A 143,502-nucleotide genomic window follows, 5' to 3' on the forward strand; every position below is an offset into this window, starting at 1 on the left:
GACCTGGTGTGAATACACTTGTAAGTTTTCTTAAGGTTCAAACATTGTTTAAATGATTTCTTTCCAATGTAGAATTGTCGATTTCAGATTTGGCCAGTCTTTTCAAATTCTGAATTACATTTAAATGCAGCCAAGATACACAAAATAGCTGTTAAATAGCTTATAGCATGCTACAGACAGAATCTATCGATGTTAGCAGGTAGCAGTTTGCTAGTTGTGGTAACCTCAGTATTTCAAAATCGTTTGTATCTTGTCTGTCACTGTCAGACAGACAGCTTAAAGCTGGAGGGAACCTCTTCAAGTTTATGTTAGCCAGCAGACTCTGTTCATACAACATGGCAACCAAAGAACTACTTCCTTTCTTTCTTCAAAATAAGAGCCTCTTTGTCAAGAATTAACGTGGCGCTTTAAATATCGTCCTCACTACTAAAGCTTCTTTTTCCAATCACTGCTCATTAAAAATTATGTCTTCCTTGGATAACAAAAGGGACATGACAACAATTTATTCTTAAAACAATTCAGGAACTTAATAACTTTATACTACTACCCAGTCTTTTGAACGTTTACCATTTATTTGTAATTTATAATGTTCAATAAACACTGAAATACAAAAAACTTGTCATATTATTGAAGTTCCTTGTTCGTACTGATCTGGCAGTAATCAGGCTTGGCTGTTGCTTGTGAAAATAAACTCAACTTTCCACACATTTGTTGTTAAATTTGTTTCTCTTTTAAATATTTACTCGTTTCAAAAAATGAGACAGGAAATTAAAGGTTAATTTTTGACACCGCTGTATATAATTTGTCATGAAGTGATAACCAATCAGTGTTTCGAGTCCAGAATGCCCAGTGGCGACAGGCAATCTTCACCACTTCGGGAAAGCAACTAAAATCCAAAGGGAGGGAATAAAAAAAATAAAAAACTCACTTAGCACACGGTCAACATTTTGGAAATTGTCGCTTTCTTTTCTCCTGCAGTTACAAAAAAGTTAAAAAGAAAAAAAAAAACAGACTTAACATGTCACTCAAAATATAAACACCGTAGAGACTAGACAAAAGTGCTGCCAGTCCAAACCGGTGTCAAACACACTTAAGTCTTGTCAGACGTTTAAAACCCAAAGGCGATGGATGCTGGGCCGTAACACGATGCGTTCCGTCATAACTGCGGACACCGACAGTTTGCAAACGCGGCCTGGCGGTTCGCTACTGTCTGAAAGTTATGGGCAGCTCTACAAAAATAATAAATAAAATTCAGCCGCTCGGTCGTCTGCAGGAGAAACAATCTGCCCTCAAATCCTCTGAGATGCTTAGACAGCGAGAGGAAAGTGGAATTTCGCTGTGTGTGTGTGTGACCGTGTGTTTAAATATATTTGGCTGGTAATGGGGCCGGGGTGGAATGGAATACCTTAATGAAGACGACGTGTGAAAGGAAGCCAATGGGACCAGCGAGAGAAATGTGTGTGTATATGTGAATTGTATTATTTTACTAGTGTTGTGGGGATAAGATTTTAAAATTCATTTGAGGGGAAAAAAGCAAGGTGTTGCAATAAAAATGTTAAAAGCTATAGATTGAGTACAGGCTAAGTTGATAGTTTGCTGTTAAAATAACAACTTGCTTTATTGGAGATGTTGGGTTAAGAATATTTTGTGTTATTTGTTTGGCTTTTAATTTAAGCAAATTAAAACCCAAAATTATTAAATTAAAATGTTTGTGTGTGTTTGTCTGTGCACCATTCCTAGTCCCTCTTGTAGGACGATAGGACAACGGTACGGTTCGGGTGACGCTATTGGCGTCACACAACTGTCCATTGGCTGAGGACAGAAAAACATCACAAATAGTGACAAGTATGAGACATACTAGTACGTCAACCGTTTGGGTTTAAAATAGCGTACCAAACCACATCGTCCAATGTCGTAACGTTGAGTGGAAACAACGTTATCTTTGTTATCTTTTTGTGCTCTGAGTGCTTCTATTTGAACAACTCTTAAGTTTCTGAATTTAAAAAAAAGGAGAAAAAAAGCAACACCGCTTGTTTTTTCCCATTCAATATGAACAAGCACCCTCATAACCAGTGGAATGTGGAGAAACATGACTAGTGAAGCCTGCCCATCTGGAGTTGCGTGAAGTACCTAACTCAGAGAAAGATGATCACGAGAAATAAAAATAAGGCAGGAAAATGAAGGAGCAACCTGTGAGCTGGTAAACAAAACAGACAGAACACTATATCTATATTTTTTCTTTCCCAACAGGTCAGAATTTCTGGGTTTTCTGATTGCAAGGCTTTTTAAAATGTATGTTTACTATTTAAGCAGGAAAGACCCATGAGATCTGAAAGTGCTGGTAGCTAAAAAAATACAAAATCAACACCTAGCAAACAAGCTAATCATCACATAAAATATGAGATCATTACAAGCATAAGGATTAATCTGAGGCCAATGCGATCATTGATTTTTAATCTCTGAGTCAAGAGGCAACCAGAATTGGCTAAATGTAACAAACTAACAAAGATATTTCCTTTCATAAAAACTATACCCAACACATACAGGCTTTTTTATATTGGGTCTACAAGTATACAGGGCATTATTAAAGGGAAAAAAAATACTTTTTTGAGCTTTACATCATGTTATAATGTTATTCCCTCATCAAAGACATACCTGGAGTGTTGCCTTGATTCCCTCACCTTCGAGATGCAGCTCCTCCTCTGAGCTGCAGTTTCTACGTTTCTGCCTCACAGACCAGCTCTAACTTGCGACTCCCACACTCAGCTCCTTCAGACTAGCCAGCACCAATTAGCAAACACCTAGTGGAACTGCTGAGTGCATTATATAAGCTCCTTCTCAGTGCAAAGGTATAAAAAACTTTGTTAAAGGGTTAATAGAGGAGCATTGTTGTGATGACTGCCTGAAGGCAGAATTTCAAAAAGAGCAGGAGTTTCTTAAAAAGACAGACGTCCAATTTCAAGGTATTAAATTACAAAGTCAAACTTCTTTTAAGTTGTGTTTGATAGATATGCAGCATTTTTATAACTGAATAGTTACTTGACTGTGCTATAAAATGATACAATGTGGCTGTAAAATATGTGGCATCGTAAGTCAGCCAGACTTACAATGAAATATTTCAGATCAATTCATATTCATCTATCAGAATGGCCCAGTTAAAGTCCGGACATAAATATAATTTGAGGTCAGTTTGAACATTTTTATGGATGCTTTCTAAAAGTGCAAAGCTTGTGGACAAAAAAAAAATTGTACCATTTAGTTGATTTTGACAAATATTCTTTTGCACGGTCTCCCAGAATCAGTTTGGTTTGATCCCGGATCAGAATTCTGTAAACTGACCAAATGGAGGTCAGAACGGGAATCAATGGAAACGGGACGTTGCGTCACTTTTGGCCTGTCAGCCAAAGGAACTTTTCTTCACACAAATCTGAGTTTCACACAAAAAATGATTCTGAAAGCCGTTTCAAAGTGCGAAAGTTTCTGTCATTTTTCAGCTCTCTCAATTAAAAACTGCAAGACAGTGGCCAGAAAAAAGGCAAAGAAGATGTGACACATAAAATATTCAAACCCCGGGAGATTTAAAGGGAGAAGTGTCTTCCTGCATTCCAACTCTTAAGATGCTTTTCTTCCACAAAATGTCTCTGATATACTCTTCCAGGCTGAGAAGATGACAGAAAGTTTGACTCTAGGGGCGGAGGGAGGGCGATGCCTATTCATGCACGAGTAATTAATTTGATCCGTTTTATCAAGAGGGCTTGTGTTGATATTCTCCGAGGTTTTTTCCTGTAAAGTAAAAATAAAAACCAGCTATAGCCTCGTTGGTGTTTGTTTTCTCTTCCCCATTCAGTCGCCACCTTGTAACTTTGGCCCTTTTCACTCGTGGAGGAGGTCCACGACGGAACGTACAATGTGTGCAAAAGACGACGGAAAGGGAGGAAAGTGAAAGTTCAGGAGCGCAAAAACCGAGAGAAACTCAAAAGCTACAATCCTTGGTCCTCGTGGTCATGGTCAAGGCAAAACAATATCAAAGGAACCTGTGTTTTTAGGCTGTCTGTTTAGTCCTCCTCTGCGTCAATACATATTTCATTGGTTCTCAACAAAGCGAGGCAGGAGCATATTCTATCACAAAAGCCTCTGAACGTGGTCCCACGTGTACAGCTGGACAACTCGCACGCGCGCGCTCTCCTCTCCTCTCGCTCGCTTGCACGCGCGCGCGCGCGCGCGGAGCATTTGAATTGTCTCGATACGAGGTTGGAGTGTAACAAGTCCAAGCTCAGCTTATGCCCTTAGGTGAGAAAAAGAAAAGCAAGAGGACCCGCAATTGTCTCTCCGAGGAGAGGAAGCCTTATGGAGAAGAAACAGAATCAAAGAGATGACAACACAAAGCGCGAGGTTTTCCACATAGCCTCTTTGCTGCTGCTTTCTGCATCACGTCCAAGGCCATTCGTGAGTTTAAAGAAGTTTTTTTTTTTTTTTAAATGAATTTGTTGAGAGGAGGCTGGATGGTTCAGCTTGTTCCACAGTTCCAACATCTTTTCGAGTTGGGCGCAGAACTTTTTATTCACCTGATACCTTTACAACAAAGCAACCCGAAAGTTAGCAACATGTAAGGAGCAGAGAGGGAAATGGAACTGATGCGGCTTCACTTTGTCGGCTATTCGTTCACTTAGCAGGTCTTTATGCTCAATTCTGATTTTCTTTTCTGAATTTATTATTATTATTATTATTATTATTATGTGTGTGTGTGTGTCTTCGTTCATACTTACTGAATTAAAATCCCACCACAATGAGACTTCTGTGTGAATGGTTTACGTCCGGTAGCGACCCGCATGCGCAGAAGTAGAACGTTCACGTCACAAAGCAGCGCATTGTTTACGGAAGTAATGGCGTATCGAGCCTTTTATGGGTTGATTTTTAAAGTTACTCAGCAATGAGAGCCCACAGTCGGCAACATCACAAAATCACAATAACAACACAAAGTAAGCTAATAAAAACAAAAGTGGAAACTAATTTCAAATTGGACCAATACTAAAATTTGCGGAGTATTGGCTGCAATGTTGAATTTCTCACTTGTGGGACTAATAAAGGATTATTACCCATCAACCCAACCTGAGCTCGGCTGCATGCACTCACTGTACAATGGCTGCTGAAAAAGACAAGTGTTTTGCTGTTGGCTTACCACCCAGAAACCACGTGCTGCATTCGTGTTGATTGTGCAAGAGATTCTACGTCTGCTTTTCAAAGATGAACAGTTGTATTATTATACATCTGTTTACAGCCATTTTCAAGTGTGAGATTAAAGGTTGAGTCAGACGGTGTGGCCAGTAGCAGCTTATTTGGATTTAAAGCAACAAGGCCCTACACAGCTCATTCTGAAAATAGGCAGAAGTCAGCAGACAAAATTGACATAATCTAAAAAATATTTTGTGCAAAACAAATGTTATAAATTTGATTTGTGTAACCCAACAGACATATCCCAACCTGTTCTAGGAGGCATAAAATCCCCTGTTTAATCTTCAGTTTTAGTCTGAATTTATAATGTTGTTTTATGGGCCTTTACATCACCACGTCCACTATATTCTCAATATTTGAACTTTATTCTGCAAAAGTAAATAATAATAAATACAAATCCACTTTTTTTTTCACCCTATTTTACCTTTTGCAGGACTGTGACCTGCCTGCTGTTGTTTAAAATCTACTTAATAGCCAGAAATGCAAAACAGATTTAATTAATTAATGGGCAAAGTATTCCTGAAAAATGTCAAAAAACACAGTCTTGACTTGCACAGATAAAGGAAGGAGAAATTGTTTTATAAAAAGAAAATGTTATTCAAACTTGAAGAATATTTAAATATTCTTTTTTTCTCGGCTACTATAACAACTCAACCAAAAACATATACCACTCAAAGAAAAGAAAAAAAAGCAATACAGAACAACACACTCAACTCTCTGACAAAGAATGTCTTTATTTAATGCATTGCATACGATAATGGTATATCTATATAAATAAAAAGCATTTTTTTAATTTAAGATTTATTTCGCAGCTGCAACTGTAATATTTGTTAATGGCAAATAGGTTTAAAGAAATAACGTAATGTGCCAATGTTTTTTTTTTTTAAATTTTTTACAATCACCTCATATTTCTGACTCTGTCTTAAACAAACGCTAAAATGATGTGACCTTTCAGGTAAAATACACTCATCACACAAACAATGACAAACAATCTTTGAAACACCTTTGGTTCAGAAGAACAAAAAGAAAAAGCACAGTGACAGAATAAATCCAGAATTTGCACAATAATTACTGGCATATTCAATTTCCCACGGAATAAAACGATAAGCTCTTTTTAACCTTGCGCACTGTAAACAATGAATACATTTACAATGACTACGGTCGTGTTAAGCCGTACATTCATCTCTGGGCATGCATATAATTATGTGTTCTGCATACTCCGTGGGGCCAAATCCACGGTCGAACTCGGCAAAAACCGACAAAGTTTCATTGGAAAGTTCAAACCGATGTGCGCGGATACGGCTCTGATGACGTCCTCCGTCAGGGCTGTAATGTGCGGCTCGTCATACGAAGCTCTCCTCCATGTTGGAGCACAGCAGGAAAGAGTCGACCAGCCGTGGTTTGATGAGCTGGTGGTGGTCGGCCGCCTCGATGCTGTCCGGGCAGCCCGCCGCCAGCCTCCTCAGAGCCGCCTGGAGACACGCAGGCATTACACATGGGCAGAAATAATGCTGTGCATTGAGATCACATTAAGATCTTGCTGTTCTGGGTGGTTGCAGCAACACTACGTAATTTTCCGTAACATTGTGGAAAACGGAGGCGTATAACTTGGGCTGTATGGTGCAAAGAGTCAGACCTTTTGTGCGTTTTGGCTTATATCTATAATTCATTTTGATTAATCAATGATAGACTTTAACACAAAGCTAATTGTAAGTAAATTTTCATGCAATTATTCACTTTCTTTTTTTTTTCTAGCCAGAACCTTTGCACACATTTCTGGTACGCCCATAAATCTGACGCACATCCACAAACAACTGGAGTGGATGACACCGAAAGACAACATGTTGGATTAAATCTATTATTAGTACGTTAATTTTGATCAGGCAATGATAGATTTAACACTTAGCTTAAGTGCTATGCTTAAGCTAACACATAATAGATTTAAAGTGTCGACACATTAAAAATTTTAACGCATTTAATCGCGTCTTTTCTTGTTTGGTTTTTTTTAACATACAAAGGATCCGGTTGGAGCCTTTTTTCACATTTCTGGTACATCCATAAATCTAATGCACATCCACAAACAACGACGTACGACAAGTCTCTTGGTCCACTGGGAGTTAATTTTTTCTTCAAAAAACAATCTGATGGGACTAGGGTTGTAAAGATTCCTCGAATGATTCGAGTACCTCGATTATTAAAATTCCTTGGGGCAAATTATCTGCCTCAAAGCTTTGTTAAATTATGTTTTATTATTTTGTGTGCTCTGGTTAGCTGATTGATTATGTTGTGCAAACCTCTCACTTCTGCCTCTGAGTTGTTGCTAAGTGCTAAAATCACTGTTAAAGGGTTAATAGAGGAGCCATGTTGTGATAACTTCCTGAAGGCAGAGTTTCAGAAAGAGCGGGAGCTTCTTAAAGAGACAGTGGCCCAATTTTTTAAAAGTTGTAACAACTGAAGGCAACATAGTTACTTGACTGTGCTATAAAATGGAACAATATGCCTGGAAAATACATAACACTGCCGCTTTAAGGTTGGAAATGATCCGTAGGAAGCTCTGCGTCCTTTGAAGGCCGACATAGACGCTGCGCTGGCGCTGCCAGACCCCTGGCTAAAGGGATAAAATGGAATTGCATTAATGTGAAAAGACTGACAAGTAAGGGCATTTCTCAGCCCAATTAATCCTCTAGCCAACGTGCACTTGAAATCCTCACATCATAATCACTACGGTCAGATTTAGAGGAGGATAAAGCTCTTTCTTATTCTATATGCATTCTGTGACTAAACACGTTTAAGACGATGCGGACCCTCTTCTGTATCTCGGCTTGAAGTTACCGAGCTCGTGATATATTGTCACGCCTCAAACATTTGCCTCGTAGAAGTAATTAAGTTGGACCTTGGCTCTTTGCACCCAACTTCAGCGCGCCTGCCAAATAATTCTACCGCTACGCCACGGAGATCCTTTATGGCTGCAGAGGAGAATGTCTGACATTAAATGGAATAGGCAATTTGAATGTTTTGAAAGAGTTTTTTTTGTCTTGAGGACACAGGGTCATTTGAAAGCCATTCAGAGCTCTGAAAGAACACGCACAGAAGCATATAGAAACAGCCGACATGTTCCACCTACCAGGCAGGCCACCAGAACGGAGTCACTGTTATTTCTCTCTGTGGGGGAGCGGCACAGCTCAATGAGACGAGGGACGGCTGAACACAGTGGAGACACACACACACACGCCCACCCCCACACACACACACACACACGTTCACTTCTAAGAATATAGCTCTTAAGAATGACATGAAACACTGTGGCTTGTTTCGTCTGTTATCATTTCTAATGGACAGGATTTGAATAAAACCAGGCATTCAGAGCAGGTGAGACGTTTTATGTTCACTAGTTGTATTTCCATTAGAGACACACCGATCCGATATCAATATCTGTATCAGTCCCGATATTGACAAAAATTCGACATCAGTATTGGTGACAATTTGGCCAATCAACAGGGGCAACTCTATCCACTCTAATTCTATGCTTTGTACTCTAAGCGACGTAACAATTTATGATTTATTTTACATTGTGATTGTAATTCCTAATTGCACAACCGTTTGAGAGAAGGTTTGTTGCAGTTTATTTTTACATGTTTGAGCCAAATAGTCAGTTTCAGTTTCTCTATTATTTATTTTAGATTGTCTGCTATACTCCTAATTAAACTGAGCAAATTAAAGTTGTGTTGTTTTTACATGTTTGTTAGCTTGTGGCGCTATTGGTGTATTTAAGTGTGATGTACTGGCGCAGAGTTACCAAATACATTTGTGATCATGTCTGTGAAAAAAGAAATGTTTCAAGTCAGTTCAGCTCAGGTTTTCTGCATTGGATTGGTATCAGCGGATACTAAACCTCAGGTATCGTATGTGAAAAAAGTGTCCTTTCACCATATAATTGTGCAAATTGGAAATCTGAAAATAAATTTGCTGAACGGAAACACAGCACTTTGGAAAAATAACTGTTTTACAATAAAACGTTTTGTGCTAAGATGAGGTGGTTGTTTGGCGGTATCGAGATGAGTGTATTCCACAAAACTGCAACAGAAACACTTTTTATTGCATCACGAGTCAAATGATCAACAACAGGATGTTTCTACTGGCGGAAACGACAAAGAAGAAGAGAGGAAGCAGCTTGAGGATGAAGGCTCTGCATGTTTTTTATTGACTTATAGTGTGAACAAGCTAATTCGCATTTTTACTTGTGTCTCTTATTTATCGGAAACAACACAATTGCAAAATTGTGTTTTATTAACAAGTTTTGTGCTCATTTGTAATGGAAATGCAGCTAGAGATGCATATCACATTGACACATTTGAACTATTCTTTTCACAATATTTACTGACTTTACAAACAAACATATTTGATGACTTTTTTGAAACAAGAACTGAGTGCTCATGTTTGAATTAATTGTGAATTTTCTTATTCAAACAAGCTCAAATTGATACATATAGGCTAAAACATACAGTTTACAAAGACACCGAAGCTGATTTCCACCATGAAAGCAAAAATAAAAGCTCAACAGGAAGTCACGATTGTGATAAGTCATAGCTGAGTCAGCTTTTTTTTCTTATTTTTTTACAAGTGGAGCATAATAACTAGTTAATGTGTGTGACAAAAGAGGAACATTTAACAAATAAGCTTTAAAAGCATCTTTGCATATTTGCCTTAGTTTACATGGCTCTTTGTTTCTTTCATTGATTGTTCCTTTCTTTTTTAAAACACTGAAGTTTAAATTTGAAAAAACATGGGGACCCTTTCTTGACTCATTTCAAAACATACAATAATGCTCCAGATTAATTAAGTTAATTAATTTTATTAAAATGTGTTCCGTTTCTGTCAGGGATAGGAATGTAGTGGGTGGACCTACTAGGCAGTGACCTGGGTGGGCTAAATGGGATTACTTTGGAGGGATTATTTTCTCTGTGTGTATTATTTTATGTATGTGTTAGATACACTTCTTTGTACTCACAAACTGTATGTACTAAAGGAAAAAAAAACTCAATAAAAAGACAGTGATTAAAAAAACATTGAAATTTATCATTAGCCCTGGACTCGGAGAGCAGTTGCCAATTTTAGATCTTTTTTAAATGCTTCATATTCCTGTTGTGTTTTTTTTTTTTTTAAGGAGGAGCCGAACCAATGCAGTGTGACCTTTCACCTTTCAGCTGGATGGCGGTGTGGGCCACATCGGGGTCTCTGCTCAGACGGGCCAAAGTGACCGCAGCTTTCTGCTGGACGCGCTCGCAGGCAGCCACCTCTGACGGGTTGGAGGACGAGGGTTTCTCCCCCAGCAGCAGCAGCAGTCTCTCTATTCCTGGTGGGAAAGAAAATACAATGACTCGTTTAGAAAGAACAGAAGCATCACTTGAACTCAGCAGAAAGACTATAAAAACGGTGTTAATAAGGAGCAGTTTGGAAAATAATCAGCCTCCAAAACATTAGAAATACTTCAGGTCGCTTGAAGTTGGTTACTTATAAATAATTTATGAGCAGAACGAATATAATAATACATGAGTTACTAACTAGTACTCAAACTCTTGTCAGGCTAACTCCCAAAGATGACTAGATGCTGCCTTCTGGTGGAAGAAAAAAGAACTACACTCCATTCAGTCAACTTATGTAAATGCTTTAGCAGTTTTTTTCTTTTTTATTTCTGCAGGAGGGTTAAATATTATCACTTTCCTAAAATAACAGCCTAAGTAATTTTTTTGCCAAAAGTTATTTTTTTGTTTTTTGCCATAATGATCTTTTGATAATAAGGAGGCGGTCACTTTTTTATTTTTGCAGAAAAGCTGTTGGTAAAAAAAAAAACGACGACATGCTGAATGAAAGCAGATGTGCATTTAAAATGAATCCCAAGGAAAATCTCCATTTGTTACGAAAATTTGATTTCACACAGAAAAATTCACAAAAAAGTTCTTAAACTTTTGATTTGAGAACGTTTACTAAGAGAGAATTATGCAGTGGGAACATTATCCAAGACGCAATGGTGACTCTTTTTTTTGCCACATTCATTTTAAATTTATTCTGGTAATATTAAAAATGTATTGTAGTGTTCTTTTGACTTTGTCATACGACTTCATTCCTGTAATATTATGACTTTATTCTCGTAATTGAAATTAAAAGTATTGGCCTAACATTCTGTCGTATAATTCACCTGACTTCAAAGTTCACATAGACAGAAGCTGTGGAACACGCTTGTCAAACAAGATGGCCGCCCTGACATCACAATGAACTATGGAAGCCCAAGAAATAAATTGGTTCCAAAATTAAAATCTTCAGAAACCAAAAATTAAGATTCATTGATAAAATTAGTTTGTGGTCCAGGTCTACAATAACAAAAGACACAAAAACATGGTAGTAAAAAAAGAAAATATGAGAACACACAGCAGTAAATCTGATTACCTTGCTCTTGCAAGACTTCAGAAGCACACGACTCCAAAACAGAAAGATTTGCCAAAATTGTCACCACCTGAAGTTGAAGTGATGCAAAAATAAAAAAGATGAGTAAACAGTGTGTGTCGGCGTGTGTGTGTGTGCTGGGGCCAGTTTCGGCTGCTTTCGGTACCTGGTCTTTGGAGTAGGGCGTGTCCACTCTCTGGCGGTCCTTGCAGGCCTGCAGCAGGATGTGGATGGCGTTCAGCTGCAGCAGGATCTCACACGCCATGCTGTCGAAGAATGTGATGTTGGCCAGGGCAGCAGAGGCCAGGAGGAACACTTCGCCACAGGAGGCGCTCTCGCACAGCTCTGGGAGAGGAAACGGCAACATTTTTACGTCTCGACAAGGCAACATTTGCTGCAACAAATTGTTGAAAAAAAAATGTCATTTTTTTAGTGTTAACAGAAAGTTTTCTGATGCAGATTTTTATTTTTTTTTTGCCGTCACCACTCACTGATTAGCGCTGTGACGATGTCGTGCATGCTCTCCAGGAAGCTGGCCAGGTGCTGGGTGGAGGTGTGGTGGGGTGACGTGATCTGGGCCACCACGGCCGCAGCCTCGGCCCGGGCAGCCTCCACGCTGCTCTCATCGGTCAAGATGTCTGCCAGGCACAGGATCCCGTCCACCTGCAGGTCGGTCACAAACACACCTGACTAGGTCAGTGGAAAGGGGCAGCATTATGTGTTTTCCAGCAACATATGATCATTTTTGTAGCGCAATCAAGAAACTGTTACCCGGAGTTGTTGTAAAATCTTGCATTCATCAAATGTGACTTAAAAGAAATTAATCTGACTTAGTAATTTAACACCCTTAAATTGGGCCTCTGTCTTTTTAAGAAAGCCCTGCTCTTTCTGAAACTCCACCTTCAGAAAGTCACAACGTTTTTACCAGCGCTGCACTGAGAGGAAGCTCCTATAATTAGCTCGGGTGGTGTTTGCTAATTTCTGCTAGCTAGTCTGAAGGAGTTGAGTGGGGGAGTCGCAGGGGGAGGGCTGATGTTTGAGGTGAAAACTCTGAAGCTTGGAAACAGAGGTTCCTTGAAGGCGGAGCGAGGTCTGCCCAGGTGTTTTGGACTGCCACGATTGCAATGGTATCAATGGTTACCATGGGGATTAGAGGATCGCTCAAATAGGCATAAAAAAAATCAAGGGAACACTGCAGGCATAGGCGTGAATCCCAGGGGGGCTATGTGACGGGCATCGACCTGGTTTTATGCCTCATCGGCTTTAGTGGAGGAGTTCGACACCAAAACTGAAGATTTGCTTCAATGTATGAAGATGAAAAACTCATTGAATCTTTGTACGACTTGTTTTGCATTTTGTCACAACACAGCCGAAACATGCAAGTGTGTTGAACTTGGATTTTATGACAGAGCAACACAAATTAAAACAAAATCCACATGGTTTTGAACTTTTTCACAAGTAAAACTCTGAAAAAGTGACGATAAACCAATAAAACATCAGTTTTGTTTGCTGTCATGTAGAAGAATGTGAGACATGCAATTTACCTTAAATTTATGTTTGGCATTCATGCAAAACACTGTGTGTGAGTGGGTGGGTGTGTGTGTGTTGTTAAAGCAGCAGGGACAGTGAAGCTGTGCAAAGTTAATTTGAAAAAGAATGAATCTAAATATCCTTGAGTGTCAGACTCATGAGGCTTTTATTATATTGTTTATTAAGTTGTGAAAATCTCTTACAGTTTCTTCTTCTTCCCAACTATGCACCGTTTTGTGTTGGTCTGTCATATTAAATCCTATGAAATACACAGAAGATTGTGGAAAAATGTGGAAAATGCTATTAGCAAAGTTCAGCATTTACTTTCATGAGTGATGTTAGTGCAGTATTTTTTAAAGTAGGGGCTCTGGCCACCATGGGGCGCTGTGGAGACCTCAGAACGCTAGAGGAAAGATAAGTAAAAACAATTTTTTTTAAAACTGCAAAAATAAATAAAATCACATAAGAAATATTTTAATCCGATTTTTATAAGTTTTTTAAAATAGGTTTTATATCATTTTTATAAGTCCTTATTATAAAATATAAGTTAAAATAACTTAATAAAGTGTTATTTTCCATGCTCATGTTTCTGATTGGGTCCCAGTCTAATTTATTTATTATTTATTTATTAGCTCTTTAAGCTAGCAACCTCAAAACGGACAAGTTTCTCACAAAAAAGTCTATCACACTGCTGCAAAAACCCCTTAAGAACGCATGACCACCTAAAATCAGAAATTATGAGGCAGGATTTCTGTTAAACAAATATAATAATTATTCAATAGTGAATAGAACTGAGACGAAATGTTCTAAAAGTTGATGTTTCTTTACATATTTTGTAGCATTGTCTGTGGGTTTGGAAATGGGCTTAGCTTCCGGAAGCGAATCCTTTTTCGGGTCCCATGTTTAGGAAAAGTTTATAGAGAGCCGATTCCTGAGGCTGTCATGCTTTAGAACCGATCATCCACCAGGGGGCAGTGTTGTTCAGTTTAAAGCGCACCAGGAAACATCTGTTAACCTGTGCCTGTATTAGACCTTAATGATGAGCTGTTTCTGCGTGGATGTAAATGTTGGAATGAATACATACTGCAAAACACAGCAGAATAAACTAAAATGCATTTTTTTACTTTGGGGTTAACCTACACACGTGTGGGAAAAACTAATTAGCTTTGCATATTAATTAGCTGTTTCTGACTCTGCTGTGGTCCCAGCAGTGTGTTCCCACATTTCTCATGTGGGAACACACTGAACCAGAAGCTGCTGGGAGCTCAGCCTCCAACCAGATATGCCTGAAAACTAAAAGTTTACCAACAAACATCTCAAGTGGAGCCGGCTGTCAGCTCTCAGCCTTCCACACCTGTCAGTCTTATCTGCAGACGAGCATCAGCCCGCCGAGCTTCACAGGACAACTTCCTATTTTTGTCTCTGCGGACGTCAGCAGCGCTGCACGACAGCAGCCCACTGACGTGGAACCGTTCGCTCTCCACGCCCACGTTTATCTACCGTTTCATCCTCCCCACCCCAACCCCACCACCAGCCGGACCGCCCTACCCCCTCCTCCTCCTTCGTAAAACTGGATGTTCCCCCAACTCCTCGTTTACAGGACAGTAAATGTATCTGCATCAATCTGTTCGCCCAGTCGTCTTTACATAACCGTCAGACGCGCCAGATAAGTTAGAAGAAAGTTGGCGCAACGTAAACCTGGGAGCTCGGCATCAGGAAATAACAAAGACAAAACATATTTTTATGCTTTGATGTTATTATATTAGAAAAAAGTTTGTGTTGTAGCTAAAGGCCTTTGACATTAAGAAAAAAAAATGCTCTGCCTGCTTCAGTCTGTGACAATATTTACACAGGATATGAAAAGTAATGCAGAAATTTTCACCTAGTCAACTTAAGCAATGTTGTTTTTCAACAGATAATTGAGAAATAACTCAATTATAGACAAAAGAATATTTTGTGTGTTAGTTTATAAATCACTTATGGGCTCAGCATCAAAATACCTTAAAAACCTGTTGTCATAGTAACAATCTTCCAGACCTCTCTGGTCTTCTGGTTCTGGTCTGCTGTGCATCTCCAGAACCAGAACCAAGCATGCAGCAGTCAGCTTCTATGCACCACAGATCTGGAACAAACTTCCAGCAAACTGCAGAACTGCTGGAACACTGAGTTCCTCTAAATAAAGGCTGAAGACTCACCTTGCCAGTCCTAATAACTGGAATAACTGGAACCTGATCAGTTATCAAGTTCTGATGCCGTCATAATTCTGACGATGGCATTTGACTAAATGTAATGTTTATTGCTAGCTTCATAATTGATGACTATATGATTTTTTAAATTATTATGTAAAGCACTTTGAAAGCAAACAAGCCTTTATTTTCCACATAATTACTGCCTGTGTTTAAACAATTTTCCAAAACATGCACATTTCTCTTTCTTGTAAGCCCAGCAGCCGTCTTCTGCCGGCTAACTGGTAGTGCTCAGCAATAGGTGGGGGTGGGGCTGTGATGTCACTCTGACACTTCCTCTGGCATGCCATTACAAGGACTACAAATTGTAGGAACACCATGATGAAAAATGTTTGTGTTGGTACACCTTGAAACCAGAAACGGAGTGTAACCATAGCAACACAGCTGATGTTGCCCCCATAGCTTCAAACTTCCAAACCAAATGCTACTGTCTTTCTTTCTACCTCATCCCTTATCAATGAGGAACCTTCTACAATGTAGCATCATAATGACGGCAGTAAGTGCTGGAGTTTTCTCTACACCTGCGTCTTTCCTAGCTCAACACAGACAGGTGTCTTTCTCAAGCCTGAGCGATCGGCGGGTAGCGCTCCGTAGCTCAGACCCGCCTGACAGCTCCCCCTTCGGGACTGGCTTGCTAATCCAGGGCGGACTTTGCTTCCCGACGAAGCGCCTTCACAGTTGGATAACTCTTGCCATTACCAGCTGCTCTTTCCGCCAACAGACACCGCTGCGGCATCATTATTCGCGGGGATCGTGTTGCGTTTTGTCTCTCCGGCTCGGCTGCTGTTTATTTTGGGTTTATTTTCTCCTAAGAGAATGAAGGAGGACAGACAATAAGGGATGTCTCATTAGCTCTCTCTCTGCCTGCCACGCCCTCTTTGCTTTGCATGCACAAACGCCAACAGGGTTGGCCAGTTCAGCTCAGTACGGTCCTGGTGTTTGACCTGTCAGCTTAGCATTCAGAAGCTCTAACTAATGACCTCATTAATAAGCCCAACAGAGCCTGACCGGGAGTCATGTAAACAAACACTCACTTTATCTAGTCATCATATAGCAGATGTTGTCTTTCTCATAGTCTGAAAGTTACACAGCAGAGTTTCATAAAAGGCGTTAGGAAATTTATTCTCAGGAAGTCAAATGACTACAAATATGAAAGTGCTGAAGAGAGGCGTGCCACAAAAGGTTGGATGCAACAGTGACATCCCAAATTGCTTTCACCTAGGTGTACCCATAACCATTTTGCTATAACATGAGGCAAAGTGGATCAGAAGTCCTTTAGACCTGTCTCTTTCTACCTAGCTTTACTTTTTGCAGATGAGGTAGTTCTGTTGATGTCTTCCAGCAATGAGCTTTAGCGTACGCTAGAATGGTTTCAATCTAAGGCAGTGATACTCAAATAACTGAGCCAAAACATATAAGCCACCCCTAACTTATGGTCATGAGAGATACAACATGACCGAAAGAATGAAATACTGGATTGACGCACTAGAAATAATATTCCATTCCTTCGTAGGGTGGCCTCATCCAGCCGTAGAGAAAAGGGTAGGAGTGTCATCATCCAGCGGGAAATCCAGTGAGATCGAAAGGAGTCATTAGAGTTATTGCCTTCTGGAAGATTTCCGAGCATATTCCACAGATTTAGAATTCCCTCAATCCCATCTGACCTGGGATTACCATGAGATTCGTAAGAAACTGAAGAGAGACGAGAGAAATGTTACTCCCATAACGCTATCTTGAATAAGTGGAAGAGATGTAGTGTAGAGTGTAGATGGATGTTTGATCTCAGACTGTGTTCTTTTGAACACAGCATAAAACAGATGGAGAAGATGTTCCTCACAAGCGGATATAGAAAACTGTGTGTGTTAGAGACAGATGTACCTTGTCCAGCTGGTTGATGCCCTCTTCTACGCAGCAGATGGAAGCCACCGTTCTGAGAGCGTGAGCGTAGAGGTCTCTGAAGCGGTCCTGCCTGCAGATCTTGAACAGGGCCACCACAGCACCTTCCTGTACGCAAATGGAAAACACCATTTAATCTACAGCCATCGAGAAAGACTGCTGTTAAGACTCGGGGCCAATCGCTTCATGAAACTGAGCCTGCATGCGTATTGAAGTAATTGATTATCAGCTGCAGTAATCAGTTACATGGCAACAATAAAATATGTTACTCATGAGCATAAGGTAACGTTTTATTCACTGGTTTGTCAGAATTATTTTTCATTGGTGCCTATCTCCAGCGGTCATTGGCCGAAAGGCCTTGTAACCCCTGAACAGGATGTCCATCACAGGGCAGATCTGTGTTAAAATTGTATCACATTTTGTTTAATATGTGCAATAATGTTCTGTCTGTTGTATTCCACAGAAGAAAAAGTTCTTTATGAACAAGTAATGTATTAACAAAACCATCTACTTACAAAAAAAAGTTCAAAAGACAATGACTGGGACTGAAAAGCCCACACATAAAGAAAACTTGCCTGTCTCCCTTATGTGCTGCTCAGGTTATTCACGTTGAATACACTAGAATATTCTGGAACTGTGTAAAAAAAATTTAAAAAATCCTAGCATAAGCTATAGAAACTTCCAGAAAAGCATAAAACTAACTGGAACATTCAAGAACTTAAAGGAAAGTTCTTGAAGTTTATAAAATGTCCTAGAGAGAAGCTTGTTTTAGTCTGTCTGTAAACAGACGACCCACTGGGTGTAGCTTCTACCCCAGATGAGGTAGTAGAAACTACACTTTGTAGTTTCTGCCCTGGGGTGAATTTCCCATTATATCTTCTGCAAACCTGCCAGCTGATCTGCTGTGAGAAGGCTGTAGAGAACAATTGTGCTACATTCAGGCTGCGACTTTGCATGATGCGAGTCAGAACGTAGGATATTCCCACGCAATCCAGCTGTCTGGATGCGCTAACCTGAAGAGACGGAGGCCTCACACCTCCACGGTCTGCAACACCTGTCGTCTCTTTCCAACCTGCAACCTCGAATAAAACTCCAGACGGTTTGGTTTCTGACTGAGTCACTGATAGAAATCCCAGAAATCTGTTTTCTTCGATTGGCATTTCCTGACTTATGAGAATTAGTGAATATCTGATTTTCTTCATGCTCTTTTGTCGTTCCCATCCTGAGGAGAAACTTAGAAAAGTGGCCTTCTGCGTTACAAGAATAGTATGACTATATTGCGAGAATAAAGTTTTTATTCTCGCAATATTATGACTTTATTCTCATGTAGTGACATTATTCTTGTATTGCTACGACTTTATTCTCATTTTATTTTGACTTTACGCTCATATTTCGACTTTATTCTCGTACGACTTAATTCTTGTAATAATTTGACTTTAAGTTTGTAATTATATTTTGTTCTTTTAAATCTTTTCTCTGTATTAAGGTAATAGTGTTATATAAGAAGCGCTGCTAGTAGAGGGAAAACTTTCGGCCTCAAACTCAAACTAAATGTCTTCTCCTCGCCAGAGTCGACGTCACACTTTCTCGTAACAAAATGAGACGCCACACGTCACCGTCCGCTTTTGTCCTGCGGACGTGCATAATTGGACAAAATGACACGTCAAATTGCTCCTTGCTACCCGGATCCAGAGCCAGCAGCGTCGTTCTCGGCCCTGGAGAGTCCAATGGACATGAGATGACCAGCGGATTTGGCCGGCTCCACTCGGCGAGCCCGCCAGCTGCAGAACCTCTCAAATCCCTCCTGCAGTTTTTTTTTTTTTTTGATGTCAGCTGAAACAAGTGAAACTATGCACGTCTCATGAATGGGAACCAGTGAGCTGAGAAAAAAATCAAATAAAATATATTTGCAAGTCCGTAATAGAGGGCATTTTCTCTTTTGCTTGGTGTAAACAAACAAAAATAGCTTCTTCACTCGGTCCGTGTTCGGCGCAAAAGCGTCCCTCTGTCTAAACGGATTGGGAGCGACTGAATTGTATTCCCCGTGCGCACGGCTGGAATTACCTGGAGGAAGACGAAGCCTGTAACTACCACCATTATCCTAATAAGGCCATTATGCTGGACTGGCATGTCTCGTGTTGTGCTGGGGCCGTGCCGCTGAGGCTTGGAGTGGTTAATCATCCTGCCCTCCAGCCTGACCGCTCTTCCCTGTTCGCTGCCTACGCAGTCCCGCTCTGCATTACCTGGCAGGACTGTCGCCGCCGTCACACACGCTGTAGAAAAGCTCAGGCTTCTGATTTAGGCTGCTCAGGTTTGTCCCCGTCGTTTCACTACGAAGGCAGAAGATATTCAAAAAATAAATAAATGAAGGTGTAAAAACACGATCCAGCTGGATCGGAAAAGAACTCGTTTTATTTTTCAGTGTGTATAAAGGTGGAGAACATTTCTTTCCAAATAGATTTAGTTTTGTCTTTTGCTGATTATATTTGAGGCGTCAATTTTGGCCCAAGCATAATCAGCAACTAAAGGGATTTTATATGATTTTTTCCCCCCATTGTGGCTGATTTCTATGACAGCGTATTAGGACTATACTAAAAAAAAATAAAAATAAAACAATTAAGTTAAAGGAATTAACTCAAAATGATATTAGAATAAAGTCATAACAATGAGAACAAAGCCATAAATTTACAAGAATAAAATCGTATTACAAGAAAAATCTCATAATTTGACTTTATTCTCGTAACTTTATAACTTTATTCTCATACGACTTCATTCTCATAGATTATGCAGACAAATACTGTATTTGTAAAAAGACAAAAAAAAAAGTGCACAAATTGAATTATATTTTATACAATTTTATTCACACCATGTCAAAAATATAAAGTGCCTATAAAGTATTCACCCCTTGAAGGTTGGGCCATTTTGATTGCTTTCACAAATCAATCATGGTCAACAAAATTGAACATTTTACCACAAAAAACCCCCAAAAACTTATCAAATTGAAAACTGATTTCCTGATTATATTGTGGAGATATTAGTTTTCAATTTGACTTTGAACTTTTTTTGTCTTTTTTTTTTAAATCCAAAAAGCAACATTTTGCTGACCGTGGCTGATTAATATAGTTGCAAAGACACTTTTTACAGCCATTATCATATTATTGTTTTTTATCACTATTATGCCACTCATTGTAAACCGCGCCCAGGCATCACTGACAGTAAAACACCAAGCATCACCATGCTTGACAGTTGCCTCACTTTGAAAAACTCTTTCCCTCCTCGTTGAGGTGAAAGGCCTCGGTCTTGGTCTCCTCTAAAAAAAAAACATTTTTTTCTCGCTTAACTTGCAGCTGCATGCAGGAAGCAGCTAAATCTATTCTGAGGAAAAGTTTTGGCTTGTTCCTGTTAGCAGCTGCAAAGTTCAGTCCAGCTTATAGGTTTCGTTTCATTTGAGGGGGGGGAAACGGTTTGGATCCGATGGTTCAAATTTCTTCATCGAAATTAAAGATTCCAACAGAACAAGGATGCAACGGTCTTCCCAAAACGCTGACCTGCAGCCTCTTTAAATTTTTTGGAGCAATGCTTTAAAGCCAATGCCTCGCCAGGAAGCCAATCAAATTGGAAGGAACTCTACTAATTTTCCCAAAAGGAGCGGTCACATCCCAGCTGGAGTTACACCAGAGTCTTGTGGGTTGCTATAAAAACCCACGTGTTCGAGGTATGACTTGCTCATTGGGCATTTGCCCATGCCTTAGTGGTAATGCATGTATATGTAGTGGTGTGCTTGAGAAAACCAGATCCACATCACTACCCAGATCAGTTTACTGTTTCCGGTTAAAATCATACTCCAAAATTTCAAATAGTTTCCTGTGGTGGAGCGACGGGAAACTAACAGACTCAGGCGTCACAATGTGCATGGAGACGATTCTGCACAACTGGATTATGTGAAAGAGCAGGTGTCCAAACAGTACGCCGTGTTTTAAGGACGAAGGCAGCAGATGTTCTACATCCTGGTTGTAAGGCATTCATATTTTAACATTGGGGCCTAGTTGGTTGTTTCAGACGACTGCAGTGATGTCAGAGGCTTTAGATTGGTAGCCAAAACCAAAAAGGCGTGGAAGAAAATGAAAACTACCAGCTTAATGGATCAAAGAAGGGCCAAAATAGTAAAGGCTGAGGCAACAATCATCTTCAGGGTGATTAAAGGTCTACAGTTCCTGTGAGCACCCTAACAATCAGCAGAGACCTACCCGGAGTCAAGCTATCACCAAAACCCCACTGAAAATAACTGCACTAAAGAGAAATGGCATCGCATTTAATGGGTTGTTTTGGACATAAAATCACTGAAATCAAGTCAGTATACACTGAAAAGTTTCCTTGAGTCAGCCATCAAGTTACAGAAATGTTTTTTATACAATTGTATCTGACATACAGCTCTGGAAAATATCACGAGACCACTTACCATGATCAGTTTCTCTGATTTTACTTTTTATAGATATATGTTTGAGTAAAATGAACATTGTTCTTTTATTCTATGAACTACTGACAACATGTCTCCGAAATCCCAAGCAAACATTTTGTATTTATTAGCAGAAAATGAGAAATGGTCCAAATAAAAAAGATGCAGTGCTTTCAGACCTCAAATAATGCAAATAGAAACAACAACACTAATATTTTAGCTCAGGAAGAGTTCAGAAATCAATATTTGGTGGAAAAACCGTGAAGTTTTCAATGGGCTTCAGTGCAGTGGTCTCTTAATTTTTCCACAGTTATATGTGTCGCACTACGACGAGACAGGAACAAGTCGCCTTAGCAGAAACAGTAAGATGATAACCGTCAATTTCTAAAAAAAAACTTTTGTTTTTTTGCTAAATATACTTATTGAAGTCATGAAGAAATTACCCCACGCTTTAAATATAAGTTTTGGAGATTTTAAAATGGTAAACTTGGTGCTTGAGTTCAGCTTGAAAGGAACACATGGCTAGCGCAATCATTATCCACGTTGAGACGCTATCATGCAGCCGCATAGTTTCGCTAAAACTCATATACGTTCCACAGATAACATTCTGGTAGCAGAAAGAGAGCGACAGGACATGAGAATAATCACATATCTTGAAGCCAACAGGCATACAGTTCTTCTGAGATGATGATATCCATCAGAAAGACACCAGTGGAGCGAAAATACACCAAACTATGATCGGAGGCATTCATGTCAGCGTGAGCAGCGCTGCGCCCCACACTGACTGACTGCATCTACAAACTGTAACACTTGACATAAAGCAATTATTAACATCAGGCCGAAAGAAAACATTGTCTAACATGTTGTACGTAGGCAACGTACAACCCTGAACCCTAGCGTACAGGGTTCACATGTGACTTCACAGCAAGGAGTGTTTTGGCAGCAGAAGATAGTGAGCTTCTGCCTCTATCTTCAAACAGAAGCTCACAGCCTCGTTGGAAAATGGAACAAAAGGAGAAAACATCTAAAAATATATATATTTATAACCAGACACACCTTTTGTCTACACGCCGTCAACTGGCATGACTTCCCAATTGCACCAATTGACAGTCAGTGTTGGGGGTGGGATTAATATAAAGTAATGTAAATGAACAGTCTTTGTTCACACCAAGAGGTGGCCCATCAAGTTTGAGGACAATTCTTCTGGAACTTTGAGGCCTTTTTTTCTCACTAATCCTGTTTGCGAAGTCCCAACATTTAAATGGTCATATCCTCCTTTTTTTTTTATTTGACCTCATTAGAAAGCTAAGAATCCACACTTTCAGAATCTGTAAATAACTCTAAACGCCCCCTGGGGGAGACTTGTTCATGGTTTTCTCATGGCCAGTCACATATCAGATTGCTTCATGCAGAAGAGGAATTACCCTGGAGGTTGATGTTTCTAACGTCACAACAACTCCAAACACATTAAATGAGTAGCACTTTAGTTCCAGATCAATCAGATTAACATCACGAAGACACCATTCCAATCTGCAGACTTCAGTCCCAGAGAAAACTCCTCAGAAAGGCATCAAATAATTATTCCCAGTGCATTTCTGTGAATGGAAATACATGCTATCAAAATAACTTAACTTTACTCACTCTTTTAGGAGCACTGCCGTTATTAAAGAGCTCAAAATTGTTAGGTTATTTATGTCGATGATGAGTGCGTGTAAACTTCTGACCAGAACTGTAAATCCTATTTAGCTTACAGTTTATAGTTTGGTTTCTTGCCAGTTTCGCTCTGACTCTTATTCTTCTTCTCCTTACCCCCGCCCCTCCTTTCACTGTCCTTTTTCTAATTAAGGTAAAACAATCTAAGTGGCTGCGTTGGAAATATTTCTGAGCTCCAGCAGCAAATCTGCAATGTGGCCCCATATATCACCGAAAAAGTGATCATTTCTGCTACTATAAAGCCAGACGATGGCTGCTTTTAGAGGAAAACTCTTTTGTTTCTCTCTCTCCCTCTCAGAGCATCTCCCGCTTTTCACAGATTGCTGGGCTTCTCGTTCGCTACTTCCCCGTCTCTTCCACCCATTTCACCCTCATTCCCTAAATGGAGCCCTCGGAGGACTGTTCCACTCACACTTCATGCGTCTCCATCCGTGTCTCCCCAGCTATATGGGCCCACACCGCGTGTAATTTGTTTCCGTCTCATAGTTTTATGAATCATTCTCTTCTCTGCTCTGCTGAGCTCGCTAGCAGGAAAGGAGGTGATTTAGAACGGGATTTACAAGCAGAAGCCTTGTCAGTGAGAGTTTAAGTTATTTTCTTTGAGATGACGCAACGCTGAACAAACGGCTTGTTTGAAGCAGGGGCCACATGGTGGGCCGGCATGCTCTATGCAGTCAGAAACGTCTGGGCAGCGAGTGACAAAGCCTTGACTTCCTGTCTTCTAATAACTCAATTCAGTAAAATTCTAAAATTCTTTATTTGTCCCTAATTAAAACTGAATATCGTAACTTCAAAGAGTCGCTGTGAAGGGTTATACTGCGGGGAGGGCGGATCTCCGGTAGCAGTCAGTCCTGCAGCACGTCTGAAGAGGCCTCTGACTGAAGACAGTTGCTGTATGGCAGCCTGTATGACTGTTGCACTGCAAAAACACCAAATCTTACCAAGAATTTGTTTTCGACCTTCCAGTGTAAATATTGTATCACACTTGAATTAAGACAAAAAAACCCATTTAGAAGTTACTTTACAGCAAGATGGACGAGCTTGTGTAAAGTCAATAATTCAGATACGTAAGTACTAGTTCCACTGGCAGATTTCTTCACAAAAAACAAATAAAATGTCTTGTTTTAGACGGAACTAGTCCTTTTTGATTTGTGTTCGAGAATTAGTGATTTAAAACAAGCATCTTGCAAGAAATTTACTTTCAAATCATTTTTGTCTTAATTTACACATACTAACAGGTTTGCACTAGAAACCAGACATAAAAACTTAGATTTTGTGTTTTTGCAGTGTATGACGTGCTAACAGCCGAGTTTCCCAGCAGAGATGATCCCATAGTAGCATGTTCTGGATGATACAACGCACTGCTCATTTGCTTTGGTGCCTTTCTTTAAGTTCCTGTCCAGGTGGGATTTTGGAGTCATAGTTTTGGTATTATTCTAGCTTTTGAGGTGCTAACAAGTTGCTCCCAGTTGTAAAGAGAATACTTTGTTGCTACAGCTACACATCAAAGCATTTGGACTGAAATGAAAAAAAAAAGTGAGAGTATTTCTTCCAGCTGCACAGCATCCAAAACCAGAGGAAACAATCACCCAAACATGCGACGCTGCCCTCAAAATCAGAATTAAAACGTAACAGAGCTGCTCCAACATGTAACAAGTGCAATTTTGAGAATTAAGGATGATCAGTGTGACATTTTGGTTAATTTCTCTCCATATTTAAAGTTGCTTTTTTGTTCGTTGCTCATATTCTGAAGACATATGTTAGTGTGTTTCTGCGTAGACATATTTAAAAGGCCAGTGTTATGTATTTTCTAGCCACATAGTTCCATTTTGTAGCACTATCAAGTAACTACGTTTCCTTCAGTTGTTATGGAAATATCTAAAATAAATTAATGGAATTTTACTTTGCATCTGACGCCTTAAAAATGGGCCTCTGTCTCTTTAAGAAGCCCCTACCCTTTCTGACCCTACTCTTTCAGTTGTCATGACAACAATGCTTCCCTCTGCCATCCATTGATGTCATTTACAGCCATTCTTAGGTGTCTGAACTAAGACGTAATTTGTACGATGAGCTCAGCAGACGCGGCGTTCCACCAGGTGTTTGCCAATCGCTGCTGCCGCTAGTCTGGAGGAGCACAGCTGAATAGTTGCCACAGGAGATTAAAGGATTTCTCAAACATGCATGAAAGTATTGAGGCAACACCCCATATATGTTTTTTTGATGAGAGAATAACATGATAACATGTCAGCCAACAAACTCCGAACAAGCAGGTGAGTAAAATCAGCAGGAACATTAAAACGTGACGAAGAGATCCGACACGAGGCGGATGATCCGTACCTCAGAGTGCTAGTGTGACAGACAGCAGGAAGCTAATTAGCTCAGATAGCAGGTGGACGTGTTTTGTATTGGGTATTCATTAGCGGCCACCAGCAGCCGAGCTCTCCCCTCCCCCAACCCGACGGTTCGGTCAGCGACGCTGCGCTGGGAGTTAAATATGAGTGGATGGGCAGGTAAAGGCATGTGTGCAAACTGCAATTGTGATCTATGTCCATCGCTAATAGGAGCTGACAGTATTGATCTCGCAGTCTGGCTGTAAAGGAAGCGCACATATATATTTATATATATATATATACACACATGTGTGGGTGTGTGTGTGTGTGTGTGTAGCCATCAGGATGAGTCTTATCGAAGGAATCATAGAAGCAGGCAGGGGAACTAATGGTCAGTTGAGACATGCTGTCTGGTCTGTCTCGTCTTATCTGGTACTGAAAGAGCGAGGCGGCGTTGTGTTCTGGTCTGACTGGTGGCTACTGGGTAACGGTGAGTCACCACAGATCCCAGTTCTGAGACCAATCTCAACCTTTCAGGGTGAAACCCCCTGAGCAGCTCAGCCAACCGGCTGCGCCGGTTTATCCGGACTACCTTGGCGATGATGCTGCAGAGCTGGGGTCCGTCCTGGGTGAGAGACAGCAGGTTGCTGATGGCGCTGCCGATAGTCTGAACACAGTCTGACGACTCGATCTGTTTGATCAGAACCTGCAAGGAAGATGAGACCTCAGGTCACCTCTGGGTGACAGAAGGCAAACAGATTGACGACAAGGGGATGAATTCAAATAAAGGTGCGACTTGTTAAAATCGCATTTATTCGATATTTCTCTTACTCAAATTCTTTGGTATTAAAACATAGGAAACAATTATAACCCCTCATTGCAGTTACAGCTGCAGGTCTCTACCAGCTTTTCCTGTAAAGAACTTGCAGGCATGAAGCTCCTGCTGCTGTTTCTCTGCTCCGTGGCTTAAAGTTACTCTGTTACTATAAAGTCAGCATGACTGGAAAAGCTTTGGAACGCAGGTAAACAAACAAAAGTCACCGACCCGGATCTCGTTGGCCAACGCCATGTCGATCATGTTGCTGAAGGAATCGCTGACGTCTGTGAGGATCTCGTGGATCGCCTCCCTCATGGATTTAAGGAAGAATTCATCATCTGTGTGAAGGCACCTGCAGGAAAGAGGTTCAAATATCTTCACACACCGTCGTGGGGAAAATGAAGTAAATACTGTTTGATTCCAAATGATACTAAACACTTTTTTTATTTTTTTTTAACTTTGAAGTGACCTCTGATGAACATGACACATTAGTTTATATTTCTATAAGATGCAGATGACATTTAGTAAAACCAGAAATTATATAGAAACTATGTGTCATCAATCTACTGTTTTAGTGATCATCAGCAAGTGAAAAAAAATCTGTCAAAAGAAGAGTTGCCAGTTTGCTGGTCTACATTAAAGCTGCACTATGTAACCTTTATTTAAAAATGTATATATACATTTATTAAGTACCTCCTGCTCTTTCTGAGACTCTGAAATCAGAAAGTCATCACACCATGTCTCCTGTATTAACACTTTAACGGGGAAATGAAAGAATTTCTCAACCATGAATGAAATAATGAAAGCAACACTCCAGATGTGTCTGTGGTGAGGGAATAACATGAGGTGAACTCAAAAAAGCAAATTTTACACAATACTGCTCCGTCAAATAATAAACCGTCATAATAAAAAAAACCGAACGTTTTAACAGTCTTTCATATTTTTCAATTCCCCTCAGTTTCCACAACTTCAACATTAAAAGTACCACTAACATATATTCAATCTTTTGTTTGTTTTTGTTGTTTTCCACAAATATCAACACCCTGAAGAAGAAAATCGTCTTTTGCAAAAAAGCTGAATGAATTTCTATACTTGAAAACCTTAGAAAAGAAATTAGAGCGTTGAAAGTAACACTTATTTTAGCGGACATTTTATGAAGACATATTGGCTGTATTTTGTCAAAAATAAAGGGATTACTAAAACAGGAGGAAGGTGCTGGGAGAAAAAGGCAGACTTTCATCCCCAGACCTTCAAACACAACGTTGGACCTCATCGTCTGCCACGGCTAACGGCACAGAAGAAGTCCTGAATCATAACAGAGTGGCCTACGTAACATGGACGCCAATAAAGACCCTCTGGTGGGAATTAAAAAAAAAAAAAGAAGCACACAAACACAAGAATATTAATGAACCGGAGGCCCTTGCCTGTGATGGGAGGGCTAAGATGCCCCAGGAACGGTGCCAGGAGCCGGTGTCAGGCTATGGATCACATTTACAGCAGGTCAGAACAGTTAAAGTGCGCTCCACTAAAGAGACTGCAGCAGTCATTAAAAGTGGCGCTTCGTACTGAATTTGAAGAAACCGCCTGTAATATTAGCCGAGTTAAACTACTTAAACCGTCCGTCTTTCGTTTGTTTATTGCGGAGAGGTTCTAGTTTTTAGAACCCAAATTGGCCCGTATTAGGCGTAACTGCAATTTCATAGAAGTGGAAATATTTTGAAGTTTCGGACACTTTTTGTCGGAGAACACTGAGCAAGTCTGGCTTATGGCGGATGATAATGGGCTCCACTTGCGGTTTAGTCGTCGCAAAAACTAGGCGGCACTTTAACCCTTTAACTGTCACCCCAAATACTGTCACATGCAGGTCAAAGGGTCGATGGGGACACCGGTGTCCTCATGGCAGTTAAAGGGAGTTAAGGGAGATCGAGATTTTTCTGTTGAGACTCCCAAACTTTAACGAACTGCCTTTAAACTTTAGTCAAGAATCCACACTTCCTGTTTCTAAGTGTCTATTAAAATCTCTTTCTTTTTTATTGTTTTTGATCATGTTGATGTGCTATTATATTGACTCTTTTAAAAATCGGTTGTAGTCTTGTGTGTTTTAACGTTTCTATTTTTATAAAAAAGTTTTTAGTATTTACAGCCCTTCCACCAAACTTTCTGTTTTTAAATGTACTTTTTCAAATGGATTTGAGACTTATGAAAGATAAATAAATGTTTTCTCTTTTTTTGCGTCTTCAGTCAGTAGATGCATGTTACATTTTGATTTCTCACGTGTTGTTGTTCATTTAAGATTTGTCTTTTTCATAGTATGTGGATCTTTCTACTTTTTTCTTATATTCATTCTTATTTGTGTGTCTGTTACCTCTCCGTGATGTTAGTCAGCTCCATGCACTTTTCCAGCAGTGTTTTTTCATACTGCAAAAAAAAAAAAAAAGCAAAGAGAAACAACATTTAAAGAAGCGTTTCAAAAAGAAAGAAAGCCATAAAAAAAAAAAATCCTGTTAGCAATTTTCTACAATCCAAGTAGGGGGCAAATGAAGCATTTAAAAGAAGTTTCTCTGGTCGGACCTTCTTGAAAAACGCCGTGTGGCACAAAACGAGTCAATACATCACAAACTGAACACGTGATTCTAGTGGCACACGGTAGTGGCAGCATAATGCTGTGTAGAGGAACTTTATTCTCTGTATATGAAAAAGCCAGTAGAGGCCCAAAGACGTTCAACTGTACCTGCAGCAAAATAAAATTCGACAAAGTATTGACTAAATGGCGATGAATACAAATGTGGGCCACACTTTTCAGATTTTTAAAAAGTCTTGGGGGGGAAAAAAGGGTCATTTGCTGTTCATTTGTACTACAAAGTATTAGAGCTATACTAAGAAAAAAATACAAATATTAAAACAAAGTCATAATATCGCGAGTATGAAGTCATACTAATAGAATACATTTGTTGTATTGTATGAATAAAGTTGAAATAATATGAGAATAAAGTCATGATACTGCAAGGATAATGTAACAAAGTGAAAATAAAGTTGTAGTATTACATAAAGTCATATTACAATTTTATTCTCATAATATTATGCCCATTCTTGTAATACTACCACTTTATTCTTGTACGATTTTATTCTCAAAATCTTAGGACTTTATTCTCGTAATATTGTTGTTGTTTGTTTTGTTGGGGTTTTTTGCGTGGCTTTAGTACTCCGTCACTTGCGATGCTTTTACTCTGTCAAAATAAAATTCTGTTCAAATCCATCAAAGTTTCAAAATGACTAAAAGTTCAAGTCGTAGCAACACTTTTGTGAGCCGCTTTATAACAAAACATGCAGAATGTGTACTCAAAGGCTCATATCGTATCCTCATCAATGTTTCCGGTGGAAAACCAAAGTCCAGCCTCACCCACCTTCTGCATCTCCGGCGGCGTGCTCCGGGCGGCGCTGTACTCGTAGACCAGCGAGCGCACGTGGCAGTTGGCGCGTACGGCCGTGCTGTGGACCCTCTGCCAGCGGCCTTTCTCCAGCCGCTGGAACATCTTGCCCAGCTCCGTGCTGACCACCAGCGCCCGGCGGAGGAGCGTCTGCAGGTTGTTCCTGGCCACGTGGTCGCCCGCGCCGATCCCGGACGTCACTATGAGCTCCCCCTGGTGGGAGTCTTCGTCCACCCCGATGGGCTTGGCCTGAAGGACGCACATGCACTCCACCTCGGTCATGTGGCGGAGGTCCTCCATCCACCGCTGGACTGAGTCCACCTGCAGGGTCTGCATGCGGGTACTGGAGGGGAAAAAATGAAGATATTTGTTGAGGCATTAAAAAAAACCACACATTTAAAGGGACAGTTTCATGTAAAATTTACTTTTTGGAGCTTTGCATCATGTTGAATTGTCATCAAAACAGGACTGGGAGTGTTTTGATTCTTGTACATTTGAGAAATCCTTTAAAGGGACTGTGGTATATGTTTTCCAAGCACATGATACCATTTTATACCACAATCAAGGACCTATGTTACCTTCAGTTGTTATAAAAATGCTGGAGATATCAAATATGACTTAAAAAAATGATTTCATGATTTAACACCCTGACATTGGGCCTGTGTCTCTTTAAGAAACTCCTGCTCTTTCTGAAACTCCGCTTTCAGGAAGTCATCACATCATGGCTCCTCTATTAACCCTCTAACCACGTTTTTACCAACGTTTCACTGGGAAGCTCCTACGATGAGCTCAGCAGATTCTCAGTTTCACCAGTTCAGTTTCTAATTGCTGCTGGCTGGTCTGAAGGAGCTGAGTGGAGGGTTGCTCTGTCCGCCTTTGAGGAGAAAGCTCCTCCTCGGATCTGCAGCTTCCAAGTTTCTTAGCTTCCACCTCTGGGCCTCTGAGCAGCTCTCCCTTTCCACCCCACCCTCCCTCAGCTCCTTCAGACTAGCCAGCAGCAATTAGCAAACACCTGGTGAAACTGTGCATCAGCTGAGCTCATTATAGGAGCTACCTGCCAGTCCAGTGCTCCAACCAACACTTGTAAACATGTTGACTTCCTGAAGGTGGAGTGTTGGAAAGATCAGGAGTTTTTAAAGAGACAGAGGCACCAATTTCAAGGTGTTAGAGTATTAAGTCAAATTTCTTTTAAGTCATATTTGACATTTATAGCATTTTTATAACAACAGAAATTAACATAGTTACTTGATTGTCCTACAGGACTGTGAGGCTGGAAAATACATAACACTGCCCCTTTAAGTTAAGTTTAAGGTAGTATGCTTAAGTTTTAAGGAAGCCTCACTTGTTCTGAATATGAACCTTTTGAACTAAAGGTGTGCCAACCTGTAACAAGGTAGCCGTTCGCGGTTGGATGTACAGTGACGATGAAGCGTTGAGGCAGAGTCAGGTGGAAAACAGCAGTGGTTTTATTCTTCACACAACATCAACAACACTTCACAGGTGAAACTGCAGTCTTAAATAGTCCCAGCTGTGACGGATCAAACCACCTTTAATTCACAGGGGAATCTCAATTCATCAATATCCACTTATTTAATTAAAATACCTTTTACTAAATACAAACATTTCTATTTACTTTTTATAAATATTTTATGTTTTATCATTACACCAGATGAAACACCACAAAACCCATAAACAATTCCCCCCCCACACCCCCCCCCAATGGCCTCTCCCGGAGACCACACATGGTGTCTGGACCCCCGGGGCAGCACCCGTCCAAACACCCTGGAGAGGACACAGAAAAGACAGGTGAGTCACTCTACACTAGCACTCCACACCCAACAGATTAAGCACAACACATTTGCTCAGTTTTACCCACCAGTAGCTCATTGCTCTGAGTAACAATTATCCTCCCTCCACAGGCAGGCAACCACCTCACTCGTCAACGAGGAGCAGCTGTGCAGAGCCCAGAACAAAAGGCCACATGCCAATCTCCAAAAATACTCAACAAATACAACCAAAACCTCTTGTGTGCAAATTGTTACTGATGTGCAAATCTATGCTTAAAGTGCAGTGCTAAATAAAGTGCTTGTTAATAAAGTGCAAAAATACTTTAAAAATGCAATACAGTGATTTCAGTAAAATAGTCCCAGTAATGAAGATCTCTTCATTACACAACCACAAAGAAAGAAAAACAAACCGTGCGTCGTCGCAGACTATAACCAACCATGAGCAGCTCGTTCCCCTCAACTCCATCAAAAGCAAAAACCATAAACATCTGTCGCAGCAATCAATGCGTGCGTCGCAGGTCAAATCCGTCAATACTCGCTAGCTTTTGTTTTTGTTGGCTCAACGCCTCAGTTCCAGCAGGTAAACACTCCCTCCCACTTCAATCTCTCCCAGCACTGACCCTAATGACCGGAGGCTTTAGAGGGCGACGGCGCGAACCCCAGGCTTCCTGGAAGGATCTGGATCGATGGCCACAGCGGCCGGCCCCGCTTTGAGTCAACAGAGGAGGTTCTCTAATGAAGATGGATACTCGCCACCTTCGCTCACTGGCCTCTTCCTGCGCCGTTTGGGCAATGCTGCGCCGCACATCGGCTTTTCTCTGGAAACATGTCATCACACGGCAAAAATTGGTGGCAGGAGGATGAATCATTGTTGAACAAAATGGAGCCCTCTTTCACACGTCTGTGAGCGGTATGATAAAGTATGAAATTTAGAAGAAATAATGAGGCATCTTATCTTGTCACTTTCATACAAGTTTTTAACTCTTTTCTTGGTGTTTCATCTGTTTAATTTTATTTTTTATCTCCTTGTAATTGTTCATCTTTTCACAAATCATCTTTTCGCCTCCCAACGCTGTGCGCGTGCTCAAAATTTCCGGATGTAAACATTAACATGCAACATGTCTATATCAGTAAGCTACCTGTCTGCCATTACCACATTGAGCAGCGTGTACATGAGCGCAATTGACAGCGCTAAGACCCTCCCCCTAACTGATTGGTTGTTTCTGACCAGGCACGGTGCATTTCTGCAGATGGCAGTAGGAGCACAGGAAGGAGGAGGAGAAAGTCCACAGATTCTTTTTCATGTTGTTATGTGACAACACAGTGACGATTTTAACAAATATAAATACATATATATATATATATATATATATATAAAAAAAAAAAATTCTAAAAGTTACATGCTGCAGCTTGAAGTTTCAGAAAGTTCTTTGGTGTACAACATTCTCATTTAATCTCTGTAATGCTAGAAAGGAGATAAAGATCCAATAAGCTGTGAATGTGGAGTGGAATAAATAACGACGCAGTGTTACGGGGAGTAAGGGTCATTTATAAGGAGCTTGTTGTACTAAGTGGGGTAAATGGCCTCACGGTGACAATGGAAGCCCCTGAGAATGGATGTGGTTCAATCTTTAGTTGCTGTCTGAACAAAGTTATTTCTCCCTAAATGATCCTGGTTGTCAAAGAAAGCTGAGCCACACTTCTGTTTCGTGACTCCTTCTGATGTTTTTTGCATTTCATATTGTTAAACACTTGTAAACCATGCTATATGACACGGTTTGTCAGGGAGTGATCACAGACGTGACTCATGGTTTGAGTAAAATTACCCACAAGGGTTTGATCATTCGACGCCATCGTAACTCAAGAGGACGCGGAGAGATGCTGCAGGTTCTCAGCGTTTACTGTCTTTCAGACTCATCTTAACAAGAAGTGGCATTTTATACAAACATACTTTATATAAGTGTCTTTGCTAAGTACTTGGTTTAGGAAGTTTTGGCAGCTCCGGCCTCAGGTCTCTTTGGGGAAGGGTTGGCACAGCTTTCCTCTTAAAGCTTTTCTTCTTCTTCTTCTTGGCAGAAGTGATCAAACTCAATTAGGGTGGAGTGCGAGTGGCCGTGTACGTCCGCTTTTAGGTCTCCTCAAAAGTATTTAATTAAGAGCCTCTACAGACTCTGGATGCTGGAGTATTTTTCGAAGATTTCCTAAAACACCTCCTATGGTAGTTCTTGCTGCTGCGCTTCAGATTGCCCTCTTGATCTGCTGCTCGATCCTGACCTGCAGCCTTGCCTTTTTGCAGAACAAGGGCAAAACAATTTTCAGGCTTCAAATATACCAGCACTCATTTTACATATTTAAGCAATTCTGCATGGGGTAAGAATCTTGGTGTGGTATTTAGGACTTACCTCTCACCATGGAGAGGTGAGAGGTGATCTTAGAGCCTTAGACTGAGCCGGTCTGAGTTTGTCATGAGATTTTTTCCAGGTACTCCAGTTTCATTGCCCACACTCCCATAAAAAAACCATGTTCTTTCACAATTAGCAGCTCCATATAGCATTATATAGCATTTTTGAGTGGCTTATAAACAAACAAGTAAAACTCAAACAAACTGGTAAAATACACAATGTCTATCAACACTGAACAGCAGATGATGGAAAGACAGAATCAACAAATTGTGCTGCAACTCATGACTTCCCTGCTTACTACCCAATTATGTTGTACCATGGGTATCCAGTGTCTGAAGACACAAGAGCTCAACAACATAGAAATGTATTATTTATTATCTGTTAATTAGGTTATCCAATCAGATTACTTCTAAATGCTATTATGCCAATTCAGTTCTATACAATCGTGGACTACGGACGGTGATATTGGCGCTAGCGTCTGTGCTGTGGCAACATGTTTAGCATTGAGATGCTATTTTAGGCTTGAATAGCTGCAGTAATGGGTTAGCTCCTTTTAGCAAAACCACAACAACAGCATTTTTCAGTATTGCATCAGATTGTTTTCTGAAGCGAATGTTCACCCCCCAGTGGCCGAAGACCAGCAGCTTCGTCGTTCATCGCCGTCGTCTGCAGATGTCAGTTGTGCGTCAGAGCTACCGGCGTTCCAGAAACATCTGAATACAGAGGCTCCAGGCCAAAAAAAAGTAACATTTAAAACATCAGTTTCATCAAAAATAAATCGAAATGAAAGTCCTAATTAAAACATGTTCTCATAAAAGAAACAGAAAGGCTTAACTAGTTCAGATATGTGGACCATGAAAGACATACTGTAGACATCTATTGCCTAACCCTTATTGAAGACGAAGATGTTTGGTTAAACTTTTGAGGGTGATCGGGAAGGAAATGTTATACTTTATTACAGTCCTCCAAAGGTGTGTGTAAAAAGTAGTGCCAACAGTTTCTTCTGAGAGTGACATGTTCGGTAAGGGGCACGTTCCCACCCAAGGCGGTAATTTGCCAACATTTCCCTTGCGTTCTACAAAAAGTATGGCTTTTATGGTTTTGGACTAATGGATAGATTTAAACAGTGCGCGTGTGTGTGTGTGTTTTGCATAATAAAATGTAAAGTTTGAAAACCCGCAGTGCTATTTACTATTCTATGTCATCCTTGATTCTACAAAATGATGAAACAAAAACAAATTTAGTCTCGAGGAGGGGGATGCAGGCAACAGAATAAAGAGTCTCACTGTTTGGACCAAACCAAATGTGACCATTTCACGCCATCTCTCTCAGTTACATAACCAGTCTCACATGAGGATGAACCCGTCCTGATTTACACTCCCCTCCGCCTCCCGACGAGCCACAAAACATCACCCTCACAAAATAATAACCGGTTTGTTTTCCAAAGGAGGGGAAGCGGTGCGCTCCGGCTAAGAGGGTAATGACAAATATTTACATGTATGGCCAAGAGAGGGTCAGGCGACGGCGGCTCTATTATCTCGTTGAGCGGCGGGATCCTGGGGACACGACGCATCACTGGCAGGTAGCTGCCGGCCGAGTCAGTGACGGCGGTGGAAAAAGTGGTTCAAGCTTGCTAATTTGGCTTTGTTTGATGTTTTTCTTTTGTTTTTTGATGACTATGTCTTAATTGGTAGGTAGAGATTTTGTACATAGAGGTTAAACTGGATATTGACATGCACCTTTACAAAAATACACATCAACCTTTTTTTTCTTACTGTCAAGCAATAAATGAGAGCAAACCAGGGGTGTCCAAACGTTTTGTCACGTGAATCAAATCGTTGGGTCAGATGGCACTCATTGGCCAACGAAATAAAAAAAAATAAAAAATCAAGCAAATACAGTAAGGCTAATATTTATTTATTTTTTTGTGGGAAAGGGACCTTATACATCCAAAACGTAAAAAAATGTGGGCTTGTACCTTTGCTGTATTAAAAGAAATATATCTGGTTTTCAGATTCTTTTGGGCTCAATTTAACAAATTTATTCTCAAGTATAGGAACAGGATTTGGTGCTAATATTTAGCTAAGTTTGATCAATTAAATAACAGCTGATTTGGGTGCACAAAGTCGGCTTTTCAGTAAACGTCTCTGGATAAACGGGGCTGAACTTATTCTGAAAGTCAGGTTAAAAAAGACAAAAACTTGGTGTCGTACTTAGCATTTTCTATTGTATGAATGATTGATTAAAAATAAAATGTCTCCATTTTACATCAACTGCCTGTACTGGACAGGGAGAAGCCATGTCATTCTTTCACTACAGTTGGGGGACGCGCTGCGGCGTTTGGGCGACATTGCAGTCTGCGATTTTAGATAAGAGCTATGGATTGAACACGCTGGAATGAGACAAAGCGTTCTCATTGTCTCATCCTTTTAGCAAAATATGGGAGTTCCTTTGAAATTGGCGTCTTTTCATTAAGGTAATTTATTCCCAGAATTTCAATTTGCGCAGTTCTATAGTTACTAGAAACGCAGCTATTATTCGCTCCTACACGTGTGAATAAGTTAACAGATTCCTCTGATAAATGTCAACAGTAAAATTTGGTCCTCCTGAGCTGTTAACGAATTCAGCTTTTGGATGAGTCACTTTTTCATTTGGATGTGCTCAAGTAGAGAGTGCATGCAGAAAGTACTTCATGCACATGGAGTTCTGACGGAGCGGTCCTCACTGTGAACTCTGAGTTCAGGGATGACGAGCTGACTCGATGTTGGAAACTATCAGGGGGCTTGTTACTTTACAACGATAGAAAGTCTCTGTGTGTGTGTGTGTTCTATTTTAAAGTTTTAAAACCATTTTCTCACTCCAGAGCAAGGTGTTAGCAAAATGAGCCCCACTGATGCTTCTCCAGTTTACCACAAATCAGACGCTCATGTTAACAGCTGCTCTGTTCGTCCAAGTGAAAATGAGCTGTGAAAAATAAGCAGCGTGGCACGAATCAATTCCAGTTAATTAGGTGAGGCGTGCTGAAGATGGGGACTGGAGTAGTCAATATGGGTTTTTATCAAAAAAGAAAACCCCCCCACTTTGATCAGTTTTATAATTACGTTTTGAAAGACTGAAAAAAGCTGAACAATAGCTGTTTAAAACAAGGAAAGAATGAAGATCGTTTGGCCACAAATGTGGGAATTTGGCAGGCCAACTTTATATGCTTTCTATTCTGTACAGATTTGTGGAGATTACTAACCTATCAAATGGTTATAGATGTGGTGGCTGTTTTTAAATTTATTTTCTGTTCTATTCCTGCTTGTACTTTGAAAACATAGTGCTTAAATATTTGGTTGTAATGTATAATTTTTTTTTCTACCTTCACTTCCCGACATTTCCAATCTATCTTAAATTTATTGTTTCGCAACACAAATCTGAGTCTCATTGTAGCCTTTCATAAAATTACACTTGTCTTGCACTTATGTATGTGTGTGATTTTGCATGAACTGCTCCCTGAGCAGCTATAAAAAAAATGTTGCTATGGATTTTTTCATCCATAAATCCATATTTTCGGACAATATATATATATTTTGTAATTAATTTTGTCATCAAAAGTCAAAGATTTTTGACTTTTAAAACTCAGAAAGTGTTTTCTCCATAAAAATTTCTAAGATTAATCTCAAAATTTCAGATATTTTTCTAGCAAATTTTCAACGTTTTTTTCTCAAACATTTCCAAGGAGTTTTTTTGTAGCAAATTTTTGACCTTTGAAACTCAAATGTCTGTGTTCTTCTAGAAGATTTCTGAGATTAATCTCGAAATTTCTGAGTTTTTTATACCAATTTTTATGTCATTTTCTCAAAAAAATTTCAGAGATTAATCTTCAAAGCGTTTTTGAAGAAAAAACAGTTTTCTCCTCTTGTTTCTTCCCCTCCTCCCCCTATTTTATATCCACAATTTCCCTAATATGCCGTCGTAAACATATCAGCCGCACAGACTCAGGAAATTCCCACAAAGCACAGCAAAAAGTAGAAAAAAAAATACACGCTTGCCTGACGGACTCCCACATCACAGGGTGTGAGTCAAGTTTGGTTACGGCAAAAAAAAAAAAAAAAAAAGACAATCCTCCACATGAAAACACGCTCTCTGCCTCACTGTGTGCAGTCTGTGGGTCAAGCCAAGTTGTGTAACGAAGACAGTAACCGTAAATGACAACATAAATGTGCTTCAAACTACAATGAGTCACAATGTTTTTGCTACGCCAGCGTACCTCAGCGGGTCGTGCGGCGGCGTTAGCGCTCACATCAGACGGACAGGTGCGAGACCAAACGCGGCTGTCACGGGATTTTCTCTTGAGGGATTAGAGTTACTGGCTGTTCTGGCTCTTGAGGCTTCATGTGATTCAGCTGCTATGAATTACACCTCACAGTGATTAATACAGGCAGCGTTATGTCCGCTTCGTCCCACAGGAAAATAACAGGTTTGAAACGCAGATTAAGAAGGCAAAGCACGTTTTTTTTCTTTCTTAAAAACTTAATCTCAAAATTCTTGCAAATTTTCAACTTGAGACAGTCATGTTCAGAAAAAATCTCAAATCGGCCATGGAGAAACAATTAGATTAGCACTACAGGTAGCAATTGTAGCTAGCTAGCAATTCAATGTTTGCTAGCTAAAGTAAGCTAGCTGAAAACAGGAGCCTGTGCAGCAGAGCTAAGCTGTTTCCCACTGTGACTACTAAGGCTTATGAAGGTACATTTGGTGTGTGAACTACTGAAATAGGTGATTATATTTAGGGTGCGTTTCAAATATTAGCAGATTTTAGCTCTTCAGGTTCGGTTGTGGTGCTTTACCCCGGTAAATGTCGTTGGGCCACTATATGTAATTTCTCCTCACAGTACTTGTACAATGTTTGAATTCACATTTATTTACTTTATTGTAGCCTAAACTGTAAATAAAACCGATTTATCTGGTAAAAATAAATTAGCTTGTATACGTGTACCAAAGCAGTTGCGAGGTTTGAAGTGGCTCCATAAAATCCAGATTTATGTTGCGGTTTCACAACATAAACTTTTATCAAATTTGTGACCCGAAAGAAACACTGTGTTTTAATTTTATTTTATTTTTGTGTGTTATTTCATAGTTTCTCGAGACTAATTTGATGTTTCACCCTATGGTTGATTTAAAACTCTACAACAAAGTCTTAATGAAACATTACCATCTTTATTTTTTAACATGAGGTGAAAATGTCTTTTTGTGAGTGATGTTAAGGAAATATGGCTATTTTTTGATTGTTTAATATAGTTAAGCTAATGCCATGTGTGTTTAAGTAGATCAACATTCCTAGATAAACATTCTCCTGGCAAGGCTGTAAATTTAAAGCAGCCATAAAACACATGCTCCTGAAAGGCTTTAAATTAGTAGGCCATAAAGAATATCTTCCCCGGCTCACAGGTCAGAGGTCGGGGGTTTCCCAAGGAGCTCAGAGTTGCATCTGGAGTTGATCACAAACTTAGGAATCTTGGAAACACTTAGGTTTAATTTCTGATATACCTTCTTAATATTAATAGCAATAGTATGTTAGATTAAAGTATATTACCAAAACTACAAGTACTAATCTAATAAATGGAATGTATTTGAAAATGTACTAACTATGACAATATCGGAATCAAAAGAGAATGGTTTGAATGTTATGTTTTACAGGTTGGAAAAGACTTCTATCTCATTATTGTTTGTGATAAAGTAAAGATTCAAATCTTTGGAGAAGCTGACTGCAGAGGAGCAAGATAGGTTTTGTGAAAATAACTTATAATTTCAATAACTAAAATGACTCTTGATATCTGTCATTAAAACTCAGGGGAAGGTCTAAGTTTTTTTTCAAGGTAGCTCTTGGTTGGTCAAAACAGAGGTACGCCCTATTTGCATATATTAACAAAGAGAAACGCCTTCACTAGAAAAGGGAATGCTCAATAATAGGAATTCAGACAGCTGCCCTTTTTTGCTTTTAAGCATCAGCTGTCTCCAAAGGCGCCTTTGTTCTTATTCTTTTAATTCTTTTGTCTCAGGTAAAGAATGTACTTCTGTGTACTCTGAAGTTTCTTGTTAAATTCATACGGTGTTTTCTATTGAATTAAACTCTGTATTTCTGTGACGTCATCGTGCCTTGCCGTTTCCTTGCCGGCCGTGACGACATCCGCTCGGGACCCGGGCATCCAGGAGGAAAAGGAGAGCCATGCTTTTTCCAAAATTTAAGCTAACCTATTAACTTTCCTCCTTAATAGTGACCTGCTTAAAGGTTGTTATTTAATTACTTTACTTTTAATTTGACAAATTAGCATCTATTGGAACGTTTATTCCAACTTTCTGAGTTGTACCTGTATATCTCATGTGTCAAGGATTAGGCTGTTTGGCTTGTTTATCAAGTCATCAGAATCAATCAAGCCAGAGAGACATATTTTTTGTTAAATTTTCTATTAGTTTGTGGTGTCCTTATGAATCTTTTGAATTTAAATAGTCTTCTAAATGGCTAAACGTATCATTCCCCTCTTTTATTGGCGACCTAAGAAACGATATTTAAAAAATAAAACATAAGAGCGTTCACATTACAATCTGTTTCATATCTTCCTGTATCCAGATTGGAGACAGTCTGCCAATAGAGGATTTAATAAACACATACTGAAAGCAGGAAGGAGTCTAATGTCTGTGGAGCATTATCATCACAGTCTGATGCCTGGGGGTCAGTGAGGAACAAATGGAAAGCATTTCTAAACTGCACCACAGAACCACAGTCCTTCTGGGCAGACAGACTGGAAATGTGGGCAAAATGACGCTCAAGATTTTGTGGACCGATGAGTGTGGCTTTGGCTTTAGCTGGAGGTAGAAATAATGTCTCAGAAAGAATTAAAGACAAAGAATTAAAGGTACCAAAATGGATGGAAATGCAATTTTGCTCAGCTAACGACTGAATAATGCTAAACTAAACGCTCTCTTGGAGAGGAATTAGAGGTTCGGCCCATACAGCGTCGCTCTGATTGGACATGACGACTGAACTCAGAAAACGGGGAGAAGGAGCAGGCAAACATACTTTTTAAAACACACGAGGCAGGCCTTGATTTTCTAGAGGTCAAGCTTGAAAAAGCAGCACGTTGGTAGGACATCGTTTGAGCCTCCGGCTGATAGAAAAAAATCCTGGCGGCCACAGCAGACATCTGACTTCCAGATGTTTCTCGCAACTTTTAATGTGCAGCCAAGGCCAAAATCAGCGAAGACAAAACACGCCGACTCTGGTTCTCCCATTTTTCAATCCCTTTGTATCAGACGACGTCTAACCTCAAACTTCACCCCGTCACTTATTGGCATGTTAGATTACACGTACCAGAGGGCGTATGGATACAGTCCCTTTGATGTCCAAAGTGAGGCCCGGGGGCCGTTAATGGTCCTTGAGCTGGTTTTGTGTGGCTCCCCTGACCACAGTTCAACATTGATACAAATTTGACGGGCCCAATACATGGTTACCATGGAGTGTTAAGGCCATTGTAGATAGAAATTCACCAAAAAAATCAAAAACTTGAAAACTCAAAAATTTCTGGGATGAACATCAAAATTTTTTGACATTTGAAATTTCAATTATTTTTTATTTCTGAGATTAATCTAAAATTTTCAGAATTTTTTCTAGCAAATGTTTGACTTTTCAACTCTAAATTTATTTTGATGGAAATTTAATAAAAAAAAATTCTGCTCACAATGGTCTTAATATGACGTTGAAGATGGTTCATGTAAAAGACTTTTTACTTTTCATCAGAGTCAAATTATTCTCAACATAACTGTCTTGGAATGGAAAACGTTCAATAGAACAAAATTTTTTCTTTTATTGAAAAGCTGACTTCGCTGCACCCTATTAGTTCTTATTTCATGTATTAAACTTGGTTAAACACGGGAGCCATTTTGAAAGTCACTGAGAATAGATTTGTTCAAATAAGCCTTTTGTGTAAAAGTGTAAAATCCTTTTTTACTTTTGGATATACAGTACAGACCAAAAGTTTGGACACACTTTCTCATTGAATTCAGTGAGAAGGTGTGTCCAAACTTTTGGTTTGAACTGAGTACAGACCAAAAGTTTGGACACACTGTTGTGTCCAAACTTTTGGACACACTGTTGTGTCCAAACTTTTGGTCTGTACTGTACATTGAATAACACACTTTTCCAACAAACAGAACAAAATTGGACTAACTTATTTACTTTCTGACTTGACAATTTTGGCCCACGTAATGAAACGTTTTAACACCCTTGCCTTATATTTAATATCTGAAAACATCCCTACCACTTGATGTTTCTTTTTTGTTTTTTTTTACCCATACACATTATGCGTCACATCAGAATACAATGACGCAACAGAAAACTATCAATTGTCAGACTTTTCCTGATTAATTAAGTGCAGATTAGGCAGAGAAGCCAATCTGGGTTGATTCTGCTGTAGAAACGTTTGACAAAGACGTGCATGAGACACGGACGCCAAGTGAAAGAATGTTTTCCATCTGTGTTTGCAATTTATTTTAACACAATTAAGCCGTTGGGCAGTTTTTGTCACTTGATTTATTGACTGTTAGTTTGCCATGCGCAGCACAAAAGGGATTTATTGTAGAGGGGGGCACAGGAGATGAAGGCAAAAAGTCATTTACATCACTTCGTTGTTTACGCGCCCACTACGTGCTGTGTGATTTGAGTTTGTAAAAGCAAAACTGTTACAGATTATATATTTAGATTGATAACAATTTACATTTATCATTGACTGCTCACTGGGTTCTCTTCTGAAGTTTAGGATACAAAAACCTCGCAAATTGGGACGAAAATAAATCCTCTTAATGGAAACGTGACAATTTCGAAAGAACTCCCGTGTTTTTGACTAAAACGTTTTTGTGCCAGTATGAAGTGGTTTTTCAGCCGCATAGAAATAGATGCGTTTAGCAAAAGACTGCAAAAGAAACACTTTTTTTTTTTTTTTTTTACATCACATGAGTCACATGACCAACAGCTGGATGTTGCTACTGGCGAAAACAAGCTTATTCATATGAGATTTTAATTTAATATCTTATTTAATGGAAACGCTGCAATTGTGTTTCTTTACATTTGCTCATGTTTGTAATGGAAACACGGCTACAGTATTTTTCTCAGATTATCAGAAATTCACATGGAGAAGTAGGGCGATACATAACGTTAGCTACAAGAGTCATACTTGAGATGAAATCAGATCTGGTTCTTAGACTTGTACAACTACAGTATGTGTCATACGAATTTTGACTGGTGTGTTTTTTGGATGAAAATATTTCTAGAAATTCATCAGTTCTTTTTTTAAAGCCTCAATAAACTAAGAAGGTTTTGCTTTAGCTTTTTTTCCATATCTGTTACTGAGAAAGGAATAAGCTGAAAAAAAGACTAATTCACATTTTTAGGATCTCCAGCACTGCAGGATCCAGTTGGATCTTCAAATATCTGTGATGGTTTAACAAGCATGGAAGATTTGTTGTTGCTTCAGGTTTTAATTTTTTTAGTACGAGTTCTTGGTGTTTTTCCCTCTCAGCTGCATGAGTCTGGCAGGGAGTTTGACATTTCAGCTTTGAATTAGCAATTTACTGATTTTGAATGTGAGGCAAAAATTAGAAGTATATTTACTTAGCTTTGCTGTACCGAAATGTTTTATGAAAGACGAAATGCTAATATGAACATAACCCAAAGGTCAAAGCAAATGTCTCGTTTGGGTTGGGCAGAATTGTGACAGCGTTTCTATCCGTTTATCCAGCTCATCTGAATCTCATTGGAGAAAATGGTTCAAATGCCATGTGTTGACTTGATGTCTTGTTCAAGAGAAAAAAGAAAACTGTTGAAAAAGAGGTCTGAAGGTTCACTGACATTACGCTGGAGCTAACGTCTGTATCTCAGCTCAATAAACACCTCCAGGCATCTGGAGCTACTCAGTGCCAAAGGTGGAGAAGTTCTTCAACGCATTAAGGCCTTATGGCAGTAATGCAGATGGGTAAAGAATAATAAAAGATTTCTTTCTGGTCCATTGAAATTTTCTAAAACCTCTCAAGACCTAACATGAGTTCAGAGTAAACAAACATGGCTGACTGGGAAGAAGCACTGGCGGTAGTATAGTTTGTGGACTACAGTGAACCCTCACTATAACGCCGTTCACCTATCACTGCCTCGCGGATTTTTTTGCGCAATTTTTTTTCACAGTGTGTTTTGCGTCCTGATTGGCTAAACAGTCTCTGCGCTTCTACTCTACCTGTGTGCCAATAACGTTACGGTATTTAAATATACGTAATACAGCTTGGCAAATTTTGGTAAATGTTTTTGCCCAGAAGAAAAAAAGAGCGACAAGAACTACCGATAACTACGTTCTTCTCTCAGAAGAAAAAGCCACTAGAGAGCGGAGTCAGGCCGCAGCGTCACAGTCAGAGGAACAGTGAAATACGCGACTCACAATTTGTCCTACTGTACTTCGTATTGATGATTAAAATGATTATTTTACTGTAGTTATTTGTAAGAAAGCGTTCTATTTGTTTAAAAATGCTTGGGACTGAAAACAGGTTTTGTTCTTTGGTTTCAATGTAGAGTATTTAATTATGCTGTATAATAATTGTAAAAAATAAAGGTAACTACTTCACGGATTTCACCTATCACGGGTTTTTTTCGGAACGCAACCCCCGCGAAAAACGAGGGTTTACTGTATACTTAAAGAAGAAACAACTCATAAAGGCGTCCCTAGTGTCCACTGGACTTTCTGTTGCCCCATCACAGTTGTCTTTGCGTATTTTGGTTTCTCCTTTGTGTCTCCATAAACTTGCTTTCTGATTGGCTAGCAGACTGCGTGCTTGTTTATCATCAGGGAACAGCACGCATAGTGCGATATTGGGCCAATGCCGTCGATCATGACGAATGTCCCAGATTTCTGACGGCCTTCTGAATGGACCAGATCACTTTTACTACACCCCACCTGACAGGTATACCTCTTAAGAGTATTAAGAGAGACTTCCTGAAAATCGGAGTGTCCTCCAGATCGTTGGAAGGGGAAAAAATCGGGTCAAGAATCGACATAATTATTGTCATAAATAAGGATGTTACACCACAAGTGGAAAAGCACAGTGGACCATCTGAGTGTCTTTATACACAGATCTCCAAGAATGTTTTCAAGATTCATCAGGCCAGAATTGTATAAAGGAATCACAAGAATCAGTTCAGGATACGTACAAGCAGCTAACCTTAGCTTTTATGTTTAAGAAGTTTTGTATAAAACATACAGAGAAAAAGTTTTGGATTATCTACATGAACACCCCTGCAGTCAGTTACGATAAACAGTCTTGGGTTACTTTCTCTACCTGTTGAAGACTTCAGCACCAAAAGACACCTTGACAACCCGTCTCTGCACAAAGTTACGTAAGAGCAAGTTACTTTTTTTTTTTTAAGAATGTCTTTGGAAAGAGTTTCTGACATTTAAATTATAAATGACTAAGTTGTGACTCAGGATGTGTGTGCATCAGAGCCAATTTCTAGGGAACCTCAGGCATAAATTGGTTTGGGAGCACAAGAACATCAGATTACCTGTTTTCTAAATTTATAGATCACCTCACACCAACTGGAGTTGTTCTAAAACAGTGAAAATCTGCTTTGGTCTTCCCAAACCACCGGAAGATCCTGAACTACCCCTTTCTGCTACTCCGACTGGCGTTCCTTCAAGCAAGCCTTTCGAGAGCGAACACCTGCCACTTGCCTCATCGGCGATGACGAGAGAGAGCTGCTCTGCCTCGAGCTGCTCTGAGGGGTCGGCGTTCTTTCCGAGGCCATCTTACTTCAGTTCAGCATCTGAAATGCAACACATACATCATAATCACAAAGATTGCATAATATTTGTGATTTTCTTTTTTTTTTTAGTTGTCTTTTCATCTCAAATTTGCATCAGCGGTCGATGATATTCTGGATTCACTGAAGGGAGGAAAGTGTCACACACACACACGCGCCGTCTGATTGCATATCCTGGATCCTCTGAGCCGTTTCCCTTCCACTGCAGCGTTGTCCACAACAATATCTCCTTATTGATCTACCTCCAAGCATTCTATTCTTGTCATATAGCTTTTCCCCCCCTCCAAGTAATTTCATTATCAATAGTCCCCACCCCAGCCTCCCCTTTTTAAATAGAAGTAACCCACTAGTGTGCCAGTGGAATAATATTTCTTATCTTCTAATTTATTGGCTGGCTGCCAGCCAGTGACTCTCTGGCGTTTTTGGAGGCTGACGCTTCTAAGTGCCCGCAACGTTATTCCACTGTTTTATTGATGTATCCCATTTAGATTAGTCCATCTTCAATTGCTCCCAATTGAGCCACAGTTTGCCTCCCCACAGAACCCAACAACCTCCTGTCTGTACTGTGCTCTAACCCTTTTAGTTAATTATGTCTTCCAGAGGTGTGGCTACATACTTTATGTTTATCGTGAGGCGTAATTAGCAGGCAGTTAAACAAATGAGACCTTTTTTTTGTCCTATGCAATCAAAAACTTAACTTCAGATATGTTCCTGTTCTTTTCTGACAACACAAAGTTTCCTGTTGCCAATAGATTTAGGCCCAGGCCACACGTGAACAGGTACCTGTGAAAACAAATTAATTTGTATGTGTTCTAGCCTTTTCTCCATACAAAAACTCTGTTTTATTCCACCAGAAACTATTATTTCTGAAAAGTGGATATATTTGAGAGAACTCTATGTTTGCACTTATGTGTGCACATTGAAAAACTGAGTGTTATGGTCCTGCACATTTCTAGGGTGGCTATTGCCTTCTGGTGCAATTTCGCTCAGTTCTAACTCCCTTCTGTACGCCGTCTGGGCTTTCTCAAATTCACATGGATTTCTTCGGTAGAATTTCAACTGGGCCAATCAGGAAACAGAAAAAGTTGTGAACGATGATGTTGATTTTCTGCGCCGTTGAAGAATTATAATCTGCCTGCAGCTTTAGCAATGACAGTGGAGGAAATATTGAATTAACATTAACAGCCGCCTCGTTAGCGATAAATAACATTTAAAACTTCAACAAAGTCTACGCCTCCAGCGAGTAAGTGTTTATCAATAGACCCTCTGGACGAAATGAAGCGCAGAACAGGGTCTGATTTTACCATTGACATCATAATGTGTTTTAATAACTTCATATTCTAATAAGCTCTTTAAAAATTGTTCAACCTAAACATCAGACCACACTAACAAGATGTTTAATTCCTAACAGGAAGTCCTGGTTGTTTTGAAGCAATCTCATTGGCTCACATACAGTAGGTGTTAGTTTTGTGTTATATTGCCCCCTATGCGTTTGGCACGTTAAAAACAGAGCTCAGTGGTGTATTTGTAGAGATTTGTGTGGATGAAAACTTTTCTGATACCGATCCCGTGTCTATGATATTTTTTAAAAAATGATGTGAGGGAGATATTTGTCTTTATAAAGACACTGCGTACAGCTTCAGGAATAGAAAAGCAACAAAAACACTTCAGAGAAAGGAATGAAACCTTCAATCACACATGAGCAGCTTTTTGTTTGCCTCAGTGGCAAAAAGTCACGTGACAGAACAGCTGACTGGTTTCTAAAGGTTTGAAAAATTAAATGATAACATAGAAGTCACTTCCTGTGCCGTGTTGTTTGTTTTGAATGTGCTGAAGCTCCCCGAGTTACGTAATTATGAACAACGAGGGAATAAACGAGTCAGTGATTTTGTTGATTCAATACCCAAATGGATGAATGGGTGATTGGATCTACACACAGAATAGACACAGGGATGTGAGGAGGAAAAAGGAAATGGGCGGGGGGTCTTTTAACTGCAGTCTTGGCAGAGCTCCTCTGGGGCCATTTTTAGAGAAAGCATCACAGTAATTCAGAAATGATACCGGAGCTGTGCCAGCACCACAGAGGACTGGCACACCGAGGCATTTTCTGTCGAAGGGACGAATAAACACGACATGCATGACTTTTGGTTTTGTGGTAACGGAGCAGAATACAATAAAACAAAGAGTGGATGCAGGTTAATTTCCCTGTTACAACTGTTGCAATGAAAGTGTGGATGAATTATACTGGCCCTATAATTGTGGAAAGGGTCAAAGCCATCGAGTCGGAGTCGCAGCAGATTCCATTACATGCGCCTTCGGCTCATTATAGCGCTCTTCTGTGGATTAGCCTATAAATGAAGATGAGTTGTTCAATCAAGCAATTTAGTCCTGGACACTTAGAGTGTGTCACTAAGTGCTGCGTTAAGGACCATTACACTGAAAGTGATCACTTTCCCCTGTGTCCACCTCACATGGTTCTGTTTTGGTTCTATTTTCTGATAGCCGCTTTAATGTGGTGCGGACAGTGTCTGTCTGCTCGGATTTCCAAACGTCCGGTAAAACATTTACATATTCTTGCAGTCATGAATGTGATTTTAGACCTTACAAAAAGTGCCTTGTAGAGCTAAGCTTGTTATCTGATATTTATGTACAGTATATACACTGCCTGGCCAAAAGAAAAGTCGCCACCTGGATTTAACTAAGCAAATAGGTACAAGCCTCCTATTGGATAAGTACTGCATAGGCGATTATCTTTCAGCTGGCAACAAGTTATTTAACCCCAGCTGATGCAATGAGTAACTCCTCATTTCTTAAACAACCATGGCAAAAGACACATCCTGTGGTCGTGGAAAAGACGTTAGTCTGTTTAAGAAGCAAATCATTGGCATGCATCAAGCATAGAAAACATCTAAGGAGATTGCAGAAACTACTAGAATTGGGTTAAGAACTGTCCAACGCATCATTAAAAACTGGAAGGATGGTGGGGAACCATCGTCTTCCAGGAAGAAATGTGGTCGGAAAAAAATCCTGAATGATCGTGATCGACGATTACTTAAACGTTTGGTCAAATTAAATCGAAGAAAAACAACATCAGAACTCAGGAGTATGTTTAATTGTGAACGCAAAAGCATTTCCACACGCACAATGCGAAGGGAACTCAAGGGGTTGGGATTGAACAGCTGTGTAGCCGTAAGAAAACCTCTAATCAGTAAGGCTAACCAGAAAAAAAGACTTCAGTTTGCTAGGGAGCATAAAGATTGGACTCTGGAGGAATGGAAGAGGGTCATGTGGTCTGATGAGTCCAGATTTACCCTGTTCCAGAGTGATGGGCGCATCAGGGTAAGAAGAGAGGCAGGTGAAGTGATGCACCCATCATGCCTAGTGCCTACTGTACAAGCCTGTGGGGGCAGTGCTATGATCTGGGGTTGCTGCAGTTGGTCAGGTCTAGGTTCAGCAACATTGTGTGCCCAAAGAATGAGGTCAGCTGACTACCTGAATATACTGAATGACCAGGTTATTCCATCAATGGATTTTGTCTTCCCAAATGGAACGGGCATATTCCAAGATGACAATGCCAGGATTCATCGGGCTCACATTGTGAAAGAGTGGTTCAGGGAGCATGAGACATCTTTTTCACACATGGATTGGCCACCACAGAGTCCAGACCTTAACCCCATTGAGAATCTTTGGGATGTGCTGAAGAAGGCTTTGCGCAGTGGTCAGACTCTCCCATCATCAATACAAGATCTTGGTGAAAGATTAATGCAACACTGGATGGAAATAAATCTTGTGACACTGCAGAAGCTTATTGAAACAATGCCACAGCGAATGCGGGTTGTAATCAAAGCTAAAGGCGGTCCAACAAAATATTAGAGAGTGTGACCATATTTTGGTGGCGACTTTTTTTTTGGCCAGGCAGTGTATCTGAGCCTGTAGATGCGTTGCTCCCTGATGGAGGGTAAAAAAAAAAAAGCTTGCCGACAATGACTATCTTGTTTTTAGCTGTCAATGTAATGCGCTAAATCTTAAATGTAGGCATAAAATAAAAGAAAAAGGGATTCTTTGTTATTAACGTTTAAATTAGCTAATCAACCACTGCTGTTTTCAGATTATTAATAATCACAAAATAAACACCAGGCCTGAAGATATAACACTGCAATTGACTGAACGTCCTGTTCTTTGTGAGGGAAATGGAGCTGTTGTCAGTCGGTTTCTATGGCAACTGGTCTGCGTGCAGTGTAACCGGCGCAGAGAGTGAGAAAAAAGGAGAGGTTTTGAGTTGTTCTTAAATAAAAAGAACAATCATTTATGTCTGCAATGAACACATGTAAACCTCTGGCTCAAATGTTACACAGAAAACCCCGAAGTTGCACTTTTAATAAAATCAGGTCCACATTCCCATCGACTACAGACGGCTCAGGCTGCACTCTTGTTCACCAGGGCTGAAAGTAACACAGAAAGTTTCCTGACCATGTTGGCAGTAACAACAGTAGTATTTTTTTTTGTCCCAAACATTTCTTTTTAAAGAAATGGGCGACTGTGGCTCTTTGGTAGAGTAGTCGTCTTGCGATCGGAAGGTTGTAGGTTCGATTCCAGCTGCCACATGTCGATGTGCCTCTGGGCAAATTGCCTACCGATCTGCGTATCGGTGTATAAATGTGTGTGAGTGCGACTGGGTGAATGTGACTCTAGTGTAAAGTGCTTTGAGTGGTCAAAATGACTGGAAAAGTGCTACATAAGTTCAGTCCATTTACCATTTTATGTCCCAGCTGAAACCTGAGATTGCCCAGACGGTTTCCCCCTTTAGGTTGCCTTGGTGAACATGTGGTTTGTAGGTAAGTCAAACAAAGGACACCTCTGTCTGAGTCACATGCTGAGTGTAATAACAACCGCTCATAGACTTATATGTAGGAGCAATCGCTAGGTGTGTTCTGAGATGTATTGAAGGATGTGTGTTGGAAGAACTGAAATGTCTTTACATCATTGTTTCCATGTTTCTGTCACTTACAGTTAAAGATAAGCATCTATTGCATTGTTTGTCATTTATTGTGAAAAACTTACCATAAGAAATGTTCATTTATAACTGTTTCTATTCATTACAGTTAATTATGTTAAGAAAAAAACAAAGATGACAGTCTGATATGAAATTTTCTTTTTTACCATTTTATTCTTTATTTGTTCCACGAGAGTCAATAAATATCAGCGCATTAGGAAATATAATTAAATGCAGGTGCTGTGTGCAGTTAGGTTATATAAATAAAGAAGTAGATGGGTCTTTGAAAATCATAATTATCATTATCACAACAGCACCACAAAATATCACAGTCAAACTCCCCTACTGGTAGTACAGCGTTGATGTTTCAAATAACTTTTTTCTTACTTTGTAGAACCACAGGGTTCTCTGGCGAAAAAATACATTATTCAACTATTTGTAGCAAAATTATGCCAATTCAACATATAAGTGGATTCTTCATTTACCTTATTCTTCACCTCTTCTTAGATGTTTGAAGACATTGAACAGGCAGATTTTCCCCAAATTATTTGAAGTTACGATCTACTAAAAATATCCACGAATACCAGGAAGAAACAGTCCAAACATATTTGGTTAAGACCTACCCTGGTAAAAACCAGTCCAGAGGGTCTACGCTTCGCTTCGTCCAGAGGGTCTGGACGCTCGGCTATTGAGAAGCGATGACGTGGACTCTGTTGAGGTTTTACACTTTACCCAATGTATGGTTTCAACGCCATGAAGCTTATGGGATATTGACTGCACTGTAAACAAGCATCCTGCACTGCAAAGAGACAAGTGCCGAACCAACGGCTGTTAATGTTAATTCAATATTTTGTCACCTTCCTAAAATAATGACCTAGGTCATTTTTTTTTCCAACAGTGAATTATTTTTGTCTATTTTTTTCATAAGAAATAGGTGGTGTTTTTTTTTTTTTTTTTTCTCCAAAATCACCTTTGAAAAAAAATTTACTTTAGTAAGGTCACAATTTTGAAGCGTGACCAACACGGACTGAACAGCTGCCGTTGCTAAAGCTGTAGGCAAACTACAATTCAAAAACAGCTCAGAAAATCAACGTCATGGTTAACAACGTCTCCTTCTCTTCCCTGATTGGCCCCGTCAAAAACTTCACTGGAGGAATCAAAGTAAGCGGGAGAAAGACCAGACTGTCTGCCATAGACATGGGAATTCAACAACGAGGCTAAGTAAGAGCCTCTTTTCTCTTATTTCCCTTCTTCTGTTCCACAAATCTTGCCATATCAATTAAAAAAAAAAAAGTTCAGTCTTTCTTATATAAGCTGTGGTAAAATAGAATACCTCTAGTTAAAACCACCGAATGAATCCAAAAACTGATTTGCAGAAAACAAAATACCACAGTAGTTGTGGTATTTTGCTTCACTGTCATGCCAAAAGCTTTGGGCTTGTGTTCAAGTCGAACAAAGAAATCAAACATTGTGGAGCAGGAAGAACAAGTAAAAAACCACTCACCATTTCTTAGAGGTCAGAGCTAGCAAGAATTAGCGTGACGGAGTTCAAGATGAAGTGAGAGCTGTGATACCCCTGAGTCTTCAGCGGCTCTTATTATGTTTCACGTAGTTTGGATTTGTTTCGATACAGCTCTTGTTCAAAACGCTACGTGTCCCATCGTTCACCTGACACTCCAGCTAATGGGAAGCCTCTGCTACGCGAGTTGCCTTTGGGTGCCGAGTTGTATAGCAGGCGGACACCCTGTGGACTGGCGTCTCAATAACGCTGTCCTCGTCTCATTCGGCTGGAGACTGGATTCACAGGGGAAGACAGCGGTTGCAGTCTCACCACAGAGCTGTCATGTGGGGACAAAAAGAGAGCGAGAGCGGCACTGTATGATTGCCTGGGTGGGAACAAGCCAGAAGATGGTTGTGCTGAGCCATGGAGTCAGCATTCCCATCCCACACATGAAGTGGGTTAGCTCAAAGTGGGGCCTTGTGCTTGGACAGAGAAAGCCACACAGCATATAACGCCCGATAGCTTTAATACTCGGTGAGTCAACTCAAGTTTCCCCTCATTTATCACAAAGCTGACAAACAGTGGATAGAATGTCTACATTGCCATTGAATTGCTACTATTTCAGAATGTGATGGAAAAAGACTTGAAGAGAGAGCAGAATTACGAAACGACCTGGATTAATCGAATGACTCAAGTAAGCTAAAAATAAACAAAAAGTAAGGTTTTGTCAGCTAATACACACTTGGCCTAATCAAAAAATGTAATGCTGTTTCACAAAGTGATGTACTGTACAAAGGCTACTACAGTACTATTTTATTACAATCATTTTGTAGAAACCTTCAGAGTACATGATTTTTGTGTCCAGACACAACAACCTTGCCACTATCTCAATACAGCTAAATGCAGAGCATTCCTCAGATAACACTGGCATGGAAAACCTATTTTAAGTGACAGCTGGTGTTTTCAGGCAGTGTTGGATGTTTGCCTCAGCGTTTGCCCTGTGATGAACGTTGGATCCTGGTGGGACATTCCCCTGGTCTTGACTGTGTACTAACCAAACCTCGTGGAAATCAGACACGGGCAAGTTTCTGGTTGCCAAGGTTTTATAATGTTATGGTTCAAAAATTAAAACATTTCCTGTTACAGTGCTCCTACAGCTTAAAGTGTTTTTTACTCGGCTGTAAAAAAAAAAGAAAAAAAAAAAGGAAAGTAATTTCCTCTCAGCCTATTTTGGATTTTAGCAAGACAGAAACCATATAAAAGTCCTTGATTGACTGGGAGAACAAAGATACCTTCCTGTGCTAACTAATGTTTCAAATGCACCAGAGTTTACTTCAACCGAAGCGAGACCAATGGTTTTTAGACAAGCCACAGTTCGCTTTCTTGGCCCGCATCGGAGTTCGATTACCCCTCCCCAAACCAACCGGACTTTCTACCCCAAAAAATTAAGAGTTTGATTAAAGTGGACTAAACAGGACTGATGTGACACACAGGGAGCAGAATACTAGAAACCAAATATAGAGGAATGAACCTGAATGGTAAGATCTTCCCAACACTAATGAACACAGAGAAATGAACTGAATATGACAAGATTCTTCAAACAATAAAGAACTTTGAAGTGATCAAAGACACAAGCATTAATGAAGCCCAAACACCCAAGGATTTTAAGTTTGCAACATGTTTGGTTCTCTTATGTTCTTGTTTTCCCCCCACAACACATTATGTGGTGGCCGCATTTAATTTGTTTAAATTACATGTTGGTACTTTGAAACTGATAACAGAAAGTCAGCCGGCTCACATACATGAACTTTAATGTAAAAAAGACAAATACTTAAAAAAAAAAAAGTTAAATACTTTGTGTTGTATTTAACATTTTCCATTGTAATGAGATTATGTCAGCAATAGTTTTTCTCTGATTACAAATTTTAGCCATATGATTATTACCTCACTATCCTTTGTAACATTATAAATGGCAAAATCAGTCCAAGGGCCACAAATGGCCCCTCGGCCGCACTTTGGACACCTCTGGTTTAAGCCAAAAAGGACCATAAAGCGTGTAAAGCGTTAGATTTTTTTCACATCTGACTTTGCTTAGATATTCACCTGAATATAGGGACCAAAACAGTAAAATGCGTATTTGTCGTTTCTGATAACAGCTGTAAAAAATATATATATATTGACATCTTCCACAGTTCTTCCCACGTTCTGTTAATGACCAGGTCCAGAACCCGGCGTAAACCCGGGCAGCTCCCATTCTGTGTCCACATCACCCCGGGTGGAAACATAAATTTGCCGTTCTGAAGACACACAACAGCACATCCTGCTAAAGCTGCACTGTAGCTCAGGTTGGCTAATGATGGAAAAATAATGTCAACATCCTGACACGTCTCAGGGAGGATGATGGGCCTCGGTGGCGTCACGGGTTTCAACGACACGCTATGATGTCAGGAATAAAACGCGTGGGAGGACGGAGACGTTGCGTTCTTCCTTTTCCCCCCCCCCGGTGTATTTTTAAAACAATAAGAGGGCAAGTTTGGAAAGGGAAGTGGTGATGGGGGAAAATAATAATAAAAAAAAGTTAAAGGAAGTGGAAATGTCGAGAAGATGACAGCCGGAGATGGACTGTGGATTCTTACAGGTAAGAAAAAGGCGACACAAACCCTCTTGTCACTTACAGTTCTTCAGAATGGGGAGTTTTTGACTGGAAAAGTTTCACAGTAGAAAAATTTCTTATTTGATTGCAGAAATGCAGAGATTTTAGAGTTTTGTTTTAACCAGCTAAGGTTTCTTTGGGTTTGCAGTGATAAAGCTGTACAGTATACGCCGATCAGGCATAACATTATAAATACAATGCGATGTTTATTCCTATGAATTTCTAACTTGACATTTGTTAACTTCTGTGATTTGAAACAATAGTTAATCTGTTGGATCAGAGGTATAACGGTTCGTGGGTGACCAACCTGTTTTACCATAATACAACGTAGCTCAGAGAAAAAAGAAAAGATAAAAATACGGAAATGTTTAACTGCCAGAACGAGGAAATGAATTCAGAAGCAAAGTCTCGTTATGACGTTCAACTTTCTCGATATAACGATGCACAACACTTGGTAGATTGACGAAGTTTCTCGTTTTAGCGAAATATGAAATTAGTTGTGAGATTTATGTCATTAAAAGCCAAAATATGTTGTTTAATAATAACAACGTCGTAAAACTGCAAGACCTCGTGAGAGTTTTGTCTTATAGAAGAAACCGAATGAGAAGATGGAAAGTCAAACGGAGTCCATTTATGCCTTTCTAGAAAAAGCTGTGGTCTGTTTGAGACATGTCACAACATTTTTACATCTCAAAAAACCCCAAAATTTGTTAAACGTTAAACACGTATCCTTAAGACAAAAACCAGTCTCCCTGTAACAAGTTAAGAAACGTAAAACAAGAATGTTTCTCATCATAATGAGATTTCCTGTTGCTTCTGTGAGTAAACACCACAACTCTGATGAACTCTTGTTTGAAAGCAGATTTCAAATCGCTAGATGCTAAAAACAAAGACAAAAAAAAAGTGAATATATAGGAGTTTCACTCTCTGGTAAAGACACTGTTGTTTTCATTACTCGACAAAGCATTCTTCCCGGTTTCCTTCAGCCTGTTTCGATGAAAAATGAAGCAGTCAGAGGTTATCAAAAGTTTGCAGAGGGATACACTAGCAGAAACATTCTTCTAGCCGTAGCTTTGTGCAGATGTATTGAGAAACATATAAAAAAATAATAGGTGATACAAGTCGGTCTGACTGGCTCTAAATCTCGTTTTGAAGTACCAAGAAGCTGAATCTCTTTCACCTTCTTTCTCCGGCCTCCACTGACACAGTGAGAGTTTATTGGCACTTAAAATGTTCTCTAAGCAGACTACCTGGCAGCACAGCCACACTTTCGCTCCCTTCCACTCCTGCCTTCCCTATCTGATATTAGCTTGGGTCTTAAGTTGATCCAAAAGAAAACCAAAATGTTCTCAAGTTTTGCAAGAAGCATTATGTCGAGCAATAGGCTTTAAGTGTATTTAGAAAAGAACTGGAAAAGTAATTTTGTGTAATTTGCGGGGGGAAAGCATGCATCCTTTATCCAAGCTGACATCAGATATTTGAGAAGTTATAATAAAAGCATTCTAAAAGACTTTACCAGACATTAGAGGATTTTTTTTTTTTTTATAGCATGTCACAGTTACTTTCTAAAGTTTCTGCATGCATGAATATTGAAATTTATGAAAACCTCAAGTTGTTCCTTTTTTTGAAAAATTCCTGGCTGCACTAATGTCCATGTAAGGCCAGACCCGGTGCTGTCTGTTCGGGTCAGCTAGCATTCTTTCCCTTTGCATAATGTGGAAGTTAAATACTATGCTTTCATAGAGTTTCTAGGCAACCCGTGGACGCAGATGAGATCACGGGGGTTAAGTTGCACCCACACACACACAGGGACACATTCATGTATAAACTTACAGCTTCATTCATGGTTTAGCATTAAGTCACCCTGCAAAATGTTGCACTAACACATGTGGGCTGGGACTGCTCTTGTATCACTTTAAAGGGCCCGTATTATTGATTTTCCAGGCACACATTTTATAGACATGACAAACGTCATTGTTTACATCCGGAAATTTCCCGCATGTGTACAACGCTGGAGGGCAAAAAGACGATTCTGTTACTCGCCATCCATAGCCGATCTGCCGTAGTCGAACAATTCAGTTAACAAGATGAAACCTGGAGATGTAGGTGTAATTAATTTAGTGCACTGCGCCACAGCGAGGAGAAAATAATGCAGAAAAATGACTGAAGAATAACTCAAAGCCACTTGCAGTCTTTTTTCTCACTCTCTGTGTCGGCTACGCTACACACAGACCCGTTGCTGTAGCAACGCACTGACAACAGCTCCGCTAGTGTATCGGGATGCAACACCAATAAACATGCAAACATTTCCCACACCAAGAACAACATTTAGTCTATTACAGTATCATGATTCCAGTGATTGTCTGAACACAGCGGTGGTTGATTAGTCCATTTAAACATCTGCTCTACTGATGATCTGTTAGAGAGTTGACCTGTGGGATGCCTTTTTTTTTTCAATTGAACCAAAACGCACCAAATTCTGCAGCACATCTACATGGTAAGGTTGTCAAAGTCAAGCTAGCATAACTAACCTACTTCTTACTCCCTTGCTATTTTTAAAACTTCTTCTTGATCTGTGAAATGTGATACCGTTGGACCTTGTTATGTAGTTGTAGCAATATTAGCAGCAAAGCAGTGTGCCCCTTTTCTTTTATATGTCACGCGTACATTTAAGATTTAGCGCATGATGACAGCTAAATCCAACGTAAACATTGTAAGATCCCGCCCTCTAGGACGAAGCTGGAGGGCGGGATCTTACACATGTGATGTCACCCTGCAATGTGTCTACAGCACAGCCAAGTAAATGTTGCTTTCAGCTGTTATAAAAATGCTGTCTATCTTAAACATAGCTTGAGAAAATTTACTTTGTGATATAACGCCTTGAAATTAGGCCTTTGTCTCTTTAAGAAACTCTTGCTCTTTCAGGAAGTCATCACTATATGGCTCCTCTATTAACCCTTTAGCAACGTTTTCACCAGCACTGCGCCGAGAAGATGCATCGTTGATTTTACATAATGCTGCCCCTTTAAGGCAAGAACAATGACAGCAGTTCCCCGAGGCACCTAGTGAACCCCCGGCCCAGTAAAGATTACATTCAGCTGCGCAAATAACTTTACCGCCTTACCACAAGTCTGCTAATGTGAACACACCATCTTCTTGCTTCTTTATAGCAAGCTATAAAAATTACTCATAACTCGGATTTTCCAAAAGGCAAAGGAAAAAAATAAGATAGCGGCTCCATTACCTCACGAGAGGTCCAACGTCTCCGGTTTTACACCACGACAATTATCCAAACGCTTTTGAAGTTTCCCAAATTCGTCTACAGTTAGCTGAATAAATTAATTGATTCATTAAAAAAGGCTAGACTTGGTGAGAAAACGCCCCCCCACAACAACACGCACAACTAATGTGCTGGTCTGGGGCGGAGAACTCAAACAATAAAAACAGAGCAGAACGAGATCCAGTCTGGAGGAGTGAAGAGGACCTAGCAGGCACCTGACACCCGAGAAGTGAGCAAGCAAAACATCAGGAGCTGTTAAATAATGAATAAGCTAAGCTTGTAAAGAAGCCCAACACACACACACCCACACACGTATACACGCCGCATGGTGAACAGCGAGTCAGACAGACATAATTGAAGGTAGGCTTACATTGTGGTAAGGTAAAAACAGGGTATGTAACTATAATCAGTCAAAGCCTCTTGACACATGTTGCTAACTTTATAGTCTGTCATCCCTGTGAAGCCTTCTTCACAACTAAATTTTGTAAAGCTTTAATTTCACTTAAGTTCTGGTCCAATACTAAGTAAAAAAAAATTGTATCAGATGAGGCTGGTTATTTGGAAGAAAAATTACAATCCTGTGTGGTGTGCAAAATGGCAAGATTGATGGGTGTGACTGCAACCACACCCAAACCATACGCATAGTTTCACTGACAGAGCATTCTTCGAGGCAAGAACGCGAAGAAAATCCAATCAGTGACGAAGAGCAGTCAGTTTTAAGAAGCCCAAGTACAGAAAAGAGGAGATTATTCCTCTGAAGCAGCAGTGGAGTCCCCACAGCGCTGGTATAACCATGTTTTGTTGTTTTACAGCCACAAACGGCAATGGATGTTACATGACAGATCAACACTAACTAGAGGATTAAAATCAAAATCTGTTCATTTGCTCTCAGAATAGAGAGAAACTTTCAAATATGGTTACATTATAGAACAGCGTTTCCCAATCTCTGTTATAGAGCTCTGTTCAATCCATCATTCACAATGTGAATGTTATGGTACAAATACAAATGTACAAATGCCTGGCTGTTGACAGGAGAGCATTAATGAGAGAAGATGCCTTTGGTATTTCTGGAGGAAGTGCAAAGATCCGCAGCCCAGAAAGGAAAACATGCTGACAGGACTATTAGTCATGGACTCCATGAATTTAAGGGTGTTCTCAAACCTGATAATCATATACATAGACTTAGTTCGATTCAGAACCAAAATTGAAACATTTGTGTTAAGCAAACCAGAGACTTTAAGCAAACTGTTCCACCCCCTCGCCTGTGGTGGCGTTGCGTCAAGTATTACTCAATGATACAACCTGAAAACCTCTGAAGAAGACACTGACAACTTCCTACTTCACAAGATGTGAACAAAAAGTTAGTGTCTTCAGATTTTAGCGGTTGTTGGATTTCTCTTTTGTCTTTGGAAAACCTTTTTTTCCATTAACTTTAGACTCGCTCGTTTGCTTTGGTTGTATTTACCCAGAATGCCCTACACTACAGTTCACTTCCTGTCAGCGACCTCCAGTCAGCTAAGCTTGGGAACCGCACCAGACTTCACTTTAACCTAGCCAAGACCTACGTTTGTAGGTGGACTTTTTTGGTTCGCATCAGAGTTCAATTGCGCGTTCACACCTCCCCAAACGAACTTAACTTTCTAGGCAAAGGAACTAGAGTCTGATTAAAGTGGACTAAACAGGGCTGGTGTGAATTCAGAAAAAGTAGCTAAAAGAAAGCCTTAAGAAGTGCTGGCAGCAGTTTGCCAGAATCAACGTTGGGGAGCTAGCTCCAGAAAATAAAGATGCGCTGGTAATATGAGACCAAAACAGAACTTTTTCACTCCATGTAAAGTGCTGTAGCACCATCATGGTTTGGGAATGTTTCTGTATGTACGTATGTAACCTTTATTTGACCAGGTCTCAATGAGGTTAAAAAGCTCTTTTTTTCCAAGTGGGACCTGGCCAAGACTGATAATTAGCAAAACCTTCAGCAGGGAAGCTGCGTAGCAATGGAAGAAAACTCCTTGATGTTAAAACGTCAGACTGGAGTTGAGGCTCACCTTGCTGCTGCAACGGAATGAGCCTGAACACATCATGTCTATGTGGGTCTGTTAGTGGTTGTAATGGAAAATATGAAAAAGTATATGACTATTTTTGTATATTTTTTATGAGACAACGACTACTTAAATTTAAGATTCAAAATAAACTAACAAGGATGTGTAAACCATGGAACATTCCATATCTAAAAATGATCACAATTACATCACCAAAAACACAGTGGGGCAAAACCCTTACGCCTGGGCTTGCTTTGTTTTTTGGGGGGGGAGTTTTTATAGACTCTAGCGATCATAATGCCAAGCATCACACATCCATTGCAACAAACGCGTAGCACTTTTAATGAACCCAATATGGGGTTTAGCTTTTTCCAACTTTCACAACAAAGCAGGACAACCGGGCTCTGCGGATGGGTTTGAGAGACGCCAGCGACAGCAGTGCATACACAGAACCATGAAAGAGTGCTGAACTCTCCAAGCTGCTAGACTGGAGCTACTCAAACTCAGCGTAATGTCGCAATAAAACCACACGACACAGGGGAAAACTCCATAAAGCAGCAACTGAACAACTACGTTGCACCAGTTTTCAGAGTCAGTAAAAACACTCCGGCTCCTCCAGACTGAAGGGAGCGCAGGCATGAAATGACATATTGCTCGGATGAAAATGTTTTATCAAAACAGCTGGCAAAAGGAGTTACAGACTGGCGGCATTGGATCGCACCACGACCGTGGGCAGGCCCAGCAGAAACGTGTTGTTTTCTGGAATTGTGGTGAATTACTGTTTTTGAAGTTTGGCCCAACATTTGACCCTGTATTTCAGGCCGGTCACAAACCTGCATGTGGTCTCACATTAGACCACATGCTGCTAAACAGCTAGCTCTTTTTCTATTTGACGTAGCATCATTGCTGCATCTCTGGTAGAGATGCGACCTACGGCTCTGAGAAGGGAACCAATTCTTCAGGATCCATTCACCTCAAAGACCCGTTCAAATTTAGAAAATGTACATTTTTCTAAGAACGAGCCATTTTATCTGTGATATTTACTTTAATTGTTTTTGTGTGGGAAGTTCACAAAAAGTCAGATCATCTGTATTAAGTAAATAACCGCAGTATACAGCAAAAAAATTTTTCATAAAATATAAAATGTCAAAATTAAAATGTCAAATTCTCATGCAGGCTTTGTTTTATAAAAGTCTTGTGTGTGTTAATAACATTTTAGCAGAAAAGGAAAGTCTCTTCTGCGCAATTAAATGTAACAGAAGTTGCCACTGGCACAAACCACGAAGAAGAACACGGCAGGAAGTAGTTGAAAAATGACGGTGTGGCAAGTTTTTTAAAGACTTGTCACATGAAGAAACTTACTCATGTGCAATTTTAATTGTATTTCTTTTTTAACAGAATTGAAAAATTGTGGGGTTTTTTTTTTTACTTTGGCGAAATATTGACAAAATTTTGCAGGTACTGTGTCATGTCAGATGCCCTGCGTATGAGTTGCTGCTCACGCGTGGCTATGACTTAAAGGAATAATCCTGCATTGAACCCAGAGATCATTGATTTGAGCGGATGGCTCGTGTGTTCAGAAACGGGCTTCAGAGTGAAATGATCTTGGTTTCTACAACCAGGGCAACTCCTCCCAGGTCAACCCTGCAGCTGTTTGACATTAAGAGGTGGGAGTATGTCAGGCCGGCTGCGTCTGTGTGTGGATTTAAAGTCGCAGAGAAAGGAACACTAAGAATCATGGGTGGGGGGTATTCGTCCTGCCCAGGTCTTTCCTCCAGGGTGGGACTTTTCCTTTACTGACCACTGATTTAAAGGCGCAGGAGTAATGGGAGTCACATGTGCGCAACATGATAAGTAAATATCAGCACGGTATGCAAGAAATGTTCCGTACGTGCGGGCCGAGCGCACACGTGGAGTTTTTAAAAAAAAACCATTTTCTGTGCTTTTCTTTGCTCTTTGGGTATAAAAAGTAAACACTGGAGAAAGTTTTCTGCGCAATTAAACCCGGCAAACAGTCTGCCAAGTCTCATTTAAGATAGCATATCCAGAGAAATGGCTTGGTGTATGCGGCTTTGTAATGAGTTTAATACTCAGAAGGACTTACGTTAACAAAGGATCTTTTTATGCAGCAGTTCGAGTGTTTTTGCTCATGTTTACTGGTCATCAACTGTAGACGGACAATGAAGGTTGCTGGGCTTTTCTTTACTGTTAATCCAAAGAAAGCACACACACTATAACATTTGAGGGTTTTTTTTCCCCCCGGGACAAAACTCAAGCTGTCTTAACCAAACTTTGGGTGGAAATTTGTGACTCAGGTTTTTTTTAAGGTTAAAGAATATACAAGGAACCTCATGATTCTTTCCAGACCAACCGGATTGAAGTTCCTTATCAAAAACAAGAAATGGAAAAACGTTACAATTATGCTGTATAATAATGGTAATGTCAGTGTTGGACGGGTTGACTTGGAAATTAGGCTAGGTGAAGTTATAAACAATAATATTTCCTTTGCCTTTGTTGGAATGATGTCATGTCGGAAACCAAAATAAATCTATGAAGTGGTCGACCCCAACAGTATAGTCAGATTCTTTGTTTCAGCTGACGAGCGATTTATAACAACTTCCAATTAAAAATGTGATGGAACGCAGATGCGTTGCACTTAGTCAGTCTGCTCCAGCTCTGCCAAGAACGGAGTCAACTTTAAGGTTTAGCATCAGAATGAACGATGCTGCCATGTCTATTTTTTTCTAGCTGAAGATGTCTGCTGAACATACCGACAGCCAATGTCAAAGGTCAAAGAGTTAAACCTGCTTTTCCTACTTCACAGTTATCGCAAAAATCATGCTTTCTTTCTTTTTTGCACATATTAGATAAAAACACTTCAAATTTTTTACATGTTGAGTGACACAATAAAAAAAGTTTTTTTCGTTCTTTTCTTACAGTGGATGAAGTTATGAGGAACTTCCGGTCAAATAAAACAATGAAAGGTTAAACCAACAGAAAACAACACTAGATGAGAAAAGTATGGAGGAAGCAGAAGCAGTAGTCCCTTAAAACTCCATTAGGTGCTCTCAATGGACATTTTCAAAAGGATGGGGGGAGCGGAGGGGAGTGACGACCTTTCAATCTTTGTAGGAAATCTCACGACAAACAAAAGCTGAGAAGAACTAAAGCTCCAATTTCCTCTTGTGATCTTCCCAGTGAACCACAACAAGGCCTACAGAGCAAATACAGTAGATAGCGATCGCATTGAAGACAGATAAGAAGACTGGAGCTCAATACGCCATGACCTGCCGGCAATTAGTTGATGCAGATAGGAAGAAAAGAACTGAGTAAAGAAAGAGGTCAGCACAGAGAAAGGCTTTGGTCCGACGTTGAGATTCCACCAGTTTGATTTGGATCGATCTCCCAGTTCCTTGGTGGCTCCCATACTGGTACACACCCACACAAAAATTTATACCTGCACTCTTGTAATTGGGTTTCCGTCTTCGAAGAGTCATCACTGAGTCATGGATGCTGTCACAGGGTTGTCAACAGTCGTCATCAGTAAAGCACCATCCGATATACACCACACTGATGAATGTGAAACATCAGTATAGAGTTTTAAATGTATGGCTTCACGGTATGATGTGATGAGAAAGAGCAATCTGACTTTCATCTGATGAGCCCTTGTATAAGGATAAGCTAAAAACCATTTCACAAATTTTCTACCTAAAAAAAATACAATTTTAAGGATATAGACACTCACATCCATCGTTTAATACATTTTTGCAGATGTTTGGTGTTCAGGTCATAAACCCGTATTTGGAATTAATCACACCTGATTTATTTGGATAAAATACAAACTCACAGGGTTGTTTTTGTTTCCTGTCAGGACAGCCAACCTTTCACACCGCATGTCACCCAATGACAGCTGGAAACTAACTGCTAACCTCACATCTACTGTTTACATGTGAAAACAATAAACAAAGGAATAAAATACACATCCTGAGCCTTGAAGGTGAATTAGGTTGTTGTTAAGGACACCAACTAAACCGTTAACACGGCAGTAAATGTGTTTGCCAGCGACTTCTCCAAACCAGACTTGCGGCACCAAGATCTGCTTCCTGTTTCCAGCTTTAACTGTGGTCAGACACTTCTCGTCCCACCCTGAGAGACAGCCATTGCTCATCATTGACCGCCCTCCCTACTCTCTTAGTGTCACAGGACAATGAGAGCGGGGGCGAGACTGTGGAGAGGCAGGCGTTTTACAGCGGAAACCCCAGTGTTCCCCACCCCACGGATGGAGGACCTAATTAAACAGCATGTCAAGCCCAGCCAGGGCCCCACCTGCCTGTGGTGGTTGGTGTTAAACGGTGGCACGCCCTCAACCGGCTCGGCACCAGGAGGCGCAGAGGAGAGCGCAGCGAAGAAAGTCACAGATTTAAACCCAGGTCAGCCACACGTCATTAGACAAAATAAAGTCCTGGGCTTTGATCACAGCAGACTGTAATTTGCTCGTGTGAACTGAACTGAACTGCTACAACAAGATTAATCTTGAGCAATACATAATGCTGAGGAAAGTGTTTTTTGATTTGAAAACGCAACGCCTCTTAGGAAGGTCTGGGATAAAATCTCCTCACTTTCACTTACATTGCCACTGTACACTTTGCGTTATTTGAGTAGGACGATATACTTCTGCAGTGCTTTTTAAAAGTATTCAGACTTCTTGAGCTTTGCAGCATTTGTTGTGATAAAACCACAAGCATTTAATCAGTTGAGTAGAAGGAAAAGGATATACGTATATACGGTTTTTGCTTTATGTTCACAAATTAACACCAGAAAAGTGCATTAGTATTCAACCCCAGTGAGTCAATAATACATTGTTGAACTACCTTTCACTTACAGCCCAAAGACTTTCAGGATATATTTCTACCAACTGTTGAATACTTTGTCATAGGACAGCCCAATAAATCGTGAATGTATCATCGTCGTCATTATCAGTGTTTGCAATCTTCAAATCACAAATGACTGTTTGGAGTGCCGCACTTGTTGGCTGGTATAGTTTACGAGTTCTGATGTTGCACTTTTCATGCTAATCCAATTGTTAGCCAGTCCAATGGAATCTCATAACAGAAAAACCTCAAACTGGACACAAATGACAAAAGTTAAAAATAGATTAAAAACAGCAGAAAGATGCAAAATACACCTTATATTATCATGTAATTTCCAATGATGTTATAACTGTTATTAATATGTATATGTTGTCTGTTTCTCGGTTTTGTTTTCTCTCTTTCTGCAGGTTTAGAGGCAGACTTCAAACGTGTTAACCTGTGCTCTCTCTATGCTTATTTCTCACTCCTCCTATATCCTTTCCTTTTAAACCTTTCCCCCACCTTTCTCCTTTTCTGTTCTCTTTCCTTTTTTGTCTCTCTGTCCGTCACATTTGAAATAAATGCAAAAAAGATTTCTAAAACAGCTCCATAGCGTTATAGCATGTAACTAGAGCACATTCTTCACCTTCTTCAGAGACAATAATTGTCCAGTCAGAAGTCCTCCTACGTGGACGGTCATGTCTCCACTGCACCAAACTCCTTCCATTGTTGCATGATGGATTGAGAATTGAATTAGACTGTTGTTTTATAAACTAACCCCTCTTGAAACCTTACCACTTCTGAACTTCATGATTCTGTTTGTTTACTAAAGCTCTCTAACATCCGTTAGTTTATCCCACAAAATCCCAGTAGAAAAACAACATCAAGTTCAAGGTCTGTCCAACTGCGTCTAGAGGAATACTTGTCTCTGGACTGTAGGAGGAAAACCACCAAACATCTACACAAGCACAACCAAATGAAAGGACTAAGCTCGTTTTTTTTTGGTTTTTTATAGTCAGGACCTCCTTCTTCTGAGGCTTCAGAGCCGTCCGTCACGCCACTGATCTGAGGAACAATAGCAACAAACAACAACGGTGACAAATGATTCACATGTATTGTCTTTTGTTTGTTTTGGCCTACTTGTACGTCTTCTGTTTGGTCCTTTGTGTTGCTGTGTGACAAACAGTGACATAGTGACAACACGACTTGTAGCGCCCCAGAGATGCCTGCGATCCCAGTTCGCCGTGGCGTTGACTGCCCTCTTATGCAGTGAACAAAAAGCCAAAGAGGAATTAAAAGACTATAAAAATATATTACAAAAACATCACGCATTTGGAAACTTTTCCTAACAAGTCCATCTTGATCTTTTTATTTGTCTCCCGCTGCCAAGCGCAGATTTTTCCGCGCACCACAGTGCCACACAGACAGGCCGTCGTAAAGATGCATGCCGACTGTGTTGTCGTTATTACTTTCAGACTCCCAGAGATCTTTGTTGTTTTTTACGCCACCTCAACTTTCATCACTCCTACACAAACCAGATCAGCCACTTTCCAAACTTTTTTTTTTGCTACCGTGGCGCTCGGCCTCGACGTGACTCAGAACAAAAACATAAAATATTTTCCACTTGAGAGCGACGTGCGAAATCTTGAGGGGGCCGTTTATTTGCCATTTGATGCCCTCAAATCACAACGGAGGCCACGCCGAAGGGATGACAGCAGTACTTCTCCAAACCAGATATTTAGAATGTGAGCACGTCGGCCTGAAGTAATGAACTCATTCGAATACATCCATCTGATACCCATATGAGTGTAATCTCTGTTGAGCTGCTGTTTAAAAATAGGAGTTCATCAGTTTAGACTGAGATACAAAACCTCAAACAACTGGACTTTTGATGGAAATATTTCGCTACATCTTTGAAGCATGGCTAAGTCACCGGAATTGTCCAGAAGGGTCGTAGGAATGACAATCACTTACTACAACCAAGGACTGGGATCTAAAAAGAGAGCCAAGGTCCTAATTATTTTAGGAATTTCAAAGAACAGTTCACCTGGACACGGGTGGAAGAGGAAGCCATCATCAGGACACCGTCACCAAGGAGCTTTTGAAGGACATACCACACCTGCCACGTTTTGGACCTGAGATTACGGGAAACGTCACCGTGCGGTGCTACCATAAGATATTTACTGGAAAATAATAATAGGGGGTAAAAAACTGTCGTTTCCGGACCAAAACGGGAGACTTGACTGGTATGGGATATGCTGGAAAAAAAAAAAACAACCCAAAACCCTCAGTATTGTGTTTTTCGGTCAGATTTCACGGGAGAAAAAGTTGTGCCATCTGTGAGGAAGCTGGAGTGTTGGTGTCGCTGGACCCTCAAACTGGACAATGATCCTCAATCACACCCCAAAGTCCGAGATACAACAGCGGCCATCATAAATACCTGATCTGAACTCTGTTGAAAATTTCTGGTGGGGCTTTTTAAAAAGTTGCAAGATGCACACAAATCCAGGAATATCAATGAACTGAAGGTCTTTGCCTATGGATTAAGATTCATCAGGCACGCTGTCAGAAATTGATTTCTGGCTATAAATTAGACATTATGAGAGGACTTTTAGAGCAAAAGTACTCTAATAAGAGTCAAATGTCTTTGTTACTATACAGTTTTCACACTCAGTCTTATGTTTAGTTTGTAGTTAGGTTAGTTGTGTTATGCTGTTTAAACTGTTTTTCTTTAAAGGGGCAGTATTATGACACTTTTTTCAAGCTTTACATCATGTTGTAATGTTATTCTCTCACCAAAACACACCTGGCGTGTTGATTTGGCTGTTTTATGCATGTTTGAGAAATCATCGAATCTCCATGGCAACCATTCAGCTGTGCAAAACACTTGGGTGAGCGTAGCCCCGCCTTCGAGGACAAAGCTCCACCTCAGCAGCTGTAGTTTCCGAGCCTCTGAGCTCCACAGAGCAGCCCTCCCTCGCTATCCGCCCTCTCAGCTCCTTCAGACTAGACAGCAGCAATTAGCAAACACCTGGTGAAACTGTGCATCTGCTGAGCTCATTATATAAGCTACTTCTCTGTGCAATGTTGGTAAAATAACAGTAGAGTGGCTGATGCACTTAACAGGGATGTTAATGCATGTTGGGCGGTAAGTAGCAGTTCCAAGAGAAAAACTACACATGCACAGGAAGAAAGTGTAAACTCTAGAAAGAAAGGATTTAAACTCAGGATCTTTTTGGTGAGTAGCAGCCATCCTAATAACAGTTTCCTTAAGCTCCAAAATACAATATGACTCAGTCTCCTGGAGGCGTTGCACAACTGTGGCTAAAGCTCTAAAACCTTCAAACTAAAACAGTCTTTATTTTAAGATAATTGCACCTATGTATCATGCTCATTTTTGTCTCACTTCCATTACACTTCTCTCATCACCAACGGCAACTGTGAATTATTCCTCATGGAAACTGTGCAGAGCTGACTGCACAGTCAGGCTATGACACACCGACGAACACAGAGAGGGAACCCGGCGTTAACAGTTAGCAGTCAGAGAAAGTCAATAGTTTAAAACAAACCTGACAAGTTCAAAATGTTTGTCCAGAAATAAGTCTGGTATCAATAACTCATTTGGATGGATATCTGGCCATTTCATAAAAAAAAAAAAAAAAAAAAAAAAAAAAGAATACCACTTTATTGGAGATTGTCTTGGTTTAACGTTTTCACAGCTTCCTTTCTAACTCTGGTTTATTTTTGGCTCCATGCACTGCTATAGGGGTTTTTGATGGCGATAATCATGATCTGTTGTAGATTATAGACGACAAGGAAATGGTGAGGAGATAGCCCAGCTGAATAAAATAATCAAGTGCTGACACACAAAATGTGTTGTGCTTGAAGGGGGAGGCTGGGCAGCAGAGCTGTTAGCCAAGCGGCTAGCAGTTCTCGTGTTTAGGAGACAGCTACACTCTGCTACGTTCAGGATAGATTTAAAAGAGCTAGAAGTACACATGGCATATGTTGACTTGTTTTTCTAACATCTCCATAGCAACGTTTATGAATCCAACAGGCACGTATCAGTTGGTCTGCCTCTGGTCAAAGCTAAAAACCAAAAGAGTCATAAAGTTAGCGGAGAATACCACTCATCGACCGGCTCAACAGTCGGTTCCCATGGATACTGAACTCAGGCTGCAGAAGAGACATTGTTGGGCAATTAGCAATGCTTATTTCTTAGACAAGTCCCCAAAGAAATGTGACAAATGAAGGAGGATTGTACCTCACAAAAGAATAGCAATTAATAAATGTTTAGTTTTTTGTCAAAGTAACGTTTTAGTGAAGTTGTGGCTAGTCTTTTCTGCACGTTTACCAATCTGGCATAAGCATCTTTGAGTGTCCTAAAAAGCACTCTATAGGTTTGATGTATTATTATTATTATGAGGTTAGAAATTTGCCTGTTAAGTTTTTGTCCTGAGAATTTACCAGAGTGTTGCAGAGGATGCTTTTTAAAAAAAATCTGAAATATTGCTGACACTTGTCACACTTCAAGGTTTACCATAGCAACAGACTGCCTGTACTGTGCTTCATAAATCAGACGGCACCTGATGGAATATTCGGTGTCGTACTACTGAAGTTTTACTCAAACTATCAACAAGGCTTTGACTTTTAACTCAGCTTAGTCCAGTGTTTCTCAGTTCCGGTCCTCAGGCCTCCCTGCCCTGCATGTTTTAGGTGTTTCCCTTCTGCCACACACCTGGATTGTACCTGTGGGTGATCAACAGGTTTCTGCAGCACTTGATGGCCATGCAATCATTTGAATCAGCTGCTCTGGAATAGAGGCACATCTAAAACGTGCCGAGCAGGGGGGCCTGAGGACTGGAACTGAGAAGCGCTGGATTAGTCCAACAGTCCCCAAAACTGAAAGTTCACCAAACTCACCCATTGTGTTGGCTAGAGACTGAACGGTAAGGTGTTCCCGCTGCGGTTCATAGTCAAGAAGTTTGTGCTTCTATCCGCGCGCTCGCCGGGCCCTCGGTTCCCTCTGCTCACTTTTATCCACTCCGACTCAAACTCTATTCAGCTCTGTCTCCTGCTTTAGAGCCCCAGCTGGCCCAACCACCACCAACGCCTGCCGGAGTGCAACTGAACGGAGTCTGAGCGCACAGCTGGCCTTATAGGTTTTTTCTTGAGGAGAAAAAGTCCACATCCCACTGTCAGTCACAGCGGAGCATAGTTTCAGCTGGGCTGCCTTCCAAACAGACATGAAACTATTCTATTTCGGTCCGCCATATGAGCAGCGGTTCAGTTCAGAGGAGGGTGGTGGGGTGGGGGTAAGATTCTGTGGTGGAGCATGTAATTGCAGAGTGACCTGTTATGGTGAGATGTAATTGCAGACTTCATCAGATGGAGAGAAGCTGCCAACAAGACTAGGTAAAGAACTTTTAAATAATACTTTTGGAAAAAAAGAAAGAAAAGAAACAAAACAGACCACATAAATACACGAGGAGCTGGGTTCCAGATGTGGCAGCAATGGGAAAGGGAGGGGAGAAGAAGAGGGAGGGACTGAAAAGAGAGTTAGATGAAGAAGAAAAAAAAACTGCCATGGCAGCAGAAAGAAATCCCAGTTCTGACACGGTGAAAGGGTGTTTTCCTTCCCAGGAGCTACTCCCAGAAGACCGAAAACAGGGGGATGAGGGAAGGTAAGAGGATGTCGGTCTCGGCCCGGTGTTGTTTCTGGACCTTCACCACGACTGCTCCTGAGTATCTGGTTTCACGTCAGCCTTGAAAATGACTACCTCATGGGGAAAAAACTGGGGGCTTTAAAAATGGAGGAAGAAAAATAATAAAGCATAAACGGGGCAGAGACGGCTGGTTCTCATTTCCACGAAAGACCCCGCTGCGTCGGCCTGATGCAGCTTATTTGGTTGTACTCTTGAGTGAATAATTATCATGCCGTTATGTGACGCGGACGACTACGCGTGCTCCTCCATGCGTACACAAGATCCTTGTGCGCCGTAAGAGGGGGGCAATAAATATTAGCTCCAGCGTAAATGTGAACGTAAACATCTAATTTCCTCACAAATCTGACCTAATTTCCTGGCCAACGTGAGAAAAGGAGCTCATATAAACTGAGCAGAATGGCACATATATTATAGGACGGTAAGGCGAAGGTAGACTTTCAGAAAACAAATCAGAGGTTCTGGTGCCACTTCGAGTTAGACTTTTGTTTATGAGCTGAAACGGACTACAGCCAGCAAGATTGCTCTGTTGCAGAAAGATTGAGATAGAGGGTACAAAATTATATCCGTCACATACCTGGATATATATACAAAATAACCCCATCTCAGAGTCTTTCCTAAAAATTTGATATACAGAAGTCCGTATGTCTTTGGGAGAGTGTGCCAACAACATTAATCCCCATTTTCTGCTTATCTGGGGTCTGGGCAGACAAGACCCAGACTTCCCTCTCCCCAGTTGCTTGTTCCATCTCTTCCAGGGGAATCCCAAGGTGTTCCCAGGTCAGCAGAGAGACAAAGTCCCTCCGGCGTGTTCTGGGTCTTCCTCTGGGTCTCCTAATGGTGGGACGTGCCTGGAACACCTCACCTCAGGGAGGCGTCCAGGAAGCATCCTAACCAGATGCCTGAGCCACCTCCGCTGGCTCCTCTCGACATGGAGAAGCAGTGGCTCTTCTCGCTCTAGTCGCTCTCAGAAGACTAAGCTTCTCACCCCATCTCTAAGGGAGAGTCCAGAGATCCTTTGGAGGAAACTCATTTTGTTCACTTGTTTCTGCAAATCTTCTTTTTCTGTCACTATCCAAGGTGAAGGTGGGACGTAGATTAACCATTAAATCTAGAGCTTCTCCTTTTGGCCCAGCTCTCTCTTCACCACTACAGACCGGTACAGAACCCACTTCACTGCAGACGCAGTACCAATACGCCATGAAAAGTCCTGCATGTTGCTCTGTAAGCTTCCCTCACTTAGGTCCTACTTTAACATACTGGCAACAGCAGACCAGTTTTATTAATTTTATAACTTGAAAGGTTTATTGATAGAATTAGTGATCTAGACATTGATTTTAAAGCCAAATATTTAGCTACAAGCTAATTATTTAGCTAGCAGACTACATCTTTATTTTAAAACTAACTCGAAGCTACATATTTAGCTCTAAACTACACATTTTCTCAGAGTTAAATACAGTATATAACTAATATGGAAATTCACGTGTTGATTACCGGAAATGGACTACCAAAATGAAAGCTGGGTCTCGCAGGCCTCTACATAATAAACTCCTGACGGTGAGCCGGCGCAGTCACTGTTGCCATGGATCCACTGGTATACAGTATACTGCTATTGCCATTGAAATGGCTCATCCTATGTTTTAAGCTGAAATGTTGTGCATGAGCAACCCAAATTATTGCTGTTCATTTCTGACTGTGCAAATTTTCCAAACGGGACCCCACAGTATGGAACCTAAGAAACGCTCGGTTTTTATTGGGTTTTGATACAAAGAGCGCTTCAGTTGGGATAATAGATTCCTTTTACTCTTAGCACTATTATCCAGACTAAACCCTCACATATCCCTTTAAACAGCTGTGTTGAAAAAATATTGATAAGTTCCACAATAAAGACAAGCAAAGCAGAAAAGTTGTACACTGTAAAACCAAAGGAACGCTGGTCAAGGATACGTCTGAAACCAAGCAGGGTCCTCTCAGTAGAACCAGTAATGTGCTGAGTTGCAGAATCCGGTGGAACATAAACCATCTCAGATGCAGCATCATGCCTTCAGCTCTCCATTTCCCCTACCATCAAATTATTATTTAAAAGGAAAACATCTTCCAAAACCCTCGGTTTGGAATCAGGCGTGTGGTGTGGGTTTCTGGGAACCGGACGAGAGGCACGTCTTTCACTTAAAGGGGCACTTCTTGGTTTCTCTCCGATATGAATTGTTTAATTCGTGCCTGGAAGGGCCCCATTCAAAGCAGCTGTCTGCCATTAGGACTGCTATTCTTGTTTACAAAGTGGGGTTGTTAGATTACGGCTGAGAGAGAATCCTAAATCCGAACCGACCCCAAGAATCAGCTCCCCCTCAACCTCCTGCTCCTCTCAATCATCCGGAATATGGAGATGAGATTTTATTTTTCCTCTTCTGTCATTTCAGAAAAATGTTCCATGTGGAAGTTAGCTGCTCTCTCTCCGGCAGACGGAGCAGCAGATAGTGTGACTGATCAGGGATTTTTTTTTAAAGTTCGATGGGGAATAGAAAACAATTCCCCTCTCTGCTTCAACAATAATGACATAAGTTCTCGTGTTAGTCCTACAAATCCATCAGCTGGGAGTTATTTCATCAGTCAATTGGTCCTTTTATTGTCAATACCTGCTTCCTTTCTCCTTTATTGTACTTCACTTGAGCTTGCGTACAGTGTTTAACAAAAAACTCCTTTGTTTTTTTGCCGCAGACACTTGTGTGTTGGAGCATGAAGCAAGTAGTGACAAATATCCCCTATTTGCTCGGTTGCATTGCTTAGCATTCATCCATGCAGCCTGATAGGATCAACGTTATCCTGTTTGGCACGTTTTCCCCTCATTTGGAATGTACTCATTATGCCTTCCATCTCTAAAGTTGCATTAATGTAAACGCAGCTGCAAAACGACCAGATCAACAGCAGCCACCCGAAAGACGACGCTTCGATCGACACAAAGGGCTTTGAGATCTTCGATCACAAAAACCTCGGTGAACTCTGTGAATTAGACGAATGTCGTAATGAAAGTTTCCAGCATGTGTAACCAACGAAAGAGAAGTCAGATCTCTGGAGATCATGGAGTCCCACAAGGTACTGTACTAGGGCTTAAGTTGTTTATTATGTACATCATTAGCAGGAGAAATTTATTATTGTTGTTTTTACTTATTTAGTTTGTTCATAATTGATTTAAAAAATCTCTAATTTTGGAAAGCTAAATGAATTGCCAGTGTTATCTTAAGACAACAGCGAACCTTTAGGACCCTACTGTACTCTGTAGGCTAAATATCACAGTTCTTGTTGTCTAAAATCAAAATGAGTCGGAATTCAAATGTGATGAAGAAAGAAACTGCCAGGAGAAACTTGGACTAGACCATTAGGATGGGGTAAGTGAGAATGACAGTACAGAAACAGGTAGCTTTAGCACAGTGAGATACATAGAAAGTGGTTTCTAACCTCTTCTGCCTTGAAGGGGCTGAATTAATCCGTCACATGGAACAAAATGTGTGGAAATGAGAAAAAGGTTGCCGTAATAATAAACTGTAGCTTAAAGATTACAGTAACAGCCTGACTTTAGTGTTGCCATATTCAACTTTTCATAAAGATCATTTTGAAAAATGATGGTGAAACACTCTTTATTTATTTCAGTGTGTCGTTCCACAACGATACAATGTCGCCTACAGGCAAGAAACCCTTTCAAAGAGCTACTTTTTACATTTAAAATGGAATGTATTTGAATAAAGTAATTTAATATTTGATGCGTTTGTGAAATACAGGAGACTAAAATTGAAAAAAACAATATAAAATACAATTTTCTTTTTCAGCCATGCACCAGCAGAGTGAAATATTCCCTATAGGCAGTGAAAACAGAGAACCTTCAGAAAAACAAACAGGAAACGTCTTTAAATTTCAAGAACACTGCAGACATCCCGTACCGTGGAGGAAGAGACGCTGCAAACCTGCAGCTTTTTTTTGGTGACCTTGGGTTTGTTTATTCTTCTTTGAAGAAAAAACATCTATACAGATAAATGTGCCATATTTAAGTTCCAAAACTAAGAGGTCTTTTTTTTTTTTTTCTTTTACTGATTCAGGATTCGGTCCATTTAATTTCACTAATATGGAAAACGCCGCGCAACAAATTATTCCAAATGACTGGCAGGAAGACAGAAATGTTCATCTGCACGACGGGGAATCTACTCGGTGTTGCGTGGAAAGTATTACCTGCTGCTGTGAGCCCTTTCAGGCCTTTCACCACGGTTGATGTTCTGAGTCAAGTTTGGGTATTTACAGAATTAACCGTGACTCTGTCCCATTTTGAGATCATTTGTGAAAACGTGAAGACGTTACAGGAGGCAGCTGGAGGTGTTGGGAGAACGGAAGGTTTTCTTCCTCTCTTGAAGCACATCAGCAGAGCCGCACAGAAACTATTTGTGTGGTTAATCAGATTGCCATCTGCTGGAGTGTTGCTGTAACAACAAGTGAAACCCTCCCAGAAGGTTTCCTTCATGTTACGTTTCCTGCAGAAAATTCAAATATTGTGGGGCTTTTTTTTTTTTTTTAAATGTTTTTGCCTAAAATATTGCCGCATGTGTCAACCAGATGTGGTTGTTTTTTGGCTGCACTTTGTTCAGCAATTCCACGTTTTTTCTCGTCATGTATCCAGACTTATCCGGGTTATTTGGAGTGAGTCATTTCTGCTCCATATGGACTGTTTGTATTTGTAAATTTGACTCAAATGCTAAATAGTTTTCAAATTTATTCTGGGATCAGTGACAGCATCGTGAGTACAAATATAAGTGGCAGGTGATTTTTTTTCCTCTCTCTCTCTCTCTACATCTGTTTACGAAATGCTTTGAAGAACAACACAATTACCTCAAACCAAAGTGTATCTAAAATACATTTTAATCTTGCTGAAATTTTTTGTTTTTCACAATATTGTTTACAATATGAATCCATCGCCATTCTCCTCCTCATCCTCACTCGGGCTCTTCTTTGCCGTCTCGAAACGAAGCCGTACAATCATGTTCATGTAAATTTTTCTACATCAAGGCACAAGACAAAGTTGTGTGGGGAGGATCTTTACCAGGGTAAAAGGGGGAATGTTAAGATGTGACTCTCAGCGGGGGGTCGGCGCTACAAATGTGCTCTAACGAGGTGAAACGTGGGGCGAAAAAAAGAAAGTGATGACCACTGCTGTTTTCATTTTATTTTCCAATAATAAGTCATGTATAAAAAAGAGTAACCATCGGGATGTTTTTTTTTTTTTTTTTTTTTTTTACTTTAAGGAGTTCATTTGTTCATGTACATAAAGTAAAGATGCTTTTTTTTCCCAATTTTTTTCCAGTTATTTGCCAAAAGCCAAAAAAAGAGAGAAAAAGATTAATAACAGGATGGATAATGGGGACAAAACATCCTTTCTTTTCCAGTAAGAAGGTGAAAGAAAAGATAAAGGGCCAGTTTAGTATTTATCTGCGTAGTTTTGCCGTGTTGAATTTTGTTCACAGGTTGTTGTTTTTTTTTTTCTTTCTTTTCAGGTGTCCGCCTCTGAAAGACAGAAAACAAGAGAAATTGAGGCACATCCTGAGGCAATAACACAAACTTTTATCGATAAAAAAACTATTTGTATAAAACCGTATTTACCATTTCCCAGAAGACTGATGGAGAGCGCTCACATCTGGGTGCTTCTCCTTCGCCTGCCGAAGGCCTTGGCGCCAACGTTGGTGGGAACGAAGTTGCTGTTGCCAATTCCGCCCGACCGGCTGAGGAAGTCGGCCAGGCGGTGGGTCACGCACGTGGCCGTGTTGCAGGCGCGCTTCTGTGTCGTAACGCTGCTTCAGGACAGCAAACGGAGATTAGCACGAAGAAACCACGCTACGAGCTAACACCACAACACACCAGCAGTGCGACAAATTTGATAAAAGTGAACAAATAAGGTAACAGCTTATGTATTTTCTTACCTGTTGACTTACTGAGGACTTCCCAGACAGATTTCAAGGCATCGTAAAAGTTCATTTACGCTCCAATTTGTTTAATTTTGGTATTAAAGTGTATTTACGCTCTAATTTCGTTCTTGCGTGTTCATACGAACCAATTTTTGTGTCTTTAACGGACGAACAGGAGTTAAGGCTTCCTTGTAGAAAATTATGTTCATTGAATAACAGACATTGGTGTCTACATGAGTGGATTATTTTCTTACCTTTGGACGTACTGAAGCGTTTTATAGTATATTTACACTCTAATTTGTTTCGTTTTGCTCGTGTTCATACAACCCAATTTTGTTGTGTCTTTAAAAAACGAACAGGAGCTAAGGCTTCCTGGTAGAAAAATACGTTTATTGAACAACAAACATGGTGTCTTCATGAGTGGATTATTTATTAATGGTTACATTAAGTGATCTGTCTATCAGATGCCATCAAAAACACTACACAGAAATGGATATCTGATATTGTAAATTACAGCTGTGTAAATTGTGTCTGATTGTCTGAGAAAAAAGGAACAAATTATTCTCTGCCCCAAAAAAAAAAAAAAAAAAAACCAAGCAGGGTAAAAAGGCGGGAAAGAGGTACATAAAAAGAGAGAAAACAGTCAGGTTCTTCTCAAGCCGGTAGGAGTCAGCATGCACTTGCCAGGATGAAAAATACGGAGAGCAAACCGGGATGAAGAGATAGAAAAGAAGGAAGGATAAATAAAAGGAGAGAGAGGAGAAAGAAGGGTTCAGATGCTGTCAAACGTCTCGCCGTAGCTTGCATAGCTGTCCCTCTCAGGAGCGCCGCGCTTCTTGCCGGGCGTTCCCGCTCCCACGTTCGTGCGGGGGAATGTCTGCAACTTGTGCAGCTCCTGAGACAGTTTGCCCAGCACGCAAGTGCTGAGGTTGGAACAGCGCTTGGTTAGAGGCCTGTCCATGCTGTTGGGGAGGGGACACACAGAAAAAGACATGCAGAGGAAAAAAGGACTCATAGGTAAGGGAAAACATGCAAGAGAAATCATCATCGTTTGGTCTTTTCTCTAACCTCCGCTCACACGCCGCTCTGACCTCGCATGCATTTCTGTCTCATGCCGTCACAAATTAAACAAAAGTGGAATAGGAACGTCTCGAATCTCATACAGCATCATGCCACCAGCTTTTCTTTTGTGAAACATTCAAAGAACTCGTCATCCGTCCCATCATGCGCCAACCTCCAACCCCCTCTCCCACAAATCCTTCTTCTTTTACACCAACAAAAACAGCCCATCCAATTCGCACAGTCATGCAGCTTCCCGTAACTATAACTGACATCATGCACACTTGTTTTTTTGGGGAGGGGGGCCTGATAAGTGAATATATGCTTTTCACATGCCCAGCAGGCAGTTTTTCACCCCTTCACACAGTCAAAACCAGGCTTGTTTCATGCGGGAAAAAGGGTCATGACAGAGAATACAGATTTCTTTTTTATTTGTTTCTCCATTTTAGCATTTTGTTGTGGGGAAAAAACATGTTTTTTATTTATTTATTTTTGGTTTTGTTTTTTTTCCCTATATAAGGACATACCTCTCTAGAGCTGACTGATGATGATGCATCAGCAGTGGTGTTAGAATGAAACCAGAGAGTGAAATGTGGGAACAATCTAAAAACAATCTGTCCGGTTGACATTTTCGCTAAAAGCAGCCGGGTTCAGGACCTGTCCACATTGTTGCCTGAACAAAATGTAGTCTAATAATTCTAGAACATGTTCTAGAAAGTTCTAGAACAAATCTGTTCTTAAACCCACCACACTATTTGTACAACCCTCCAGAAAAAGGCATGGTAATATATAAGTTAATAAAGTTAACTTCATGATCAATTAATTGAGACTATTCTACATCATTCCATTAGAAATCGAGTCGTCTGTGAGTTTGCTTCTGCTGTAAGGAAATATTAAAGCTTTATGTGAGGAAATAAGAGTCGGACGTACCTGTTTCCCTCCGTCACCTGCTGTTCCATCTCTTCTGCCGTCATCTGCACAAACTCCTTGACGATGGCGTTCAGTAACCTTCGCGCCTCGTAGTCCGTGAGCGTGACTCGTTCTGACATGGACTCTAAACCTGGTCTGTGACGGGACGTTTCAGGAGACAACAAGGGGACAAGCGGTCAGTGGGCCAGGAGTTCAGTTTGGTTCCTAACCCCCTTAGGAAGCTGCCGGACATTTGTCACACATTTCATGGGGCGTTTAAGTAACTCAAAAGCTGGCTTTTGAACATTTCTGAAGAGGTCTAAGAGCTCACACGGCCCCACAACCGCCCTGAGATGCCAGGATGTGTGTGTGTGTGGGTGTGCGTGTGTGTGTTTTGGGGTGGGATCTTGGGGTGCTGGTAGAGACGATGGATGGAAAGGAGAGGCAGAGACATCAGCACCTCGGAGAGTAATGACGTCTGGGTTTGAGGGCCAGCGGCCAACAGTAGGGAGGGGTTGGGGATCGGCTGGGGGGGCGAAACAATCTGCGGAAAGTGCCCCATATGAGAAAGGGGGGTTGTTTTCCAACAAGCTTTAGATTTATTACAAAATCAATAGCTTCATAGGAACGCTCGGGGGAGTGGCTGGAATGAAGCTCCGTATGGATATATAGGTCTCATTTATCTCCCTCGGGAGTGAATTACAACTTCCTCTATTTGTGTCTTATTAATAGTATGCAAACTGCGGAATAGATGTGCAATAACGTGCAGCAAAATCCATGTTTTTCCGGTTTTCTTTCCTAACTTCATGACTTCTATATTCTAAACTTAGCATTAGATTTATCTTTTCTTATTATTTGCATCATAATGTTTAGCGACAACTAAGACATCCAAGGTTGGGATTAAATCAAGCACATTCTATTCTTTTCCATTTTATCGAGTCAAAGGAATTAGTAAAACAACCTTTTAAATGTAAAATATTTCAAATGTAAGAATGTATTCGTACACTGCAAAAACACAAAATCTTACCAAGTACTTTTTTGTTTACTTTCTAGTGGAAATATCTTGGAACACTGCAAATAAGAGAACTAACTTTTCAGAAAAAAAATAGGAGATTGTTTTAGGCTAACAATTCCTCAGTATTGATGAAAAGTACTAGTTCCACTGGCAAATTATTTTATTTATAACAAGACATTTAAAACGAATTCTGTCAATGTTACTTTTTAGAATCAATATTAGGGAATTATTAACTTAAAACAAGCTCCTATATCTTGCTGAAAAATTACTTGTAATTTAGTTTGTCTTATTTCCAAGTGTACCAAGATATTTGCATTAGAGACTGGAAGATAAATAATTTACTAGATTTTGTCTCTTTGCCATGTAGTTGAATTTACAGTATGCTATATATTTGATAGTAAAACATCACACTTGTACATGTACATTTACGTATATCAGCTTCTACTGCTTCTGTTAATGTTGCTGCAGATAATTCCTCAAAAAGAAAGACATAATGACTAGAAAAACCTTTTAAGACTACAGTTTTGTTGTTTTTTTTAAAGAAAAACTCCTGAAAACCAGGAAACCAATTGTTTGTCATATGAGCGTTGCTTTTAAATCCAGAAATCACTGCAAGTGCTTGACAGCCGCTTGAACGAAAAGTAAGCCGCAAGAACCGCGTCTCACCTGGCAGGGGCGGCTTGTGAGCAGTACATCTGGCAGATGACCAGGGCGTAGGCAACGAGGAAAGCGGAGATCTTCAACATAACCATGGTCCCCTGCAACAGGAAGGAAAACACCCCAACCCTGTCGTCAGCATCTTGCGCACTGATGTACCTACAAGGCAACATGTGTAACAAACGCACTTGCTGCTCGCCGAGCCCCTTCTTCCTCCTCTCCCCCCCCCACCCTTGAGTTCCTATCAAACTTGGCTTAGTTCTCCCCACGTCTCCTCATCCTCACACACACGGCAGCCACCCCCCCCGCCCGTTCTACTCTTGTTCACCGAAACGCACTGTTCCGAAATATCCAACAGCGAGCACAGGACATGTAGTTCTCTCATGTCATACGCAGCGGGGACTGGAGTGCGACATGCCTGCAGGTAGCTGGGTATGCATAAATGTGTGTGTATGTGTTTGTGTTTGAGAAGGAGGGGGCGGGCGGGTAGGCAAGGGTCCCAGACTCTGCAATATAGGTAGCAGTTGCTGGAAGAGGAGGGGTGAAAAGATAGGTGGTGTTGGGGGGGGTTACTCCAAGCTTGCCAACTCCCTAAGGGACCAGTGCATTAGTGTAATGAGCTTCCAGCACTCTCTAACACACACGCGCGCACCCCTTTTGTCTGCAACACACACACACTTTGAGCTGGTTGCTTCTGCCCGTTTTTCTCGTTCTTGTGAAGTGCAACGCCTCAGCAATTTCTTCTTTTTTTTTTTTTTTGCTTTTTCTGGAGATTTCCTTGCCCATTGTTTCTACCTTTCCTCCCCCTTTTTCCGACTTGGCTGAGTCTTTGGTCCCCAAGAGGAAAACGGGAGCTTCCCAACATGCTTCTGCTTCTGGTAACCAGCCTCATTTCATTCACATCAACCCAGTCAAACAGCTGCCACCCGTCTAATCCCACAACCAAAGAGTCAAAATACAACCCCGACCCACTGATGTAGACAATAAAGGAAGTCAACACTCACCTTCAATGGTAATCACCCAGCAGTAAAAATAAATTTATATAAATATCTCTCTGAATCTCTGTTCAAAACAACAAGAAGTTGACTTTCTCTCAACTTGCAGGACAACTCTTGACTCTGTTGCATGAAGCGCCAACCACCAGCCTATATATCCCACCACTCGGATTTGTGCATCGACTGTGTAGGTGTTTAATTATTTGCCGGCAGCCAATCGCGTGGGCCGTGATGCTACGGCGAGCCAATGGGAAGCCTCCTCTAGACCCCCCGGTTCGGACTTGGCTCGCCGTTGAGAGATACGGCTTTTGTGCTGACGTCATTCCTCAGTCACTAAGTGCTCCATTCACAAAATTCACCAGTCATATGGACCATTTGCCATCCCTCGTTTGCATTGATGTCATTAATCAAATAACAGGCAGAGCGAACTGGTGGACGTGCAGTAGCACCGCCGGCGATAAATAGTTGAAAAAAGTTTCCAAAAATGGTTCGTTTCATGCTGTATCTCAACCTATGAGATCAATAAAGGGCACCCCCACCCCTGTAAGTCACCGCTTCCCCCCCCTGAATAAGCACTTGCAGGCGGGGCCATCTGCTGGGGATGGACGTATACTACACAGTGACGCACTTCTGGACTCCTGCACTTCATTCATAATGCTGCCAACTTCATTGTGCTTAATCACAATCCAGACTTCCTGCAGTGAGTTTGAGTAGTCAGCCAAGAACTTTAGAGTCTCTAGTATAAATAACTGATTACCTTCAGACAATTTTTGCTCTCTCTCTCTCTCAGCAAGTCTTACAAGTACTTTTTTATTAGTAAAGCCACAAGTAAAGTGTGGCAATCTCCTGTCCGGAGTAAAAACCTCGAACCACATTAAGGTAATAAAGCCTTACCACGGCCAGTCCAGTAATGACCGAAGCTGCTCAGGCCTCCTCCCACACAAGTGAGCAAACAACCAATCGATGACAGCCTGCGACAAGGGCCGTTTCTCAACGGCAATTACACAAGTGTTTGCCCTGCACAATTGTCTCAATGCCCTGCCTTTTCATTAGAGGGGCAGGGCGGCGTGTGCATGTGTGTGTTTCTTTCTAAACTGCCTCACATGAGCACGCGTGTATGGAAAATGTCTTTCTATGTGTACTTAATGCCGGACAAATTGGACAGGTGTGTGTGTGTGTGTGTAGGCCTATATGTCAGAGTAAACTAAAGGGGAGGGGTTGCCTCTCCATGTTTGCGTCACAGAGGAACCCCATTATACGGGATGAGCCTTTTAGTGCTATTGAGCCACATGGTTCAGCCTTGTCAGCTGCTAAATCACTGCTGAATAGGCAGCTGCCGGGCCTCAAGCCACATCTTTTGGACTCTGGAACTTCCAGCAAGCACTTTCTCACAAATAAGAACAAAGACGTTTTCTTGGGCTTGTGCATTTGCTTAGGTTTCTGCAGTTAAAAGGTTTGTGCATTGTTTCGGTGAAGGGCTTTGGATCGTGGAACTCTTTCTTCATATTGTTAATGAAGGTAGCCACCACTTTGCTACAGGGTTCTTGCAAATGCATTCTTCCCTCTTAAGAATTTGAACATTAAGCCATTAAGAGCACAAACGTTTGTTCACAGTTGCTGGGCTTCACGATAAACGGCGTGGACGCTCCCAACAATGAGCTGTGGATGGTTCCTGGAGTACACTGAGCCTCCGTGATGTTTGGGCGAATGCACCCAACTATTCAACAAGTAGAAAATTGAAGAACTCCAAAACAATGCAGCATTAAAGTAAAAGAACTTCATCAAAGTCAGTTTGTTTTCCTTCCAGGTCTGTGCTGTGCTGCCCCTGTCAATTCTATCCAATGGGAGCAATGATTGTCATAGCTATGTTTACAAGACATAACTCATTTGCAAAAAGTACTATCCCAAAGAAAACCGCACCAAATGAAATAATAGTCTACTTTCTAGAGACCAAACAAGCCCATCAAAGGACTTTCCAGGTGTGAACACACCCTTAAACAGGATGGTCAACAGATGTGTTTAGGATTAGCTCAATCTAAGCTAGTCCTAATGTTTTATTTTACAGTGTGATGTTTGTGTGCGTGAGTTCAAAGTATCTTCAAAAGGTGAAAGAAAATCATCGTCCTTCCTCCTGAATAGCTACGTTTTCAATACAAATGTACCCAAAACTTTTTCAGTATTCCGCGAATCTCGAAAAAACAATTCCACATCTGTGGTGATTCCATGAAATCACAGCTGAATAAGTTTGTTTACCGCAATAAGTCATTAACAAAAAATGCCACGCTGCGATCCTCCAACTACTTCCTGCCGTCTTCGTCTTCGGGGTTTTCACTTGTGGAAATGTCCGGTTGTTGATCATCTGACTTGTGTGATGAGAAAAAAGGTTTTTCATTGCAGCTTTCCGAAATAAACCAACTTCGACACGACCAAAAAAACCACCTCTGCGCCAAAACATTTAATAGAAATACTAAACGCAGCCATTGTAGTAAAGCATGCTTCTCCTAAACATCTTATGAGAGTTTCCTGAAGTTCAAAATGCTCAATAACAAATAAGTGATACTTGCTCAGCTTCTAATTAGCTTTGCTAATTGGTCAAGCATTTACAGGCTAATTACAACAACCTCTCACTAAATGATGATAGTGATGACACTAATGGCATTCAATGTCCAACACCTCAGATATAGACACAGCTGAAACATCATAACGTTATTGTACAAAAACATTTCTGAAAGGTATTTAACGGCAAAAACCAAATCATTTCAGACAAACACTTGTTAGGCTCAACTTGTCTAGGTGTTGCAACAACAGGGCAGTTATTCAACTTAATTTGTTTAAGTATTAGTAGAGGATGGCAGAAGGTTACTTGGGTACAAAACAGTAATGAGCTGTGACTGCTGTCCAGTGGGAATGTCAGGAGAGAGGGCGACCTTGTCGGGAACTGGAGAAAATTAATCACTTATGACTATGTACTTTACAGTTTGTGGTCAAATAACACATTCCAACAGCATTACATATTCAACGTCTTCAGTTCTTACGTCTTCTGTAGTCAACATCAGGAGGAATAGAAGTGTACAAAGGACATACAAAGAGAAAACAATCCATTTCACTGAATGTAAGTTTGTTTTGTAGGGAAAACAGCATTGCCTTTCCAGATGCCTCTTCATGGCTTTTTCCTGACTGTATATTCTATGTCATAGGGGAACACTCACTATTTGTGCATCTTCGCCAAACATTGTACGCTCGCATCTGGACGAATGTGTCTTCAGTGCCTGCTTCCGTGTGTGTGGGCGTGTATGTGTGTGTGTGTGTGCATGCTCGCGCTCTTTCAGCGTGGCTGTTCCTTTTTTTGGTTCATTGGCATCACACTTCACCCTTGGGAGATGCAATGCGCAAGCCACCCCGACTCCAGCAAAGTTTCGCCTCAGTTCCTGAAAAACTTCCGAGCGCCGAGTCGATAGAGTAACCTTTAAAGCGGGGCCTCCCCCAGCTGAGATCAACACACCCAGCCTAGAGTAAGTCATTACTGTGGACACAACTTCCCCCGCGGTGTAACTGGGTGCAGACAAATGTGCGATATGTAGCGTTCATGGCTCACCTATGTTGGGCCAATCAAGGATCTCATGTGGAAATGTAACAGTTCTGGAAGTCTAGCAGAAATGATAGCAACACCCAAGAGTGACGCTGTTGATATAACAGGAGGGATGAAACGGAAACCAAATGGTTGAGCCCATTAAAGGGGCTATATGCTGTAAAAGTGAAAGTGTGTTTGTGCAAAGTACACATGGATAGATACAGTATTTACAGGGAAGTCAAATGTCACGAAAGGTTGGTAGGGTTGTATAATGGGTTTTTCATTATAGTTTTATATTGCTGTTACTCTAATTCAGTTTGTTTTTAGAGTGTTTACTAGTTTTTATTAGTTGCTATTAGCTAAATATTATTTAGTTTTACCTTAGCTTTTATTAACTATAGTCGTACTTTTAGTTTTTTCTTACTATGGTTAATTTTTAGGTGCAGAATTCAAAGAGGTTCAAGTATTGTATTGTGATTATGTATACATGGATGGGGTAATGAATAATCAATAAAATATAAATTTTTCCCAAAAAATGTTTTCAATTATTATTGAACAACCAGCTGACTGGTGTTTTCTCCCAACTTTGTCGCTATTTTGTGGAGTAGCTTAAGTGACGTAATTTGCCGACAGCTGATGTAAACTGCCTGTGTGTGGGCGGGGGAAGTTTTATAAACGCACAATAGGTTAGGTTAGGTTAGGTTAAACTTTATTAATCCCATAGGGAAATTGAGGTTATCTGTATATCCTTCAATCTCCATAGCAACCAGTCAGCTGTGCAACCCTAACAATTCCTGGGCTTTTTGTAAAGACAAAGGTGGAGCTTTGGGTTTTTTTCTTCTTCTGTATAATCAAAACCGCCACCTGCCTTCAGCATTATGTAGTTGTTTCATTCCATGAAGGGAACAGCTTTAGTCACTGAAAATCTAAGGCAGAAATGTGTTTTAACATAGATGAATGTGAGTATCTTTTACCTCTAATGAATGCATAAGGCATCACTGAAATTTATGCAAACTGTTCAGAGAGACACCAAATTGCTTTCAAGTTTTAGGAGCCGGTCGCCCTTTGTGTGCAGATGGAGAATTAGATGGACATGCAAACGTTTTTGCACACATTTATCAAATGTGATTCTCCCTCTGTGTTTTTATAACCTCCTTAACGGGGCCAAGCACGCAGACTGGAAACTTCTGACCTGAATATGTTTGTTTGAAGTCATAGCAAAACAACATAAACCACATGTAAACATTATCTCATCATTTTTAATTGACCAGACAAATAATGAATGATGTCATGTTCTTGTAATGGAACATGAAGGCGAATAACAGCGAGTGTGCTACACTATTATTAGCTAACCGCAGTCAGACGTGTTTGTTTAAGGTATGGCTTTCAGCTGACAGGGACTGTTAGTGCTCTTCCCGCCTACACGTAACCATTAGCTTGAAGTTAGCATTGCATTGATTATCGGATCTAGTTGCCGTTTTGCTTTCAATAAACTTGCAAAGCGGGTGATTAAAGGGAGAGTAATGAGCACATCTGGGATATGCAGAAAGCACAGGGCAATTTATAATCTCAGGTTCAATACTCAAAGTAAAAAAAAAAAAAAACAGGTAATTTGACTCACCAGGGTTAGCTGGACCTGTAGGCTGAAGCTAATGGCTAACCCAACGGACCCAGTGGACCAAAAATGGTATGTTTCCTTCGCCACTTTATGAACTCAGAACTGCTCTTACATTTGCCGTGACTTACACTGAGGCCGATTATGTACATGGGAAATAGAGGTAGGAGGAGGTGCACCACCATCAGTCTTCCTGTAGGGAACAAGAGTGGAACATGTAAAGTGTTTCCTGCTCAGAGCAGTGGGGGGCCGTGCATTTCACAGCTAGGCCTTCAGTAGTGCTCCGTCTGAATCAATACAACCCTCAATAACTATTTCATGGCTATAAAACTTCTACAGCTGCGACACATAAAAAAAAGCATAAAAAATAACCTGATAAAATTGCAATATTATTTAGGAATATAGCAACATTTTACTCACCAAAAAATCCTGATTATTTGTACACAAAATCCATCCTCCTTTCTTTCCTCAAGAAGATTTCAATTACTCTGTTGTGCAGATTATCCGTGTTTCAGTTCCATGAAGAAGTCCTTTTCTATCGCCATCGAAGCTAATGCTGAAAGTCGAGCCTGCCCTGTCGTATTTCTGGCATAAGTTTTAGTTAGTAGACTGAAAGTGGCGGACAAATCCTTTTCCCGGTTGTGACAGGCTTGCTAGCTTCGGAGTTGCCCGACCTTGTTTAACAATGTCCAGCTTTTCTTGAAAAGTCCGTCTTGAAAATGGCTTTGACAGTAAATCTCCAACCAAATCCATTTCTTCTCCTCCTCCTCCCATTGTGGGTTGACAAAACAGCTATTAAATCAACACAACAATATCTTTGCTTGTGCAGCTCGCTACAGATGCGGTTTGCTAGCTCTGGCTAGTACACTCTTTGACTAGCCAATCAGAGCGTGTGAATACGCTGACGTTACGCCTGCTAGAGGGCCTTGGTGTCGCCAACTCAAAATCTGATTGGTTGAAGCAACAGTTTGATCGACATTTATTTTATGCTACAGGGCCCGCAGAACTGATTGTGAAGGTCTCCAGGCAGATTTCTTTGACCCTGGCAACAAATAGTGGCTGAAATGTGATTGGTTAAATGCTTAAATATGAAAATACACGTCTGGAAGCAGCGCAACCAGGGGACTAGCAATGAAAGGAAGCGGACAGACCATTTGGAATTATTTAATACGTATTCATGGACAAAAATAATTAACATCAGTCTGTGATTCAGATATTTTTAGGCCAGCAGAGAAGGCTTTGCAGGCCCTGACGGCCCACCACTGGTTCAGAGTAATTACCTAATAAAAACTAAGGCATTGTAAAAAAAAAAAAATATATATATATATATTTACTTTTTTCACACATATGTCAGAGACTTACTTTGACTAGGAATGCTTTAAGTGATCTATGGCCTGCAGGTGAAGCCTCACCACTTGTCACTTCAATTTCCCATATAAGTAAGAGCCTAATGGAGACCTGACCACTGTTTATAGGGGCAGTATTATGTATTTTCAAGGTACATAGTGCCATTTTATAACACAATTAAGTAACTGCGTTAACTTTAGTTGTTATAAAAATGTTATATGTAACAAATATGACTTAAAAGAAATTTGACATTGAAATTTAACACCTTGAATGTGGCCTCTGTCTGAAACTCCGCCTTCAGGAAGTTATCAGAACATGGCTATTCTTTTAACCTTTAACATTTTTATCAGCGTTGCTCTGAGAAGGCGCTTCTACAATGAGCTCAGCTGATGCTCAGTTCCACCAGGTGTTTGCTAATTGCTGCTGGCTAGTCTGAAGGAGCCGAGGAGGGGAGGGATGCTTTGCGAGGCAGAAGCTTGGAAACTGCAGCTCAGAGGAGGAGTTTCATCCTCAAAGGCGGAGCTACATCCAATTAGGCGTTTTGTACAGCTGAATGGTTGCCATGGAGATTGAAGGATTTCTGAAATCAACCAATCAAATTTTATTTGTATAGCACATTTCAGCAGCAAGGCATTTCAAAGTGCTTTACATTATCACAAACACAAAGTCATCCAACATAGAATCAACAATCAAAACATGACATTAAGTCAAATGCCATCGTTAAATTCGTAATTGATTAGGTTTCAAATACAACTCTAAACAGGTGGGTTTTTAGTTGATATTTAAAGGCACTCAGTGTTTCAGCTGTTTTACAGTTTTCTGGAAGTTTGTTCCAGATTTGTGGTGCCTAGAAGCTGAAAGCTGCTTCTCCTCGTTTGGTTCTGGGGATGCAGACCAGAACCGGAAGACCTGAGAGGTCTGGAGGGTTGATACAATAACAGCAGATCTTTGATGTGTTGTGGTGCTAAGCCGTTCAGTGATTTATAAACTAACAGTATTTTAAAGTCTATTCTTTGAGCTACAGGAGCCAGTGTTGTAATGGTAAAAGCAGAATCAGCCAGAACCCAAAACGCAGCCACAACAAGAGGATGGTTAACCAAAAAGTTTTATTACTAAAGTAAATGGTGTAGAAGGGTGTGGTCACACTAGTTGGTCCGGGACGAGGAATCCACAGGGGTCAGGAGTCCAGCTGGGGGAGAATGGACAACAGACGACAGGGACAAAATCCACCAACCAGAAGCTGAGTCTTGAAACGGTCCGGGGTCATGCACGGGAGGGTCTCAGGCAAGGAAAATCCAGAATCCAGGAGGCAGGAGGCAGGGTCAGAGACAGGCAGGGTTCAGCAACAGGACTTTCAACAGCAGAAGGATTAGGCAAAACTCTGTGGTCAAAAACAGGCAGGATCAGAAACCAGAAATCTCTTTGGAACATGGGACAACAAGGCTTGAAAGCTGTGACAGTGGCAACAGACGATCTCGCACTGAGCTGGTGAAGAGCAGCTGTTTAAGTAGGGACCAGCTCAGTGCAGGTGAGGGCAATGAGCAATCAGCACAGCCAAGGCAGAGCTGAAGGGCTGGAATCATGACAAGTGTAGGGACTTTAAAACTGGTGTTATGTGCTCTATCTTCCTGGTTTTAGTGAGAAAGTGAGCAGCATAAAATATGGATGAAAGAGTCAAATCAACACTCCAGGGACTTTTTTGCTGAGGGAATAACATTGTAACATGATGTAAAACCCAAAAAAGTAAATTTTACATAATACTGCCCCTTTAAGGACTATAGATAAGAAATTTATTGGTTTGGAAATGAATAACTATAAAGATCCGCCAATAACAATTGTTATCAAAATTTGTAATTTAGATAAAACTTACCAAGTTGGTGCCCCACCTGATTCTCAAGAATTAATAGCCAAAAACTCTCACTCTATTTTTTTACGAATACCTGCCCAGTGTGGTATTACAGAACAACAGATAGACCAAATATGGAGAAGCAGCATTCAGCTTCTATGCACCTAAAATCTGGAGCAAACTTCTTGAAAACTGAAACACTGAGTTCCTTTAAATCAAGACTAAAACCCTTTGTTTTCTTTCTACAATGGTCCTAAGTTGCTGTCGTAACCAGTTGTGTTGGACTTGCAAAATTTATGTCATTCTCCAAGCTAACCAGTTCTGGAGCAGGCTGACCTAAAGAAACTCTGGTTGGGTCAAGCATTGTATTGGTTATGAAACACCCGGTGGCAGAGATTGCAGTTTCCATAAACTATAATCATTGTTTGGTGAGTTGACACAATCACACTGCTAATGTTGATCAAAGAGACATTAAATACTAACATTGCACAGAAAATGAGACAGGCATTTCTGACATTGTAACACAAAGTAGCCTACCGTATTTTCCGCACTATAAGGAGCCCCTAAAAACCTTCAATTTTCTCAAAAGCAGAGAGTGCGCCTTATAATCCGGTGCGCCTTATATATGGACCGATATTGAGCCACAACAGGTCTCGCAACTACGGTAAGCAGCCGCCGACTTCATTTTCCCCCGTAGAAGAAGAAGCGCGCGGTGCACGCTGGGTTTTGTGTAAAGACCCCAAAATGGCTCCTATTAAGAGACACGCTTACGACGCAGAGTTTAAGCTCAAGGCGATCAGTCACGCAGTAAAACACGGGAATAGAGCAGCAGCGAGAGAATTTAACATGAACCAATCAATGGTGTGGAAGTGGATATATATTGTGATTGCACTGACGTTTGATTTACCGCAACAGTATCAGACTGTTTTTTACGTGTTTATTGAATCGAGGAAAAGTTCCCCTACACTATATGTTATACCTTGATGTTGTTAAAAGATAAACTGTGTCACGAAAATACCACGTCACTGACTTTACCTCGGGGAAAATAATAAAACAGCTGTTTATTCATTTTGGGAATGAACGGAGTTTTCAGAACGCTGGTTTGTAATCTATCAATAAAGTTTGATTGACCTATATGACTATTTTGTTGACATTCCCTTTAGCACAGTTCCATCTAATGGATGCATAACGTAACCCCAGCCTCTACTGTAGCGTCTATTCTATGCGCCTTATAATGCAGTGAGCCTTATATATGAAAAAAGTTTTAAAATAGGCCATTCATTGAAGGTGCGCCTTATAATGTGGTGCTCCTTATAGTACGGAAAATACGGTAGGTTGTGTATCAGTTTTGAAAAATATCTATACCCTTGTCAAAAATCAATGGAAACATTTTTATTAGCAATACAGCAAACACGTCTCATGACCAGCTTGTTCTTGTTCCCGTTGGCATTTTGATGATTTAACTTTGTCGATGCTCTCCAAGTCTTTGAGGTTGAAAGGCCTTTCTTCCATTACCCTAATCCTCAGTTCTCACCGCAAATTCTCTGCCAGATTTTGGGTTTTGGCTGGACCACTCTAAAATTATAAATATTGCTTCAGGTCAGGAAAAAAACCCCCATTTAAGCCTAAAACTGCCAGGGATGTGAATAATTTTGGGCTTGTGTAGAGGGCATTGATTTTAGCAAAGTATCAGATTGAGACTTGGCATTGGCAAAAATCTAGTTTTAAACTGGCAGTATTATGTAAAATTGACTTTTTCAGCTTTATATCATGTTATAATGTTATTCCATCACCAAAACACACCTCGAGTGTTGCTTTGATTCTTTCACGGATGTTTGAGAAATCCTTTAATCTCCATGTCAACCATTCAGCTGTGCAAAACACCTGGGTGAACCTAGCCCCGCCTTTGAGGACGAAGCTCCTCCTCTGAAGAGACGGGTTGCAGTTTCCAAGCTTCCACCTCACATCTGCTGAGCTCATTATAGCAGCTACTGCTCAGAGCAATGCTGGTAAAAATGTTGTTGAAGGGTTAATAGAGGAACCACAACATGAGTTTTTAAAGAGACAGATGCCAAATTTAAAGGCCTTAAATTTCAAAGCCAAATTTTGTTTAGGTCATATTTGATATAAAAGTGCTATATGCATATAGCATTTTTATAACAACAGTTACTTGATTGTGCTATTAAATGGCACCATGTGCCTGGAAAATACATAATACTACCCCTTTAAATATCGTGTATAGGTATAACTTAGAATCCATAATAAGGATATCCTACTTTCAGGTAAATTGCTGAAAAAAATGTCTTTGCCAATTTTCCTATAATGTCAGGAACACACTTACCGTAGAGAGTCAATTGGGTAGAAACATCTTTGGCTTCATGTACCTTAAGTACAATGTTTGGCTCTGCTCTTGTTAAGGGGTTGCTTGAGCTATTTAGTTCTAGAAAAGCTTGTTGTTGGGTCTACAAAGACGATTGTTTTGTATCCAATATGTTCTATGATTTTTAGCATGGGTATGATTTATTTTAACCTGAAGTGGTCAATCCCCTTCCACATAACCTTGCATGATCTTGCTCGACTTCTTTGCACAATTTATGAATAAGCAATTGAAATAAATTTTACTTTTTTTTTTTTTTTTTACTTCTTTCTTATTGTAAAGCTATTCCAAAAACATTGAAAACAATCTTTTTTTGCAGCTTGTTTTTGAATTTACCTGCAGTTGTTGGATAGATCTGCAGTCTGGTATTACAATATTAGTGAAAAACACAAACGAAAGATTCCATGTATCAATCTGTAAAGCCAGCCATTGTTTTCATGCTTTTCCAATGCTCAAGAACCCCAACAGTAAGACGGAGAGTGGTGAAAGGGTCACTGTAGATTAATACTATCTATATGGCATTGCTCACCGTTGGGCTCTTCCCAGTCAGTTAAGGCCAGGCCCATCCAGATAAATTCCTTCCTGCGGAGGAAAGGAAGACGAAACAGCACTTAAGTCATTATCCAACTGCAGCCTCCTGTAATGGTTCTCAATCTCCAAATCTAATCAGTGGCTTGCCACCACAAACGGGGGTGGGAGGGCTCGCCACCTGATTAAATGCAAGTTCAAGTGGTGGAACCAGTGCCACTTTGTGTTTTTTTTTTGTTTTTTTTTTTCTTTTTACTCAGGGGAGAACAGGGTGAGTGTTTAAACACCTGGAGCGGAGTGTTCATCCAAATTAGCCAGAGCGGGTTAAAGTGGGAGATATTTAAGCAGGTGCTGACAGTCTTGGTCATGTTCTGTTTGTTAAGGTGGGAGTGGAAGTAGCTGAGGGGAAGTCATGCGAACGTCCAGGGACAGGTCATCCACTTCGGAAGCGTGCAAAACGTCGAGGGTGTGAGGGCTGAGGGTGGGGACGGAGCGCGCTTCCAGGCTGTTCATCAGCAGACATTAGGTGGATTATGTTAAACCGTTGAATCTTCACAACATCAATCAGAGGCCTTCAGTGTGGGAGGAATGCTGGCCCCCGTGGCCGTGATGGAGTCTTTATGTGAACCCTTGCTTGTATTTACTCCACATTTATTCAGGACAAAAGGAGCAAATGAGAAAAACAGGCCTTTTAGCAATCGATAGTTAGACACTTAAAAATGTTGTGGACTTCTAAAGAAACACCACGGAGAGTTCGTGCTTACGAAAAGTGCCTGTCGTGGCACTTTGTATTCATTACGCAATAATGAATGAAGTGGCCTGACTAGCAGAAATACGGCAGAATTGGATTTAAGCTGTGCAGAGTGCTTGCCAAAGGGACAATAGAAAACACAATCTTGGCAATCATTTAATGCATTATTTCCTTTCTAATAAAAGACTGGAGTTGGACCCACAAACAGCCCAATACTGAATACTTTTTAGGTTTTGAGAAAACTGAAGACAAAGCACAGCACAACCTGTTGACAGCAGTGCTGTTCTTTTTTACCTACTAGGCAATTACCAATAGAATTGAAAATTGTATCCATTCTTTCCCCTTACCTCAGGTTGCCAAACTCTCTGCACTGGGATTAGGAACCCAACACAGATCTTCCAAGAGTGGGGAGTTGTAAGATTACTGCAGCCAGGAGAAGACATCTTGGACTAGATACCGGGTCACAAGATTCTTGGAAGGACGGAGAGTACAACTGAGGTAGATGATGCAATCCAAAACACACGAGCAGCAGCAACGTATCTGGTTCTTTAAAATCGTTAATGTTAAATCTTTAAGTCCTTCAATATTCTGAGTGATGATTGTTTTAGTACATCTCATTTAACATCAGGGATGGAGTCAAGACCGTTTCTTCCGAGACCAAGACCAAAGCTGAGGCCGAATGATTAGAACTTCGGTAAATATTTCAGGATGTTGCTTTCTATAAGCCATGAGAATTGCAAAAATAGATGGAAAAATATTTAATTACTCACCCAAAACTATTTCTTGGTATTAATCTAATAATTGTCATAATAAACTAGTGCTTAGGTTATTAAATGCACCCATACATTGATAAACATTCTCTAAACTGAATTAATCAGCTTATGTTGCACAGTAGTTGCATGATACATTTTTTTTTAAAACAGTGAGATTAGGATAATAAAGATTTGTCATATTTAACGAAAATTACCTGAATAAAAGCCATTCATCAGCGTCAGATGTATAAAAGCTTACTTATCTTAGTAAGGTAATTTTTAGGGATCTTAACTAGTAATGCTTTTCTGTTTTGTTCATGATGTGTTTTTTAGATAACTTTTACTCTCCAACCTCCATACTGGTTTGTGGAAGTTATTTAACATTTCCACTAAGAATCTAGGATTTTATTAATGTGACTTATGTGGAAAAATATTTATTTCTATGTGTTTTGGACTTTCATCCACACAAAAACTCTGTTTTATGTCACAAAAAAATGATTAATTATGAAAACTCCGACCAAAGTGTAGATTTGAGAAAACTTTGTAGTCGTGTTTACGTGTAGGCATGGAAGAAGTGAGATTTAGGGTCCCGCGCAGTACACTCTGTGACAAATAATGTCACACACTTGCCCCGGTCAACATCGTCTTGTGTTTTAATAACTTCATAATCTAGTACGCTGTTAACCTATACATTTGTCCACACCAATGAACCTCTTGGCGCCATATTTAATTTCTAACAGGAAGTCGTGGTTGTTTTGAAGGACTCTGATAGGTTTTAGCTTTGTGCTACACTGCCCCCTATGGGTTTAGCATTTTTAAAACAACGCTCAGTGGCATTTTTGTGCAGCTTCACGTGTATCAAAACTTTTCTGATTTCGTGTGTACGATATTTTCTTTTTAAATGTGACAGAGACATTCATGCTTGTAAAGCTGAGTGCACAAGGCCGTAGATATATATATATATCTTAAATATATATTTTTACAATTTATATTACAGAACAGTAACAAACTGAAAATTGTGGTTTAAGCAACTGACCATATCAGGACTGCCCTTTTAATTTGCATTTCTTAATAATGGAGCCTTTATTATTGCATGACTGCTGTCATGCAGCCTATGCAGAGTGACTCAGGCCGGCGGCTCCGTCAGCAGCTGGGCAGAGGCGAGCAGCTCTTCCAAAGTATCTTAAGGAAACTTGGCACTCTTCTTTGGAGTCATTTCAGATTCAATCACACTTGATCAACTTGGACCGGATCCGGTGGTATTTATAGAAAGTTAAACGTTATGCGGTTATACAGCCTGGCCGAGACCCAAGAGCCCGCTATTTATTTCTGCCTCTGCAGCAAAGCAGGGAGTTGAAAATTCTTGGCTCTCAGGTCGACTCGAGATTGCTCAGTTTCCAGTGAAACTGAGAAGGAGCTTTTTGTCAACAGAACTACGCACATTTAAAATATTGTGCTATCTTAAGCTACAGTTAAAAAAAAAAAAAAAACTGTCTTAAGTAACAGTTGACATTTTTATTTACTTCCGTAGTCCGTTACTAGGGAATAATCCGGTGTAAATAATTGACTGATTAAGTTGTGTAAAACGTCAGCAAGCAGAGCCAGGAAAATTCCACAAAGTCTGTCTCCAGATTTATTTTTCTCCTGTGACATTCAAAGCAGTTAGCAGACAATAGACTATTAAACTCCTGACCCATTAACCTTTATTTTCCTATGTTACAGCTCCCTCGCTAGCAGTCTGAGAGTTAATGAGTCAGCTAACATGACAATAAAATTAGCAAGGTGTTTTAAGCTGTTGCGTTTCTGATGCCTAGAAACGGGCCAACTTTCCCAATCAGCAGAAAGCATTTAAAAGCACCCTTCCCTCCTAAAAGCCATTATCTCAACATGATAGATCTTGAAGCGCAAGAGGCCATTAAGGCAGTTTAATGAATAGACTAGCCAGAGCAGCCAGGTGTCTCCAGAAAAGCACTTGATCACACGCCTACAAAGTTTCAGCTCTTTGCTTCACCGGCTGGCGCGCTCGGTGGAAATCCGCAGCGGGGAGCTGAAAATGGCCTCCATGCGTTTTGTGCAGAAAGCCATCCCATAAGACATAAGCATGTCTATCGGTTATTTGAACTGATTTCTCAAAATGCAAAAGCAAAAGGCATAAATATCAGCCTGGGCTAACCTTTAGCTTATGACAGAGTCCTTGGCTGTGTGCTGGATTTCCCCCTTCCTGCTAATATTGACTCGTTCTAATTTGCTCTCATGCTCGCTCAACTGGAACCAATGGTAGGTGGGTTGCATCATATCAGAATAAAATGCAAGGCTTCTTCAAGCCTGCATGTTTTGCATTTGGAAAATTTGTCGCTGTCAAAGTGTTATGCCACACGAACGTTTCTCTTTGTTACAACTAGAAATAGTTGTAACAAAATCCAGATTTGATGCTACAGACGACACAAAGCAGCACATGCAACGCCTGACGTAGAAGATAATTGCGGTTTTTAAAAACTGTTTTACAAATAAAACCCAATCAACCAAAATTCGGAATCATATCCTCAACTCCAGCATATCTCTGGCTGACTTCTAACTGCGTACAAGCAGAGAGGTAAAAGGGAGTTGCGAAAGCAAATGAGGTGTGTGGTACTCAATTACATTTTTCTGAGTAACTTTTTTGAAAACTTATAACTGTTTTGAAAAAAAATTTATATTAGGAGTATTTTTACTATGCTGTACTTTTTACTTTTACTTGAGTAATTTTATTATGAAGTATTCCTAATGTTTTAGCCAAAAAATTCACCAGACACAGACACACATCTGCAGTATTTGATAAAGTTTCATAAATTTTATGTTGATAAAACCTGATTTGGAAAAAAAAAAAGTCTTTTGCCTGATTTATTTATTTTTTTGTTAATTATTTGAATTATTGTTATTTTTGTCCTTAAAACACCAAAATTTGAACTTGACTTCATATTTTGGTTCGCCTGATTATGCAGTTCTTAAATATTAAATTCTTGATCATTTGATCAGTGACTCAGTGCTTGAGTCGACTTTTTACCAAATACTTTTTTACTCTTGCCGTACAAGTAATTTTTTGGACGGCTGCTTTTTACTTTTACTTGAGTAAAAATGATGTTGAAGTAGTCCTACTCTGCCCCCCTGTGGTGGGGGGGCGTTGGTCACCTGGGTGAGTGCTGGTGCTGCCGAGCGGACGTAGCCAGGCTCTGTGGTTGCTTTGGGTTTCTTGGCCTTGCACTGGGATTGGGTTGACTTGTTTGCTTGGTGGGGGATGCTGTGGACAGGTGTCTTTTCTTTTTTTTTAGAACTCGTTTTATAGGCAACGAGTTCAAACTGGTGGCGTCACTAGAGGTAGTCAGCGGAGGATAGGAGGGTTTCTTATAGACGGACTAATATATCTGAGAGAGTCAGAATTCTTGCTGGTTGCCAGGTGATCAAATGTGTATTTCATCAAATAAAAGTATTTTTAAATTGTACAATATGATTTTCTGGATTATTGTTCAGATTCTGGTCCTAATGGTTGAAGAGTATCAAATTTGAAAATGACAGACCTCTCCGTTTTTGTTAGTTGGAAAAACTTGAGAAATTTATGAAAAACTTGTTTTCTGACTGTAGAAATGTGTTTCTCCTTTTTTACCTGTTATTTTTTGCTCAAAGAAATGGCGCTCTTCACCAGTTAGTGCAGCATCAGTTCTTAGCCTCTAGAAGCAGTGAGTCGCTGAGGTCTAAAGTTGACATAAACGTCTACATTTATCAGGAAAGATGAACAATTGTGACTCAAAAAGAGGATAAGCTACCAGTTTCTCCCAACTTTTTGTTCCCCCTACTGCTGCTGCCATCAAAACATCAGTCATCATGAATAGAATAAAAAAGTTTAAGTTTGGGATAACAGCTGACGGAAGACATTGTTCTCATCTCACACCGCAAGCAGAACATACTATAACTATAACAAGAATAGTAAGGCAGTAAATATCAGTATGTTTCACCGTAACATTTTTCTACATCATTGTTTAAAAAGGTCGTTTCCGACCCAACTCCCTTTTATTAAAATCACAATCACCGTTTCTGATGGCAGTGTTTCACCCTGGAGTTTATAAGTTACTCCATAGTGGCTTTCTTCCATGAGCTTCTCGCATCAGACGATGACTAACGTCAGAGGCCGCGCTCACTCACCGCTGTGACATTCCGATAGCCAGTTGTCGTCTTGAGTTACGAGAGCCTTTAAATGTCAAATGGGAAATGTCTGGGTCATCCTTTCAGTGCAGGGGTCAAATCGGTAAGTGCAGGTAGTCAAGCAGTCTCCGAGTCGCTGAAAAACACTCATCGCACGATTTGTCTTCAGCTTTGTCTATTTCTCGTAGAGCTCCTGGCTTTTTATTATTTATGCCACGGTCAACCAAACAGGTGGAAACGTATTTTAAGGCTGTGTCTTCGGTCTTCACTGAAATCATAGGGCCAAGGCAAGAAAGGAACGACCCCAGAACAACAACTGCAAAGTCCTAGCAAGTATCTAGACTTTAAGAAATCTGCAGTGAGAAAAACACCAAGCTCACTTCAACAAGAAGAAGTTTGGGAACATTGTCATTCATACGTGGCTGTGGGGTCCGAAGCGCTAACAAGGATATTTTCCAGGCTTAATATTCCAGGGGGTTTCAAACCCAACAACTCTCTCAGACAGAAACTGGTTCCTCCCAAAGACAAAACACCAGGGGTAAAACGCTGAGACAGATCCGTGGCAGTGATGGTTGTTCAGACCTCGTCAATGCAGAAACAAAAGCAACATAAGGTCAAACATAGAAGAACAAACTCATTAGTTCAAGAACAAGTGTAGAGTATGAGGGACAACTGTTTGAAGATGTCGATGGGCACAATTAGAACAAGGTAGGAAGGTGGTTTGAGGAGTGAAAGAAGCCATCTTTGTTAAACATAAAAAAACAATACTGAACATAGGAGGTATCCTCAGATTTGATCTTTCTAACAACTACTCTGCAGGCCTGACTGATTTCCCCGGGTGATTTTATACTTGCATGTACACCTTAGGACACGTGGCCAAAACAACTCATATGGGATTGTTAGGGAGACGCTTGGATCGTCGAGCAACAACACAAACACTGAGCTGAATGGAAGGTAGGACCAGGTGCTTTAACTGTCCTGTTAGTGTTGGTTTACAAATGACTGAGCTGTCTAACATCCATTAAAGACATGCTGTTGTTCAGACCTCTCAGGTGTTCTGGTTCTGGTCTGCTCTGCATCAACCAGAATCAGAACCAAACATGGAGAAGCAGCATTCGATTCTAATCTGCAACAAACGTCCAGAAAACTTCAAAAACAACAAAAACACTGAGTTCCTTTAAATAAAATGCAAATTTTAAAACACCAAATAATTTGTAAAAAAAAGAAAGAAAAAAAAGCAACCTATTTTTATATTAACTGAGTTCACATGCAGTATTTAATATGTTTTCTTTGTCACTGTTTTCTTTACTTTACTTTACAATAGCCCAAAATGGAAACCTCTCGATCTCCGCATATGAAATGCAGATTTGAAAGAAGTTTTCAAACTTCTGTTCCGTGAGCTGCGTTCAGAGGTAATCAGAACATTAAAATGATGGATGCTGGTTCTCTGGCACTGGCGTGGCCGCACTTCCTGGCAGTAAAACAATAAAAATGATAGATTGAAAAATCCTAATGACATAATGACTGAAATCAGCTTCTCCCAGAAAACGCTTTTCCTCACAAAGCATGGGGTGTACTTTTCCAGGGAAACTTTAATGGCACATTAACTAGTATGTATTTATGTAAAATCACAGGTTTTAAAACAAGTCTGGTTCGGTTTGGCCACAGAGATGGTCTTTTCCTACACTTAATAACCTCTGGGTCATTTTTCCAACCCAGATTTTGGTTAAATATCAACCAGTGGATGGGCATTTTAGATATCTTCTAATGTCTGTCTAATGTTAAGGCTAGCTGTAGCTAGAGGCTAACTCAGCAAGTAGTGGGGTATCCACCTAAGGTTATTTTAGGACAAATTAACCTACCCGGGTTTTCAATTGTTGGAGAAAGCCGATATACTTCAGCTTGAAGTATTTCTTACATAAATACAGAAGAAAACATGGAAACGGGCTCTGGTCACCTAGCTCCTTTGCTGTTTAGGTTGTTTCAAACCTAACCTTGTCAGAAAAAAAAAAAACACGTTTCTTTATATTTCTGGACTTTTTACACCAACCATGTGTCAAGCTTATTGGCTTGACGCAAATTTTCTGTGTTTAATGCTTGGTCTCCTGTCAGGAAATCTGGTTTTAGGACTCCAATTGATAATCTGATTTTATCAGAGGTCACAATCTGTCACGTTGCACAAGAATCAAAGGGTCTAAAAGGTGATTGAAACCGCAACAACAACATATGTACAAAATGTTTTGTTTAAAGTACAAAATAAAGGAAACAAAGGGATGAAATGATAATATATATCAAGTTTTTGAGACCACTGAGTCTGCAGCTGCCTGTTCAGTTTTAACTTCTTAGTTATTTACGTTCTTCCTGTTAGCGACTTAGCCAGTGTATGGCATCAAACATCTGGTCTGAGCAAAAAAACGTATAAACATTTAAATCTGGATAAAAAAGTTCCTGCTCAGTATGAAACACTGCTAATTTAATTTGACTATACTGACTGTTTTGTCAAAGTGTGAACATTGTAGATAGCTAGGACTAGCTTGCACTGGCTAACTAGCAAACTGAAGGCTAAAGTTATCTCAAGTTATCTAATTCAATCTCTTGGGTAAACTAATGTCATTAACACAATGACATAAAGAAATGACATAAACAGAACAATTTTACCATTCTTCCTTATGTCATTCGGTGAAACAAGGTTATCAACAGGTTGTTGAAGACAGTGGCGGGCCGTGCATTTCACACCCAGGCCTTCAGTAGTGCTCCGTCTGAATCAATACAACCCTCAATAACTATTTTATGGCTATAAAACTTCTACAGCTGCGACACACATAAAAAAAAGCATAAAAAATAACCTGATAAAATTGCAATATTATTTAGGAATATAGCAACATTTTACTCACCAAAAATCATGTTATTTGTACACAAAATCCATCCTCCTTTCTTTCCTCAAGAAGATTTCAATTACTCTGTTGTGCAGATTATCCGTGTTTCAGTTCCATGAAGAAGTCCTTTTCTATCGCCGTCGAAGCTAATGCTGGAAGTCGAGCCTGCCCTGTCGTATTTCTGGCATAAGTTTTAGTTAGTGGACTGAAAGTGGCGGAAAATCCTTTTCCGGGTTGTGACAGGCTTGCTAGCTTCGGAGTTGCCCGACCTTGTTTAACAATGTCCAGCTTTTCTTGAAAAGTCCGTCTTGAAAATGGCTTTGACAGTAAATCTCCAACCAAATCCATTTCTTCTCCTCCTTCACCCATTGTGGGTTGATAAACCAGCTATTAAATCAACACAATATCTTTGCTTGTGCAGCTCGCTACAGATGCAGTTTGCTAGCTCTGGCTAGTACACTCTTTGACTATCCAATCAGAGCGTGTGAATACGCTGACGTTACGCCTGCTAGAGGGCCTTGCTGTCGCCAACTCAAAATCTGATTGGTTGAAGCAACAGTTCGATAGACATTTATTTTATGCTACAGGGCCCGCAGAACTGATTGTGAAGGTCTCCAGGCAGATTTCTTTGACCCTGGCAACAAATAGTGGCTGAAATGTGATTGGTTAAATGCTTAAATATGAAAATACACGTCTGGAAGCAGCGCAACCAGGGGGCTAGCAATGAAAGGAAGCGGACAGACCATTTGGAATTATTTAATACGTATTCATGGACAAAATATAATTAACATCAGTCTGTGATTCGGATATTTTTAGGCCAGCAGAGAAGGCCTTGCAGGCCCTGACGGCCCACCACTGGTTGAAGAATTCAAAATGGCAGCCTGTGAAAAACGATGAGCCCTGTCCTCCGGTATTCTCTAACTTAAGAACTACTAGAAACTCTCCCACCAGCTTTAAAACTGCATTTATGTTAACTACCCAGCCCAGCAGTCCTTTCTGTGGAGGTGCAAAGACAGAACAGCAGTCTTGCTGATATTATTAAGAGCAGAATGTGCTTTTTTAATACCTAAAAGCCTCATCAGCGATTTACCATCTCAGTGCTGCACAAGCGCAAAAACAGGAAGCTGACAGCAGGGAACCGAGTCTCCCTTCTAACCTTTCCGCTCGCACCTACAAGCCCAGGCTCTTAGCCGCAGGAAATGTTGGAGACAATGACAACATCCAGTATGAGGAGCTATAAACATAGTGGTACGGCGTAAGATCGAGAACTGGTGAGCCTTGACCTTCTTTTCTATGGTCGGCTCTTAGCCTAATGCGAACCTGGCACTTTTCCCACCCATTAACCCCGGTCGTTTCCAGGGATCAAACCTGGACCTGTTTTAAGAAACAAGAAAGCGAGGTGTACGTTTCCAAACTAATTTTGTTCTGTAAATTAATGACTCCAGTCCAGCTTAAAGAGATGGTTCCAAATATTTAAAGTAAAACTGTTAAAATGTCAAAAATGTTGTACTTGTTGCAGTGTGAAAAGCAATACGAAGATGTTCACTTTAGCCAAGAAATTATTTTATGTTCTCTTTATTTAACTTCTATACCAGACAGTTATTCTCCCAGAAAACACTTTGCAGGATCTGTTCTCAGTACTTGTTTCACCCAGGGGAGTCATTGATGGCGCACCACCTCCAAGCCTAATATCCTGTAGATAACTGGCTAATGCAACCATGGCAATGATTTAACGGTACGGACTGAGAAAATTGTCTTCATTTAGACTACTTCAAAGTAATTTTGCTTTTTACTCCGCTTTACTTTTACGTCAAAAAGCTTTTCTAAGTGGAAACGCTCTGTTCTTAGTATTGGTGTCTTGCAGGAAAATCACAGGTGAGGCACACAAACCTACCTCAATTTCCCAGGTAAATAATTATAAACTTTTGTGTAAATGATTGCCCAACTCAAGCGTGACGATGATTTGTTTTAGAAAATAGAGATGTTTTAAGATGATCGGGGTTTACACTAGCGAAGACGCCAAGACAGCTATCTAGTGCAAGTAAGATATTCGCTTGTTATAATCGCTCAACAGAACCTCATTCCAAAGATTCGGAATACCTTCAAAACAACAGAAGAAGATAGGAAAAAAAAAACAAACAAGTTGAAGCAATTACATCCAAAACTGGTATGGAAACGAATATTTCGCCGGCACTAAACAAACTTAAAAACAATGCTTGTAGGGATGGAAGCAAACACACTGCATTCAGCGGTTAAAGGCATTTTCCTTCAGGGCATCATCTCCAGGTCTGCTGTGTGTGGCTTGGACCCGTCGCACAGTGACTCAGGCTGCTCTCCATTTGAAAAATTAAACAGTAGAGAGGGAGGTGGGTGGAGGTGGTGGCGGTGGAAGAGGCTGGAGTTGGCGGCGGCTAGGGAGTTGGCAGAGTTAAATGAGGGCCTCGGGATGAAGAGGGAAGAAAAAAAAAATTATAAAATGAAATAAAACATGCTGAGCTCAGCACAGCCTTTACAATCTCAATCACAGAGAAGGGAGCCGGAGAGCTGATGTAATGGCTGAAGTCGTGCCGCCACCGCCTTGGCAGAGGGTGGGGAGCTCGTCAGCACGGCCGCACTAATTCACCCCGCCACACACACACCACCAATCATAAGATCGCCCCCCCCCCCATGCCGGATCAAGGGTACATCATGCCATCAGCGGGGTGGGGGCGAAGGGCCGGGTGAGTTATGGTCAAATGTAAGAGCAGGCGCTCATAAGGTCCAGGATGGGAGATTTAGTGACACAATGAGAGAAAAATTACCCCCCTCCCTGATCCCCCCCCCATGCAACCCTCTCTTTTTGCACATTAGAAAATGTATTGAGATCCTAAAGAATACGTACTTGTTACACCTTCCTTGATGACTGAACACACTCCTCTCTCTTACGATCAGTCTTGGGGGCAATCAAGTAAAAATATAGTTATGGATTTCCGGGAAAAGAAAGGCGGCCAGTGTCGAGAAATTTTCTGGAGGTCAGCAGGTGGTGGTTGAAGAGAAATATTTTTGTTTTTTTACAACCATGCCATGAAGCCGTGCCATGCCTCTGGTCACTTTTATGCAACGTTTGTGCAAAACTGTTCCACGAAATGGAAATTTATTCTCAAACGATACTTTAAAGCGGACCTTTCATGCTTTTAAATACTTCTTTTTCATATTTAAATCATCCATTTAAAGTAGGACCTCAATGTTTTGGTCTGAATTCCTGGTTATTGCAGCTCCACAGACCGCTCGTTTACCTGTTCTGAGGGGTTTTACAGCAACTCGTTTTGCAAAGGTTATTTTTTTTTCAATTGTGATTGAGATATGACACGACACGCCCCCCTCCTTTACACCTTATTCGGCCATTTTTGTAGTTTTATAGAAGTGATACGATTATATACTGCAGATGTCAACAACGGAAGACTTGTCCATCGTATCTTGCATGTTGGACCCAGAGTCTGACTCCGAGCAGGAGAATGAAGACTACGAACATGCCGAACCAGGCGTTCAAATGAGTGTATTGCCATGGTGTACTTACCGTATTTACACCATTTTTTATCCCTACCAACTACCTACAGTATGGAGCGTAGTTTAACTACAGTGTCCATGCATGTCGGATACCTTTTCAAACAGTAATGCTACCACAATATGAAAGAAGTAAACAAAGGCTCGACATAATTGAGGAGGCAGCTGACGGGAGCGTCGAGAACGTCACTGAAAGCATTTTAAATTTAAAGGCTCAAAAAGTGGATTTTGCATATGTCCCTTTTGAAGTGCACAAGTAAAAAAAAAAAACTGACAGAAATTTTCTTTGTCAGAACAAATCAGAATATCCATTGAAATTACACCTGAACGTAAAAATGTTTAGGTTTAGGTTTAAGGCATCCGAAATGTCATAAGTAATTATAAGACATTCACGGTTGTTGTCTACAGGTCCGCTGGGTTTTCTTCGCTGAAGTTTCTTCAGGGAAGGCAGTTAGTGGGTGTGTCCAAACTAAATTGTTCTCCAAGCTAAATCTGGACACACAATAATAACTTATGTTCCGCTGCATCGAATCAAAACTGGGGAGAGCGTGCAGTGATTTCTTCTAAGTCGCTACTGCCACCTAGTGTCCGAATACTGCCATTGCGTGTCCGGGATGAAAACGGATGTAAGACGTCAACAGTTACGGAAACTTAACGTTAGTTCGGGCCATGTTTACGTACATGAAAGGTATGGAGACACAATTCAACTTCACGTTTTTATTTTGTACATTAGTAAAACTGTAGTCGAATTCAAGGAAATTTCACAGAAATGGTTAATTTTTTAAAAAGTCCATTGTGACATAAAAATACATATTTTAGAAATAATTACTGTGGCAGCAGATAGTAAATGTAAATGTTAATGGACAACATTTTTCTTTCTTTATTTATTTATTTATATATATATTTTTAACATTTTAGATTTTATTTACCTTGTGAGATAATCCAACAAAAAGTAGTGAATCATTTTGAAAAGGAGTAGGAAGCTACAAGATTTTAAAAAAATCTTTTTAATAACTATAAATCTAAAAATAATCATGGGCATTTCTTTTCAGAAGACGCAAGTCCGCAGAGATATGTCGCCACTGCTTCTGCTTGACTAATAGAGAATGCTCTTCGCAAAAAGTCAAGGTCAGTCGGATTTGATGAAATTGGGATCTTGAAAAGAAATTTTTGTGTCTTGCCACATTTTCGTAAATGATTTGATAATAATAATAATAATAATAATAATAATAATAATTAACATTTTCCAATAAAATTAATTGTTCTCGGGGCGGGAGACCGATGACTGATTTGAAATCGGCACTCTTCTGCTCTCCCCTGTCATCACATCCAGGAAGAACAATCGAGTATCTCAGCGGCACAGCCTGCGCAGGCACTTGGACATTATCAGAGCAGAAATGGTAGGTTTGAATGAAGCTGAATGCCGCTTTATCACTTTAGTAATATGCGATATGTACATTAACATTAAAATGTCCAGTTAGTTATTGTTATGTTGCTATTTTTGATCAGGGGTTCATTTAGTCACGCTATGCTAAGCGTTAGCCTGCTAAGTTGTGTCTGCACTGTGAGTAAGCAAAACAGCTTCAGTAGCTGTTAGCATAAGCTGTCTCAGAGGGAACATGAAGCAACTTTTCTTTAAAGTCCACTGTGGAGTTCTGGAGAACACGTCTCCTTAACCTACATGATAAAAACCGAGAAGCTTATTTGTGCGGTTAAACCGTCGGCAGCGGGGTACATCCGAGGTGCTAGCTGAAGTTAGCCGCACCAGATTGAGTTAGCATAAATGCCCTGAGCGGAGGGAGAACCGTGGCTTTACTTTCGCTTTGTCTCAGGTCACTTTCTTTTTTATTAAAATAACATGATATATTTGTGTTGCATTCTTATATGTAAAAAAAAAATTCGCTTGGAGAAATCTTTAGACAAATTTAATGTGTATATTTTAATCCAATGTGTATATATTAGGCTACAACCGTAGTGTAGACTAATAAACGGTTCAAGCTAGCATAGGCTACTGAGTTGTCATCGTTTAACGGGTTTATCAATTATTTAGCCGCTATACGGTCATTTAAAACCCCTGACTAAAACAGCCCAGGCTTTAGACGGGCGCAGTACGTTTTACCTAGAAGGTTTTTTTTTAACACAAATATTTTCTTAAAGAACTTCGTGATTATGGAAGACAATTACGTGCGTCTGGTTCTGTTGTGTTTGTCCAGCTATCAAATTGTATCATTTGCTCTGCATGCCTTTTGACGTCTTGCTTGTTTTCTCTCTAGTTCCGCAACCAGTACGACAACGATGTAACAGTATGGAGCCCTCAGGTGAGTTTTTCCCCCCCGCAGGCTCCAGTTGCACCGAGTTCAAGGCCGTTTTCTGAGGCGCTTCTGTGTCCGCAGGGTCGCATCCATCAGATCGAATATGCCATGGAAGCGGTGAAGCAAGGCTCAGCAACTGTGGGACTGAAATCCAAAACACACGCTGTCCTCGTTGCACTGAAGGTACGACCATACAGCCCTACAGCCCTCTGGGAGGGGAAGGGAAATGTGATTGTTAGGACTTTAAAGATTTTAACAACAGAGTAGGTGGTTCTGGTTGGATGTTTACAGATTGACAATAATTGTTCTTGGTACTAATGAAGTTTCTGAAAGGTGGGGAAAAAACCCCCAACAACAACAGATTTTTCAGTATTTGACCTGCTAACGACAGATCAGAGCTAATTACAACCTCTGGTTCATTTACCAAGGTGTTTACAATCAATACTGTTTTCAATTCAAATTCGAAAATACTTTACTGTCCCCAAAGGGAATTTAAATGTTGCTGCAACTCATATTAATTCAGGATTCTCCAAAGAGTTACTGTCGCTGGTAGTGGCTGCGGGCAGGAAGGATCTCCTGTAGCAGTCTGTGTTTCAGCGTGTGTGTGAAGAAACGTTTTTGTAACCTCTGCTTCATAATAAATAGGCCTGTCACGATAAGCAATTTTGCTGGACAATGAATAGTCCCAGATACTATAACTATAATTTCAAGTATTGTCATTTTGAAATGATTTTGAGCTAATATAATAATAATAATAATAATAATAATGTCATATTAATGCAAGTACATGCCCCCTAAGATGAAAAAACTTTAATCTCTAAAGAACGTTTAACACTACAGCTGGAAAACATTTCAAATAAACGAAACAACAAAAAATTGAAACGGATTATGAAGTCTCTGTAACAGAAATTGAGTTTGAAAAAATATGAACCATTCAGATTTGACAGGGAAAACAGGCAAAAGGGGCCAGTTTTGTAAAGGGAAAAAAGAAAAGCAAACAAACTACTTTGCACTGGGCGTCAAATGTTTACAGCAGATTTGCAGCATGAATTGATTTACTGCTTATCGTGTCTGGCTTAATAATATTATATAAAAGATGAGCTTAATGTCCTGAGAGTGAAGCCAGGATCATTGCTGTTTTCCTGAAAGTTTTCTCAGTTTGCTAAATTTGCCTGTATAATAAACTTTGGGAACACCACAGATATTTTCATATTACACATAACCACACAACTCTGTGTATGAAATGAACTTCTACGTGACTGATATCCACGAAATTTGACTTAGTTTTGCGTGAAATGACATTTTATCTACCAAACTTCCTGATGCCTTTTCAGAGAGAACGATGTGCTTGTGTCAGATTACTGACAGAGCTCATTAATTTTAATCATTCCTTTTGTTATCTGTGATCTTAGCATCTCATTTCGTTTTGGGAAAACAACACCTTCCAAGCAAGATGTTTGTGTAAAATGTAACAACACTCGGATTTGGTATGGTCACATAATGTTTTTTGTTTTAATTCTGAACAGAGAGCCCAGTCTGAACTGGCTGCCCACCAGAAGAAGATCCTGCATGTCGACAGCCACATTGGCATCTCCATCGCCGGACTGACTGCTGACGCCAGGCTGCTCTGGTAGGACATGAGGGACGTCCATCACCTGGATCTAGCTGGACGTTGGACATTTCGGAGACGTCAATAAAACTCTTGACATATTTTCTTTCTCTCAATATTATGGCATGTAGCAAATAAAAAAAAATTCTGGTGATTCTGACTGAGCTAAAACAAGAGAAGTTTGGTCTGATTGAGCTTCAGATTATCCAGCCACTCAGCTCCTTCAGACTAGCCAGCAGCAATTAGCAAACATCTGGTGGAACTGAGCTTGTTCTAGGAGCTACTTCTCAGTGAAACACTGGTAAAAAAAAAAAAAAAAACTTTCTTGAAGACTTACTAGAGGAATGATGTTGAGATGACTTCCTGGAGGCGGAGTTTCAGAAAGAGCAGGAGTTTCTTAAAAGAAACAGGCTCAATTACAAAATCAAATTTCTTCTGTCATATTTGACACAACATTTTAATAACAACTGAAGCTAACACTGTGCTGTAAAATGCCACTATGCGCTTGGAATATACGGACTACTTCCCCTTTAAACAGAAGGATTTTCTCTCACCTCCATCTGACAGACATCAAACAGGGAACATGTCTCTTAACCAGATTAAACCTGCTTGTATGTTTTGACTAATCAGACCTTTAACCTTTAACTTTCTCTCTTGCAGTAACTTTATGCGCCAGGAGTGTTTGGACTCGAGATTCGTCTTTGACCGACCCCTTCCGATTTCTCGTCTCGTTTCACTCATCGGCAGCAGTATCCTTTCTATTGTCAAAGTTCTTATTTGAGAAATAGTTTGAACTTTAGGATCAGTGTTGGGACTAAAAAAAAATCAATACTAAACCACTGAAAGTGATGTGGATCCCAATATATTGATAGCACACAAGCTTCTATCCATTGGATTGATGAAAGTAGATGTGGTTCTACTGGACTAAACATGATCATTTTAAGTTTATGCAGTTATTAATTACTGCATAAACAAAACGGACAAAAACAAATATTGGTATTGGCCCAAATTGGAGGGCAGACTTTATATAAAGATCTGTGATCTGTCAAAAAGCTTCCTCTTGACACTAATGTTTGCTGCCCTTAATCTGCTTTTCTATCACAAAGCAAGTTACATCACAGAAAAAATGCCGACTCATTTCCAGGAAAAGCAATGAATAAGGAAAACAAGCAAATTCAACGCTTAGCTAAATGTATGTTTAGCCTTAGAGTGAAAAAATAAGATCCTTAACTGAAACCATAGAAACCCAGATTCCCACACAGCGCTATGGGAGGAGGCCCTATGGAGTCGGGCTCCTCATCGCAGGCTACGATGTAAGTTTCTGCCGTTTGCATTTACGGAGTTCCAGCGTTAACTTGAAGCACGATAAGTGGAGCGATGAGATCTTTCTCTCTGCCAGGACATGGGGCCTCACATCTTCCAGACCTGCCCATCGGCAAACTACTTTGACTGCAAAGCCATGTCGATTGGAGCGCGCTCCCAGTCTGCACGCACCTACCTGGAGAGGTGCATGGAGAAGTTCCAGGACTGTAAGATTCTGATTTGATCAAAAACTCATTTAGAAGCGTTTTGTGACGTCATTCAGCGGTGACCCTTGTTGTTGGCAGGTGCTCTGAATGAGCTGGTCCAACATGGCCTCCGTGCCCTCAGAGAAACGCTCCCCACCGAGCAGGACCTCACCACCAAGGTACCAGGTTCCCTCTCAGCCGCGCTGGCCAAACTTTTTACAAAATCGTCTAAAATATACATAAGAAAACCCCAAAAGAAAACAACTCACAAAAAGAGATTTTTCCCCCCTGCATAAACAATAAACTAAGAAATATAAAATATTTGAACTAAACAAAGAAAAAAGTTTTTTTTGCAGGAAAGGAATGTAGATCTAAAGCTTCATAAGGGTTTCGCATGTTTTCCTTATTGGAATAAAGGCAACCACTTTGATTTATTTTGTACGACAAAATATTAGGACCAAACTAAGAAAACAAACTGACAAGAATAAAGTTGTAATTTCTTTTGAGAATGAGGTCGTAATGTTGTGACTATTCTTGTAATACTAAGATTTTACTGTTAAACTACGTCTTTATTTTTGTAAAACTACAGCTTTGACGTAAAACTAAGACTTTATTGTCATAAAACGAACTATTCTCATAAAACTATAACGTTATTCTTGTATTACAACTTTATTTTCGTAATGTTATGACCACTCATAATTTTTTTAATTTTATTTTCTTAACATGGCTCTAAGACTAGGTTGTAATTTCTGGACTGAAGAAAACAAAATGATTTTTTCTAAATCGTGATATAGATAAAACTTTTTCTAAAAAAGTTGATAAGGCAATTAAAAGCAGCTTTGTGCTCACCAATGTCTGCTTTAGTGTAACAACTCGTATGAAATTAAAGGGAAAGCATAATGCTTGTTTTTTACAAAATGAATACTTTGTACCCAACATTTTGTGGAACGATTTTAATTTATAGGTTGTAGTTTTGTCCTAACTGGGGTTTAAGAAGTCTCCATCTGCGCTCGGGGGACAAATGGGGCAAGAGGCCGCGAATGGACCCCAGGCCGCAGTTTGGACACCCCGGCCTTTCAGTGCCCACCATTGTTTAAAATCGGCATGGAGGTTTTCTGTTTGGGGCGGTTTATGACGAATGAATGTGTTGCAGAACGTCTCCATCGGCATCGTGGGTAAGGACATGGAGTTCACCATTTACGACGACGACGACGTGGCGCCGTTCCTGGAGGGGCTGGAGGAGAGGCCGCAGAGAAAGGCACAGCGCTTTGGCTCGCATCACGCTGCTTTTCGTCTGAAAGGATATCCGTGAACTAAAACACAATCTGTATTTCCGTCCAGGTCGCTCAGCCTGCAGAGGGGCTGGCCTCTGGAGAAGCACCCGATGAGCCGATGGAGCACTGAGGGAGCAGAGCCTCCGTAAAACCCCCAGACCAACCGGATGATGCGGATCTGTAGAGGAGAAGGCTGTCGTGATGTGCCACTCACAAAACTGTTCATTCAAATTAGTCTTTGCCTACATCAACCCATGTAACGTTTTTTTATTGTATGGGTAAAATCTACCATTATAGTAATAAACATCTTTTTTTTGAGTTGTGCTTTTGGTCTTTTTTAAAAAAAACTTTTAACTGATTTGAGTCCAAAACGTTTGATCAGACGTTTAAACGAACGTGAAATAAGAGGAAGCAAAAGCTTTTATTGTCTTTCAGAATATCTTAATATTTTCTGTCTGAACTTGTGTGCTTTTCTGACAACGGCTTTCTAAAACATCCTCATACGTTTTCAGGAAAAACCTTTTTCAGTTTGCATGCTAAAATGTAAAAACGTGGAAAACACAAGGAAGTCTGGAAATGTCCTAAAAAGGGTAACGGGAGTCCTTTAAACGCAGGAGCAGATCAAAGCCAGAACCACATTAAAAAAATTAAATACAATAAGTTTCTTGCATGATTACATATCTGCACAGTTCATTTGCAGTTTTTAGTTTGATTCTCATTGGCCTGGCTCCGTAATATATAAATATTTTATAAGTTTTTACTAAAAAAAAACCCTTGAGCTTTTAACAACTTTAGATGGTGATAAAGTAATAAATTAGAGCTTATTGTTGACATAACTTTCCAATTCTAAACATTTGCCTTCATATGTGAACAACTCCTGCCCAGATGAACTTGCTCTGTGTGATACCAAGTTCTTTGACGCAGCAGCATGTTATTGCCTATGCTTCGGTCCGGCCCGGCTTCTATGATCATTCCACTCTAAACAGAACATTTCAAATAAGTCATTAAAATCCCAAATTTAATACACCAGTGATGATTGGCTGACAGTTTTTGTCAGAAATAATAAATCCCATAAACAGGTTGCTGGGTTAAAGTCAGTGTTGCAGTATGAAGTCGGCTTATTAAACGGTTCATTTAAATGCTACTTTACGATACCAAACCTTCAGGTAGAGCCGTTCCTGACGCTCAGGTTCTGCTCTCTTCCAGGTCAAGGAAAGATTACCATGGCTGGTGTTGTCATGCTAACACCAGCTGCCATGCTACGGCCAACCTGCCGAGAGCTCCTAAAGCCCGAGCTAACGTTGCTAAGCCTCATGGGAGAGTCAGGGTGCGGCTTTCTTGGCCTTCCTTCTCTTGTTCCTCCGTCTCACTGAGCCACCGGATGTTTCCGTCGCTGAAGGTCGGCTGAGCTCGTGGACTTTCTCCTGCTCCAACACGGACGTCACCTTCAGGGTGAGCTCCAGCTCCTTGAGGACCCCGGCCAGGTCAAGCTGAGCACCTTCCATGTTGTGCTGATGCTCCTTCTCCTCCTCTTTTGCTCTTTCTTCAGTGTCTTCAGACTCTTGACCTTTAAATCCCCCCAGAAGGTTTTCCTCCTGGTTGTCCGAAGCCTCTTCTCTTCTGTCTGCATCAGGTTCTCCTTCTGGGCTGTGCTGACAGCAGCACTGTGTACCGTCCCAACACGGGCGAGGTTCCTCTGGATAGTCTGGGAAATGTTGCAACAAATTTAGTCACTAGCTGCGTCTTCATTACAAACTTTTTTAATTTTACACTAATGCCAAAAAAAAAATAAAAAATTTTGCAATTACTGTTTCCAATTAAAGTCACGCGTGAATATGTTTGTTCCCGCGATAAGTCATCCTCCTACCACTTCCTTCTTTGTCGTTTCCGCCTGCAGTAACATGCAGTTTTTTGATTTTCCATTACAAATGGCTAATGTTGAAAAAAAGTTTTGCAGTGACGGTGTTTCCATTAAATGAACACAATTAAAATCACACGTGAATAAGTTTGTTCACACAATCAGTGCAACATCTGGTTGTGGATCATGTGACTTGAGTGATGCAAAAAAAGTGTTTCCATTAAAGTTTGGTGAAATACACAAATTTTGATAGAGCCGAAAAGCCATCTCCTAGCACAAAAACCTTTTATCGGAGAACATTCTTTTTTTTTAACTTGGCGTTTCCATTAAGCAAATTTATTTTCAGAATTCCAATTTGCACAATTATGTGGTCAATGGAGACCTAATTACTGTTTCCATCGCAGTTTTGCGAATTTTCAAATTTCGATACAACCAAAAAACTAACTCATGTTAGCAAACCCAAACCTTTTTTTTATTATCAAAAAACATGACCTTTTTTTCATTTGGAATGTTGCAGCAAATTCATTTTCGCAATTCCAGTTTGCGCAATGAAATGGTCAATGGAAACTGGAAATGTAGCTGGTGTTTCTATTGCAGTTTTGCTAAATACACTAATTTTGATACAGATGAAAAATGATCTCATACTAGCGCAAAAACTTTTTAGCAAAAAAATTTGTTTTTTTTTCAAAATTGCCGTGTTTCTATTGAGCGAATTTATTGTTGCGACTACAACTATGGGCTCTTTGCACCTCAGCTTCCGCGTTCGGGGAAAAGCGGCTCAATCATTTCCGATCTATTGAAAAAGGCTCTTTACACTGGGTGTTTGCAGGGCTTGTCCAAGGTAACAATTAATGATGTACATCGATCCGAAGCCCCGACAAGAAGCTGGAGAAAGGTTTTAAGATGTTCGCCTCGTTATACACAGATACAAAGGTGAGTTTTACTTTCTTTAAACTTTGTGGCTAACATTAGCTTTAGCTTATGCTAGACATTTTTCTTGTAAAATTGTGCTATTTAAGTATCTAAAAATTTGTCATCATTTAATAACGGACAATGTTTTTACCTTATGTTCAAGTATATTACGTGGTTTATTGTTGTTAGTGTCAGAGACCAAGTAACGGGGGATTTTACGGTTCAGGCTTTTTGCTTCTGAAGCCTGAGGAACAACAAGCCCATAGCTTAACAGTAGAGCAGCTCTGGTGTCGGAGTTCTAGTTCAGCTGACTGTTCAGGTTCAAAGTTGTTGCTTTTAGAAAAATATGGCCGTGTTCCTTAAGGTCTCCGTGTTACTTCGCTTTATTAGTTTTGCATGTTTCTTGTGAAGCAGGACGGTGTTTACAGCGGTTTGTACAGGCGGATCAATTGCTCGGCTGTCTGGCTCTGGTCTGCTCTCTCGTTCCCATAAACTCTCTTTCAGGCTGAATACAGAAGTGATTCCATGGAAATAACACAGGAGGCTCCTTTACCTTCTGCTTTAGGCTGAAGAAGCTGATCCAGAGTGAAGTGAAGGCTGTAAACTTTGCTGTGCTGCCTTAGCTTTAACTGATAGCGACGAATATTTACAAGCCACGTCTTCTTAATTCAGGATCGTTTGGAAATCCATGAAAACTTAAAAGCCCATTATATTAGGAAGACAGCAAAGTTCATAGTATTGTTTTATTTGCGTCTGAAATAAGACTTTGTCTTTTCTAGCTGTCATGGTAACTCAAAGCGGAAAAAAGAGAGTCGCATTTGCGCATGCGGTTGTGACGTCAGCACAGCAGGTGCAAAGAGCCCATTGTGGTCAATAGAAACACAGTTATTGAGTCTTCTGAGCTAACTTGTTTGGAATATGATGAGTTTGCAACATTCCCTCACCGTCCCAGCCTTCCTGGACCTTCTTCTCCGGCAGGATCCCGTCCACCAGCTGGCCCTCCTGCATCACTCTGGTTATCTCCGACAGCTGCTGCAGCAGACTCTCCTCCTGGTCGGCGGTGACCCCCGTCACCCTGCAGATGCAGTTGCAGTTTCTAGTCTGGTTTTCCAGTGTAATGCAACCTCAACTCAAAAAAGTAATTATTTTAGCAGGAGAGTCACCTGTCAGGACTGTGGTGGGCGCTGGAGACGATGTTCTCCATCACCAGCTCCGTCTCCCTGAGCTTCTCCTGCAGCTGGGCCAGCTCGAAGTCAGCTGAGGGACCGAAGAGACGAGACATTCATACGGTGTGGAACCAATCGTACAGTCAGCCACTGCCAGATCAGGAATACTGAGTTCACCTGTGCTCCTTCCATAAGTTTTAGGGACAACAGTATCAGCTAGATTCTGCATGGCTACATGGCTGTTTCCAGCGTTTTACAGTCAAAATAACAACCAAAACAAGATTATTTACACAATAAAAACATTTGAGACATTGTTCCCAATCTTCACAGGACTGAAATTCCATTAGGTTCAACATGTGGAGAAATTACAACAAACCCAGGAGCTTCATCTGAGATTCAGAATGCTAAATGTTTAAGTTCAGAAATGGATCAAACAAAGGTGGTTTCCACGGAGAGGTTGCTAAGAGAAAGACCCGTCTTTCTGAAACAAACATGGCAACCCAGCTTAGGTTTGAATAAATGAACTAGATCTCTGAATGACAGAAGGGACCAAAGTATAGATGTTGGCAAAAAAATAAATAAATAGTACAATTATGTTAAACAATATTTTAGGCAAGCAAGTTAGTTTTTGTATTATTATTTATAAAAGTAATGAAAGGGTAAATCATCCAAGGAAGTGAATACTTTTCACAGGCAAACGGTATCCAGATATTACAAAATCAACAGGTTTATTAATGAGATGAAACTCACTGATCTTCCTCTTCATGTTCTCAGATCGATGTGGGAGACACCTTCTACCTGATGGCTTGTTGTTCCCTTTAGATGTGATCTAAAAGTACAACATTCCCAATGATTCCCACATCCTGTTGTTCTGGTTAGTAGAGCTCCTTCCTCAGTGTCACATGATTTTATTTATTGTTGTTTTACCTTAAATAAAATGTAGAGGATGTAGAGTAAGATCCCAAAGCCGTACACGGGGATAATCTGTCCCGCCAGGTTGGATTTGCCTCCGGTCCCGGTCCCGGACCCGGCTCCTTTAGCCCTGGACATGGAATCAGAGTTATGGGTTCTGGAGAACCCGGACCCCGCTGCCCTCTGGCCACGGCCCTCTGGAGCCATCTGCCGGTGCATCATGGGAGGGAAATGGCCTGAGCCTGCAGGGAACGGGCCAGGTTGGTAAGATGGTTGTCCAACCCAAACAGAACCAATGAAATATAAACCCAAGTGACCAAATACTAGAACCATTCTCTACTTTTCAGCAGGCTTTCAAATGATTTGGAAATCTGTTTTTATTATTTTTATTTTTTTCAGTTGATCTTTTTTTAATGTTTTTACTTTAGTGGCCTTTATTTCACAGTGAGTCAACAGAGAAGAGGGTTGTGAGAAATGGGGAAGACAGACAACGGGACTCGAACCTGTGACGGCCGCGTGGAGGACTGAGGCCTCCAAATATGGGTCGCGCGCTCAGCCAACTATCCGTTTATAATGTTGACTTTTCTTTACGCTTCCGAAAAAACTAAGTACTTTACATTCAATTTCTGACTTGGGTGTTTTGGCGCCGCCCGTAGGGAGGAAAATGCGATTACAAGACGAAGAATGATACAATTGTCTTGGAAATATTTCATGCCTCATAACAGAATAAACACACAGCATCTCACACGGCTGAAGGTGATAGAATTATGAACCCGCCCGAAACCAGGATACCACCAAATCAAATACAGGGACGGTTTTACGGTTAGAAAATAAATGGCGACGCACCTTCTGGCCGCTCGGCAGCATCCTTCCTGCCCCTGGACAGCAGCATCTTGGGAAGCAGCAGCGCGACGCACAGCACGAGGCACGTCGCGAGGGTCACCTTTTGAAACGTTGACATTGACATACCGACAGGTGGGCGGCCGCCTTCCGGCAGTAATGCCGCGTTAAACAAACAGGTTGGAGTCACAAAAATAGAGAAGACATGATGGAGCGGCGGGGCTTCCTCTTTGACCGCAGGAGCGGAAGTGAGAATGAACGGCAATTACAATGATGTACCGCCAGGGGTCGCCAAGGGACCGTATTTTAAATATCAATTGACAGAGACCGTGAAGAGTAAAATATTATTAAAATGGAAAATAGTTGAGCTGACAAATATTACATGGGCTACAAATGTGGCTCCTAAACTAGACACAACATCAGCAGCGTCTTTCTTGTGCTACAGAGAAAAATTACTGGGCTGTTTACATTTTCACATACATAGCTAAAGGTATGAAATTCAAATTCTAAGATACATAAAATGTCCAGGTGCCCCAAGTATCTTTCACAAGCACAATAGTTACAATGAAGAAAGTGTCATATTTCACCAAATGTTTGACCTAAATTCAAACTGTGATTTTTCATAACAAGTGTGGCTATTTTTCTCTCCGCCACTAGAACACCCACAATAAAAACATTTTGGTTATAAAAGCAAGTCACGTAGAGGACCAGGGCAGACTGGAACAGACAGATTTGGTTTCAGGTACCAGCTACATTTCATTGGAGTTGGAGCTGCACAACAGCCACATCATCTGCCTCGACTGCCAAGAATGATCACCAAGGAGAAAGAACGATGGCGGGTAACACCTGAACCAGCCAGTAGTCATTTTACAGGTGGTGAACATGGTCAGAAAAAAAAATGCAATAATAAACATCAACCAGAAATATAAACCGAACGGTTTAACCCAGGTGGCACTGAACACTCAGACAACTTCATATGAACATTGCCGTGGCGTTCGGCAGACGATGTTAGGCGGACGATGTTAGGCAAACGTTAGCTGAACGTCCAGCCAATGTCCGCTGAACACTGGCTGGACGTTTGTTGATGACGCTCATTGTTCCCGTCATCATTTGTTTCAGCCTCCATAATCGCTCAAAACACGAGGCTAACTCCCTGCTTTAGTTTATCTGATGAAAATGCTTCAGGATTTGTTCAAACACTGATCTTTTTATTTCACACAGCGTACTACTAAAAAAAAAAAAAAAAATCTCCCACTCCAGCCTCCTTCTGCCAGATCTTATGACACCAGGTGACTGAGATGTTTACTTTGCAGAAACACCAGGGGCGATTTTAATGGGTCTTTTAAATCCTGTGTTTTAGATTCAGTATTTAGTGTCCTTCTGTTTGTGTTCTTTTTACAATAATTGCAATGTTAAAAAGCAAGTCCATCCCCATCCATTAAATCTGGGTATGTAATAAATGAAGAGCGCTATCTAGTGTAGATTCAGATATTATGTTTCTATTTGACCTTTTCTGTTGGATTTTATTCTTGCAGAACAAGCAATCCGTTCTTTGACCTAAAGTGACCCTATGATGTCACATGTAGTAATGCTGGTACGTAACATAAATAAACGGCAGACAAACTGTGATTTAATTAAAGTTTAATAAATCCAGAAAAAAAAAGCAGCAAGGGAAACAGTTTGAATATAATTAAACTGGGCTGGAAATCTAAGTTTTATGTATTTATTTATTTTACTGTTATTATTATTTTGTTTTCCTCCAAAGATGAAAGCCAGGAGAATCCGGCAGTCCTAGAGCTCCTGATTCTTTTCCCCGACTCACTTCATTCGTCTTTCGTATCAATTTTTGTTGTTGTTTTTTTTTTAAACAAACTCCTCAAATTATTGTCAGAGTCCGCAGCGCTCCAGTTCGCAGTCCATAAAAAGCATTGTGGGAAACGTCCTCCTCACAGTTTCTCCAGTTTCACTTCCTGGCTGACCTCGAGCTCATCTGATCGGAACGGTCAGTTGTTTTTTTTTAGGGAAACTAACCACGCAGCTCTGCAACAAAGAGTTCAAACATTGGCCGCGGCGAACGTGTCCAATCGGAGATTTTCTTCTTCTTTTTTTTTTTTTTTACATTCTTCAGTTTGAAGCGAGAAGCTGATGAGCAGTGTGCTGCTGTGAGTTTCATGGTCCAGCTGGCTCACAGTGGTCCCTCTCCAGATCTGCTGCGGGAGAAGAAAATGTAAAAGATCCTCGGGTCACTTTGCAGCAGCGAAAAGGAAGAAGAAGAAGGAAAAAAACACTTCACAAGTGTTTTTCTGCCGTAATATAATCCCTAGACCCCTTATTTAAGAAACATTTCCCAAAACAATAACTATCCAGCGGATTCTAACTTTTTTTTTTTTTTTTTTTTTTTAGCGTCATCCAACTTTTCTTCCACCAATATAAAACTTTATAGATTTGGAGCTCATTTCAAGATTTGAAGACATTGGAAGGAACTGCAGCACCTCTCCACACTTACACAGAGCGCCTTGCAAAACTAATAATCCTCCAGAGACCTTTTCACTTTTAGAGCCGCAAATTTCCGCGCGTTTTGTTGGTATTTTATATGACAGGCCACCACAAATGAGTACAGAATTGTAGAGTGGGAGGAGAGTGGTACACTGTTTTCGAAAGATTTTACAAATAAAAATCTGAAAAGTGTGACGGGTCTTTGTATTTAGGCGCCTCTTTACTCTGATACGCCTAAAAAAAAATCCAAGTAAGTGGTAAACGGAGTCAGTTGGTGAGTTAGAAACAGGAACAGAGCAGAAAAACTAGTAAAACCTAGCAAGGCATGACGGTTTATCTAAACTCAGTGGTGGGCACACTTTTTCGAATGCGTTAATAATAGAATAAAATTTTTTCTTTTAGCACTTTATAGCTTTTTTGTTAACTTTGAAAATGTTTAGCGCACTTAGCTTCCGCTAAATTATATGTTCCTAATTTACTAGGCTGCTTTGCAAACGTTCAGTTGAATAAAGTTTGACGTCTGCGTTAAAGTTTTGGTCACCAACGTGTTAAGATTTCACCTAGTTAGACGTTCATGGTCTAATTTTTCATTCAGCACTTTAGCGTTTTGGCTAGCTATGAAAAATGCTTGGCTCGCTTAGTTTCACGTATTTTGCCGGATAAATGATCAATTTAGCTGTTTTGCAAAACTTTCAGGTGAATAAAGGTTGACGTCTGTGGTAAAGTTTTGACGATCGACTTAAGAATTCTTCAAGTAGATAAATGTTTATTTTCACATTCAAATTTTTCGTTTAGCGCTTTAGTGTTTTTGCTAATTTTGAAAAACATTTAGCGCACTTCGTTCCCGCAAATAAACTTTTCCAGGTAAATTATAAACCTCTAATTTGCTTGGCTGTTTTGCAAAAGGTTCAGGTGAATAAAGGTTGACGTCTGTGTTAAGAGCTTTGGTTGTCGGCTTAAGAAGCGGAAGGAGATTGTTCAAGCATCGGTACTGTGATGCTGAGCAGCAAATTATGTTTGTCCTGTTGGTAGAAGGCATTGCTGACAACAACGCCTCCTCAGCGAAACATTGAGAGAGCACAGAAGAAGATGGACGGCGCTAAATGGAGGAAAATCCTGAAGAATAACCTGTTCGAGGCGGCATTAGATCTCAGGTTGTGGCAAAGTTTTCCCTTCCAAACAGAAAGCCAGGCACACAACAAGAGGGTTTAAATCACAATATTCTTATGTTTTTGAGTAATCCTGTCAAAGCCCATGTCTAAGTTATACTGAGAATCTGTGGCAACACTTAAAATTTACTGTATGCAGATGCTCTACATGTAGTGTGAGCTGCAGCTGTTTTTCCAAAGGGAAGAGGCAAAACCTCCAGTTTCCAGATGTGCAAAGCTGGCAGAGACAAAACCACAAAAAGATTTGCAGCTGTAATTGCAACCGGAAGGTAATCTGAAGTATCACACATGTATTTCTTTCTTTTTGAGTTCGTCAAAAGCGCGCAACCCCCTTTCCTTTCAATTCACAAACCCTCCAAAGTCAAACTTCTCCAACTGGGATGGTTTTGTTTTTCTTCTCCTCTGAGGAGTTTCAGTCTGTGGTGTGAAGTATCATATCTACATATGGTCTTATTTGGGACGCATTGGGGGGGGAAACGCTGTCACGATATTTCATGGATAGTTTGGTCCAAACTGTCAGCGCAGCTGTGTTGGGACTGCAGCTTCATTGTTATCAGAATATTACCTCTCATTGTGGCTGTCTGTCGGAGCCTCCATTAAGATGGCCTCCTTCGTAGTCCAGCTGGCACAGGATCATGTTGTTCTTGAGGAAGAACTTGTCTCCCACGCAGAATCTGCAGGGAGAAACGATCAAAATACGAACCGGCTCCTGCTCCTCGCCGGACCTCAAACGAATCGCGAGGTTTTCCCACGAGAGCATTTTATTTTTGTTTTTTTACCCAGGCATAATTTCATACCGCACACATCTACCGCCATTATAATCAGAAAATTTATCTTGCATAGCCACGGCCCTGATTAACTATTCAAGTGTCAAAGTCTTTAACCCTTTGAGCTTTTTTTTTTTCTTCCTTTCTTTCTTTCTCTGCTGTGGATTTAATCAACTTGTGATTACGCCTGCACTAACAGTGTGCTCACCAGTGCACCTTCCAGATAAGTCAACTGAATTTGATCTCCCTGGCTAATTGCTCCCCTAATCTTACCTCTGGCGGCAGAGCTGACAGGCAAAGCAGTCTAAATGGTAGACGTTGTCTCTGGCTCTCATCACCATCTCAAAGGCAGGGATCAGCTTACTGCAGGCTGCACAGTTCCCCGTCACCCCGAAGAGCCTGCAGAGAGAGAGGAGGGCGACACGCGGGCCTTTAATCTGGGCGCGCAACATGGATGCATTTCACCAAAGAGCTGCGGTGAAGGGGGAAACAAAATACAAGATGGCCTGCAGAGGAATTTGTACCGTCTTGTACTTTTTGGTTTTTCCCCTCCGATCCTTTTGAAACATTACAACGAAAGACTTTATGCCTATTGTGTTGTGATTTTTACGTGACAGGACAGCAGAAAGTAAGTGGTGGGTAGCTGGGCAGAAAAGGAAAAAAGAAACAAACAAAACGTATCGCCCGTATCATTTATCGCGATACATTTCTTAATATCATAAGAATTTTGATTCATCGTTTAACAATACACTCTGATTGATGACGCTTAAAAGCCCCCAAAATGTCCGAATTGTCGGATTTGCTGCTTTTGCTAACGTCTCCACTGTCTGTTCAATGAAATCAATAAATATCGATAAATGTGAAAATATGATTAAATGCATTCATGGTGTGAAGATCAGCAATACAGATCTAATTGTTTTATGTGACCGGCGTCCTGAGGAAACATGTTACAAAAGCAAATGTTTTTCACGAGCAGTATTTGTTTTTGTGGGTCTATAGTTGCTGTTCCCCTTCAAAAGAAGTAATAAACAGTTATCATCACTTTTATCGTTATCATGATACTACCACAAACGATCGTGATAAAACTTTAAGTCCATATCGTCCACCCATACTTCCACGTATGTGCTATTTAATTCCAGTATTGAGAAAGATGTTCGGTTAGATGTTTGTTAGTCATGGAGACCAAATCTATACTCGTTCTTTGGCCGATATTGAAACGATTTCCAATATTAGCATCGAATTAGAACAATCCTGTTGTGAACTTTCCAAGATGTCTCCTTCCGCATAAACTGACAAGTCAGGCTAGGAGAGCGTTGCTCAGAGAAGCAGCCAAGAGGCTCGTGGTAACTCTAGAGGAGTAGCATAGCTCCATAAAAGGCCAATATGTCTAAAAAACGTATCACGATATAAAGGGTTCATATCAATATTGATAATTATTGATATCTAAAATACTGTCAAACTGGTGATGTAACCTTTCCTGTTTTATCCACAGTTTTTACTCCACATTGTTATTTTATTTTATTTTTTTAATTTCTAAGTAATTTTGATTCAAAACATGAAACTGCTGCTATGCAAGTTACTTAACACGTTGTTGCTAGGCAAACCAAAGAATGAGTGAGTTGCTAGGCAACCAAAGAGTTAGTGAATGAGTTGATTTCACCAACCTATAGCTTAGCTAACTGTGAGAGGTTGAGCGGCTAAAGCATTTCCTCTGCCTACATCCCCCAGAATGCTGAATCAGAGTTCAGTAAAATTATTGCATTTTTGTATTATCTGCTGATATTGATCATGTGTCTATTGTGATATACAATATTATTTCATTATCCAGCCTTACTTTACAGCTCACTCTATCAAAATAAAAACAATTTTGCAGGCTACAAAAGATGGGCAGCAAGCTAGCAAACACATAGAAGTTTTTTTTTTTGGACAAACATGGTGATTCGTGACCATTTTTAAAGAAACAGTACCTCTTTAAACCGCTTTAAAATTTACTGCCTATAAGATGCTCGTCGACAGTGCCGGGCTGGGCAGAGAGCTTTCTCGAGTTAATACTTTTTCAAAAAATTAAAAATTTTTGGGCTCAGAGTGATGTTATGAAATAAAAAAAATCTCAAATGAAAGACAACCTGGTCCTAAAACACCAAGCTGGCGAAGAAGCTAGTAGTGTCTTTGGAGTATTTGTAGTTTTTCCCCACACTAAAGACATACTGGGACCTAAAAAAAGAAAACAGGCTTCAATTTGGAAGGACATTTCTAAGAATATAATCTTAGTAGACATGAGATGTTTTGGGGTTTTTTGTATTTATTGTTGACACTCAAATACTGTTAAAACTGGTGTTTGTGGTAGAAGCACGACAAATTACAAAACCCTTTAAGGGGTGTAAATACTTTTTCAGTCGACTACGGAGAAAGTAAGGGTGTTAAAAAGCTGCTTGTGCGTCTCAGTGAGCAGCACAGATGCTGCTAATCCACCATCTCCAGATAACCAATTTACTGCTTTCTTTCTAGGGGTGATCTGCATTTCTCACAGATTACTCACCAGAGTCATCTGCACACGCAGCCAAGTGTGAGGAAGGGACTCAAATCAACATCCAAATTGTAATTATGGGAACATGATGGGATGAGCTTCTCATAAAAAGAAACTGCACTCTACGTCGTTAAAAAAAACAACAACAAACCCCCGCTGCAAACCATTAAATCCACTCATCCTCCAAGTTGTCCCATTGCAGGTCGCAGTAAAAGAAAAACGGACTCCCCATCTCGGAAGTGGAAGGTGGTCAGTGTTTGCACATGTTGAAAACTGATGGACGACAGGACTGTTTCAGAAGTGGAGTCCTGCGCTGCCACTGCCGTCACTTACATGGTAACAGTGACTTCAGTGAGTCAGGGGTTCAGCAGCTCATCGTCCGCCGCTCAGACCACTGCCGCTTCGAGCAGCTTGCCACGTTTGAACACAAAACTATAATGTCTTCTGTTTGGTATTGTATGTGATAGATTGTATGTGCCAAGTCACTAAAAAGTGACTAAAAGTGACTCGGCGCTTTCTAGAACCACGTTTTGGTGTGTGCTTGTACCAGGTTTACACGTCTAGACGCTGAGATTTTTCCCCACTGTTCTTTACGAAACGGATCAATCTCAGTCAGGCTGAGTGAAGAGTCTCCACTGTTAGCAATTTCCAAGTCTTGTCACACATACTTAATTAAATATAGGTCTGGACTTTGACTGGGCCAGTCAAAAACATGAGTTTTTGGGGTTTTTTAAAATCTAATTGAATGTCAGAGCTTTTATACCCTGAGGGTCAAAGTCGTTAAGTTGAAAGCGCTTGGGGCCACAAAAATTGAACTTTTTTTTAATAAAACATTTCTAAGACAAACTTTTGGTGCCTTTATTTTATTTAAATGTTACTAAAACTAAGAAAAACAGTCAGATTTGTGTACAAAACAGACCCACAAAACCAACGTTTCTTCATTTTTTGGGTTGTTTTCTTATTTGAGAAGTAAGATTTGCTTTTGAGAAAAAGTAGGTCACTGTTTATGGTTCTAGTTACTCCAAAACTAAGATGAATACTAAAAACTTTGTTGATAAATGGGAATCCATATACTGTCAACAAGTTTCATAACGTAACTTTGATATAAATTGTCCCACAACCCGACCCCTGACCTTTCTGCTATGTTTGTCCTTTGGCCTTCATTCTAACCGGTGAGTTAGCCTGTCACAATAACAAATTGTGTCTGCAATCATTGCGATAAACGATAACATTGTTGTCTTGAGACTAGCGGTGGACGATATTGAATTTCATCGTGATGTTTTATAGTACTAATATGATAACGATATTGTTACTTCTTTTTTAGGCAGCTGACTGTGAAAAGCATTTCAATTTCAAACAGTCTTAGGAGAGGAAGATTTATATCACTAACCAGCACACAGAAACTATTTAGTCATATTTTCAATTTTACTGATATGTATTGATGCTCCTGGGGAAAAAACAACACAGAAATGTGGCTCTCATCACCATCTCAAAGGCAGGGATCAGCTTACTGCAGGCTGCACAGTTCCCCACAGTTATTTTCAATAATACTATCAATTTGTTTCTTATTTAACATCAGTAATTGGAGTTGATTAAGGCAACAATGAATCCAAGTTCTCATCACAATAAGACATTTTTCACAACAGTTGATAAATGACACGATAAATGTTTCATCTTTAATCAAGTCGGACGATTGGTTGCTCTGGATTTTACTCGGCGGTGCCAGAATAAGGTCGGGCTGAAAAACAAAGGCATACCCCACTTTCCAGATGTCCATGTAGGGTTAGGGTTCCACTTCCCCTTCACAATCATGTCCTACATAATGCTGGTCTGTCTCATAAAATCCCAGTAAACTGCATTAAGGTTTGCGGTCGCAACGTGACCAAAGTTCAAGGGGTGCAAATACTTTAGCAAGGCACCGCACTTCCAGTCTCTTATTCCTCTGCAGAATGTTCCTCGCTTTGCTCGGGACGGTTTTACTTATGTCCGATTTTAGTCAGAAACAGCTGGCCAGGAATCTTGTGGTTGGGGGCTTTTTATTTTTCTTTCCTTCTTTCTTTCCATCGGGGTATACAGTGTGATTAAAGGCCTAACAAAGCAGCCAGCAAGGCCGGATTAAAATGAGCATGCTCCCATATTTTAACAACGTTGTTGCTCTCCTGCCAACGTTTCGCGAAGACAAGCTCAAGGATTCTTTTCTGCTCTCATCAACGCTCTGCTTCCTCTGATATGTGGCTGTATGATATTGAGGGTGATTTTTTTTTTTCACGGCTTCACTTTGTCAGCTCTTTTTCTAAAAAAAAAAACAAAAAAAACCCCCTGAAATGTTACCAATTTTAACATGGAAGACTGCGGGATCCGAACATTTTCCTTTAAAGCAACAAGTGAACTACCTGGGAACTAACTCTGTGGGGCTTTAAAACGCTCTGGCTCTGGCCAGCTGCAGATGGCTTCACCTCTCACTCACCTGCAACAGAGCGAACAAACGGCTCCCTTGGAGCCTGACACGCAGGAAGGCAAGTGGCCACGACTGATTTCCATATTCCATTAGAGGCCACGTAAAAAAAAAAAAAAAAAAGGTGGGGGGGAGGTCAAAGAGAAAGCATTTGGAAGAAAAACAAAACGACATCCGTGGTAGAAGAGGGAAGGAGAGGGGGGGAAAGAAAGGAGAATTTGTATCCCACAGCCTGAGACAACAACTGAAAAACGTCATCAAATGAGTGACTAATGCTGGAACAAAAGCAAGCCCTAATTACCAGAATGTTCTGATCTAACGAGTGTGAGTCCTTCACAGGCACCTGGTGGAGTTTTTTTTTTCCCCTCCCCCCTTCTCCTTAACGAGGCTACGAAGCTCAATGCTAATTCTCCTCTAATGGTCCAATTAAAAGAAATCACATGGTTTTAATCCAGCTCTTCAAAGGCTTTTGGTCTGCACCCTTGCAATGATGAGGGAAACAGGAGGCAATCTAGCCAATTTAACTGTCAAAAGGGGTTTTGGTCTCCTAAGTGCAGCGCGGCTAATGAGCGACTTAGCTCCAACGAAATCCAGCTGGATTGTACATGAGACTAACACATGGGTTCGGCATCGGGGGCTGAGAAATCAGGAGTTCTAGCTGCTGACCTGACTCCACACGTTGCTAATTTGGTGGAGAAATTGTTTTTGGGGTGTGACCTTCGGACCAGCCAGTTTTATAAAATCACGTTGATTCAAATCCTACATTTGGCACCGTTGTGTTCAGTCAAGTCAAGTTTATTTGCACAGCACATTTCAGCAACAAGGCAGTTCAGAGTTCCTTACACCTCAGAAACATAATATAATAAGCAATTAGGAAATAGCAATATGCATTACATTTTGAAAATGGAAAGAGAATGACATGAGTTCAAACTAGGGGTGTCCCGATACAACTTTTTCACTTCCAATACGATACCGATAACACATCTTTCAGCGCTGGGAGATACCAATATTGACCCAATGCGATATCAGAACAAATAACATTAATTCTTTAATCCTGTAGACGTTCTTCAGGAGATAGAAGGCTGGCTTTGTAACTGTCTTTATGTGTTTGTGAAGGTCCAGGTAACTGCACTCAGGTTTTGAGTCTGATCACTCGTCTCCAGCATGAAAACCACATTAGCTTGGGATGATTTATTCCAACCAGGTTGGAATGATTTTACAACACTTCAATAATTTTGAAAAAACAAGAAGCGGGTGGATACGTTTGAATCTACTGAGGGTTTTTATTTTTTTTCATAATGACCGTATTCAATCGAGTTGATTTTATAAAGCTTATATGAATACGCAATATTGCTGACTTAGCTTGAACAGCCAGAGGCATTTTAGAGAGGGGCTCGTTTTGACAAAGCTCCTTGGAGACAGAGACCAGTGACACTTGTGTTTAAGCAAGTTTCAATTTATAGCAAATTAGAGCCTGGGTGGTTCCCAACCAGCCAATTTTTATTCTTTTGGTTTTTAGGTTGTCCTGCAGGCCTTAAGTCAACATCAGGTTGACTTAAACAAATCACTTGTTGTTTGGACTGCTTATTTGGAATTTGCTTTATTTTTTTTTTAAACTGGATTCGAAGAAATTTCCCAACTTGATTATTTCTCAGTCCAATCAGTCTTGTCAAGTAAATCTTTTTTTTATAGCAACACAGAAACTATCATCTGCAAGCAATCATCATCACCAGTCAGAAGTTAATGGGACTTGGCCTTTTCAAGTTAAACACATTCTACAACCATCAGCACCGCTTATTAAAGGATTTAGAGGGATTTAGGCTGTGTGCGTATTTGAGTACAAGACCTTGCATGGATTAGAGAAAATCTAGAGTAAATTCAGGCCTGTGCAACAAATTCTTGTTTTCCTTTTAATCAACTTGTGTATGGAAAAAGGTTCAATCAGCTTTTTAACATGAATGTATTTTGGCAGGTAGGCAGCTATTCATTTTCTTGACAAACATAAAACCAAAGAAGTCCAAACCAAAAGATATTTAGCTTAGCTCACCTCAGAGAGAGTAGGCTAAGCTAATTATCTCTCGGGTGTTAGCTTGGTTTAGCATAGAGATAAGTAGGTGGGACACTGCTAGCTTGCCAGCAAAAACAAAACCTCTGGGGGGCAACCGTGGAATGTCTGCAATTGCCATAACCGTAAGCTAATATTTTCCCTGAAAACCTACAAAGAATTGAGTTATTATTGTTTCTTCTGTCTTTATCCCATGCTATGCTAGGAATGCCGCCTTTCAGAAATGAGTACATAGCAGCTAACAAGCTGCTATGTACTCATATATTTTTACCAAGACAGTTAAAAAGTATTTTATTTGTTCATTCCTCCTTTGTTTGAAAGAAAAACGTAACAACAATTATTTAGTTTTCGTTAGTGAGTTAATCATGTTCTACTTTGCAAAAACAACAAATATATGACATATGAAGATTGTTAGCTAAGCATAGAGAGTTAACTGACTAAAACTTCCAAATTTGCATTGCCTAAGTGTGAACCTACTTTTACCTAACAAAGCACATACATTTCCTGAAAATGCACAAAGAATTGCTTTTTTGTGGTCTTAATGCTTTTGCCACATGCTTCTCTAACAAGCTTCCATCTTCATCGGGAAACTTTCATTGGAGACAATCAACGTTTGCCCACCATTTCTGTAATGGCGGTATAAAAAGAGAAAGGAGAAAAGACGTCAACATGTTGGTGTCTAAATGTGGTTGAAATGTGTTTGAGGTTGACCAAATTCTCTAACCAAGACTTTCAATGTCTTGGTTTCGCCTAAATTTGGACACGCCCTATGGGCTAAAAATGTTCAACATGTGTTTCGTGCTAAATAGAGACAAGGACTGGCCAACATTAAGCAGCAAAACAAAGACATCCACAGGCATTACAGGCCTCCTGTCTCTCGTTGCTTATTCCTTTGGAAAGAAAGCTCATGGTTTCCCCTCACATCTTACAGAGGAAGCCAAAACACCTGTATTTCAACATTTTTTTCCTTCCATTCTCTGCAGAACAAATCAAACAGAGGAAAGGTTTCATAATTCATTTTAAGAAAATAAGGGTAAGTCTATAGAAAGTTCCAACCCCACTGTTCTGGCTTCACTCTGCATTTCCCGACAATGACTCAAAACATACTAAAAGGTCAGCAGCTTGTCTCCTTTGTTCCTGCATTCATTCTTCCAAGTCCGTGAGCTCGCTGCTGACTGTTGCATTTGGTGTCAGTTCTCCCAAATCCTTGAACCCTCTAGCTAGTTTACGTGTCGAAGAATGTAAAATTGTTGCAGTCTGATTTGCGTCTAAGTCAAACAATACTATAGCAAACAATCAAATGCGGGCGACACAACGATCAAGCCCATCTATTGTCTATTCCGGCTTATCCTAGCTCTAACTGGGCAAAAGGCAGGGTCACATAGAGACACACAGCATAAACAACTAAGCACACACACTCGCACCTCAGGACATTTTGAAGAGACCAATTAACCTGACCATCCAGCAGGAGTACCTGGAGAGAACACATGCATGCGCAGGAAGAACACATCTAGAACTGAAAAATCGCTTTGAGAACTAGGGTGCATTCACATCAGCCCTGTTTAGTCTGCTTTAATCAAACTCTTGTTTGTTTGCCTAGGAAGTCCGGTTCGTTTGGGGAGGAGTGAACGCACAATCGAACTTTGATGCGGACTAAAAATGCAAACTCTGGTCCGCCTACAACCTTAGGTTGTGGTTTGGTTGAAGTGAGCTCTGGTGATTTGAAGCTCTGGTGAGGTTCAAATTAACTTGTGAACACCAAGCAGACCAGAGACGGCTCCAAAAGCAGGAAGCGGACTATGGCACAGGGCATTCTGGGTAAATAGAACCTAAACAAATGCGCATGTTTTGCGCCACCAGGGCAAATGGCTTGTAGTTCTTTGACAAAGACAAAAGAGAAATTGTACAACCGCTAAAATTTGATGCCATTCAACTTTCGTTTACATTTTGTGAAGAAGGACGTTGCACTCAGTGTCTTCTTCAGAGGTTTTTATGTCCCTTCCTTCAGTTCTTGGAGCAGCTCCATCCCAGGCGAAAAGGGGAAACAGCTTTTTCATAGGGTTTGGTTCATTTGAAAGCAACTTAAGCAAAAAGTGAATGGTATAGTCCACAAGTGTCAAACTCCAGTCCTCAAGGGCCGCTGTCCTGCAGTTTTTAGATGTGCCACAGGTACAAAACACTGGAATGAAATGGCTTAATTACCTCCTCCTTGTGTAGATCAGTTCTCCAGAGCCTTAATGACCTAATTATTCTATTCAGGTGGTGCAGCAGAGGCTCATCTAAAAGTTGCAGGACACCGGCCCTTGAGGACTGGAGTTTGAGACCCCTGGTATAGTCATTTATTCTGTCTTCACACATGGAAGCCATACCTCAGGTAGTCTCTGCGGCAGAGGATAAGATTTGCCCGGGTGTACAGGGTGGAGCCGATCCGTCCCAGGCGGCAGTCGCAGCAGGCACACTTCAGACAGTCTTCATGCCAGAACCTGTCTAACGCCTGGAGCATGAAGCGGTCCCGGATCTTCCCATTGCAGCCGGCACAGCCTCTTGGCTTCTCTCTGGACTGGAGGGGAACGACAGACACGCCTGAAATGAAACAGAACGAATGACCAAATAGAAACCTGAGAACTGATATTTTTTCCAATTTTTCCCCAGTTTTCTAACCGTAGGGTATAGAGCATCAGTAAACTTAATTCCAGTACTTCCTAGTTCCCAGCATCACATGAAACGTGGCAAATCAACTGATTGAGTTATTTGTCAAATTTCTTCAAAAGAAGGATTTAGAGCAAAGCAAAAAGAGGTAACAAAGACTGAGTTCAACTGAATTAAGAAGTTTACATGTGTGCAACTTTATGTCAGTTTAAATCCTGCTGTTCTTCCAAGGCCTTAGTGGTTTGTTAGGCAACACTGACCAGACAGTATCATAAAGACCAAAGAACACAGCAAACAGGTCAGAGGTCAAGTTCTGCAGAAGTTTCAAATTACTTTGCTTTAAGCTTGATCTGTCAAGCTTTAAGCTTCTCAAGGAGCTCTGTTCAATGTGTGATCGCCCCTTCAAAACTACCAAGGTATGACCTAAACCGACAAGTGGGGTAATTAGCACATTAGCTGGAGAGATCCACAGGTTAAGTGGAAGAATCTGTTGATTGGACAATCAGTGAGGTGCTCCTCAAACCCAAGTAGGTGTGTCTGCAGGCAAGGTAGAAGTATCTAAATATCCAAAGGAAGAACTATACCTGATTGGACGAGCAAAGTCAGGCACAACACGATTGGACAGGCATCATGGGGGTATCCCAATGTCAAAGACTGATTGGATGAACGTTGCTTAGGCGTTCCATCATAACAGGAAGTGATTCCTCCCCTCACTGCTCTCCCACTCGGCTCCTTCAGACTAGCCAGCAGCAATTAGCAAACACCTGGTGGAGCTGCTGAGCTCATTATACTCATTATAGAGGAGCCGTGTTGTGATGACTTCCTGAAGGTGGAGCTTCAGAAAGAGCAGGAGTTCTTAAAGAGACAGAGGCCCAATTTCAAGGTGTTGAATTATAAAGTCAGATTTCTTTTAATTTGATATAAATAGTACTTTCATAACAGCCGATGGTAACATAGTTACTTGACTGTGCTATAAAATGGCACAGTCAAGTAACTGGAAAACACATAATACTGCTCCTGTAAATATCACTAACTGACTTCTCTGGTATCATCTATTTATTTACTTTTGCAAGATTGCTGATTTAATCATTAACGGTAGCAATTTTTCAAAGTTATTTATAAGTAGTGAGGGTTAAACGTCGATGAGTTCCTCCGTGCAACTTAGCAGTGAGGGGACAGAAAAACAGCTCAAGTAGAGCCAGCCAATCAGTGTTTGAGCTGAAGGAACTCCTACGCGTTCGAGACTCCCGCCTCATGTCTGCAGACAGTATGAAAGAGCTGCAAGAAACACTTGAGTCCCACAGCAAACATGGTGGTGGCAGCGTCATGATGAGGGGAGGCTTCTGTGCTGCAGGACGCCAAGGAGAAAAACTGACAGAGACTGCGGGAGACTTGAGATCTTTCTTTCACCATCTGCAGGACAACAACCCTCAACATGCAGCTGCAATGGAGCGGGTCAGGTCAAAGCATATTCATCTGTTAAAGGCCTAGTCAAAGTACCGATCTAAATCTAATTAGGAATCTTTAGCAAGATTCGAAAAGCGATGTTCACAGACGCTGTCCGTCCAGTTTCACTGAGCTTTTGCAAAGAGGAACAGGTGAACATGTCAGTCTGACAACAGCTAGGACGATTTTCCACTTCCTAGTGGACTCCAGTGTTTTTTTGTTTTTTTTTTTACATAAAATGCTAAGTTATTTCAGGCACATCCGTTTATTCTGAGTCAGTATTTCATTTTTTCCATTTCATTCATATATTTATAATTTTATTTGACATGCAAGAAAATCCAACTGCATACCAGATCACAGGATAATGCAGTACCGCATATTCTAGTAAAATTCTTTCTTTTTTTTTTAAAGTACAGCTGATGACAACCAGTGATATAAGTCAGGAAATATACAGCTTCATGTTTACGGGAGAAGATCTGAGCAGATAAAGTGCATTTCAATCCTCCACTCCACATCTCACTTCATAAGGAACAAATATCCCGTTATACTTACTCTCCTCCTTGTCTAGCACCATCCTTCAGGGGAGGAAAAAGCGGCTACAGTTCAACAAGAACAGAACTACCCGCACGTCTTCTTCCTCTTCTTCTTCCTCTTCTATCTGCTAAATAACAGCGCTGATCAACACGGACAGCCTCGGAGCGGAGCGTAAATGACTGCGATCCGTCTGGAGTCGCTCAAACTTCGGATCCGCTCCTCATTGTCCCCGGAGAACGGCGAGGAGAAGGGAAAAAAATCTGTCTTCTTAATAAAATAATAATAATAATAATAATAATAATAATAATAATAATAATAATAAAAACTGAGTCCGTGGATGGATGACAGATGACGTTTCTCGAGTGTCGCCTCTTCGGCGAGGGGGAGATGTCCTTTAAACGTAGAGCGTGTTAGCGCTGTCCTGGCTGATGTCAGTGCTTAAGTATGTCTGTATCTGCACGGACTGCGGCCGTTCCCTTCAGTGCAGTGAGCCGCTCTGCACACACTCTGCACGGCTCCCTCCCTCCCCTTCTCTCTCTCTCTCTCTCTGCTTCTCCCACGGCAAAAAATTCAAAAAGAAACTTCCACAGTCAAATGTTGTTGTTTTTCTGTTGTTGTTTTTTTTTTTAGTCCTTGCGTGCTAATTCTATAAAGTCATTATGCTTCAGATCTGATAGGAACCGCCCCTCCCTCTTGGAATCAATTATTCAATAGACAGTCACACACACACACACACACACCCACCCACCAACACACACACACACACCCCCACCCACGCACACACACACGCCCACACCCACACACACACACACACACACACACACACACACACACACCGGGACAGCCCGGGCCTGAGGTGTTTTAGAATGAGCTTATTCAACTCCAAGGACACCAATTATCTCCGGGGCGCCCTGTAGTCAAAGCCGGAGCTTTTCAGCTCGACAGATGCGCAGCCGGCTGACGCGCGCGAGCTCGTGCGCATGCGTGCCAATTCCTGCGCATGTTGTTTTTATTTTTTTGCTTGTTTACTGTTTTTCCTGTTTCTTTTTTTTGTTGTTGTTGTCAGAACTAGTAGTAATAGATTCATTGTGAGTAAATGCGGTGCTGAGGTAAAAACAATTGACGCCATTATTTTTATTTTTTTTTACGTTTCTTTTAAGTCGAGTGGACCCTCGTGAGCTTTTTCACCTCGCACGCGGTTCCAGAAGGGGCTGAGTGGACCCCCCACCTTCAGGTGGTCCACTGACCCTGAAGGTGGGGTCTTTTCTCTTTTCTCAAGCTCTTTTCTCGGGTTTTCAGGAAATGACGGGACACCCACTTCCGCCCCGTCGTGAGGGAGTCAAAGTTAAAATATTGAGTGAGTACAAGGTCCACTGGTGGAGTATCGCCGGTTGGACTTGCTTTCTTCAGTGGAACCCACAACAAAAATCGTCCTTGTATTACTTAAAAATAATGATTGCAAACTGATGTAGGAAACAGCAGTGAGCCAGGTAGGACTGGTTAGCAGGCTAACAACTTAGCATAATGAAAATAATAAGCTACTCTTACAAGTTCTGTACTTTTTAACACAGTAATAATAGCACGTTAACTAATGGAGGTTGTATAATGCCGTATGTGTGAAATTTTTTTTATATCTATTCATTATCCTCATTAATAATGAATTCATTAACGGCTTATCCATCCAGTGTTGCGTCACAACTAATGGAAATTTAGGTAGCCAAATTAAGCTAACAGTCATGTTTGTCTTGTTTTTGTTTTTTATAGGAAGCAGGAGTTCGTTTAGATAAGAGTCAAAGATGTGAATAAGTTTGTTTTTTCCCCCCCGGCTACCACTAACTATGTTTTATGTGCAAAGTGACCATATTGTTGGTGAAAAAGCTCCAGTTGTACTCAAAATTTATACCTCTTATAAATCTTTGAGCCTCAAGCTTGAACATGCAACTTGTAATTAAGTGTAAATAGGAATGTTTTTTGTGTTTGTTTTTTAAAAAAAAATCCAATTTCTGTTGTGCTGATGTTTTAAAATGTCAAACAAGATGGTGGTAGTTGGAAAGCTGCTTGAATGACTTGTAACATTAAGTAAAGCTGGGACATAATCACTATTTCAGCCTATTATTGTCCGTACTGTAAATATGTTACCAAAGACTTATCAGTTTCAAAACCGTTTCTCATCCTGACTTCTGCCATTATTTATAAAAGAATAAAAGGGAAAATGTTGTGTGGCAGAAAAATGCTTGCTACTTCCATAAGGTTTAAGCAGAAGGGCTATGCCCCCTCTCACATCCCCTTCTGTGGCCTCCCTGTCCCGTAAGTCTCCAGTTTGTTTCAGTGAGAAGCCAGAAACACTGGAAATCGCTCTTTAAAATGACACAGAGTCGTATTAATGTCAGTGAAAACACATGAAATTGCGATGATTAATCGTGGGAGGTCTGGCAGCGGTTTTCATGGCCGGACCTCCCACCGTCAGGCTCGTCGTCCTGGAAGTATTTAGATAAAAATACATAACTACCGCAGCTGAAGTGTTGTTATTGCCTTGGAACTCAAATCCCAGACCTGCTTAAGACATTTTATTGCCGATTTATTAATAGAAAACACCGCAGGGAGTCGGGCATTAACGCTTAGTACATATTGAACTCCGCAGACGTTATTGTTCCTCCCTACAGATAGATTACTGGAACATTACTGGGATATTTTTTTTTTAACCACAATCCATAAACAACACTGTAGCCTGCTTCCCTAATAGATCACCCGACCCTAAATCCTCCTCATTAGGCGCTGTGGGATAAACAACTGTTCTAACATGGCCCCTGGATCAGGTCACACTAATTAACCAGCACCATCGACCGACTATTCCTCATTATCCGCCCTCTCGTCTGATCGCATATAGGCCGTCAAGACGGCTAACGATCAACGCGCTAATTAATCAGCTGACGAGGTGCGAGTGGAGCTCTAAGGTTTCCTCTTCATTTGCGAGACACATGGGAGCTAATTAGTTCAATTATTAATGAATCTAATTAAATATTTTCTGTAGGTAACCACGGTTGCGGTCTTGTCGTCCATCGTCGTGCGTTAGGCCTCTTTTGTCCCCCCGTTTTTGGCATACAGTCACTCCATTGCAAAGGCTGGCTTAGACTAAACATTACAGACTATTCATGGGATCCCATTAGTCTAATTGCACTAAAAAGCAGTCTGTGGATGACAGTAAAGGTGAGCTGTGGTTAGAGCTCTAATTAGCAGTCTGTGTGGCCATCTGCCGCAGCGTACCGTCATGTCTTCTGTGTGAAAAGGGCAGAGACAAATTTAGGCATGTTCTATAAAAAAAAAAAAAAAAAAGGGCCCGTTTTGTCTGATACAATGCCACAAGAGGCCTCGGCGCTCATTGGAGCACATTTTTAATGAGCGACAGGCTGAAACTTAAAGGAGAAAATACAAGAAAGTCCTCCCAAGATGTTCCATGCTAAATCTCTCTGGACGCATCTGAATGCACAGGTTAGGAAAAAGTTCCAAATGTGTCCAAATGGTACTTGGTTTTCACAATTCTTTACAAGTAGAAATCTAAAAAGTGGTGTGAAATCTGGTGCAAACAACTGAACTCAGTAGTTAATCGTCTTCACCTAAACTCCAGCTGTTCAGTGAAGGCCTCACGGGTCTGTTAGAGAGCTTTTGTGAATGAACAGAATCGTAGGGAAGTGATAAAGACTTGGAGGAGCTATGTTGTTGTAGTCTGGTGGACTCGGTTCCATTGCTTCCACACTGCAAAGTGTCAAATGAGCAAAACCCCTTGAGGAACTTGTTCCCCTCATTGCCTATGTTGTTTCCGGCCACTGAAGGAAACAACAGGAAAACCTCTGAAGAAGACACTGAGCGCAACTTCTTCCTTCATAAAATGTAAACAAAATTGGAGTGGCATCAGATTGTAGCAGTCGGACGAATTCTCTTTAGTCTTTGACTAAAAGCCACAAACCATTTCTCCCGCTATAGTTAGACCCGCTCATTTGCTTTGGTTGTATTTACCCAGAATGCCCTGCGCTATAGTGTGGAGGTGTGAATGCGCAATCAAACCCTGATGCGGAACAAAAAGCAAACGCTGGTCCACCTAAAAACCTATGTTGTCGGTTTGGTTGAAGTAAACCCTGGCCCGGTTCGAATGCATATGTGGATGCAAGTGGACCGGAGACCGCGCCAAATGCTGGAAGTGGACTGTAGAGCAGGGCATTCTGGGTAAATGCAACCAGACCATGAAGAATTCAGAGAGCATTTGGAAAATATTAGATTGTTCTTCAAGGAGGCAGTGGGATGATTTTTAAGTCTTGGGGCTTAACCTTTCAAAATTTGAGTAAGAACATCTCAGCTAGTTTTAAAGCTTCATATATACATTCTGCAATAAATCATCATTCACTCATGTAATATGGTACAATGTACATAAATAGAAAACCTCAACCCATAGCTTTCTGATTTCCACAAGAGGAAATGTTTCCTTCTGCCCTTCTGACAGTTGATCTAAAGTGTAAGTGTTCCACCACACTTTTATATAAAATTTCCATCTTTTTCTTCTTCAAACAAAATGACCAAATCAGTCTGTGTTCTTACCAATGCTTATTAATGCAGCTAAATCAGCAACCAGAACTGATGAGAAGAGAATGAATGCGGATCCTTTTCCACGGAGGTTCGCTTCTCCGGAAGCCAACCAATCATCAGTCGCTCGGTCAGTCTGAGGTGCTGAGATTTAGATTGGAGTGGGGATGTGCTCGCCAGCTGCGTGATGAAGAGAGACTGATCGATGGGCTTTCTGATTGGCTCTGGGGGTTGTCTCAGCAGCATCCTGTCCCCTCGGTTCTGACGGCCGTCCTCGAGCGAGCCAAAAGCAATTGTCCCTCCACACGGGGGCCAAATAAGACCACTGACCTGAAGCTGAGGGGCCACGCCCCGGAGCGTCCGTCTCCGTTCGCCTGGATTCCTCGCTTTTCTTCGTAAGGGAAAGACGACGGAGACAGATGGAGAAATTGAATCGATTTGGATTTTTCTCCACGTTTGTTGTGCGCATTATTTGAAAAATAACGCTAGGCTAAAAATGCTAGAGAGAAACTGAGTCCTCCTCAAGTACGTACAGACGTCCGAGAGTGAAGCACGCCCGAGTACATTGGAGGCAACATGAAAGTCCAACGTTTCTCAGACAAAAGCTGAAAGCGTCTAAAAATGATTGATTTTTAACTAGTTAAGTCAGATAAGAGCTTACGTTTGTCTGCTCATCTTTCCAGTCAAACCTGTTGAGGATCAATGCTGGAGGGTGTGGTTAATGTAAAGTAATGTAAATAAAAAGCTTTTGTTAACACCAGAACCAGGTGGCTGCTTAGATGATGGACTGAACAAGCTGTGTCTCATTCACATAAAATTGCATAATTTAAGATTTAGGAAAACAAAATTGAAAATATATTGAAAGGTTTTCAATTTAAGGTTTTGGCGCCGGGATGAGATTGTTTTTTTAACGCCGTATCGAAATTGTTGTATTTCCCAAAACTGCAATGGAAATACTTCTTTCGAATCACACGAGTCACATGATCAACAGCCGGATGTTACTGCTGATGGAAACAACGAAGACCACGACAGGAAGTGGTAAGAGGATGATGTTTTTTTGTTTTAAATGACTCATCACATGAACAAACTTAGGCTACATTCTGCAGTACTAAGTGACCCAAATCCGATTTTTTTTTGTGTAAAATCGGATGTATCCCAAATATATGCGCCTTGTATGTGAAGAAGAAGTAAAAGTGCTCAAAAGTGTTTGTGGAAGTAAACATGGACGCTAACGGTGGAGCATAGCTTACGATTTGGAAGTTGTTGTCCGAATGGAAGCAGGACATTAACAACTTAATCCTCATTATCGTCCGCCATGGTTGTTGATTTTTCTTCCCCCTTGTGTGTAGCAGGGCACAAAATCGTAGTCTGGGTCACATACAAAAATATCTGACCTGTGTTATTCAGAAAAGATCAGATACAGGTCGCATTAAGGCAAAAAATAAAAACTGTTATTTGGGTCACTTCAGGCTGCAGTGTGAATGCAGAATTATTCACGTGTGATTTTAATTGCATTTCTTGTTCAATAGAAACACAGCACTTTCAAAATTGTGTTTAGTTTTTTTTTTTTACTTTAGCAGAATAACTACAAAGTTTTGCACACATTTGTAATGAAAACGCAGTCGGTGCTGCGTGGGACGTTCAAAGCCATACATTTTATTTTGTAATCTAATTCTGCTTTAAACTTCTCCACAACTTTCTCTCTGACCTGTCTGCTTTGTTCTTCAAGATGCCATTTGTTCTCTAATGTTGCCCAACAAAACCTGTGAAGCTTTCACAAAACAGCTGGATTTATGATAGATAATTGCACACAGGTGCTCTCTGTTTGGTCATTTGATAACTTCTAAAGGAAATCAACAGCGCCGTGTATGTTTTCTAAGGATAAGGCGGGTTTAACTGCAAATGTATGCAGCACTTTTAATTTGAAACAAAAAAAACGTATATTTTATATTCACTTCACAATTTTACACCAGTTTCTGTTTTGTGTAGATGTGATCCCAACAGAATACACACACTGAAGTTTCTTTGTAATTCAACTAAATGTGTAAAAGTTCCAACGGGTGTGAAGAGTTTCCAACAGTTGTTTTTCGGATACATCTACTATGTCTTTGTCATTTTGTGACTAAATCTTTGAAAACTCATTTTGCATCCTTTTGTGTTGCTTTCAAAGAGAAGGTGATCATCTATTTCACAAAAGGGAAAAATAGAAATTGCGAGTATTTATACAGAGCCAGGTCATTTTTGGGGGGGACTGTTTATGTTCTAATCCATTTTTCTCCTCTTTGCCATGTTATTTTCTTCCACTTGTAATTCTTCATTGTGTTGTGGAACCTCATATCGTGTCCTGTTGGGCCCTTCTGACACAATCCCAATGATGTTCAGATTCGTTCTATGCACAAAAATAAGTCACAAAACAAAGGAAGAGACGTTTTAGGGTCCAGATCATGTAAATGTCTGAAAATGGCCTCTCTGTAGTAGAATGCAGCCATGATTGGTGTAGTTATACTTCATCTGCTGTGACTCGTGCTTGAAACAGGCTCTCTTAAATTACTCTATTACACGGCCTATCAAGTACCAAGAGCGAGGAATCATTAACTCCCCCTCCCAAAAAAATTAAAAATCACAACGTGTTTTGATATCTGTGCTGCCATCTAGTGGAAAACCTTCAACTAATTTGTTGGTGGAAATTGCTTCATACTTTTTCCACCTTCGGTCGGGCTATTTTTAGCAAAAACACACAACAAAAAAAAAAAAGCCTCCTCTGGTGGTGGTCTAATTAAAGTTAAGCTCAAAGCATGGGCGCAGCCTGCTGAGGTACTAAAATAGCCGCCGTGTTATGAAATGTTTAGCTTTAATTTCCTCTGGAACAAGCAGTGTTTTTAAAGTATTTACAGAGGGAACATTGGTCTCCAGATCGCTCTATATAAGAACACGTTTGTAATTGTGTGCAGAGTCTGAGGGGTGACTTCACTCGAAGTGGAAAAACACTAGAGTTCATGTCCTTAACTGGAACGTGGCTTTCTTCGTTCGTTTCATAACCTTTTCTTTACTAATTGCATAAAATGTCCAACATATACAGTACAGACCAAAAGTTTGGACACACCTTTTAATTCAATGAGTTTCCTTTATTTTCATGACTATTGACATTGTAGATTCACACTGAAGGCATCGAAACTATGAATAACACATGTGGAAATATGCACTAAACAAAAAAGTGTAAAACAACTGAAAATAGCCCTTATATTCTAGTTTCTTCAAAGTAGCAACCTTTTGCTGTGATTACTGCTTTGAACACACTCTGCATTTTCTTGATGAGCTTCAAGAGGTCGTCACCTGAAATGGTTTTCACTTCATAGGTGTGCCCTGTCAGGTTAATAAGTGGGATTTCTTGCCTTATAAATAGTCATGAAAATAAAGAAAACCCATTGAATTAGAAGGTGTGTCCAAACTTTTGGTCTGTACTGTATATGTACACAAAACACACACTATAAAAAAAAAACAAAAAAAACTGCGTTATCACTAGAATGTTATATGATCAAACATTACAGCAGGGAAATGGAACAAAATTACCTCCACACAATAAATCCTATAAAAATAACTAAATTGTCAGGCTTGGAAAATTTAGAAGAAAAATGCTGGAGGATTAAAGTGAGAAAGGAAGTGGTTTTAAATTGTTGTTCAGAGTTCCTTTGTTGGCTGGATTCAAATAACGACTTCTGTGCGAACTGTGAAAACTCCCGTCTGCGCCATAGCACCACGGCTCAGTTATGAAGTTATACATCTCATATATGCAAGAGATACAATTTCTGACACACATACATGTGTTGGCGTCTAACGCTGCCGGGATGTTTAATGACTTGCTGCGTGAACAAACTTACTTGCGTGATTTTAATGTCATTTTTTATTTAATGAAAAAAAACGCAACTGCGATCTTTTTTTCTTTTAACAACAAACGGAGGAAGATTTGCGCACATTTGTAATGGAAATGCAGCTAATGGGGAAATAACCGGTTAAAACCAGTAATGCCGATTGAAAGCCTCTTCTGTCAGTCTGCACTGTAGCAGTGGCTATAACGTATATTACCATGAAGGTGTGGTGTAGTGTGAAACTGTTAGGAGTTTGCGGACTTGATAAAGGGCTTTACAACTTTTACAAGTTTTTTGTATGTGGTTTCGGTAACTGACGTGCTGTTGGGCCACCACCACGTCCCAGAGACGGCTTATGACTGTACACAGAAAAACAGAGGAGTAAATTTATCTCAGATTTTTTTTATTTATTTAGAAAAGCAAGGACATTTCTGACTTTTCCAAACTCATAAGTTTTTTGGCGGAAATTTACTCCTTTTTTTTTTTCTCAATGGCCCCATCACGGCGTTGCATCTGCCGTGCTCTTCCTGAAAGCCGCGCTAAGACCGCGCCAAATTCATAAAAGTACATTTAGAAAACATCTAAACGCGGCTATCCAGAAATTAAACTTAATAGCAAAAGCTATTATTTCAACACCCTTTCATTGTAAGAGGTAAACATACACAGACAAATGAAAGCCAGCAAATGAGCTGCTTAGCATTTTCCTTTATTTTGTGGGTCAGAAGCTAATATGTTTGGAAATCAGGGATTAGAATTAGAAATTAATTTTTTGTCCCACAATGGAGAAACTCCGGTATTGATACCAAACAGAGCTGTATGGTAGTGATTTGTTTGGTGAATAATAAACACAAAATGTCACCTAAAGTACCTAATACCAACTGTAAAGCATGGTGGTGGAGGGTTGATGATTTCTGTTGGCCACTCTTATGGTTAATGGTTGTTGAGAAAAAAATTTATTTTGAGAAAATATATTTCTACATGAATCTTGAGTCCAATTTTATTCAGTAAAAGATGGCATTTGGCACTGCTGCATCGCGGAATGAAACACTACATGATATGACAACATAAAACATATTTTACCCAATTGTAGTCAACACTACAGCTTTCCAGGAGTAGCATTACAACGAAAGTATGTTTATAACCCTTTACATGATGTCCATCATATATATTTTTCAGTAACGACACTTGGCTAACAGTTCACAGCGTTGCTAAAGTTTCTAAATGACAAGGTGTTCTCTACTAGCATCTCAAAAGTTTAATCCAGACAGGAAATGCATACAATCTCACACCGACACTCTGGTCTTTAAATTTTGTTCAGGTTTCAGCCCAAATCTGAATATTCATTTAAGAAAAATTACAAAAGAAGTAAGGTTAGTACAGGGAAACCATGCAGGAAATGCCCTGATATACCAGAAGAAGAGTTATAATACAGGACAGCCGCCAGCAGTGC

The 143,502-nt window shown here is 40.5% G+C and overlaps 6 protein-coding genes and 2 long non-coding RNA genes across 16 annotated transcripts in view; 3 read left to right on the forward strand and 5 right to left on the reverse strand.

Annotated features, from left to right (window-relative positions):
• Positions 1–5,946: 5,946 nt before the first annotated feature.
• On the reverse strand, positions 5,947–70,688 carry insc (INSC spindle orientation adaptor protein). Of its 2 annotated transcripts, none has more exons than XM_032589967.1 (13): positions 70,354–70,688; positions 46,029–46,120; positions 30,066–30,432; positions 29,027–29,079; positions 26,890–27,013; positions 26,437–26,550; positions 17,328–17,453; positions 12,165–12,336; positions 11,840–12,018; positions 11,677–11,743; positions 10,430–10,585; positions 8,357–8,433; positions 5,947–6,704 (listed from the first exon to the last, which is right to left on the reverse strand). In XM_032589967.1, exons 2-13 carry the CDS (start codon positions 46,100–46,102, stop codon positions 6,576–6,578), a joined length of 1,638 nt encoding a protein of 545 aa, XP_032445858.1. In that variant the 5' UTR covers positions 46,103–46,120; positions 70,354–70,688; the 3' UTR covers positions 5,947–6,575. The 2 variants fall into 2 exon arrangements, with proteins under 2 accessions (XP_032445858.1, XP_032445867.1); XM_032589976.1 differs by lacking the exon at positions 70,354–70,688 and adding an exon at positions 52,615–52,908.
• A 1,577-nt stretch (positions 70,689–72,265) lies between these two features.
• LOC116737066 (uncharacterized) lies at positions 72,266–76,512 on the forward strand. The gene is made up of 2 exons (XR_004342728.1): positions 72,266–74,246; positions 74,978–76,512. It is a non-coding gene; the product is annotated as an uncharacterized LOC116737066 (long non-coding RNA).
• A 164-nt stretch (positions 76,513–76,676) lies between these two features.
• On the reverse strand, positions 76,677–81,899 carry LOC116737033 (calcitonin gene-related peptide). Of its 4 annotated transcripts, none has more exons than XM_032589994.1 (4): positions 80,745–81,155; positions 79,085–79,219; positions 76,794–76,984; positions 76,677–76,697 (listed from the first exon to the last, which is right to left on the reverse strand). In XM_032589994.1, the coding sequence occupies exons 1-3, from the start codon at positions 80,906–80,908 to the stop codon at positions 76,822–76,824; spliced, it is 462 nt and encodes a 153-aa protein (XP_032445885.1). In that variant the 5' UTR covers positions 80,909–81,155; the 3' UTR covers positions 76,677–76,697; positions 76,794–76,821. The 4 variants fall into 4 exon arrangements, with proteins under 4 accessions (XP_032445885.1, XP_032445893.1, XP_032445900.1 ...); XM_032590002.1 differs by having other exon boundaries at positions 76,794–76,981; positions 80,745–81,145; XM_032590009.1 differs by lacking the exons at positions 76,677–76,697; positions 76,794–76,984 and adding exons at positions 77,465–78,057; positions 81,740–81,899 and having other exon boundaries at positions 80,745–80,836.
• On the forward strand, positions 76,815–93,324 carry LOC116737059 (uncharacterized). Its single transcript, XR_004342727.1, has 3 exons — positions 76,815–77,433; positions 90,816–90,821; positions 93,313–93,324. It is a non-coding gene; the product is annotated as an uncharacterized LOC116737059 (long non-coding RNA).
• A 13,065-nt stretch (positions 93,325–106,389) lies between these two features.
• Positions 106,390–112,133, forward strand: psma1 (proteasome 20S subunit alpha 1). Its single transcript, XM_032590049.1, has 10 exons — positions 106,390–106,512; positions 107,386–107,430; positions 107,506–107,607; positions 108,951–109,054; positions 109,694–109,782; positions 110,276–110,346; positions 110,433–110,562; positions 110,641–110,720; positions 111,695–111,799; positions 111,883–112,133. The coding sequence occupies exons 1-10, from the start codon at positions 106,510–106,512 to the stop codon at positions 111,943–111,945; spliced, it is 792 nt and encodes a 263-aa protein (XP_032445940.1). The 5' UTR covers positions 106,390–106,509; the 3' UTR covers positions 111,946–112,133.
• An 84-nt stretch (positions 112,134–112,217) lies between these two features.
• ric3b (RIC3 acetylcholine receptor chaperone b) lies at positions 112,218–118,447 on the reverse strand. The gene is made up of 6 exons (XM_032590036.1): positions 117,510–118,447; positions 116,679–116,905; positions 116,502–116,580; positions 115,749–115,842; positions 115,530–115,660; positions 112,218–113,520 (listed from the first exon to the last, which is right to left on the reverse strand). Exons 1-6 carry the CDS (start codon positions 117,628–117,630, stop codon positions 113,138–113,140), a joined length of 1,035 nt encoding a protein of 344 aa, XP_032445927.1. The 5' UTR covers positions 117,631–118,447; the 3' UTR covers positions 112,218–113,137.
• Positions 118,448–119,127: 680 nt separating this feature from the next.
• On the reverse strand, positions 119,128–134,123 carry LOC116737087 (rhombotin-1-like). Of its 2 annotated transcripts, none has more exons than XM_032590070.1 (5): positions 133,630–134,123; positions 131,352–131,565; positions 122,209–122,334; positions 121,734–121,842; positions 119,128–119,710 (listed from the first exon to the last, which is right to left on the reverse strand). In XM_032590070.1, the coding sequence occupies exons 1-4, from the start codon at positions 133,649–133,651 to the stop codon at positions 121,737–121,739; spliced, it is 468 nt and encodes a 155-aa protein (XP_032445961.1). In that variant the 5' UTR covers positions 133,652–134,123; the 3' UTR covers positions 119,128–119,710; positions 121,734–121,736. The 2 variants fall into 2 exon arrangements, with proteins under 2 accessions (XP_032445961.1, XP_032445951.1); XM_032590060.1 differs by having other exon boundaries at positions 119,128–119,713; positions 133,630–134,121.
• Positions 134,124–142,734: 8,611 nt separating this feature from the next.
• Positions 142,735–143,502, reverse strand: part of rerglb (RERG/RAS-like b) — a 15,560-nt gene continuing 14,792 nt past the window's right edge. For all 4 annotated transcript variants that reach the window (XM_032577421.1, XM_032577420.1, XM_032577423.1 and 1 more), the window contains exon 5: positions 142,735–143,502. This exon is cut by the window's right edge and continues 2,564 nt beyond it. The gene's annotated coding sequence lies outside the window, so the exon portion shown is untranslated.

Source organism: Xiphophorus hellerii, chromosome 2 (assembly GCF_003331165.1).
Source record: "Xiphophorus hellerii strain 12219 chromosome 2, Xiphophorus_hellerii-4.1, whole genome shotgun sequence".
Taxonomy (NCBI): Eukaryota; Metazoa; Chordata; class Actinopteri; order Cyprinodontiformes; family Poeciliidae; genus Xiphophorus; species Xiphophorus hellerii.

Bases quoted from the DNA above. Each gene is read 5' to 3' on its own strand.
- insc (XM_032589967.1), bottom strand. From the start codon at position 46,102: ATGGCCTCGGAAAGAACGCCGACCCCTCAGAGCAGCTCGAGGCAGAGC. The intron at 17,454-26,436 runs GTAGTCCGGATA...ATTTGCGTACAG, and splicing joins TCTGCAGCATCATCGCCAAG to GAAGGTGCTGTGGTGGCCCT. The intron at 12,337-17,327 runs GTACATCTGTCT...ACCGACCTGCAG, and splicing joins GCATCAACCAGCTGGACAAG to GTGGACGGGATCCTGTGCCT.
- LOC116737033 (XM_032589989.1), bottom strand. From the start codon at position 80,908: ATGTTGCCTTGTAGGTACATCAGTGCGCAAGATGCTGACGACAGGGTT. The intron at 79,220-80,744 runs GTGAGACGCGGT...GTCCCGTCACAG, and splicing joins TCACAAGCCGCCCCTGCCAG to ACCAGGTTTAGAGTCCATGT. The intron at 78,058-79,084 runs GTACGTCCGACT...CCTCCCCAACAG, and splicing joins CAGGTGACGGAGGGAAACAG to CATGGACAGGCCTCTAACCA.
- psma1 (XM_032590049.1), top strand. The intron at 109,783-110,275 runs GTATCCTTTCTA...CTGAAACCATAG, and splicing joins CGTTTCACTCATCGGCAGCA to AAACCCAGATTCCCACACAG. The intron at 110,563-110,640 runs GTAAGATTCTGA...TGTTGTTGGCAG, and splicing joins CATGGAGAAGTTCCAGGACT to GTGCTCTGAATGAGCTGGTC.
- ric3b (XM_032590036.1), bottom strand. From the start codon at position 117,630: ATGTCAATGTCAACGTTTCAAAAGGTGACCCTCGCGACGTGCCTCGTG. The intron at 116,906-117,509 runs GTGCGTCGCCAT...CGTTCCCTGCAG, and splicing joins TGCTGCCGAGCGGCCAGAAG to GCTCAGGCCATTTCCCTCCC. The intron at 115,843-116,501 runs GTGAGTTTCATC...TCGGTCCCTCAG, and splicing joins GAACATGAAGAGGAAGATCA to CTGACTTCGAGCTGGCCCAG.
- LOC116737087 (XM_032590070.1), bottom strand. From the start codon at position 133,651: ATGGTGCTAGACAAGGAGGAGA. The intron at 122,335-131,351 runs GTATGGCTTCCA...CTCTCTCTGCAG, and splicing joins TGCCGCAGAGACTACCTGAG to GCTCTTCGGGGTGACGGGGA. The intron at 121,843-122,208 runs GTAAGATTAGGG...TTCTCCCTGCAG, and splicing joins TGTCAGCTCTGCCGCCAGAG to ATTCTGCGTGGGAGACAAGT.